The following is a 144,179-nucleotide window of genomic DNA, read 5'->3' as shown; positions in this document are numbered from 1 at the left end:
ACGCCCTGGTTCCGCCTAGAAATTCTGTCCATAAAAGTTAGGAACAGAATCGGTGACAAAGGGCAGCCCTGACGGAGTCCAACTCTCACCGGAAACGTATCCGACTTACTGCCGGCAATGCGGACCAAACTCTGGCACCGGTCATACAGAGACCGAACGGCCCCTATCAAGGGGTCCGGCACTCCATATTCCCGGAGCACCCCCCACAGGACTCCACGAGGGACACGGTCGAACGCTTTCTCCAAGTCCACAAAACACATGTAGACTGGTTGGGCGAACTCCCATGCACCCTCCAGGATCCTGCCGAGGGTATAGAGCTGGTCCACTGTTCCACGGCCAGGACGAAAGCCACACTGCATCTCCTGAATCCGAGGCTCGATTATCCGACGGATCCTCCTCTCTAATACCCCCGAATAGACCTTACCAGGGAGGCTGAGGAGTGTGATACCCCTATAGTTGGAACACACCCTCCGGTCCCCCTTTTATAAGAGGGGGACCACCACGCCAATCTGCCAGTCCAGAGGCACTGTCCCCGATGTCCACGCGATACTGCAGAGGCGTGTCAGCCAAGACAGCCCTACAACATCCAGAGCCTTGAGAAACTCAGGACGGACCTCATCCACCCCCGGGGCCTTGCCACCGAGGAGCTTTTTAACCACCTCGGCAACCTCAGCCCCAGAAATGGGAGGCCCCGTCTCCGAGCTCTCCGACTCTGCCTCTTCCGAGCACGTGTTGGTAGGATTGAGGAGTTCCTCGAAGTACTCCCCCCACCAACTCACAACATCCCTAGTTGAGGTCAGCAAAGCCCCGTCCCCACTGTAAACAGTGTTGACTGTGAGCCGCTTCCCCCCCCCTGAGACGCCGGATGGTGGACCAGAATCTTTTCGAGGCCGTCCGGAAATCGTTCTCCATGGTCTCACCGAACTCCTCCCAGGCCCGAGTTTTTGCCTCAGCAACCGCCGAAGCCGTGGCCCGTCTGGCCCGTCGGTACCTATCAGCTTCTTCCAGGGTCCCACTGGCCAAAAAGGCCCGATAGGACTCCTTCTTCAGCTTGACGGCTTCCCTCACCACTGGTGTCCACCAGCAGGTTCGAGGGTTGCCGCCACGACAGGCACCGACCACCTTACGGCCACAACTCCGACCAGCTGCAATGGAGTCACGGAACATGGCCCATTCGGACTCAATATCCCCCACCTCAAATATGGTTGAAGCTCTGCCGGAGGTGGGAGTTAAAGCTCCTTCTGACGGGGGATTCTGACAAACGCTCCCAGCAGACCCTCACAATACGTTTGGGCCTGCCAGGTCTGATCGGCATCCTCCCCCACCAGCGGAGCCAACTCACCACCAGGTGGTGATCAGTTGACAGCTCCGCCCCTCTCTTCACCCGAGTGTCCAGGACATACGGCCGCAAGTCCGATGATACAACCACAAAGTCGATCATCGAACTGCGGCCAAGGGTGTCCTGGTGCCAAGTGCACATATGGACACCCTTATGCCTGAACATGGTGTTCGTTATGGACAGTCTATGACTGGCACAGAAGTCCAACAACATAACAACACTCTGATTCAGATCGGAGGGGCCGTTCCTCCCAATCACACCCCTCCAGGTCTCACTGTCATTGCCCACGTGAGCATTGAAGTCCCCCAGCAGAATGAGGGAGTCTCCGGTAGGAGCATTCTCCAGTGCCTCCCCCAGAGACTCCAAAAAGGGTAGGTACTCTGAACTGCTGTTTGGCGCATAGGCACAAACAACAGTCAGGACTCGTCCCCCCACCCAAGGCGGAGGGAGGCTACCCTCTCGTTCACTGGGGTAAACCCCAATGTACTGGCACACAGCCGGGGGGCAATAAGTATGCCCACACCTGCTCTGAGCCTCTCACCACGGGCAACTCCAGAGTGGAAGAGAGTCCAACCCCTTTCAAGAGTACTGGTTCCAGATCCCAAGCCGTGCGTCGAGGTGAGTCCGACTATATCTAACGGTCTGATGAAGTTTCAACAATAAACAACAAACTTTGTATTATGAGAAAGAACCAGACTCATTCTTCAGGAATCCAAAAATAAGCTCTATTTTACGAGTTATGCACGAATTCGGATTCTCCTATAAAACGAATTCCTTAACTCAAACCAAGTTAAGACTGCTTTGTCCTTCATATTTATTCATGTCTAATCAAGTTTCAATGATAAACAACGTTGTACTTTGTAGAATGAGAAAGAACTTCTTCAGCAATAAGCATCTCTCGACAAATGACGAAATACAGATTTTGCTATAAAATTAATTGCTATCAGCCTGACTTAAAACTGTTTGTCTTCCTTATTTATCCACTTCAAATCAAGTTTCAACTATTAAAAAAATTTTGTAGTTTGAGAAAGAACAACTTAATCTTGAGCAATCAGTATAAAAAGAGGGTAAGCAAAGGTGCGAATGTCAAACCATACATGATCAAAACAGGGAGCGGAGGTGTTTGGCTGAGACAAGGTGTGAATGTCCACCCATAATTAATGAAAAGCGGGCAACAAGTAGGTTCGAATGCCCAACCATACATCATCAAAAGCAGGAGTGGATATGTTCGGCTACAAGAAGGTTTGAACGTCTGACCATAGTTTGTAAAAAGCGGGTAAGAAAAGGTTCGAATGCCCGAACATACACCATCAAAGGAGGGAGCGGAGGTGTTCCGCTGTAAGAAGGTGTGAATGTCCGACCATAGTTGGTAAAAAGCGGGTAAGAAAAGGTTAAAATACCCGACTGTACACAATCAAAAGCGGGAGCGGAGGTGTTCCGCTGTAAGAAGGTGTAAATGTCCGACCATAGTTGGTAAAAAGCGGGTAAGAAAAGGTTAAAATACCCGACTGTACACAATCAATAGCGGGAGCGGAGTTGTTTGGCTACAAGAAGGTGTGAAAGTCCGACCACGGTTTATAAAAAGCGGGTAAGAAAAGGTTCGAATGCCCGAATATATACCATCAAAAGTGGAAGTGGATGTGTTCGGCTGCAAGAAGGTGTGAACGTCCGACCAAAGTTTGTAAAAAGCAGTTAAGAAAAGGTTCGAATATCCAACCAAACATAATCAAAAGCGGGAGCAGAGCTGTTCAACTGCAAGTAGGTGTGAATGTCAGATCATAATTTGCAAAAAGCTGATGAGAAAGGGTGAGAATGCCCGGCTATACACCATCAAATGCGGGAGCGGAAGTGTTCGGCTGTGAGTAGGTGTGAATGTCCGACCATAATTGCTGAAAAATGTGTTAGAAGAGACTAGAATGCCGGACAAGACATCATCAAATACGGGAGGTGCAGTCGAAAAGCTATGCTCCCGCTTTTGATTATGTTTGGTTGGATATTCAAACCTTTTCTTAACTGCTTTTTACAAACTTTGGTTGGACGTTCACACCTTCTTGTAGCCGAACACATCCACTCCTGCTTTTGATGATGTATGGTTGGGCATTCGCACCTTTTTTTTACCCATTTGTCAGGAATAATGGGTGGACATTCACACCTTCTTGCAGCTGAACACCTCCTCTCCCACTTATGATCATGTGCGGTTTGATTTTCGAAAATTTTCTTTCATGTTTTAAAGCAATTATTGATGGACATTCAGACCTTCTTGCAGCTGAACCACTCTGCTCCCGCTTTTGATGGTGTATAGTCGGGCTTTCGAGCCTCTCCTTCCCGGTTTTTACAAATTATGGTTGGACATTCAGACCTTCTTGCAGCCGAACACCTCCGCTCCCTCTTTTGATCATACATTGTCGGGCATTAGCACCTTTTCTTACCCGCTTTTTACAAACCATAGTCGGACTTTCACATCTTTTAGTAGCCGAACAACTCCGCTCCCGCTATTGATTGTGTACAGTCGGGTATTTTAACCTTTTCTTACCCGCTTTTTACCAACTATGGTCGGATATTCACACCTTCTTACAGCGGAACACCTCCGCTCCCTCTTTTGATGGTGTATGTTCGGGCAGTCAAACCTTTTCTTACCTGCTTTTTACAAACTATGGTCAGACATTCAACCCTTCTTGGAGCCGAACACATCCACTCCTGCTTTTGATTATGTATAGTTGGGCATTCGCACCTTTTCTTACCCATTTTTCAGTAATTATGGGTGTACATTCACACCTTCTTGCAGCCAAACACCTCCGCTCCCTCTTTTGATCATACATTTTCGGGCATTCGCACCTTTTCTTACCCGCTTTTTACAAACCATGGTTGGACTTTCACACCTTTTAGTAGCAGAACAACTCCGCACCCGCTACTGATTGTGTACAGTCGGGTATTTTAACCTTTTCTTACCCGTTTTTTACCAACTATGGTCGGACATTCACACCTTCTTACAGCGGAACACCTCCGCTCCCTCCTTTGATGGTGTATGTTCGGGCATTCGAACCTTTTCTTACCCGCTTTTTACAAACTATGGTCAGACGTTCAAACCTTCTTGTAGCCGAACATATCCACTCCTGCTTTTGATGATGTATGGTTGTGCATTCGAACCTACTTGTTGCCCGCTTTTCATTAATTATGGGTGGACATTCACACCTTGTCTCAGCCAAACACCTCTGCTCCCTGTTTTGATCATGTATGGTTTGACATTCGCACCTTTGCTTACCCTCTTTTTATACTGATTGCTCAAGATTAAGTTGTTCTTTCTCAAACTACAAAATTTTTTTAATTGTTGAAACTTGATTTGAAGTGGATAAATAAGGAAGACAAACAGTTTTAAGTCAGGCTGATAGCAATTAATTTTATAGCAAAATCTGTATTTCGTCATTTGTCGAGAGATGCTTATTGCTGAAGAAGTTCTTTCTCATTCTACAAAGTACAACGTTGTTTATCATTGAAACTTGATTAGACATGAATAAATATGAAGGACAAAGCAGTCTTAACATGGTTTGAGTTAAGGAATTCGTTTTATAGGAGAATCCGAATTCGTGCATAACTCGTAAAATAGAGCTTATTTTCGGATTCCTGAAGAATGAGTCTGGTTCTTTCTCATAATACAAAGTTTGTTGTTTATTGTTGAAACTTCATCAGACCGTTAGATATAGTCGGACTCACCTCGACGCACGGCTTGGGATCTGGAACCAGTACTCTTGAGAGGGGTTGGACTCTCTTCCACTCTGGAGTTGCCCGTGGTGAGAGGCGCAGAGCAGGTGTGGGCATACTTTTTGCCCCCCGGCTGTGTGCCAGTACATTGGGGTTTACCCCAGTGAACGAGAGGGTAGCCTCCCTTCGCCTTTGGGTGGGGGGACGAGTCCTGACTGTTGTTTGTGCCTATGCGCCAAACAGCAGTTCAGAGTACCTACCCTTTTTGGAGTCTCTGGGGGAGGCACTGGAGAATGCTCCTACCGGAGACTCCTTCATTCTGCTGGGGGACTTCAATACTCACGTGGGCAATGACAGTGAGACCTGGAGGGGTGTGATTGGGAGGAACGGCCCCCCCGATCTGAATCAGAGTGGTGTTATGTTGTTGGACTTCTGTGCCAGTCATAGACTGTCCATAACGAACACCATGTTCAGGCATAAGGGTGTCCATATGTGCACTTGGCACCAGGACACCCTTGGCCGCAGTTCGATGATCGACTTTGTGGTTGTATCATCGGACTTGCGGCCGTATGTCCTGGACACTCGGGTGAAGAGAGGGGCGGAGCTGTCAACTGATCACCACCTGGTGGTGAGTTGGCTCCGCTGGTGGGGGAGGATGCCGATCAGACCTGGCAGGCCCAAACGTATTGTGAGGGTCTGCTGGGAGCGTTTGTCAGAATCCCCCGTCAGAAGGAGCTTTAACTCCCACCTCCGGCAGAGCTTCAACCATATTTGAGGTGGGGGACATTGAGTCCGAATGGGCCATGTTCCGTGACTCCATTGCCGAGGCAGCTGGTCGGAGTTGTGGCCGTAAGGTGGTCGGTGCCTGTCGTGGCGGCAACCCTCGAAACTGCTGGTGGACACCAGTGGTGAGGGAAGCCGTCAAGCTGAAGAAGGAGTCCTATCGGGCCTTTTTGGCCAGTGGGACCCTGGAAGAAGCTGATAGGTACCGACGGGCCAGACGGGCCACGGCTTCGGCGGTTGTGAGGCAAAAACTCGGGCCTGGGAGGAGTTCGGTGAGACCATGGAGAACGATTTCCGGACGGCCTCGAAAAGATTCTGGTCCACCATCCGGCGTCTCAGGGGGGGGGAAGCGGCTCACAGTCAACACTGTTTACAGTGGGGACGGGGCTTTGCTGACCTCAACTAGGGATGTTGTGAGTCGGTGGGGGGAGTACTTCGAGGAACTCCTCAATCCTACCAACACGTGCTCGGAAGAGGCAGAGTCGAAGAGCTCGGAGACGGGGCCTCCCATTTCTGGGGCTGAGGTTGCCGAGGTGGTTAAAAAGCTCCTCGGTGGCAAGGCCCCGGGGGTGGATGAGGTCCGTCCTGAGTTTCTCAAGGCTCTGGATGTTGTAGGGCTGTCTTGGCTGACACGCCTCTGCAGTATCGCGTTGACATCGGGGACAGTGCCTCTGGACTGGCAGATTGGGGTGGTGGTCCCCCTCTTTAAAAAGGGGGACCGGAGGGTGTGTTCCAACTATAGGGGTATCACACTCCTCAGCCTCCCTGGTAAGGTCTATTCGGGGGTATTGGAGAGGAGGATCCGTCGGATAATCGAGCCTCGGATTCAGGAGATGCAGTGTGGCTTTCGTCCTGGCCGTGGAACAGTGGACCAGCTCTATACCCTCGGCAGGATCCTGGAGGTTGCATGGGAGTTCGCCCAACCAGTCTACATGTGTTTTGTGGACTTGGAGAAAGCGTTCGACTGTGTCCCTCGTGGAGTCCTGTGGGGGGTGCTCCGGGAATATGGAGTGCCGGACCCCTTGATAGGGGCCGTTCGGTCTCTGTATGACCGGTGCCAGAGTTTGGTCCGCATTGCCGGCAGTAAGTCGGATACGTTTCCGGTGAGAGTTGGACTCCGTCAGGGCTGCCCTTTGTCACCGATTCTGTTCCTAACTTTTATGGACAGAATTTCTAGGCGGAGCCAGGGCGTTGAGGTTGTCCCATTTGGCGACCTCAGAATCGGGTCTCTGCTTTTTGCAGATGATGTGGTTCTGTTAGCGTCGTCAGGCCGTGACCTTCAGCTCTCACTGGAGTGATTCGCAGCCGAGTGTGAAGCGGCTGGGATGAGAATCAGCACCTCCAAATCCGAGACTATGGTTCTCAGCCGGAAAAGGGTGGAATGTTCTCTCCGGGTCGGGAATGAGATCCTTCCCCAAGAGGAGGAGTTCAAGTATCTCGGGGTCTTGTTCACGAGTGACGGACGAATGGAGCGGGAGATTGACGGGCGGATCGGTGCGGCGCCTGCAATGTTGCAGGCTCTGCACCGACCCGTCGTTGTGAAGAGGGAGCTGAGCCAGAAGGCGAAGCTCTCTACTTACTGGTCAATCTACGTTCCCATCCTCACCTATGGTCACGAGTTGTGGGTAGTGACCGAAAGAACAAGATCGCGAATACAAGCGGCCGAAATGGGTTTCCTCCGCAGGGTGTCTGGGCTCTCCCTTAGAGATAGGGTGAGAAGCTCAGTCATCCGGGAGGGGCTCGGAGTAGAACCGCTGCTCCTCCGCATTGAGAGGAGTCAGATGAGGTGGCTCGGGCATCTGGTTAGGATGCCCCCTGGGCGCCTTCCTGGGGAGGTGTTCCGGGCACGTCCCACTGGGAGGAGACCCCGGGGGAGACCCAGGACACGTTGGAGAGACTATGTCTCTCGGCTGGCCTGGGAACGCCTCGGGGTCCCCCCGGAAGAGCTGGAGGAAGTGGCCGGGGACAGAGACGTCTGGGTTTCTCTGCTCAAGCTGCTGCCCCCGCGACCCGACCCCCGGATAAGCGGCAGATGATGGATGGATGGATGGATATATCCTCCACCAACCAGACTTACAACCCCCGACTAGGGTAGCAGAATTTCTAAGCATCTGTACCCCAAAACTACTATCAAAAATATATAAATTATTGTCTAAGATAGATGACACAATGTCTCTTCCATCCTCAAAATGGGAGGCAGATTTATCCATCAGTTCTGGTCATAGCTTCTAACCACAAATATGTTTGAACACCTTCATAAAGACTCGAAATCCTAATTTACAGCTCATACAATACAAAATCCTTCATAGAACACACTATACAGGACAAAGGATGTTCAGGATGGGTCTAACACACTCAAACATCTGCTCACATTGCACAGATAACACACCTGATGATTATGCACACGCTTTGTGGTTTTTCTGCGCCTGTCCAGAAGTTCTGGCTTGAAGTCTGTGAGGACCTATCAACATGGCTAAAGTGTAGCATCCCTGCATGCCCCACACTGTGCATACTGGGTGACTTAGACAACATCAACATGGAAATTAACTCAGCACACATGGTTGTCACAGTGTTATGTATCGCAAAGAAAACTATTCTCATGAACTGGAAAGCGAAGAACAATCTGTGTATTAACCAGTTTAGAAATTTTCTTTTAGATTATATTAGCATGGAAACAATGTCTGCTTCCTCAAAACATCAATTGGCTGAATTTCATTCTCTCTGGTCCCCTCTGATTAGTTTTATCACATAGTGGTGGTGGTGGGTTGCTGGGTGATGGTGGGTCTCAGGCCCGGGCTGCTGCGACTGGTGTGACCGGGTGGTTTGTTTGTTTGTTTTTTGATGTTGTTTGTTTGTTTTTTGTAGAGGTCCTCCTGGGTGGGGTTGGGTTGAGTGGGGTGGGGCGGGATGGGTACCTTCTGGGGGCTCCCGGAATATGGTCGCTGCAGGCCCCGAGCCTGGTGGACATCAGGCCCTCCTGCCCATTGTTGGCTCCCAGGTAGCGGGGATGCCTATTGCAGCCAGTCCCTGGCTGCCCTCTCTGGGGGAGAGTAGCTCCCCCGTTATATATCCCCATACCCCTCTCCCTTCTGGCTCCTGTACACAGCACACACTCACACATGAAGGGTTTTGGGGGCGTGTGTGTTCGGTGGGGTGCAGTGGATGGGGCCACGTAGGTGGTCCCCTTTGGTTGCACTCTGCAGTTCCCTGCCCCTGTTTTAATTACACCTTAGACATTACTACTTATCAAACACACTCACACACACACATTAGGTCTTGGGGGGTGGTTACACTGAGTGGCATCTGGTGGGCGGGGCTCTTTGGGTATGTAGGCTGCCCAGAGTGCCGCGCTCCCAGTTCTACAAGTTTGGCTGCCCCTCAATTTTAATTGCTCACTATTAGAAAATATTGAAGAGCCAGAAGGGTGAGGGGAGGGGTCTTCTTCGCACACCCCTGCTTCCTGGTGTCTGCTCGGGGCAGGAGGGGCCAGGAGGATTAATTAATTGTTCTGCTGGTTCGGGGTCTGTGGTGGCTGGGGGGTTGCTGGCCTCCTGGTGTGCCCGCTGCACTACACCCCAGCAGAGTCGAGGGAGGTAGGATGTGTGGATGTGTGGATGTATGGGACGTGAAAGTGTGTGTGGTAATGATTGGGCCTGGATCTGGGACTTGCTGTCGCCTGGCCTGCCTGTGTTTCTCCCGATGGGGCATCAGCGTTGCCTCTCCCCACTGCTCGCGACTTCACCCACCTGTGGGCACGTCTTGACTCCCAGGGCACTTGGCCAGGGGCGCTGGGGCAGGCGCTGACCCACTTTGTGGCTGTCTGGGGCGCTTGGCCCTCCTGGGTATTGGGTGGGGCCTCTGCCGGGGGGTTTGGGGGCGCTCGGGCTCCTGGGGCCCAGGTCCAGTGCACGGCCCATGTCTGGGCAGCTGGGGCCTGGCGGGGTCGGTGGGCTGTTACCCCTGGTTCCCGGAGTGCCTCTGCCCTATGCTTATGGGGGCTCTTTCCGGGGGCTTCCTCTGCAGTCTTCTGGGTGGATGCGTGGTTGCCCCTGCAGTGGGCTGCCTGGGTTCTGTGCTCTGTGGGGGCTGCTGGTGGCCTGGGTCTTGTGGCCCTCTCTGCCTGCTTCTGATTGCTTGGGGGGGGGGGCTGTGGATTGTGGCCCTGTACGCTTATACACTCATAACTAAGCACGGTTATCATGTAGGTCCTGTGCCATGGGTGTTGCATGTTCTCACACACACACACACACATTCATTAGTCCAGTAGCATGGTCACTAAGCAGTTGATGTATTATCATGTCGTCTCAGGTCATCTATATCCACAGCTGTGTTGTATGCGATTGCCGCTTCTTGTGCTTGTTTTTGTTTGTTTGTGTGTTTGTTTTTTCTCTGCTTGTCTGCTTTCAGGTGCTCCTGGTGGCGCTAAGGCTGGATTCCCCTCATAGGCCATGGATTGTTGTCTGTTTTGTTTTTTACAGGTGTAGCAGCTGGTTGTCTGGTTTTTGTTTCTATTTTTGTTCTGTTTCCTCTTCTTTCCTCTTCTTCTTTCCTTGTCCCCCGGTCCGGTTCAGTTCAGTTCATGTCATATATTGTACACAGAAATGAATAAATGGGCATCAAGGGGAGCTTTACATTTATAAAACTTCCCTTGGCAAAACAAATCTGTTTGGCATCAAAGGTATTCAGACTACAATTCTTCTGACATAATGCTGAACAGGACAAGGGGGAAAAAAAGTAAAGAAGACAGTTCTGCCGAAAGCCAGGGATAGACCTGTTCTAAGTTCTATACTTTTTAAAAGGGGCGTGTTTATCAACTATGGAATTAGAAGATTTACAAAAATGGTCAAGTGCTAGATCTTCATATGGGATTTTAACAGTGTCATATAACTATTCAACAGATCAGTTAAAAAAAAGCCTGCTCATGGAGATGTTTCAGGATCTGGATACCAAGCGTGGACCTAATGTTTTCATTTTTGCAATTCTGATACAGGCTATTGAGCAGTGATAACTAACACCAAGTTCAGATACTGCGGATATTCTACCTTTGATTTGTTAAGATTGAGCCAATCAGGGACAACCTTGAAGGATCTCTTTGGTTTTGTAGGATCTGTAATTACCTGAGAAAGGTTGATATTGGTACACACCTTTTTTAAATGATCAGAGGCAGAGTTCAACTTGTTTAAATTAAAATTGCCACACAGAGATTGGGTTTAGGCCACATGCACACAGAATGACATAAACAAATATAAGAAATATTAAACATTTACACATAGATTTTTGAATATATGTAGAGGAATGATACTTTGAAATGTGCTCATTGCGGAGTTATGATCAGTTGAGTAATGAAGGTTGAACTATTCTGGGAAAGAGGTTCTATTCCCAGCATCATGATGGACACTCCTGATATAGAAGGTTTCGCTAACGCATTGGAATTGTTTTACTATTTTCATATGCATGTGCAATGAAGAATTGCTTGCTGCTGATAAATGCAAAGAAGAACAGCTTACACATAGATGCTCACATATAGGCTGCTGAATGCAATGAAGACCTGCTTATCAAGTAAAGTTCAATGTCAATGTGTAATATTCAATTAGGATTTGCAAAACAGTGAAGTTAAACAATGAATGGGTCCATAGTCGGTATGAGAAGACTACAGGAATATTTACCTGGGTGTACGTTCAAACAGAGATGAGAAAATTGCGATAAATAATTGTTTGTTTGTTTGTTAGTATGTATATGAATGTTATGTGTATAAACTGTGTTGAGTTATAGTTACTCAGTAGTGTCTCAGTGAAACAACCGACGGGGGAAGCCTTGCGGTGACAACAAAAGCAGTGTTTTACTGATCAGTCAAGTTGCTCCAGTGTACTCCATACAAACTGGTTGGCTACTGAAGGGATAGAAAATGGGGAATACTTGTTTTAAAGCAAACAAGGAATTAGATGGGAAAAATACATGTTTTAACGGGACCCAGACAATATTAAATACTCAGACAGATGGGAGAAGAAGTGTAGTTTTGTAGGAAATCACAAAATTATTACATAGAATTAGTGAAATCAATTGAAGAATGCCTTTCTGAAGAGCTGTTTACCACAGATGAGCAGCTTTGCGACCAAGCACATTGTAGATTGCTTTACTGCCAAAATGATCTTATTTAATGGATTGGTTTAGACATGCATAACAGCATTTTAAGAACAAAGAGAGAAACAAAAAGGGACAACGCTTCATGGTGGAAGGTGATGTATAAATAACTGTGTATATGATGAAGGGGGTGGCAACACCCATTCCGAAATCCCGCCATTCCGACATCCCGCTATTCCGACATCCCACCATTCCGACATACCACCATTCCGACATACCACCATTCCGACATGCAAACGTCCCACCATTCCGACATCCCACCATTGCGACATCCCGCTATTCTGACGTTCAAATGTCCCACCATTCCGACAAGGCTTTCCGTATAAGGAAATGTGTGTTACTCAACAGGTGAGTCCCTTCTTTCTGTTCATGCAATTTATATGTTTAACATGTTTATAGACAAGCGTTATTAAAAACACAAAGTCTCGGCAACTGGAGGAGGAGAAGCAGTCCGCGGTGGTTTTCAATCACACACTCCAATGCCACTTGTTTCAACTTCCGAAAATTTAATCCAGGAAAAAAAGGCTTACAAACATGGACCAAAACGGCTCCATAACACGCACAAGAATCCAAAAGAAACGAAAGTTAACTAAAAGAAAGCAAATAAACAGTATGAAGTGGTCAAAATTGGTTTTACGCATGCCTATGTGCGTCTGGCACATGCGTCTTCGGGCTCTCCCACGTTGGTTTGTGGATGAAAGCTATATGTTCAGCTGTAATGTCATGTAAAAACAATCTCTACATGACATTTAGTCCCAGGTGTGACCAGTTAGGTCCTTAAGATATCAACAGGCTGTATAAAGCTACAACCGTTGCGGCTGTGCGTTTTTGCCAAATGCGCAAAACCCATCCGCGCTTCCCAAAATTGGAGTGAGTACACATAAATCACGTGAATAACATGAATAAACGTTTTTACTGCATTTTGTTGTGTTTTATACGTTCTATGCTGTCATTTCTATCTTCTCCTATTGGCAAGGCAAGGCAGAGTGCTCGCAACTGTGTCCTGTGCAGTAGCCGTGATATCTGTAATTGCAATTATTACTTTTGCATATGATGACAGCGTGCAAAAGACGCATGGGCTCTGTGGAGAGCTCCGCTCCAGCTGGCTGCTGTGACAGCTCACTGACACTGTATTTCTGCTTAATCAGTTTCAGTCTCGCCAGAGTTACATTAATATCTGTATTTTTATATTTGAAATTCAGGGGATTTTGATAATAGATTATTAAAGTTTGTTTGCGAGGCTGTGGCCTCTGCATGTGCAAAGCTTGTGCGCCAAACTTTAGGGCGTATTTGCGCCGGCATATCATTAGTGCAAAATGTTTTGGGTAAAAAATAGGCTATTAAAAGGAACTGTCGGAATGGCGGTATGTTAAAAAAAACAAAAAACATACCGCCATTCCGACCATAGGAGGAAAAAAGTGTCGGAATGGTGGGACGTTTGATAAAAAATTAAGTGTCGCCATTCCGACAATTGGAGACCCATGTCGGAATGGCGAGATGTCGGAATGGCAGCATGTAACCATGATGAAGGAGAGACCATTTGAGCAGCACAGCCATTTCGCAGCACAGGGACAGCAATCCAAGTTACAGGATCTCCCACGTGGTATCACCTGTCACATTGTGTCAAGGCATCAAAAGAAGAAAAAATCACCAAACTCAAGGACAAAAAGACAAAGACTCCGGTGAACGAAGACAGAGGACTGACAAACCAGAAATATAAAAGGATTCTCGATATCAAGATCCAGAAGAAGAGGCTAACAATGCCACGAACACTTACGATGCTGGGAATGATGCCAGCAATGAACAGAGAAGAAGATTCAGTGTCATCAATCTGCATTACGTGCCTCTAATGAGGGGGTGAATATAGAATCCTCAACGATTACAACGTCTCTGGGAACTGTGACAACAACAAGGTTTAAACCATTTTGATATATATTGTAACCTATTGTCTAAGGAATAGTGCTGAAAATGAGGTAAATCTAATCCACCACTGTCCTTGGTCTTCTGTAGGGTTTTTAAACTAATACGTGGTGGTTTGTTTTTCCACAGAAATTTGGAGATGCATGAATCTAGTGACTTAAACAAAGTAGCAGATGGTTTTATGGGGATCATTGAGAACAAATAGTTAACTTTTGGTAGTATCATCATTTTAATGGATGTAACTCTCCCCATAAGTGATATAGGTAAGGACTTCCAACGAGAGATCGTCCTCTACTGTCTTTAATAATTGCACATAATTTAGCTTTGTTAGCTCTGAGAGCCTGGAGGAAATGTTTATGCCTAAATATCTAATATTTCCTGACTGTAAAGTGATCGCAGGTATATTATGGACCCTACAGTTAATGGGCAGAACTGTGGTCTTAGACCAGTTGATAGAGTAGTCAGAAAGTGCTGAGAATTTATTTATGAGTGTGATGGTGTGACTGAGAGACGTCTGTGAGTTCTGAAGGAAAAGTAATACATCATCAGCATAAAGACTTATTTTATGCTCAATATTTTGGGATTAATTACTCACAAACGGGTAAGAAAAGGTAGTATTGCCAGACCATACATGATCAAAACAGGGAGCGGAGGTGGTTCAGCTGCAAGGTGTGAATGTCTGACTATAGTTTGTAAAAAGCGGGTAAGATAAGGTGCGAATGCCCGACAATGTATGATCAAAAGAGGGAGCGGAGTGTTTTGGCTACAAGAAGGTTTGAATATCCGACCATAGTTTGTAAAAAGCGGGTAAGAAAAGGTTACCATACATCATCAAAAGCAGGAGTGGATGTGTTCGGCTACAAGAAGATTTGAATGTCCATCAATAATTGCTTTAAAACATGAAAGAAACTTTTCGAATATCAAACCGCACATGATCATAAGCGGGAGAGGAGTTGTTCAGCTGCAAGAAGGTGTGAATGTCCACCCATAATTACTGAAAAATGGGTAAGAAAACGTGAAAATGCCCAACCATACATCATCAAAAGCAGGAGTGGATGTGTTCGGCTACAAGAAAGTTTGAATGTCCGACCATAGTTTGTAAAAAGCGGGTAAGAAAAGGTTCGAATGCCCGAACATAGACATTCAAAAGAGGGAGCGGAGGTGTTCCGCTGTAAGAAGGTGTAAATGTCCGACCATAGTTGGTAAAAAACGGGTAAGAAAAGGTTAAAATACCCGACTGTACACAATCAATAGGGGGAGCGGAGTTGTTTGGCTACAAGAAGGTGTGAAAGTCCGACCACGGTTTGTAAAAAGCGGGTAAGAAAAGGTTCGAATGCCCGAATATATACCATCAAAAGTGGAAGTGGATGTGTTCGGCTGCAAGAAGGTGTGAACGTCCGACCAAAGTTTGTAAAAAGCAGTTAAGAAAAGGTTCGAATATCCAACCAAACATAATCAAAAGCGGGAGCAGAGCTGTTCGACTGCAAGTAGGTGTGAATGTCAGATCATAATTTGCAAAAAGCTGATGAGAAAGGGTGAGAATGCCCGGCTATACACCATCAAATGCGGGAGCGGAAGCGTTCGGCTGTGAGTAGGTGTGAATGTCCAACCATAATTGCTGAAAAATGTGTTAGAAGAGACTAGAATGCCGGACAAGACATCATCAAATGCGGGAGCGGAGTTGTTCGGCTGTGAGTAGGTGTGAATCTCCGAGCATAGTTTGTAAAAAGGGGGTAAGAATAGGTTCGAATGCCCGAACATACACTATCAAAACAGGGAGCTGAGGTGGCTCAGCTGCAAGGTGTGAATGTCTGACTATAGTTTTTAAATAAGGTGCGAATGCCCAACAATGTATAATCAAAAGAGGGAGCGGAGTGTTTTCGGCTACAAGAAGGTTTGAATGTCCGACCATAGTTTGTAAAAAGCGGGTAAGAAAAGGTTCAAATGCCTGACTATACACCATCAAAAGCGGGAGCAGAGGTGTTCCGCTGTAAGACGGTGTGAATGTCCGACCATATTTGGTAAAAAGCGGGTAAGAAAAGTTTAAAATACCCGACTGTACACAATCAATAGCGGAAGAGGAGGTGTTCAGCTGCAAGAAGGTGTGAATGTCCACCCATAATTACTGAAAAATGGGTAAGAAAAGGTGCGAATGCCAAACCATACATTATCAAAAGCAGGTGTGAATGTCAGATCATAATTTGCAAAAAGCTGATGAGAAAGGGTGAGAATGCCCGACTATACACCATCAAATGCGGGAGCGGAGTTGTTCGGCTGTGAGTAAGTGTGAATCTCTGACCATAATTGCTGAAAAATGTGTTAGAAAAGGTAAGAATGCCGGTCCATACATCATCAAAAGCGGGAGAGGTGGTGTTCGGCTGCAAGTAGGTGTGAATGTCCAGCCATAATTACTAACAAACGGGTAAGAAAAGGTAGTATTGCCAGACCATACATGATCAAAACAGGGAGCGGAGGTGGTTCAGCTGCAAGAAGGTGTGAATGTCCGACTAAAGTTCAAATATATTAACAAAAGCGGGAGGAGAGGTCTTCGGATGAGAGTGGTTGAGAATTTCCAACCATAATCTATAAAATGCGGTGAAAAAAAAGGTGTGATAGAACACTAAAAGGTGGAGCGGAAGTGTTCGGCTGCAAGAAGGTGTGAATGTCCGACTATATTTGGTGAAAAGCAGGTGAAGCAAGGTCTGAATGCCCAACCTTACATCATCAAAAGCGAGATCAGAGGTGTTTGGCTGCATGAAGGCCATAGTTTGCCAAAAGCGGGTAAGCTGCGAATGACCGACTAAATATCAACAAAGGGTCTTCGGATGCAAGTGGGTGTGAATATCCCACCATACAAGTATAGTGGAGAGGAAGCTGTGAACAGCCGACCATAGTTGGCAAAAAGCGGGTGAGAAAAGGTGCGAATGTCCAACCATACATGATCAAAACAGGGAGCGGAGGTGTTTGGCTGTGACAAGGTGTGAATGTCCACCCAAAATTAATGAAAAGCGGGCAACAAGTAGGTTTGAATGCCCAACCATACATCATCAAAAGCAGGAGTGGATGTGTTCGGCTACAAGAAGGTTTGAATGTCCGAGCATAGTTTGTAAAAAGCGGGTAAGAAAAGGTTCGAATGCCCAAACATACACCATCAAAAGAGTGTATTTTAATTAAAAGCGAGAGAGATTGTGTTCAGCTGCAAGTAGGTGTCAATATCCAGCCATAATTACTCACAAACGGGTAAGAAAATGTAGTATTGCCAGACCATACATGATCAAAACAGGGAGCGGAGGTGGTTTAGCTGCAAAAAGGGGTGAATGTCCAACTAAAGTTCAAATATATTAACAAAAGCGGGAGGAGAGGTCTTCGGATTAGAGTGGTTGAAATTTCCAACCATAATCTATAAAATGCGGTGAAAAAAAAAGGTGTGAAGGAATGAATTTTATAGCAAAATCCGAAATCATGCATAACTCCGCATAAGGAACGTATTGCTCAACCAAAGGGATGCTTCTTTCTCATTCAGGGTAATATGAGGAACTTTATGCTTGATACATTTTAGACATGGATAACTATGAAGGACAAAGCAATTTTAACTTGGTTTGAGCAAAGCAATTCATTTTATAGGAAAATCCGAAATCGTGCAGGACTCATGAAAGTAAGCTTATTCTCGGATTCCTGATCCTCCAGTGTTGCTCTTTCCTATACTACAAAATACAGCCTTGTTCTTTGTTGAAATCGATATAGACATTGATATATATGAAGGAAAAAGCAGTTTCCACTTTGTTTGAGTGAAGGAATTAATTTTATAGCAAAATCCCAAATCAAGCAGAACGTATGAAAATAAGCGTGTTTTCGGATTCCTGATCCTTCAGTGTTGCTATTTCTTCTACTGCAAAATACAATGTTGTTCTTTGTTGAAGTCAATCTAGACATTGATAAATATGAAGGACAAAGCAGTTTTAACATAGTTTGAGTAAAGGAATTCATTTTATACATAAAATCCCAAATCATGCAGAACGTATGAAAATAAGCTTATTCTCGGATTCCTGTTCCTTCAAGTGTTGCTCTTTCTACTACTGCAAAATACAATGTTGTTCTTTGTTGAAGTAAATCTAGACATTGATAAATATGAAGGACAAAGCAGTTTTCACTTGGTTTGAGTGAAGGAATTCATTTTATACATAAAATCCCAAATCATGCAGAACGTATGAAAAGAAGCTTATTCTCGGATTCCTGATCCTTCAGTGTTGCTTTTTCTTCTACTGCAAAATACAATGTTGTTCTTTGTTGAAGTCGATCTAGACATTGATAAATATGAAGGACAAAGCAGTTTTAACTTGGTTTGAGTGAAGGAATTCATTTTATACATAAAATCCCAAATCATGCAGAACGTATGAAAATAAGCTTATTCTCGGATTACTGATCCTTCAGTGTTGCTCTTTCTTCTACTGCAAAATCCAGTGTTGTTCTTTGTTGAAGTCAATCTAGACATTGATAAATATGAAGGACAAAGCAGTTTTAACATAGTTTGAGTGAAGGCATTCATTTATAGTAAAATCAATAATCGTGCAGAACTCATGAAAATAAGCTTATTCTCGGATTCCTAAAACTTTTGATTTGCTCTTTCTTTACTGCAAAGTACAATGTTGTTCTTTGTTGAAGTCGATCTAGACATTGATAAATATGAAGGACAAAGCAGTTTTCACTTGGTTTGAGTGAAGGATTTGCAGCTGAAAACCTCCCGCTCCCGCTTTTGATTGTGTATAGTCGGAATTTCAAGCCTTTTCTTACCCGGTTTTTAGAAATTATGGTTGGACATTCAGACCTTGCAGCCGAAGACCTCCACTCCCTCTTTTGATCATATATTGTCGGGCATTCGCACCTTGTCTTACCCGCTTTTTACAAACTATAGTCAGACATTCACACCTTGCAGCTGAACCACCTCAGCTCCCTGTTTTGATCATGTATGGTCTGGCAATACTACCTTTTCTTACCCGTTTGTGAGTAATTATGGCTGGATATTCATACCTACTTGCAGTCGAACACCTCCGCTTCCACTTTTGATGGTATATATTCGGGCATTCGAACCTTTTCTTACCAGCTTTTTACAAACCATGGTTGGACTTTCACACCTTCTTGTAGCCGAACAACTCCGCTCCCCCTATTGATTGTGTACAGTCGGGTATTTTAACCTTTTCTTACCCGTTTTTTACCAACTATGGTCGGACATTCACACCTTCTTACAGCGGAACACCTCCGCTCCCTCTTTTGATGGTGTATGTTTGGGCATTCGAACCTTTTCTTACCCGCTTTTTACAAACTATGCTCGGACATTGAAACCTTCTTGTAGCCGAACACATCCACTCCTTCTTTTGATGATGTATGCTTGTGCATTCAAACCTACTTTTTGCCCGCTTTTCATTAATTTTGGGTGGACATTCACACCTTGTCACAGCCAAACACCTCCGCTCCCTGTTTTGATCATGTATGGTTGGACATTCGCACCTTGTCTCACCCGCTTTTTGCAAACTATGGTCGGCTGTTCACAGCTTCCTCTCCACCATACTTGTATGGTGGGATGTTCACACCCAGTTGCATCCGAAGACCTCCGCCCCCACTTTTGTTGATATTTAGTTGGTCATTCGCAGCTTACCCGCTTTTGGCAAACTATGGCCTTCTTGCAGCCAAACACCTCTGATCTCGCTTTTGATAATGTAAGGTTGGGCATTCAGACCTTGCTTCACCTGCTTTTCACCAAATATAGTCGGACATTCACACCTTCTTGCAGCCGAACACTTCCGCTCCACCTTTTAGTGTTCAATCAAACCTTTTTTTCACCGAATTTTATAGATTATGGTTGGAAATTCTCAACCACTCTCATCCGAAGACCTCTCCTCCCGCTTTTGTTAATATATTTGAACTTTAGTGAGACATTCACACCTTCTTGCAGCTGAACCACCTCCGCTCCCTGTTTTGATCATGTATGGTCTGGCAATACTACCTTTTCTTACCCGTTTGTGAGTAATTATGGCTGGACATTCACACCTACTTGCAGCCGAACACCACCTCTCTCACTTTTGATGATGTATGGACCGGCATTCTTACCTTTTCTAACACATTTTTCAGAAATTACGGTCGGAGATTCACACCTACTCACAGCCGAACAACTACGCTCCCGCATTTGATGGTGTGCAGTCGGACATTCTCACCCTTTCTCATCAGCATTTTGCAAATTATGATCTGACATTCACACCTACTTGCAGTCGAAAAGCTATGCTCCCGCTTTTGATTATGTTTGGTTGGATATTCAAACCTTTTCTTAACTGCTTTTTACAAACTTTGGTTGGACGTTCACACCTTCTTGTAGCCGAACAACTCCGCTCCCCCTATTGATTGTGTACAGTCGGGTATTTTAACCTTTTCTTACCCGTTTTTTACCAACTATGGTCGGACATTCACACCTTCTTACAGCGGAACACCTCCGCTCCCTCTTTTGATGGTGTATGTTTGGGCATTCGAACCTTTTCTTACCCGCTTTTTACAAACTATGCTCGGACATTGAAACCTTCTTGTAGCCGAACACATCCACTCCTTCTTTTGATGATGTATGCTTGTGCATTCAAACCTACTTTTTGCCCGCTTTTCATTAATTTTGGGTGGACATTCACACCTTGTCACAGCCAAACACCTCCGCTCCCTGTTTTGATCATGTATGGTTGGACATTCGCACCTTGTCTCACCCGCTTTTTGCAAACTATGGTCGGCTGTTCACAGCTTCCTCTCCACCATACTTGTATGGTGGGATGTTCACACCCAGTTGCATCCGAAGACCTCCGCCCCCACTTTTGTTGATATTTAGTTGGTCATTCGCAGCTTACCCGCTTTTGGCAAACTATGGCCTTCTTGCAGCCAAACACCTCTGATCTCGCTTTTGATAATGTAAGGTTGGGCATTCAGACCTTGCTTCACCTGCTTTTCACCAAATATAGTCGGACATTCACACCTTCTTGCAGCCGAACACTTCCGCTCCACCTTTTAGTGTTCAATCAAACCTTTTTTTCACCGAATTTTATAGATTATGGTTGGAAATTCTCAACCACTCTCATCCGAAGACCTCTCCTCCCGCTTTTGTTAATATATTTGAACTTTAGTGAGACATTCACACCTTCTTGCAGCTGAACCACCTCCGCTCCCTGTTTTGATCATGTATGGTCTGGCAATACTACCTTTTCTTACCCGTTTGTGAGTAATTATGGCTGGACATTCACACCTACTTGCAGCCGAACACCACCTCTCTCACTTTTGATGATGTATGGACCGGCATTCTTACCTTTTCTAACACATTTTTCAGAAATTACGGTCGGAGATTCACACCTACTCACAGCCGAACAACTACGCTCCCGCATTTGATGGTGTGCAGTCGGACATTCTCACCCTTTCTCATCAGCATTTTGCAAATTATGATCTGACATTCACACCTACTTGCAGTCGAAAAGCTATGCTCCCGCTTTTGATTATGTTTGGTTGGATATTCAAACCTTTTCTTAACTGCTTTTTACAAACTTTGGTTGGACGTTCACACCTTCTTGTAGCCGAACACATCCACTCCTGCTTTTGATGATGTATGGTTGGGCATTCGCACCTTTTTTTTACCCATTTGTCAGGAATAATGGGTGGACATTCACACCTTGCAGCTGAACACCTCCTCTCCCACTTATGATCATGTGCGGTTTGATTTTCGAAAATTTTCTTTCATATTTTCTAGCAATTATTGATGGACATTTAGACCTTCTTGCAGCTGAACACCTCCGCTCCTGCTTTTGATCATACCTTGTCAGGCATTCGCACCATGTCTTACCCGCTTTTTACAAACTTTAGTCGAACATTTACACCTTTTTGCAGCCGAACACCACCTCTCTCGCTTTTGATGATGTATGGTCCGGCATTCTTTCCTTTTCTAACACATTTTTCAGCAATTATGGTCGGACATTCACACCTACTCAGAGCCGAACACCTCCGCTCCCGCATTTGATGGTGTATAGTCGGGCATTCTCACCCTTTCTCATCAGCTTTTTGCAAATTATGATCTGACATTCACACCTGCTTTTGATAATGTATGGTTGGGCATTCGCACCTTTTTTTACCCATTTTTCAGGAATTATGGGTGGACATTCACACCTTCTTGCAGCCAAACACCTCCGCTCCCTCTTTTGATCATACATTTTCGGGCATTCGCACCTTTTCTTACCCGCTTTTTACAAACCATGGTCTGACTTTCACACCTTTTAGTAGCCGAACAACTCCGCACCCGCTACTGATTGTGTACAGTCGGGTATTTTAACCTTTTCTTACCCGTTTTTTACCAACTATGGTCGGACATTCACACCTTCTTACAGCGGAACACCTCCGCTCCCTCCTTTGATGGTGTATGTTCGGGCATTCGAACCTTTTCTTACCTGCTTTTTACAAACTATGGTCAGACATTCAACCCTTCTTGGAGCCGAACACATCCACTCCTGCTTTTGATTATGTATAGTTGGGCATTCGCACCTTTTCTTACCCATTTTTCAGTAATTATGGGTGTACATTCACACCTTCTTGCAGCCAAACACCTCCGCTCCCTCTTTTGATCATACATTTTCGGGCATTCGCACCTTTTCTTAACCGCTTTTTACAAACCATGGTCTGACTTTCACACCTTCTAGTAGCCGAACAACTCCGCTCCCGCTATTGATTGTGTACAGTCGGGTATTTTAACCTTTTCTTACCCGCTTTTTACCAACTATGGTCGGACATTCACACCGTCTTACAGCGGAACATCTCCGCTCCCGCTTTTGATGGTGTATGTTCGGGCATTCGAACCTTTTCTTACCCGCTTTTTACAAACTATGGTCAGACGTTCAAACCTTCTTGTAGCCGAACATATCCACTCCTGCTTTTGATGATGTATGGTTGGGCATTCGAACCTACTTGTTGCCCGCTTTTCATTAATTATGGGTGGACATTCACACCTTGTCTCAGCCAAACACCTCCGCTCCCTGTTTTGATCATGTATGGTTTGACATTCGCACCTTTGCTTACCCTCTTTTTATACTGATTGCTCAAGATTAAGTTGTTCTTTCTCAAACTACAAAATTTTTTTAATTGTTGAAACTTGATTTGAAGTGGATAAATAAGGAAGACAAACAGTTTTAAGTCAGGCTGATAGCAATTAATTTTATAGCAAAATCTGTATTTCGTCATTTGTCGAGAGATGCTTATTGCTGAAGAAGTTCTTTCTCATTCTACAAAGTACAACCTTGTTTATCATTGAAACTTGATTAGACATGAATAAATATGAAGGACAAAGCAGTCTTAACATGGTTTGAGTTAAGGAATTCGTTTTATAGGAGAATCCGAATTCGTGCATAACTCGTAAAATAGAGCTTATTTTCGGATTCCTGAAGAATGAGTCTGGTTCTTTCTCATAATACAAAGTTTGTTGTTTATTGTTGAAACTTCATCAGACCGTTAGATATAGTCGGACTCACCTCGACGCACGGCTTGGGATCTGGAACCAGTACTCTTGAGAGGGGTTGGACTCTCTTCCACTCTGGAGTTGCCCGTGGTGAGAGGCGCAGAGCAGGTGTGGGCATACTTATTGCCCCCCGGCTGTGTGCCAGTACATTGGGGTTTACCCCAGTGAACGAGAGGGTAGCCTCCCTCCGCCTTTGGGTGGGGGGACGAGTCCTGACTGTTGTTTGTGCCTATGCGCCAAACAGCAGTTCAGAGTACCTACCCTTTTTGGAGTCTCTGGGGGAGGCACTGGAGAATGCTCCTACCGGAGACTCCCTCATTCTGCTGGGGGACTTCAATGCTCACGTGGGCAATGACAGTGAGACCTGGAGGGGTGTGATTGGGAGGAACGGCCCCCCCGATCTGAATCAGAGTGGTGTTATGTTGTTGGACTTCTGTGCCAGTCATAGACTGTCCATAACGAACACCATGTTCAGGCATAAGGGTGTCCATATGTGCACTTGGCACAAGGACACCCTTGGCCGCAGTTCGATGATCTACTTTGTGGTTGTATCATCGGACTTGCGGCCGTATGTCCTGGACACTCGGGTGAAGAGAGGGGCGGAGCTGTCAACTGATCCCCACCTGGTGGTGAGTTGGCTCCGCTGGTGGGGGAGGATGCCGATCAGACCTGGCAGGCCCAAACGTATTGTGAGGGTCTGCTGGGAGCGTTTGTCAGAATCCCCCGTCAGAAGGAGCTTTAACTCCCACCTCCGGCAGAGCTTCAACCATATTTGAGGTGGGGGACATTGAGTCCGGATGGGTCATGTTCCGTGACTCCATTGCCGAGGCAGCTGGTCGGAGTTGTGGCCGTAAGGTGGTCGGTGCCTGTCGTGGCGGATACCCTCGAACCTGCTGGTGGACACCAGTGGTGAGGGAAGCCGTCAAGCTGAAGAAGGAGTCCTATCGGGCCTTTTTGGCCAGTGGGACCCTGGAAGAAGCTGATAGGTACAGACGGGCCAGACGGGCCGCGGCTTCGGCGGTTGCTGAGGCAAAAACTCGGGCCTGGGAGGAGTTCGGTGAGACCATGGAGAACGATTTCCGGACGGCCTCGAAAAGATTCTGGTCCACCATCCGGCGTCTCAGGGGGGGGAAGCGGCTCACAGTCAACACTGTTTACAGTGGGGACGGGGCTTTGCTGACCTCAACTAGGGATGTTGTGAGTCGGTGGGGGGAGTACTTCGAGGAACTCCTCAATCCTACCAACACGTGCTCGGAAGAGGCAGAGTCGGAGAGCTCGGAGACGGGGCCTCCCATTTCTGGGGCTGAGGTTGCCGAGGTGGTTAAAAAGCTCCTCGGTGGCAAGGCCCCGGGGGTGGATGAGGTCCGACCTGAGTTTCTCAAGGCTCTGGATGTTGTAGGGCTGTCTTGGCTGACACGCCTCTGCAGTATCGCGTGGACATCGGGGACAGTGCCTCTGGACTGGCAGATTGGGGTGGTGGTCCCCCTCTATACCCTCGGCAGGATCCTGGAGGGTGCATGGGAGTTCGCCCAACCAGTCTACATGTGTTTTGTGGACTTGGAGAAAGCGTTCGACCGTGTCCCTTGTGGAGTCCTGTGGGGGGTGCTCCGGGAATATGGAGTGCCGGACCCCTTGATAGGGGCCGTTCGGTCTCTGTATGACCGGTGCCAGAGTTTGGTCCGCATTGCCGGCAGTAAGTCGGATACGTTTCCGGTGAGAGTTGGACTCCGTCAGGGCTTCCCTTTGTCACCGATTCTGTTCCTAACTTTTATGGACAGAATTTCTAGGCGGAGCCAGGGCGTTGAGGGTGTCCCATTTGGCGACCTCAGAATCGGGTCTCTGCTTTTTGCAGATGATGTGGTTCTGTTAGCGTCGTCAGGCCGTGACCTTCAGCTCTCACTGGAGTGATTCGCAGCCGAGTGTGAAGCGGCTGGGATGAGAATCAGCACCTCCAAATCCGAGACTATGGTTCTCAGCTGGAAAAGGGTGGAATGCTCTCTCCGGGTCGGGAATGAGATCCTTCCCCAAGAGGAGGAGTTCAAGTATCTCGGGGTCTTGTTCACGAGTGACGGACGAATGGAGCGGGAGATTGACGGGCGGATCGGTGCGGCGCCTGCAGTGTTGCAGGCTCTGCACCGACCCGTCGTTGTCAAGAGGGAGCTGAGCCAGAAGGCGAAGCTCTCTACTTACTGGTCAATCTACGTTCCCATCCTCACCTATGGTCACGAGTTGTGGGTAGTGACCGAAAGAACAAGATCGCGAATACAAGCGGCCGAAATGGGTTTCCTCCGCAGGGTGTCTGGGCTCTCCCTTAGAGATAGGGTGAGAAGCTCAGTCATCCGGGAGGGGCTCGGAGTAGAACCGCTGCTCCTCCGCATTGAGAGGAGTCAGATGAGGTGGCTCGGGCATCTGGTTAGGATGCCCCCTGGGCGCCTCCCTGGGGAGGTGTTCCGGGCACGTCCCACTGGGAGGAGACCCCGGGGGAGACCCAGGACACGTTGGAGAGACTATGTCTCTCGGCTGGCCTGGGAACGCCTCGGGGTCCCCCCGGAAGAGCTGGAGGAAGTGGCCGGGGACAGAGACGTCTGGGTTTCTCTGCTCAAGCTGCTGCCCCCGCGACCCGACCCCCGGATAAGCGGCAGATGATGGATGGATGGATGGATATATCCTCCACCAACCAGACTTACAACCCCCGACTAGGGTAGCAGAATTTCTAAGCATCTGTACCCCAAAACTACTATCAAAAATATATAAATTATTGTCTAAGATAGATGACACAATGTCTCTTCCATCCTCAAAATGGGAGGCAGATTTATCCATCAGTTCTGGTCATAGCTTCTAACCACAAATATGTTTGAACACCTTCATAAAGACTCGAAATCCTAATTTACAGCTCATACAATACAAAATCCTTCATAGAACACACTATACAGTACAAAGGATGTTCAGGATGGGTCTAACACACTCAAACATCTGCTCACATTGCACAGATAACACACCTGATGATTATGCACACGCTTTGTGGTTTTTCTGCGCCTGTCCAGAAGTTCTGGCTTGAAGTCTGTGAGGACCTATCAACATGGCTAAAGTGTAGCATCCCTGCATGCCCCACACTGTGCATACTGGGTGACTTAGACAACATCAACATGGAAATTAACTCAGCACACATGGTTGTCACAGTGTTATGTATCGCAAAGAAAACTATTCTCATGAACTGGAAAGCGAAGAACAATCTGTGTATTAACCAGTTTAGAAATTTTCTTTTAGATTATATTAGCATGGAAACAATGTCTGCCTCCTCAAAACATCAATTGGCTGAATTTCATTCTCTCTGGTCCCCTCTGATTAGTTTTATCACATAGTGGTGGTGGTGGGTTGCTGGGTGATGGTGGGTCTCAGGCCCGGGCTGCTGCGACTGGTGTGACCGGGTGGTTTGTTTTTTGATGTTGTTTGTTTGTTTTTTGTAGAGGTCCTCCTGGGTGGGGTTGGGTTGAGTGGGGTGGGGCGGGATGGGTACCTTCTGGGGGTACAGTAGCTCCCAGAATATGGTAGCTGCAGCCTCGAGCCTGGTGGACATCAGGCCCTCCTGCCCATTGTTGGCTCCCAGGTAGCGGGGATGCCTATTGCAGCCAGTCCCTGGCTGCCCTCTCTGGGGGAGAGTAGCTCCCCCGGTATATATCCCCATACCCCTCTCCCTTCTGGCTCCTGTACACAGCACACACTCACACATGAAGGGTTTTGGGGGCGTGTGTGTTCGGTGGGGTGTAGTGGATGGGGCCACGTAGGTGGTCCCCTTTGGTTGCACTCTGCAGTTCCCTGCCCGTGTTTTAATTACACCTTAGACATTACTACTTATCAAACACACTCACACACACACATTAGGTCTTGGGGGGTGGTTACACTGAGTGGCATCTGGTGGGCGGGGCTCCATGGGTATGTAGGCTGCCCAGAGTGCCGCGCTCCCAGTTCTACAAGTTTGGCTGCCCCTCAATTTTAATTGCTCACTATTAGAAAATATTGAAGAGCCAGAAGGGTGAGGGGAGGGGTCTTCTTCGCACACCCCTGCTTCCTGGTGTCTGCTCGGGGCAGGAGGGGCCAGGAGGATTAATTAATTGTTCTGCTGGTTCGGGGTCTGTGGTGGCTGGGGGGTTGCTGGCCTCCTGGTGTGCCCGCTGCACTACACCCCAGCAGAGTCGAGGGAGGTAGGATATGTGGATGTGTGGATGTATGGGACGTGAAAGTGTGTGTGGTAATGATTGGGCCTGGATCTGGGACTTGCTGTCGCCTGGCCTGCCTGTGTTTCTCCCGATGGGGCATCAGCGTTGCCTCTCCCCACTGCTCGCGACTTCACCCACCTGTGGGCACGTCTTGACTCCCAGGGCACTTGGCCAGGGGCGCTGGGGCAGGCGCTGACCCACTTTGTGGCTGTCTGGGGCGCTTGGCCCTCCTGGGTATTGGGTGGGGCCTCTGCCGGGGGGTTTGGGGGCGCTCGGGCTCCTGGGGCCCAGGTCCAGTGCATGGCCCATGTCTCGGCGGCTGGGGCCTGGCGGGGTCGGTGGGCTGTTACCCCTGGTTCCCGGAGTGCCTCTGCCCTATGCTTATGGGGGCTCTTTCCGGGGGCTTCCTCTGCAGTCTTCTGGGTGGATGCGTGGTTGCCCCTGCGGTGGGCTGCCTGGGTTCTGTGCTCTGTGGGGGCTGCTGGTGGCCTGGGTCTTGTGGCCCTCTCTGCCTGCTTCTGATTGCTTGGGGGGGGGGCTGTGGATTGTGGCCCTGTACGCTTATACACTCATAACTAAGCACGGTTATCATGTAGGTCCTGTGCCATGGGTGTTGCATGTTCTCACACACACACACACACATTCATTAGTCCAGTAGCATGGTCACTAAGCAGTTGATGTATTATCATGTCGTCTCAGGTCATCTATATCCACAGCTGTGTTGTATGCGATTGCCGCTTCTTGTGCTTGTTTTTGTTTGTTTGTGTGTTTGTTTTTTCTCTGCTTGTCTGCTTTCAGGTGCTCCTGGTGGCGCTAAGGCTGGATTCCCCTCATAGGCCATGGATTGTTGTCTGTTTTATTTTTTACAGGTGTAGCAGCTGGTTGTCTGGTTTTTGTTTCTATTTTTGTTCTGTTTCCTCTTCTTTCCTCTTCTTCTTTCCTTGTCCCCTGGTCCGGTTCAGTTCAGTTCATGTCATATATTGTAAACAGAAATAAATAAATGGGCATCAAGGGGAGCTTTACATTTATAAAACTTCCCTTGGCAAAGCAAATCTGTTTGGCATCAAAGGTATTCAGACTACAATTCTTCTGACATAATGCTGAACAGGACAAGGGGAAAAAAAAAAGTAAAGAAGACAGTTCTGCCGAAAGTCAGGGACTAGACCTGTTCTAAGTTCTATACTTTTTAAAAGGGGCATGTTTATCAACTATGGAATTAGAAGATTTACAAAAATGGTCAAGTGCTAGATCTTCATCTGAGATTTTAACAGTGTCATATAACTATTCAACAGATCAGTTAAAAAAAAGCCTGCTCATGGAGATGTTTCAGGATCTGGATACCAAGCGTGGACCTAATGTTTTCATTTTTGCAATTCTGATACAGGCTATTGAGCAGTGATAACTAACACCAAGTTCAGATACTGCGGATATTCTACCTTTGATTTGTTAAGATTGAGCCAATCAGGGACAACCTTGAAGGATCTCTTTGGTTTTGTAGGATCAGTAATTACCTGAGAAAGGTTGATATTGGTACACACCTTTTTTAAATGATCAGAGGCAGAGTTCAACTTGTTTAAATTAAAATTGCCACACAGAGATTGGGTTTAGGCCACATGCACATAGAATGACATCAACAAATATAAGAAATATTAAACATTTACACATAGATTTTTGAATACATGTAGAGGAATGATACTTTGAAATGTGCTCATTGCGGAGTTATGATCAGTTGAGTAATGAAGGTTGAACTATTCTGGGAAAGAGGTTCTATTCCCAGCATCATGATGGACACTCCTGATATAGAAGGTTTCGCTAACGCATTGGAATTGTTTTACTATTTTCATATGCATGTGCAATGAAGAATTGCTTGCTGCTGATAAATGCAAAGAAGAACAGCTTACACATAGATGCTCACATATAGGTTGCTGAATGCAATGAAGACCTGCTTATCCAGTAAAGTTCAATGTCAACGTGTAATATTCAATTAGGATTTGCAAAACAGTGAAGTTAAACAATGAATGGGTCCATAGTCGGTATGAGAAGACTACAGGAATATTTACCTGGGTGTACGTTCAAACAGAGATGAGAAAATCGCGATAAATAATTGTTTGTTTGTTTGTTAGTATGTATATGAATGTTACGTGTATAAACTGTGTTGAGTTATAGTTACTCAGTAGTGTCTCAGTGAAACAACCGACGGGGGAAGCCTTGCGGTGACAACAAAAGCAGTGTTTTACTGATCAGTCAAGTTGCTCCAGTGTACTCCATACAAACTGGTTGGCTACTGAAGGGATAGAAAATGGGGAATACTTGTTTTAAAGCAAACAAGGAATTAGATGGGAAAAATACATGTTTTAACGGGACCCAGACAATATTAAATACTCAGACAGATGGGAGAAGAAGTGTAGTTTTGTAGGAAATCACAAAATTATTACATAGAATTAGTTAAATCAATTGAAGAATGCCTTTCTGAAGAGCTGTTTACCACAGATGAGCAGCTTTGCGACCAAGCACAATGTAGATCGCTTTACTGACAAAATGATCAAATTTAATGGATTGGTTTAGACATGCATAACAGCATTTTAAGAACAAAGAGAGAAACAAAAAGGGACAACGCTTCATGGTGGAAGGTGATGTATAAATAAAAGTGTATATGATGAAGGGGGTGGCAACACCCATTCCGAAATCCCGCCATTCCGACATCCCGCTATTCCGACATCCCACCATTCCGACATACCACCATTCCGACATACCACCATTCCGACATGCAAACGTCCCACCATTCCGACGTTCAAATGTCCCACCATTCCGACAAGGCTTTCTGTATAAGGAAATGTGTGTTACTCAACAGGTGAGTCCCTTCTTTCTGTTCATGCAATTTATATGTTTAACACATGTTTATAGACAAGCGTTATTAAAAACACAAAGTCTCGGCAACTGGAAGAGGAGAAGCAGTCCGCGGTGGTTTTCAATCACACACTCCAATGCCACTTGTTTCAACTTCCGAAAATTTAATCCAGGAAAAAAAGGCTTAAAAACATGGACCAAAATGGCTCCATAACACGCACAAGAATCCAAAAGAAACGAAAATTAACTAAAAGAAAGCAAATAAACAGTATGAAGTGGTCAAAATTGGTTTTACGCATGCCTATGTGCGTCTGGCACATGCGTCTTCGGGCTCTCCCACATTGGTTTGTGGATGAAAGCTATATGTTCAGCTGTAATGTCATGTAAAAACAATCTCTACATGACATTTACTCCCAGGTGTGACCAGTTACGTCCTTAAGATATCAACAGGCTGTATAAAGCCTTGCGCAACGGCTGTGTGTTTGTGCCAAATGCGCAAAGCCCATCCGCGCTTCCCAAAATTGGAGCGAGTACTCATAAATCACGTGAATAACATGAATAAACGTTTTTACTGCATTTTGTTGTGTTTTATACGTTCTATGCTGTCATTTCTCTCTTCTCCTATTGGCAAGGCAAGGCAGAGTGCTCGCAACTGTGTCCTGTGCCGTAGCCGTGATATCTGTGCAATTATTACTTTTGCATATGATGACAGCGTGCAAAAGACGCATGGGCTCTGTGGAGAGCTCCGCTCCAGCTGGCTGCTGTGACAGCTCACTGACAATGTATTTCTGCTTAATCAGTTTCAGTCTCGCCAGAGTTACATTAATATCTGTATTTTTATATTTGAAATTCAGGGGATTTTGATAATAGATTATTAAAGTTTGTTTGCGAGGCTGTGGCCTCTGCATGTGCAGAGCTTGTGCGCCAAACTTTAGGGCGTATTTGCGCCGGCATATCATTAGTGCAAAATGTTTTGGGTAAAAAATAGGCTATTAAAAGGAACTGTCGGAATGGCGGTATGTTAAAAAAAAAAAAAACATACCGCCATTCCGACCATAGGAGGAAAAAAGTGTCGGAATGGTGGGACGTTTGATAAGAAATTAAGTGTCGCCATTCCGACAATTGGAAACCCATGTCGGAATGGCGAGATGTCGGAATGGCAGCATGTAACCATGATGAAGGAGAGACCATTTGAGCAGCACAGCCATTTCGCAGCACAGGGACAGCAGTCCAAGTTACAGGATCTCCCACGTGGTATCACCTGTCACATTGTGTCAAGGCATCAAAAGAAGAAAAAATCACCAAACTCAAGGACAAAAAGACGAAGACGCCGGTGAACGAAGAGAGAGCACTGACAAACCAGAAATACAAAAGGATTCTCGATATCAAGATCCAGAAGAAGAGGCTAACAATGCCACGAACACTTACGATGCTGGGAATGATGCCAGCAATGAACAGAGAAGAAGATTCAGTGTCATCAATCTGCATTACGTGCCTCTAATGAGGGGGTGAATATAGAATCCTCAACGATTACAACGTCTCTGGGAACTGTGACAAAAACAAGGTTTAAACCATTTTGATATATATTGTAACCTATTGGCTAAGGAATAGTGCTGAAAATGAGGTAAATCTAATCCACCATTGTCCTTGGTCTTCTGTAGGGTTTTTAAACTAATACGTTAGCTCTGAGAGCCTGGAGGAAATGTTTATGCCTAAATATCTAATATTTCCTGACTGTAAAGTGATCGCAGGTATATTATGGACCCTACAGTTAATGGGCAGAACTGTGGTCTTAGACCAGTTGATAGAGTAGTCAGAAAGTGTTGAGAATTTATTTATGAGTGTGATCGTGTGAGTGAGAGACGTCTGTGAGTTCTGAAGGAAAAGTAATACATCATCAGCATAAAGACTTATTTTATGCTCAATATTTTGGGATTAATTACTCACAAACGGGTAAGAAAAGGTAGTATTGCCAGACCATACATGATCAAAACAGGGAGCGGAGGTCGTTCAGCTGCAAGAAGGTGTGAATGTCCAACTAAAGTTTATAAAAAGCGAGTAAGACAAGGTGCGAATGCCCGACAATGCATGATCAAAAGAGGGAGCGGAGGTTTTCGGCTGCAAGAAGGTCTGAATAATTCCTGAAAAATGGGTAAAAAAAGGGTGCGAATGCCAAACCATACATCATCAAAAGCAGGAGTGGATGTGTTCGGCTAGAAGAAGGTTTGAATGTCCGACCATAGTTTGTAAAAAGCCGGTAAGAAAAGGTTCGAATGCCCAAACATAGACCATCAAAAGAGGGAGCGGAGGTGTTCCGCTGTAAGAAGGTGTAAATGTCCGACCATAGTTGGTAAAAAGCGGGTAAGAAAAGGTTAAACTACCCGACTGTACACAATCAATAGCGGGAGCGGAGTTGTTCGGCTACAAGAAGGTGTGAAAGTCCGACCACGGTTTGTAAAAAGCGGGTAAGAAAAGGTTCGAATGCCCGAATATATACCATCAAAAGCGGAAGCGGAGGTGTTCGGCTGCAAGAAGGTGTGAACGTCCGACCAAAGTTTGTAAAAAGCAGTTAAGAAAAGGTTCGAATATCCAACCAAACATAATCAAAAGCGGGAGCAGAGCTGTTCGACTGCAAGTAGGTGTGAATGTCAGATCATAATTTGCAAAAAGCTGATGAGAAAGGGTGAGAATGCCCGGCTATACACCATCAAATGCGGGAGCGGAAGTGTTCGGCTGTGAGTAGGTGTGAATGTCCGACCATAATTGCTGAAAAATGTGTTAGAAGAGACTAGAATGCCGGACAATACATCATCAAAAGCGGGAGAGGTGGTGTTCGGCTGCAAGTAGGTGTGAATGTCCAGCCATAATTACTCACAAATGGGTAAGAAAAGGTAGTATTGCCAGACCATACATGATCAAAAGAGGGAGCAGAGGTGTTCAGCTGCAAGAAGGTCTGAATGTCCACCAATAATTACTGAAAAATGGGTAAGAAAAGGTGCGAATGCCCAACCATACATCATCAAAAGCAGGAGTGGATGTGTTCGGCTACAAGAAGGTTTGAATGTCCGACCAAAGTTTGTAAAAAGCAGGTAAGAAAAGGTGAAAATACCCGACTGCACACAATCAAAAGAGGGAGCGGAGTTGTTCAGCAACAAAGAGTGAAAGTCTGACCATGGTTTGTAAAAAGTGGGTAAGAAAAGGTTTGTATGCCCGAATATACAACATCAAAAGCGGAAGCGGAGGTGTTCGGCTGCTTGAAAGTTTGAACGTCCTACCAAAGTTTGTAAAAAGCAGTTAAGAAAAGTTTCGAATATCCAACCAAACATAATCAAAAGCGGGAGCAGAGCATTTCGACTGCAAGTAGGTGTGAATGTCAGATAATAATTTGCAAAAAGCTGATGAGAAAGGGTGAGAATGCCCGACTATACACCATCAAATGCGGGAGCGGAGTTGTTCGGCTGTGAGTAGGTGTGAATCTCCGAGCATATTTTGTAAAAAGGGGGTAAGAATAGATTCGAATGCCCGAACATACACTATCAAAAGAGGGAGCGGAGGTGTTCCGCTGTAAGAAGGTGTGAATGTCCGACCATAGTTGGTAAAAAAACGGATAAGAAAAGGTTAAAATACCCGACTGTACACAATCAATAGTGGGAGCGGATGTGTTTGGCTACAAGAATGTGTGACAGTCCGACCATGGTTTTTAAAAAACGGGTAAGAAAAGGTGCGAATGCCCGACAATGTATGATCAAAAGAGGGAGCGGAGGTTTTCGGCTACAAGAAGGTTTAAATGTCCGACCATAGTTTGTAAAAAGCGGGTAAGAAAAGGTTCAAATGCCTGACTATACACCATCAAAAGCGGGAGCGGAGGTGTTCCGCTGTAAGACGGTGTGAATGTCCGACCATAGTTGGTAAAAAGCGGGTAAGAAAAGGTTAAAATACCTGACTGTACACAATCAATAGCGGGAGCGGAGTGGTTCGGCTACAAGAAGGTGTGAAAGTTCAACCATGGTTTGTAAAAAGCTGCTAAGAAAAGGTTCGAATTCCCAAATATATACCATCAAAAGCGGAAGCGGAGGTGTTCGGCTGCAAGAAGGTGTGAACGTCCGACCAAAGTTTGTAAAAAGCAGTTAAGAAAAGTTTCGAATATCCAACCAAACATAATCAAAAGCGGGAGCAGAGCTTTTCGACTGCAAGTAGGTGTGAATGTCCAGCCATAATTACTCACAAACGGGTAAGAAAAGGTAGTATTGCCAGACCATACATGATCAAAACAGGGAGCTGAGGTTGTTCAGCTGCAAGGTGTGAATGTCTGACTATAGTTTGTAAAAAGCGGGTAAGATAAGGTGCGAATGCCCAACATTGTATAATCAAAAGAGAGAGCAGAGGTTTTCGGCTACAAGAAGGTTTGAATGTCCGACCATAGTTTGTAAAAAGCGGGTAAGAAAAGGTTCAAATGCCTGACTATACACCATCAAAAGCACGGAGCGGAGGTGTTCCGCTGTAAGACGGTGTGAATGTCCGACCATAGTTGGTAAAAAGTGGGTAAGAAAAGGTTAAAATACCCGACTGTACACAATCAATAGGGGGAGCGGAGTTGTTCGGCTACAAGAAGGTGTGAAAGTCCAACCATGGTTTGTAAAAAGCTGGTAAGAAAAGGTTCGAATGCCCGAATATATACCATCAAAAGCGGAAGCGGAAGTGTTCGGCTGCAAGAAGGTGTGAACGTCCAACCAAAGTTTGTAAAAAGCAGTTAAGAAAAGGTTCGAATATCCAACCAAACATAATCAAAAGCGGGAGCAGAGCTGTTCGACTGCAAGTAGGTGTGAATGTCCAGCCATAATTACTCACAAACGGGTAAGAAAAGGTAGTATTGCCAGACCATACATGATCAAAACCGGGAGCTGAGGTGGTTCAGCACCAAGGTGTGAATGTCTGACTATAGTTTGTACAAAGCGGGTAAGATAAGGTGCGAATGCCCGACAATGTATAATCAAAAGAGGGAGCAGAGGTTTTCGGCTACAAGAAGGTTTGAATGTCCGACCATAGTTTGTAAAAAGCGGGTAAGAAAAGGTTCAAATTCCTGACTATACACCATCAAAAGCGGGAGCGGAGATGTTCCGCTGTAAGACGGTGTGAATGTCCGACCATAGTTGGTAAAAAGCGGGTAAGAAAAGGTTAAAATACCCGACTGTACACAATCAATAGCGGGAGCGGAGTTGTTCGGCTACAAGAAGGTGTGAAAGTCCAACCATCGTTTGTAAAAAGCTGGTAAGAAAAGGTTCGAATGCCCGAATATATACCATCAAAAGCGGAAGCGGAGGTGTTCGGCTGCAAGAAGTTGTGAACGTCCAACCAAATTTGGCAAAAAGCAGTAAAGAAAAGGTTCGAATATCCAAACATAATTAAAAGCGAGAGAGATTGTGTTCAGCTGCAAGTAGGTGTGAATATCCAGCCATAATTACTCACAAACGGGTAAGAAAATGTAGTATTGCTTGACCATACATGATCAAAACAGGGAGCGGAGGTGGTTTAGCTGCAAAAAGGGGTGAATGTCCAACTAAAGTTCAAATATATTAACAAAAGCGGGAGGAGAGGTCTTCGGATTAGAGTGGTTGAGAATTTCCAACCATAATCTATAAAATGTGGTGAAAAAAAAAAGGTGTGAAGGAATGAATTTTATAGCAAAATCCGAAATCATGCATAACTCCGCAAAAGGAACGTATTGCTCAACCAAAGGGATGCTTCTTTCTCATTCAGGGTAATATGAGGAACTTTATGCTTGATACATTTTAGACATGGATAACTATGAAGGACAAAGCAATTTTAACTTGGTTTGAGCAAAGCAATTCATTTTATAGAAAAATCCGAAATCGTGCAGGACTCATGAAAGTAAGCTTTTTCTCGGATTCCTGATCCTCCAGTGTTGCTCTTTCCTATAATGAAAAATACCGCCTTGTTCTTTGTTGAAATTTATATAGACATTGATAAATATGAAGGACAAAGCAGTTTCCACTTTGTTTGGATTGAAGGAATTAATTTTATAGCAAAATCCCAAATCAAGCAGAACGTATGAAAATAAGCTTGTTTTCGGATTCCTGATCCTTCAGTGTTGCTATTTCTTCTACTGCAAAATACAATGTTGTTCTTTGTTGAAGTCAATCTAGACATTGATAAATATGAAGGACAAAGCAGTTTTAACATAGTTTGAGTAAAGGAATTCATTTTATACATAAAATCCCAAATCATGCAGAACGTATGAAAATAAGCTTATTCTCGGATTCCTGATCCTTCAGTGTTGCTCTTTCTACTACTGCAAAATACAGCCTTGTTCTTTGTTGAAGTAAATCTAGACATTGATAAATATGAAGGACAAAGCAGTTTTCACTTGGTTTGAGTGAAGGAATTCATTTTATACATAAAATCCCAAATCATTCAAAACGTATGAAAAGAAGCTTATTCTCGGATTCCTGATCCTTCAGTGTTGCTTTTTCTTCTACTGCAAAATACAATGTTGTTCTTTGTTGAAGTCGATCTAGACATTGATAAATATGAAGGACAAAGCAGTTTTAACTTGGTTTGAGTGAAGGAATTCATTTTATACATAAAATCCCAAATCATGCAGAACGTATGAAAATAAGCTTATTCTCGGATTACTGATCCTTCAGTGTTGCTCTTTCTTCTACTGCAAAATCCAGTGTTGTTCTTTGTTGAAGTCAATCTAGACATTGATAAATATGAAGGACAAAGCAGTTTTAACATAGTTTGAGTGAAGGCATTCATTTATAGTAAAATCAATAATCGTGCAGAACTCATGAAAATAAGCTTATTCTCGGATTCCTAAAACTTTTGATTTGCTCTTTCTTTACTGCAAAGTACAATGTTGTTCTTTGTTGAAGTCGATCTAGACATTGATAAATATGAAGGACAAAGCAGTTTTCACTTGGTTTGAGTGAAGGATTTGCAGCTGAAAACCTCCCGCTCCCGCTTTTGATTGTGTATAGTCGGGCTTTCGAGCCTTTTCTTACCCGGTTTTTAGAAATTATGGTTGGACATTCAGACCTTGCAGCCGAAGACCTCCACTCCCTCTTTTGATCATACATTGTCGGGCATTCGCACCTTGTCTTACCCGCTTTTTACAAACTATAGTCAGACATTCACACCTTGCAGCTGAACCACCTCAGCTCCCTGTTTTGATCATGTATGGTCTGGCAATACTACATTTTCTTACCCGTTTGTGAGTAATTATGGCTGGACATTCACACCTACTTGCAGTCGAACAGCTCTGCTCCCGCTTTTGATGGTATATATTCGGGCATTCGAACCTTTTCTTAGCAGCTTTTTACAAACCATGGTTGAACTTTCACACCTTCTTGTAGCCGAACAACTCCGCTCCCGCTATTGATTGTGTACAGTCAGGTATTTTAACCTTTTCTTACCCGCTTTTTACCAACTATGGTCGGACATTCACACCGTCTTACAGTGGAACACCTCCGCTCCCGCTTTTGATGGTGTATAGTCAGGCATTTGAACCTTTTCTTACCCGCTTTTTACAAACTATGGTCGGACATTCAAACCTTCTTGTAGCCGAAAACCTCCGCTCCCTCTTTTGATCATACATTGTCGGGCATTCGCACCTTTTCTTACCCGTTTTTTACAAACCATGGTCTGACTGTCACACATTCTTGTAGCCAAACACATCCGCTCCCGCTATTGATTGTGTACAGTCGGGTATTTTAACCTTTTCTTACCCGTTTTTTTACCAACTATGGTCGGACATTCACACCTTCTTACAGCGGAACACCTCCGCTCCCTCTTTTGATGGTGTATGTTTGGGCATTCGAACCTTTTCTTACCCGCTTTTTACAAACTATGCTCGGACATTCAAACCTTGTAGCCGAACACATCCACTCCTGCTTTTGATGATGTATGCTTGGGCATTCAAACCTACTTGTTGCCCGCTTTTCATTTATTTTGGGTGGACATTCACACCTTGTCACAGCCAAACACCTCCGCTCCCTGTTTTGATCATGTATGGTTGGACATTCGCACCTTTTCTCACCCGCTTTTTGCCAACTATGGTCAGCTGTTCACAGCTTCCTCTCCACCATACCTGTATGGTGGGATATTCACACCCACTTGCATCCGAAAACCTTTTGTTGATATTTAGTCGGTCATTCGCAGCTTACCCGCTTTTGGCAGACTATGGCCTTCATGCAGCCAAACACCTCTGATCTCGCTTTTGATGATGTAAGGTTGGGCATTCAGACCTTGCTTCACCTGCTTTTCACCAAATATAGTCGGACATTCACACCTTCTTGCAGCCGAACACTTCCGCTCCACCTTTTAGTGTTCTATCACACCTTTTTTTTCACCGCATTTTATAGATTATGGTTGGAAATTCTCAACCACTCTCATCCGAAGACCTCTCCTCCCGCTTTTGTTAATATATTTGAACTTTAGTCGGACATTCACACCTTCTTGCAGCTGAACCACCTCCGCTCCCTGTTTTGATCATGTATGGTCTGGCAATACTACCTTTTCTTACCCGTTTGTTAGTAATTATGGCTGGACATTCACACCTACTTGCAGCCGAACACCACCTCTCCCGCTTTTGATGATGTATGGACCGGCATTCTTACCTTTTCTAACACATTTTTCAGCAATTATGGTCGGAGATTCACACTTACTCACAGCCGAACAACTCCGCTCCCGCATTTGATGGTGTATAGTCGGGCATTCTCACCCTTTCTCATCAGCTTTTTGCAAATTATGATCTGACATTCACACCTGCTTTTGATAATGTATGGTTGGGCATTCGCACCTTTTCTTACCCATTTTTCAGTAATTATGGGTGGACATTCACACCTTCTTGCAGCTGAACACCTCCTCTCCCGCTTTTGATTGTGTACAGTCGGGTATTTTAACCTTTTCCTACCCGCTTTTTACCAACTATGGTCGGACATTCACACCGTCTTACAGCGGAACACCTCTGCTCCCGCTTTTGATGGTGTATAGTCAGGCGCTTGAACCTTTTCTTACCCGCTTTTTACAAACTATGGTCGGACATTCAAACCTTCTTGTAGCCGAAAACCTCCGCTCCCTCTTTTTGATTGATTATACATTGTTGGGCATTCGCACCTTATTTACTAACTATAGTCAGACATTCACACCTTGCAGCTGAGCCACCTCAGCTCCCTGTTTTGATAGTGTATGTTCGGGCATTCGAACCTATTCTTACCCCCTTTTTACAAACTATGCTCGGAGATTCACACCTACTCACAGCCGAACAACTCCGCTCCCGCATTTGATGATGTATTGTCCGGCATTCTAGTCTCTTCTAACACATTTTTCAGCAATTATGGTCGGACATTCACACCTACTCACAGCCAAAAACTTCCGCTCCCGCATTTGATGGTGTATAGCCGGGCATTCTCACCCTTTCTCATCAGCTTTTTGCAAATTATGATCTGACATTCACACCTACTTGCAGTCGAACAGCTCTTTTCCCGCTTTTGATTATGTTTGGTTGGATATTCGAACCTTTTCTTAACTGCTTTTTACAAACTTTGGTCGGATGTTCACACCTTCTTGCAGCCGAACACATCCACTTCCACTTTTGATGGTATATATTCGGGCATTCGAACCTTTTCTTACCCGCTTTTTACAAACCGTGGTCGGACTTTCACACCTTCTTGTAGCCAAACAACTCCGCTCCCGCTATTGATTGTGTACAGTCGGGTATTTTAACCTTTTCTTACCCGCTTTTTACCAACTGTGGTCGGACATTTACACATTCTTACAGCGGAACACCTCCGCTCCCTCTTTTGATGGTCTATGTTCGGGCATTCGAACCTTTTCTTACCCGCTTTTTACAAACTATGGTCGGACATTCAAACCTTCTTGTAGCCGAACACATCCACTCCTGCTTTTGATGATGTATGGTTTTGCATTTTCACCTTTTCTTACCCATTTTTCAGTAATTATGGGTGGACATTCACACCTTCTTGCAGCTGAACAACTCCTCTCCCGCTTATGATCATGTGCGGTTTGATATTCTAAAATTTTCTTTCATGTTTTAAAGCAATTATTGATGGACATTCAAATCTTCTTGTAGCCGAACACATCCACTCCTGCTTTTGATGATGTATGGTTTGGCATTCGCACCCTTTTTTTACCCATTTTTCAGGAATTTTGGGTGGACATTCAGACCTTCTTGCAGCCGAAAACCTCCGCTCCCTCTTTTGATCATACATTGTCGGGCATTCGCACCTTATCTTACCCGCTTTTTACAAACTATAGTCAGACATTCACACCTTGCAGCTGAACCACCTCCGCTCCCTGTTTTGATCATGTATGGTCTGGCAATACTGCCTTTTCTTACCCGTTTGTGAGTAATTAATCCCAAAATATTGAGCATAAAATAAGTCTTTATGCTGATGATGTATTACTTTTCCTTCAGAACTCACAGACGTCTCTCAGTCACACGATCACACTCATAAATAAATTCTCAGCACTTTCTGACTACTCTATCAACTGGTCTAAGACCACAGTTCTGCCCATTAACTGTAGGGTCCATAATATACCTGCGATCACTTTACAGTCAGGAAATATTAGATATTTAGGCATAAACATTTCCTCCAGGCTCTCAGAGCTAACAAAGCTAAATTATGTGCAATTATTAAAGACAGTAGAGGACGATCTCTCGTTGGAAGTCCTTACCTATATCACTTATGGGGAGAGTTACATCCATTAAAATGATGATACTACCAAAAGTTAACTATTTGTTCTCAATGATCCCCATAAAACCATCTGCTACTTGGTTTAAGTCACTAGATTCATGCATCTCCAAATTTCTGTGGAAAAACAAACCACCACGTATTAGTTTAAAAACCCTACAGAAGACCAAGGACAGTGGTGGATTAGATTTACCTCATTTTCAGCACTATTCCTTAGACAATAGGTTACAATATATATCAAAATGGTTTAAACCTTGTTGTCACAGTTCCCAGAGACGTTGTAATCGTTGAGGATTCTATATATTATACCCCTCATTAGAGGCACGTAATGCAGATTGATGACACTGAATCTTCTTCTCTGTTCATTGCTGGCATCATTCCCAGCATCGTAAGTGTTCGTGGCATTGTTAGCCTCTTCTTCTGGATCTTGATATCGAGAATCCTTTTGTATTTCTGGTTTGTCAGTCCTCTGTCTTCGTTCACCGGAGTCTTTGTCTTTTTGTCCTTGAGTTTGGTGATTTTTTCTTCTTTTGATGCCTTGACACAATGTGACAGGTGATACCACGTGGGAGATCCTGTAACTTGGACTGCTGTCCCTGTGCTGCGAAATGGCTGTGCTGCTCAAATGGTCTCTCCTTCATCATGGTTACATGCTGCCATTCCGACATCTCGCCATTCCGACATGGGTCTCCAATTGTCGGAATGGCGACACTTAATTTTTTATCAAACGTCCCACCATTCCGACACTTTTTTCCTCCTATGGTCGGAATGGCGGTATGTTTTTTGTTTTTTTTAACATACCGCCATTCCGACAGTTCCTTTTAATAGCCTATTTTTTACCCAAAACATTTTGCACTAATGATATGCCGGCGCAAATACGCCCTAAAGTTTGGCGCACAAGCTTTGCACATGCAGAGGCCACAGCCTCGCAAACAAACTTTAATAATCTATTATCAAAATCCCCTGAATTTCAAATATAAAAATACAGATATTAATGTAACTCTGGCGAGACTGAAACTGATTAAGCAGAAATACAGTGTCAGTGAGCTGTCACAGCAGCCAGCTGGAGCGGAGCTCTCCACAGAGCCCATGCGTCTTTTGCACGCTGTCATCATATGCAAAAGTAATAATTGCAATTACAGATATCACGGCTACTGCACAGGACACAGTTGCGAGCACTCTGCCTTGCCTTGCCAATAGGAGAAGAGAGAAATGACAGCATAGAACGTATAAAACACAAAAAAATTCAGTAAAAACGTTTATTCATGTTATTCACGTGATTTATGAGTACTCGCTCCAATTTTTGGAAGCGTGGATGGGCTTTGCGCATTTGGAACAAACACACAGCCGCAACGGTTGTAGCTTTATACAGCCTGTTGATATCTTAAGGACCTAACTGGTCACACAATGTCATGTAGAGATTGTTTTTACATGACATTACAGCTGAACATATAGCTTTCATCCACAAACCAACGTGGGAGAGCCTGAAGACGCATGTGCCAGACGCACATAGGCATGCGTAAAACCAATTTTGACCACTTCATACTGTTTATTTGCTTTCTTTTAGTTAACTTTCGTTTCTTTTGGATTCTTGTGCGTGTTATGGAGCCGTTTTGGTCCATGTTTGTAAGCCTTTTTTTCCTGGATTAAATTTTCGGAAGTTGAAACAAGTGGCATTGGAGTGTGTGATTGAAAACCACCGCGGACTGCTTCTCCTCCTCCAGTTGCCGAGACTTTGTGTTTTTAATAACGCTTGTCTATAAACATGTGTTAAACATATAAATTGCATGAACAGAAAGAAGGGACTCACCTGTTGAGTAACACACATTTCCTTATACGGAAAGCCTTGTCAGAATGGTGGGACATTTGAACGTCAGAATAGCGGGATGTCGCAATGGTGGGATGTCAGAATGGTGGGACGTTTGCATGTCGGAATGGTGGTATGTCGGAATGGTGGGATGTCGGAATAGCGGGATGTCGGAATGGCGGGATTTCGGAATGGGTGTTGCCACCCCCTTCATCATATACACAGTTATTTATACATCACCTTCCACCATGAAGCGTTGTCCCTTTTTGTTTCTCTCTTTGTTCTTAAAATGCTGTTATGCATGTCTAAACCAATCCATTAAATTAGATCATTTTGGCAGTAAAGCGATCTACAATGTGCTTGGTCGCAAAGCTGCTCATCTGTGGTAAACAGCTCTTCAGAAAGGCATTCTTCAATTGATTTCACTAATTCTATGTAATAATTTTGTGATTTCCTACAAAACTACACTTCTTCTCCCATCTGTCTGAGTATTTAATATTGTCTGGGTCCCGTTAAAACATGTATTTTTCCCATCTAATTCCTTGTTTGCTTTAAAACAAGTATTCCCCATTTTCTATCCCTTCAGTAGCCAACCAGTTTGTATGGAGTACACTGGAGCAACTTGACTGATCAGTAAAACACTGCTTTTGTTGTCACCGCAAGGCTTCCCCCGTCGGTTGTTTCACTGAGACACTACTGAGTAACTATAACTCAACACAGTTTATACACATAACATTCCTATACATACTAACAAACAAACAAACAATTATTTATCGCAATTTTCTCATCTCTGTTTGAACGTACACCCAGGTAAATATTCCTGTAGTCTTCTCATACCGACTATGGACCCATTCATTGTTTAACTTCACTGTTTTGCAAATCCTAATTGAATATTACACATTGACATTGAACTTTACTGGATAAGCAGGTCTTCATTGCATTCAGCAACCTATATGTGAGCATCTATGTGTAAGCTGTTCTTCTTTGCATTTATCAGCAGCAAGCAATTCTTCATTGCACATGCATATGAAAATAGTAAAACAATTCCAATGCGTTAGCGAAACCTTCTATATCAGGAGTGTCCATCATGATGCTGGGAATAGAACCTCTTTCCCAGAATAGTTCAACCTTCATTACTCAACTGATCATAACTCCGCAATGAGCACATTTCAAAGTATCATTCCTCTACATATATTCAAAAATCTATGTGTAAATGTTTAATATTTCTTATATTTGTTGATGTCATTCTGTGTGCATGTGGCCTAAACCCAATCTCTGTGTGGCAATTTTAATTTAAACAAGTTGAACTCTGCCTCTGATCATTTAAAAAAGGTGTGTACCAATATCAACCTTTCTCAGGTAATTACTGATCCTACAAAACCAAAGAGATCCTTCAAGGTTGTCCCTGATTGGCTCAATCTTAACAAATCAAAGGTAGAAAATCCGCAGTATCTGAACTTGGTGTTAGTTATCACTGCTCAATAGCCTGTATCAGAATTGCAAAAATGAAAACATTAGGTCCACGCTTGGTATCCAGATCCTGAAACATCTCCATGAGCAGGCTTTTTTTTAACTGATCTGTTGAATAGTTATATGACACTGTTAAAATCCCAGATGAAGATCTAGCACTTGACCATTTTTGTAAATCTTCTAATTCCACAGTTGATAAACACGCCCCTTTTAAAAAGTATAGAACTTAGAACAGGTCTATCCCTGGCTTTCGGCAGAACTGTCTTCTTTACTTTTTTTTCCCCTTGTCCTGTTCAGCATTATGTCAGAAGAATTGTAGTCTGAATACCTTTGATGCCAAACAGATTTGTTTTGCCAAGGGAAGTTTTATAAATGTAAAGCTCCCCTTGATGCCCATTTATTTATTTCTGTTTACAATATATGACATGAACTGAACTGAACCGGACCGGGGGACAAGGAAAGAAGAAGAGGAAAGAAGAGGAAACAGAACAAAAATAGAAACAAAAACCAGACAACCAGCTGCTACACCTGTAAAAAACAAAACAGACAACAATCCATGGCCTATGAGGGGAATCCAGCCTTAGCGCCACCAGGAGCACCTGAAAGCAGACAAGCAGAGAAAAAACAAACACACAAACAAACAAAAACAAGCACAAGAAGCGGCAATCGCATACAACACAGCTGTGGATATAGATGACCTGAGACGACATGATAATACATCAACTGCTTAGTGACCATGCTACTGGACTAATGAATGTGTGTGAGAACATGCAACACCCATGGCACAGGACCAACATGATAACCGTGCTTTGTTATGAGTGTATAAGCGTACAGGGCCACAATCCACAGCCCCCCCCCAAGCAATCAGAAGCAGGCAGAGAGGGCCACAAGACCCAGGCCACCAGCAGCCCCCACAGAGCACAGAACCCAGGCAGCCCACCGCAGGGGCAACCACGCATCCACCCAGAAGACTGCAGAGGAAGCCCCCGGAAAGAGCCCCCATAAGCATAGGGCAGAGGCACTCCGGGAACCAGGGCTAACAGCCCACCGACCCCGCCAGGCCCCAGCCACCCAGACATGGGCCGTGCACTGGACCTGGGCCCCAGGAGCCCGAGCGCCCCCAAACCCCCCGGCAGAGGCCCCACCCAATACCCAGGAGGGCCAAGCGCCCCAGACAGCCACAAAGTGGGTCAGCGCCTGCCCCAGCGCCCCTGGCCAAGTGCCCTGGGAGTCAAGACGTGCCCACAGGTGGGTGAAGTCGCGAGCAGTGGGGAGAGGCAACGCTGATGCCCCATCGGGAGAAACACAGGCAGGCCAGGCGACAGCAAGTCCCAGATCCAGGCCCAATCATTACCACACACACTTTCAAGTCCCATACATCCACACATCCACACATCCTACCTCCCTCGACTCTGCTGGGGTGTAGTGCAGCGGGCACACCAGGAGGCCAGCAACCCCCCAGCCACCACAGACCCCGAACCAGCAGAACAATTAATTAATCCTCCTGGCCCCTCCTGCCCCGAGCAGACACCAGGAAGCAGGGGTGTGCGAAGAAGACCCCTCCCCTCACCCTTCTGGCTCTTCAATATTTTCTAATAGTGAGCAATTAAAATTGAGGGGCAGCCAAACTTGTAGAACTGGGAGCGCGGCACTCTGGGCAGCCTACATACCCAAAGAGCCCCGCCCACCAGATGCCACTCAGTGTAACCACCCCCCAAGACCTAATGTGTGTGTGTGAGTGTGTTTGATAAGTAGTAATGTCTAAGGTGAAATTAAAACAGGGGCAGGGAACTGCAGAGTGCAACCAAAGGGGACCACCTACGTGGCCCCATCCACTACACCCCACCGAACACACACGCCCCCAAAACCCTTCATGTGTGAGTGTGTGCTGTGTACAGGAGCCAGAAGGGAGAGGGGTATGGGGATATATACCGGGGGAGCTACTCTCCCCCAGAGAGGGCAGCCAGGGACTGGCTGCAATAGGCATCCCCGCTACCTGGGAGCCAACAATGGGCAGGAGGGCCTGATGTCCACCAGGCTCGGGGCCTGCAGCGACCGTATTCCGGGAGCTACTGTACCCCCAGAAGGTACCCATCCCGCCCCACCCCACTCAACCCAACCCCACCCAGGAGGACCTCTACAAAAAACAAACAAACAACATCAAAAAATAAACAAACAAACCACCCGGTCACACCAGTCGCAGCAGCCCGGGCCTGAGACCCACCATCACCCAGCAACCCACCACCACCACTATGTGATAAAACTAATCAGAGGGGACCAGAGAGAATGAAATCCAGCCAATTGATGTTTTGAGGAGGCAGACATTGTTTCCATGCTAATATAATCTAAAAGAAAATTTCTAAACTGGTTAATACACAATTGTTCTTCGCTTTCCAGTTCATGAGAATAGTTTTCTTTGCGATACATAACACTGTGACAACCATGTGTGCTGAGTTAATTTCCATGTTGATGTTGTCTAAGTCACCCAGTATGCACAGTGTGGGGCATGCAGGGATGCTACACTTTAGCCATGTTGATAGGTCCTCACAGACTTCAAGCCAGAACTTCTGGACAGGCGCAGAAAACCACAAAGCGTGTGCATAATCATCAGGTGTGTTATCTGTGCAATGTGAGCAGATGTTTGAGTGTGTTAGACCCATCCTGAACATCCTTTGTCCTGTATAGTGTGTTCTATGAAGGATTTTGTATTGTATGAGCTGTAAATTAGGATTTCGAGTCTTTATGAAGGTGTTCAAACATATTTGTGGTTAGAAGCTATGACCAGAACTGATGGATAAATCTGCCTCCCATTTTGAGGATGGAAGAGACATTGTGTCATCTATCTTAGACAATAATTTATATATTTTTGATAGTAGTTTTGGGGTACAGATGCTTAGAAATTCTGCTACCCTAGTCGGGGGTTGTAAGTCTGGTTGGTGGAGGATATATCCATCCATCCATCCATCATCTGCCGCTTATCCGGGGGTCGGGTCGCGGGGGCAGGAGCTTGAGCAGAGAAACCCAGACGTCTCTGTCCCCGGCCACTTCCTCCAGCTCTTCCGGGGGGACCCCGAGGCGTTCCCAGGCCAGCCGAGAGACATAGTCTCTCCAACGTGTCCTGGGTCTCCCCCGGGGTCTCCTCCCAGTGGGACGTGCCCGGAACACCTCCCCAGGGAGGCGCCCAGGGGGCATCCTAACCAGATGCCCGAGCCACCTCATCTGACTCGTCTCAATGCGGAGGAGAAGCGGTTCTACTCCGAGCCCCTCCCGGATGACTGAGCTTCTCACCCTATCTCTAAGGGAGAGCCCAGACACCCTGCGGAGGAAACCCATTTCGGCCGCTTGTATTCGCGATCTTGTTCTTTCGGTCACTACCCACAACTCGTGACCATAGGTGAGGATGGGAACGTAGATTGACCAGTAAGTAGAGAGCTTCGCCTTCTGGCTCAGCTCCCTCTTCACAACGACGGGTCGGTGCAGAGCCTGCAACACTGCAGGCGCCGCACCGATCCGCCCGTCAATCTCCCGCTCCATTCGTCCGTCACTCGTGAACAAGACCCCGAGATACTTGAACTCCTCCTCTTGGGGAAGGATCTCATTCCCGACCCGGAGAGAGCATTCCACCCTTTTCCGGCTGAGAACCATAGTCTCGGATTTGGAGGTGCTGATTCTCATCCCAGCCGCTTCACACTCGGCTGCGAATCACTCCAGTGAGAGCTGAAGGTCACGGCCTGACGACGCTAACAGAACCACATCATCTGCAAAAAAGCAGAGACCCGATTCTGAGGTCGCCAAATGGGACACCCTCAACGCCCTGGTTCCGCCTAGAAATTCTGTCCATAAAAGTTAGGAACAGAATCGGTGACAAAGGGCAGCCCTGACGGAGTCCAACTCTCACCGGAAACGTATCCGACTTACTGCCGGCAATGCGGACCAAACTCTGGCACCGGTCATACAGAGACCGAACGGCCCCTATCAAGGGGTCCGGCACTCCATATTCCCGGAGCACCCCCCACAGGACTCCACGAGGGACACGGTCGAACGCTTTCTCCAAGTCCACAAAACACATGTAGACTGGTTGGGCGAACTCCCATGCACCCTCCAGGATCCTGCCGAGGGTATAGAGCTGGTCCACTGTTCCACGGCCAGGACGAAAGCCACACTGCATCTCCTGAATCCGAGGCTCGATTATCCGACGGATCCTCCTCTCCAATACCCCCGAATAGACCTTACCAGGGAGGCTGAGGAGTGTGATACCCCTATAGTTGGAACACACCCTCCGGTCCCCCTTTTATAAGAGGGGGACCACCACCCCAATCTGCCAGTCCAGAGGCACTGTCCCCGATGTCCACGCGATACTGCAGAGGCGTGTCAGCCAAGACAGCCCTACAACATCCAGAGCCTTGAGAAACTCAGGACGGACCTCATCCACCCCCGGGGCCTTGCCACCGAGGAGCTTTTTAACCACCTCGGCAACCTCAGCCCCAGAAATGGGAGGCCCCGTCTCCGAGCTCTCTGACTCTGCCTCTTCCGAGCACGTGTTGGTAGGATTGAGGAGTTCCTCGAAGTACTCCCCCCACCGACTCACAACATCCCTAGTTGAGGTCAGCAAAGCCCCGTCCCCACTGTAAACAGTGTTGACTGTGAGCCGCTTCCCCCCCCCTGAGACGCCGGATGGTGGACCAGAATCTTTTCGAGGCCGTCCGGAAATCGTTCTCCATGGTCTCACCGAACTCCTCCCAGGCCCGAGTTTTTGCCTCAGCAACCGCCGAAGCCGTGGCCCGTCTGGCCCGTCTGTACCTATCAGCTTCTTCCAGGGTCCCACTGGCCAAAAAGGCCCGATAGGACTCCTTCTTCAGCTTGACGGCTTCCCTCACCACTGGTGTCCACCAGCAGGTTCGAGGGTTGCCGCCACGACAGGCACCGACCACCTTACGGCCACAACTCCGACCAGCTGCCTCGGCAATGGAGTCACAGAACATGGCCCATTCGGACTCAATATCCCCCACCTCAAATATGGTTGAAGCTCTGCCGGAGGTGGGAGTTAAAGCTCCTTCTGACGGGGGATTCTGACAAACGCTCCCAGCAGACCCTCACAATACGTTTGGGCCTGCCAGGTCTGATCGGCATCCTCCCCCACCAGCGGAGCCAACTCACCACCAGGTGGTGATCAGTTGACAGCTCCGCCCCTCTCTTCACCCGAGTGTCCAGGACATACGGCCGCAAGTCCGATGATACAACCACAAAGTCGATCATCGAACTGCGGCCAAGGGTGTCCTGGTGCCAAGTGCACATATGGACACCCTTATGCCTGAACATGGTGTTCGTTATGGACAGTCTATGACTGGCACAGAAGTCCAACAACATAACACCACTCTGATTCAGATCGGGGGGGCCGTTCCTCCCAATCACACCCCTCCAGGTCTCACTGTCATTGCCCACGTGAGCATTGAAGTCCCCCAGCAGAATGAGGGAGTCTCCGGTAGGAGCATTCTCCAGTGCCTCCCCCAGAGACTCCAAAAAGGGTAGGTACTCTGAACTGCTGTTTGGCGCATAGGCACAAACAACAGTCAGGACTCGTCCCCCCACCCAAGGCGGAGGGAGGCTACCCTCTCGTTCACTGGGGTAAACCCCAATGTACTGGCACACAGCCGGGGGGCAATAAGTATGCCCACACCTGCTCTGCGCCTCTCACCACGGGCAACTCCAGAGTGGAAGAGAGTCCAACCCCTCTCAAGAGTACTGGTTCCAGATCCCAAGCCGTGCGTCGAGGTGAGTCCGACTATATCTAACGGTCTGATGAAGTTTCAACAATAAACAACAAACTTTGTATTATGAGAAAGAACCAGACTCATTCTTCAGGAATCCGAAAATAAGCTCTATTTTACGAGTTATGCACGAATTCGGATTCTCCTATAAAACGAATTCCTTAACTCAAACCAAGTTAAGACTGCTTTGTCCTTCATATTTATTCATGTCTAATCAAGTTTCAATGATAAACAACGTTGTACTTTGTAGAATGAGAAAGAACTTCTTCAGCAATAAGCATCTCTCGACAAATGACGAAATACAGATTTTGCTATAAAATTAATTGCTATCAGCCTGACTTAAAACTGTTTGTCTTCCTTATTTATCCACTTCAAATCAAGTTTCAACAATTAAAAAAAATTTGTAGTTTGAGAAAGAACAACTTAATCTTGAGCAATCAGTATAAAAAGAGGGTGGGCAAAGGTGCGAATGTCAAACCATACATGATCAAAACAGGGAGCGGAGGTGTTTGGCTGAGACAAGGTGTGAATGTCCACCCATAATTAATGAAAAGCGGGCAACAAGTAGGTTCGAATGCCCAACCATACATCATCAAAAGCAGGAGTGGATATGTTCGGCTACAAGAAGGTTTGAACGTCTGACCATAGTTTGTAAAAAGCGGGTAAGAAAAGGTTCGAATGCCCGAACATACACCATCAAAGGAGGGAGCGGAGGTGTTCCGCTGTAAGAAGGTGTGAATGTCCGACCATAGTTGGTAAAAAGCGGGTAAGAAAAGGTTAAAATACCCGACTGTACACAATCAATAGCGGGAGCGGAGTTGTTCGGCTACTAAAAGATGTGAAAGTCCGACTATGGTTTGTAAAAAGCGGGTAAGAAAAGGTGCTAATGCCCGACAATGTATGATCAAAAGAGGGAGCGGAGGTTTTTGGCTACAAGAAGGTTTGAATGTCCGACCATAGTTTGTAAAAAGCGGGTAAGAAAAGGTTCAAATGCCTGACTATACACCATCAAAAGCGGGAGCGGAGGTGTTCCGCTGTAAGAAAGTGTAAATGTCCGACCATAGTTGGTAAAAAGCGGGTAAGAAAAGGTTAAAATACCCGACTGTACACAATCAATAGCGGGAGCGGAGTTGTTTGGCTACAAGAAGGTGTGAAAGTCCGACCACGGTTTGTAAAAAGCGGGTAAGAAAAGGTTCGAATGCCCGAATATATACCATCAAAAGTGGAAGTGGATGTGTTCGGCTGCAAGAAGGTGTGAACGTCCGACCAAAGTTTGTAAAAAGCAGTTAAGAAAAGGTTCGAATATCCAACCAAACATAATCAAAAGCGGGAGCAGAGCTGTTCAACTGCAAGTAGGTGTGAATGTCAGATCATAATTTGCAAAAAGCTGATGAGAAAGGGTGAGAATGCCCGGCTATACACCATCAAATGCGGGAGCGGAAGTGTTCGGCTGTGAGTAGGTGTGAATGTCCGACCATAATTGCTGAAAAATGTGTCAGAAGAGACTAGAATGCCGGACAAGACATCATCAAATACGGGAGCGGAGTTGTTCAGCTGTGAGTAGGTGTGAATCTCCGAGCATAGTTTGTAAAAAGGGGGTAAGAATAGGTTCGAATGCCCGAACATACACTATCAAAACAGGGAGCTGAGGTGGCTCAGCTGCAAGGTGTGAATGTGTGACTATAGTTTGTAAATAAGGTGCGAATGCCCAACAATGTATAATCAAAAGAGGGAGCGGAGGTTTTCGGCTACAAGAAGGTTTGAATGTCCGCCCATAGATTGTAAAAAGCGGGTAAGAAAAGGTTCAAATGCCTGACTATACACCATCAAAAGCGGGAGCAGAGGTGTTCCGCTGTAAGACGGTGTGAATGTCCGACCATATTTGGTAAAAAGCGGGTAAGAAAAGGTTAAAATACCCGACTGTACACAATCAATAGCGGGAGAGGAGGTGTTCAGCTGCAAGAAGGTGTGAATGTCCACCCATAATTACTGAAAAATGGGTAAGAAAAGGTGCGAATGCCCAACCATACATTATCAAAAGCAGGTGTGAATGTCAGATCATAATTTGCAAAAAGCTGATGAGAAAGGGTGAGAATGCCCGACTATACACCATCAAATGCGGGAGCGGAGTTTTTCGGCTGTGAGTAAGTGTGAATCTCCGACCATAATTGCTGAAAAATGTGTTAGAAAAGGTAAGAATGCCGGTCCATACATCATCAAAAGCGGGAGAGGTGGTGTTCGGCTGCAAGTAGGTGTGAATGTCCAGCTAGAATTACTAACAAACGGGTAAGAAAAGGTAGTATTGCCAGACCATACATGATCAAAACAGGGAGCGGAGGTGGTTCAGCTGCAAGAAGGTGTGAATGTCCGACTAAAGTTCAAATATATTAACAAAAGCGGGAGGAGAGGTCTTCGGATGAGAGTGGTTGAGAATTTCCAACCATAATCTATAAAATGCGGTGAAAAAAAAGGTGTTATAGAACACTAAAAGGTGGAGCGGAAGTGTTCGGCTGCAAGAAGGTGTGAATGTCCGACTATATTTGGTGAAAAGCAGGTGAAGCAAGGTCTGAATGCCCAACCTTACATCATCAAAAGCGAGATCAGAGGTGTTTGGCTGCATGAAGGCCATAGTTTGCCAAAAGCGGGTAAGCTGCGAATGACCGACTAAATATCAACAAAAGGTCTTCGGATGCAAGTGGGTGTGAATATCCCACCATACAAGTATGGTGGAGAGGAAGCTGTGAACAGCCGACCATAGTTGGCAAAAAGCGGGTGAGAAAAGGTGCGAATCATGATCAAAACAGGGAGCGGAGGTGTTTGGCTGTGACAAGGTGTGAATGTCCACCCAAAATTAATGAAAAGCGGGCAACAAGTAGGTTTGAATGCCCAACCATACATCATCAAAAGCAGGAGTGGATGTGTTCGGCTACAAGAAGGTTTGAATGTCCGAGCATAGTTTGTAAAAAGCGGGTAAGAAAAGGTTCGAATGCCCAAACATACACCATCAAAAGAGGGAGCGGAGGTATTCCGCTGTAAGAAGGTGTGAATGTCCGACCATAGTTGGTAAAAAGTGGGTAAGAAAAGGTTAAAATACCCGACTGTACACAATCAATAGCGGGAGCGGATGTGTTTGGCTACAAGAATGTGTGACAGTCCGACCATGGTTTGTAAAAAACGGGTAAGAAAAGGTGCGAATGCCCGACAATGTATGATCAAAAGAGGGAGCGGAGGTTTTCGGCTACAAGAAGGTTTGAATGTCCGACCATAGTTTGTAAAAAGCTGCTAAGAAAAGGTTCGAATGCCTGAATATATACCATCAAAAGCGGAAGCGGAGGTGTTCGGCTGCAAGAAGGTGTGAACGTCCGACCAAAGTTTGCAAAAAGCAGTTAAGAAATGGTTGGAATGCCCGAATATATACCATCAAAAGCGGGAGCAGAGCTGTTCGACTGCAAGTAGGTGTGAATATCCAGCCATAATTACTCACAAACGGGTAAGAAAAGGTAGTATTGCCAGACCATACATGATCAAAACAGGGAGCTGAGGTGGTTCAGCTGCAAGGTGTGAATGTCTGACTATAGTTTGTAAAAAGCGGGTAAGACAAGGTGCGAATGCCCGACAATGTATGATCAAAAGAGGGAGTGGAGGTCTTCGGCTGCAAGGTCTGAATGTCCAACCATAATTTCTAAAAACCGGGTAAGAAAAGGCTCGAAAGCCCGACTATACACAATCAAAAGCGGGAGCGGGAGGTTTTCAGCTGCAAATCCTTCACTCAAACCAAGTGAAAACTGCTTTGTCCTTCATATTTATCAATGTCTAGATTTACTTCAACAAAGAACAACATTGTATTTTGCAGTAGTAGAAAGAGCAACACTTGAAGGAACAGGAATCCGAGAATAAGCTTATTTTCATACGTTCTGCATGATTTGGGATTTTATGTATAAAATGAATTCCTTTACTCAAACTATGTTAAAACTGCTTTGTCCTTCATATTTATCAATGTCTAGATTGACTTCAACAAAGAACAACATTGTATTTTGCAGTAGAAGAAATAGCAACACTGAAGGATCAGGAATCCGAAAACAAGCTTATTTTCATACGTTCTGCTTGATTTGGGATTTTGCTATAAAATTAATTCCTTCACTCAAACAAAGTGGAAACTGCTTTGTCCTTCATATTTATCAATGTCTAGATTTACTTCAACAAAGAACAACATTGTATTTTGCAGTAGTAGAAAGAGCAACACTTGAAGGAACAGGAATCCGAGAATAAGCTTATTTTCATACGTTCTGCATGATTTGGGATTTTATGTATAAAATGAATTCCTTTACTCAAACTATGTTAAAACTGCTTTGTCCTTCATATTTATCAATGTCTAGATTGACTTCAACAAAGAACAACATTGTATTTTGCAGTAGAAGAAATAGCAACACTGAAGGATCAGGAATCCGAAAACAAGCTTATTTTCATACGTTCTGCTTGATTTGGGATTTTGCTATAAAATTAATTCCTTCTCTCAAACAAAGTGGAAACTGCTTTGTCCTTCATATTTATCAATGTCTATATCGATTTCAACAAAGAACAAGGCTGTATTTTGCAGTATAGGAAAGAGCAACACTGGAGGATCAGGAATCCGAGAATAAGCTTACTTTCATGAGTCCTGCACGATTTCGGATTTTCCTATAAAATGAATTGCTTTGCTCAAACCAAGTTAAAATTGCTTTGTCCTTCATAGTTATCCATGTCTAAAATGTATCAAGCATAAAGTTCCTCATATTACCCTGAATGAGAAAGAAGCATCCCTTTGGTTGAGCAATACGTTCCTTTTGCGGAGTTATGCATGATTTCGGATTTTGCTATAAAATTCATTCCTTCACACCTTTTTTTTTCACCGCATTTTATAGATTATGGTTGGAAATTTCAACCACTCTAATCCGAAGACCTCTCCTCCCGCTTTTGTTAATATATTTGAACTTTAGTTGGACATTCACCCCTTTTTGCAGCTAAACCACCTCAGCTCCCTGTTTTGATCATGTATGGTCTGGCAATACTACATTTTCTTACCCGTTTGTGAGTAATTATGGCTGGATATTCACACCTACTTGCAGCTGAACACAATCTCTATCGCTTTTAATTATGTTTGGATATTCGAACCTTTTCTTTACTGCTTTTTGCCAACTTTGGTCGGACGTTCACACCTTCTTGCAGCCGAACACCTCCGCATCCGCTTTTGATGGTATATATTCTGGCATTCGAACCTTTTCTTACCAGCTTTTTACAAACGATGGTTGGACTTTCACACCTTCTTGTAGCCGAACATCTCCGCTCCCGCTTTTGATGGTGTATAGTCAAGCATTTGAACCTCTTCTTACCCGCTTTTTACAAACTATGGTCGGACATTCAAACCTTCTTGTAGCCGAAAACCTCTGCTCCCTCTTTTGATTATACATTGCCGGGCATTCGCACCTTATCTTACCCGCTTTTTACAAACTATAGTCAGACATTCACACCTTGGTGCTGAACCACCTCAGCTCCCTGTTTTGATCATGTATGGTCTGGCAATACTACCTTTTCTTACCCGTTTGTGAGTAATTATGGCTGGACATTCACACCTACTTGCAGTCGAACAGCTCTGCTCCCCCTATTGATTGTGTACAGTCGGGTATTTTAACCTTTTCTTACCCACTTTTTACCAACTATGGTCGGACATTCACACCTTCTTACAGCGTAACACCTCCGCTCCCTCTTTTGGTGGTGTTTGTTTGGGCATTCGAACCTTTTCTTACCCGCTTTTTACAAACTATGCTCGGACATTCAAACCTTCTTGTAGCCGAACACATCCACTCCTTCTTTTGATGATGTATGCTTGGGCATTCAAACCTACTTTTTGCCCGCTTTTCATTAATTTTGGGTGGACATTCACACCTTGTCACAGCCAAACACCTCCGCTCCCTGTTTTGATCATGTATGGTTGGACATTCGCACCTTGTCTCACCCGCTTTTTGCAAACTATGGTCAGCTGTTCACAGCTTCCTCTCCACCATACTTGTATGGTGGGAATTTCACACCCAGTTGCATCCGAAGACCTCCGCCCCCACTTTTGTTGATATTTAGTTGGTCATTCGCAGCTTACCCGCTTTTGGCAAACTATGGCCTTCTTGCAGCCAAACACCTCTGATCTCGCTTTTGATAATGTAAGGTTGGGCATTCAGACCTTGCTTCACCTGCTTTTCACCAAATATAGTCGGACATTCACACCTTCTTGCAGCCGAACATTTCCGCTCCATCTTTTAGTGTTTTATCACACCTTTTTTTCACCGAATTTTATAGATTATGGTTGGAAATTCTCAACCACTCTCATCCGAAGACCTCTCCTCCCGCTTTTGTTAATATATTTGAACTTTAGTCGGACATTCACACCTTCTTGCAGCTGAACCACCTCCGCTCCCTGTTTTGATCATGTATGGTATGGCAATACTACCTTTTCTAACACATTTTTCAGAAATTACGGTCGGAGATTCACACCTACTCACAGCCGAACACCACCTCTCTCGCTTTTGATGATGTATGGACCGGCATTCTTACCTTTTCTAACACATTTTTCAGAAATTACGGTCGGAGATTCACACCTACTCACAGCCGAACAACTCCGCTCCCGCATTTGATGGTGTGCAGTCGGACATTCTCACCCTTTCTCATCAGCTTTTTGCAAATTATGATCTGACATTCACACCTACTTGCAGTCGAAAAGCTATGCTCCCGCTTTTGATTATGTTTGGTTGGATATTCAAACCTTTTCTTAACTGCTTTTTACAAACTTTGGTTGGACGTTCACACCTTCTTGTAGCCGAACACATCCACTCCTGCTTTTGATGATGTATGGTTGGGCATTCGCACCTTTTTTTTACCCATTTGTCAGGAATAATGGGTGGACATTCACACCTTCTTGCAGCTGAACACCTCCTTTCACACTTATGATCATGTGCGGTTTGATTTTCGAAAATTTTCTTTCATGTTTTCTAGCAATTATTGATGGACATTTAGACCTTCTTGCAGCTGAACACCTCCGCTCCTGCTTTTGATCATACCTTGTCAGGCATTCGCACCATGTCTTACCCGCTTTTTACAAACTTTAGTCGAACATTTACACCTTTTTGCAGCCGAACACCACCTCTCTCGCTTTTGATGATGTATGGTCCGGCATTCTTTCCTTTTCTAACACATTTTTCAGCAATTATGGTCGGACATTCACACCTACTCAGAGCCGAACACCTCCGCTCCCGCATTTGATGGTGTATAGTCGGGCATTCTCACCCTTTCTCATCAGCTTTTTGCAAATTATGATCTGACATTCACACCTGCTTTTGATAATGTATGGTTGGGCATTCGCACCTTTTTTTACCCATTTTTCAGGAATTATGGGTGAACATTCACACCTTCTTGCAGCTGAACACCTCCTCTCCTTCTTATGATCATGTGCGGATGATATTCGAAAATTTTCTTTCATGTTTTAAAGCAATTATTGATGGACATTCAGGCCTTCTTGCAGCTGAACCACTCTGCTCCCGCTTTTGATGGTGTATAGTCTGGCTTTCGAGCCTTTCCTTCCCGGTTTTTACAAATTATGGTTGGACATTCAGACCTTCTTGCAGCCGAACACCTCCGCTCCCTCTTTTGATCATACATTGTCGGGCATTAGCACCTTTTCTTACCCGCTTTTTACAAACCATAGTCGGACTTTCACATCTTTTAGTAGCCGAACAACTCCGCTCCCGCTATTGATTGTGTACAGTCGGGTATTTTAACCTTTTCTTACCCGCTTTTTACCAACTATGGTCGGACATTCACACCTTCTTACAGCGGAACACCTCCGCTCCCTCTTTTGATGGTGTATGTTCGGGCAGTCAAACCTTTTCTTACCTGCTTTTTACAAACTATGGTCAGACATTCAACCCTTCTTGGAGCCGAACACATCCACTCCTGCTTTTGATTATGTATAGTTGGGCATTCGCACCTTTTCTTACCCATTTTTCAGTAATTATGGGTGTACATTCACACCTTCTTGCAGCCAAACACCTCCGCTCCCTCTTTTGATCATACATTTTCGGGCATTCGCACCTTTTCTTACCCGCTTTTTACAAACCCTGGTTGGACTTTCACACCTTTTAGTAGCCGAACAACTCCGCACCCGCTACTGATTGTGTACAGTCGGGTATTTTAACCTTTTCTTACCCGTTTTTTACCAACTATGGTCGGACATTCACACCTTCTTACAGCGGAACACCTCCGCTCCCTCCTTTGATGGTGTATGTTCGGGCATTCGAACCTTTTCTTACCCGCTTTTTACAAACTATGGTCAGACGTTCAAACCTTCTTGTAGCCGAACATATCCACTCCTGCTTTTGATGATGTATGGTTGGGCATTCGAACCTACTTGTTGCCCGCTTTTCATTAATTATGGGTGGACATTCACACCTTGTCTCAGCCAAACACCTCCGCTCCCTGTTTTGATCATGTATGGTTTGACATTCGCACCTTTGCTTACCCTCTTTTTATACTGATTGCTCAAGATTAAGTTGTTCTTTCTCAAACTACAAAATTTTTTTAATTGTTGAAACTTGATTTGAAGTGGATAAATAAGGAAGACAAACAGTTTTAAGTCAGGCTGATAGCAATTAATTTTATAGCAAAATCTGTATTTCGTCATTTGTCGAGAGATGCTTATTGCTGAAGAAGTTCTTTCTCATTCTACAAAGTACAACATTGTTTATCATTGAAACTTGATTAGACATGAATAAATATGAAGGACAAAGCAGTCTTAACATGGTTTGAGTTAAGGAATTCGTTTTATAGGAGAATCCGAATTCGTGTATAACTCGTAAAATAGAGCTTATTTTCGGATTCCTGAAGAATGAGTCTGGTTCTTTCTCATAATACAAAGTTTGTTGTTTATTGTTGAAACTTCATCAGACCGTTAGATATAGTCGGACTCACCTCGACGCACGGCTTGGGATCTGGAACCAGTACTCTTGAGAGGGGTTGGACTCTCTTCCACTCTGGAGTTGCCCGTGGTGAGAGGCGCAGAGCAGGTGTGGGCATACTTATTGCCCCCCGGCTGTGTGCCAGTACATTGGGGTTTACCCCAGTGAACGAGAGGGTAGCCTCCCTTCGCCTTTGGGTGGGGGGACGAGTCCTCACTGTTGTTTGTGCCTATGCGCCAAACAGCAGTTCAGAGTACCTACCCTTTTTGGAGTCTCTGGGGGAGGCACTGGAGAATGCTCCTACCGGAGACTCCCTCATTCTGCTGGGGGACTTCAATGCTCACGTGGGCAATGACAGTGAGACCTGGAGGGGTGTGATTGGGAGGAACGGCCCCCCCGATCTGAATCAGAGTGGTGTTATGTTGTTGGACTTCTGTGCCAGTCATAGACTGTCCATAACGAACACCATGTTCAGGCATAAGGGTGTCCATATGTGCACTTGGCACCAGGACACCCTTGGCCGCAGTTCGATGATCGACTTTGTGGTTGTATCATCGGACTTGCGGCCGTATGTCCTGGACACTCGGGTGAAGAGAGGGGCGGAGCTGTCAACTGATCACCACCTGGTGGTGAGTTGGCTCCGCTGGTGGGGGAGGATGCCGATCAGACCTGGCAGGCCCAAACGTATTGTGAGGGTCTGCTGGGAGCGTTTGTCAGAATCCCCCGTCAGAAGGAGCTTTAACTCCCACCTCCGGCAGAGCTTCAACCATATTTGAGGTGGGGGATATTGAGTCCGAATGGGCCATGTTCCGTGACTAAATTGCCGAGGCAGCTGGTCGGAGTTGTGGCCGTAAGGTGGTCGGTGCCTGTCGTGGCGGCAACCCTCGAACCTGCTGGTGGACACCAGTGGTGAGGGAAGCCGTCAAGCTGAAGAAGGAGTCCTATCGGGCCTTTTTGGCCAGTGGGACCCTGGAAGAAGCTGATAGGTACCGACGGGCCAGACGGGCCACGGCTTCGGCGGTTGCTGAGGCAAAAACTCGGGCCTGGGAGGAGTTCGGTGAGACCATGGAGAACGATTTCCGGACGGCCTCGAAAAGATTCTGGTCCACCATCCGGCGTCTCAGGGGGGGGGAAGCGGCTCACAGTCAACACTGTTTACAGTGGGGACGGGGCTTTGCTGACCTCAACTAGGGATGTTGTGAGTCGGTGGGGGGAGTACTTCGAGGAACTCCTCAATCCTACCAACACGTGCTCGGAAGAGGCAGAGTCGGAGAGCTCGGAGACGGGGCCTCCCATTTCTGGGGCTGAGGTTGCCGAGGTGGTTAAAAAGCTCCTCGGTGGCAAGGCCCCGGGGGTGGATGAGGTCCGTCCTGAGTTTCTCAAGGCTCTGGATGTTGTAGGGCTGTCTTGGCTGACACGCCTCTGCAGTATCGCGTGGACATCGGGGACAGTGCCTCTGGACTGGCAGATTGGGGTGGTGGTCCCCCTCTATACCCTCGGCAGGATCCTGGAGGGTGCATGGGAGTTCGCCCAACCAGTCTACATGTGTTTTGTGGACTTGGAGAAAGCGTTCGACCGTGTCCCTTGTGGAGTCCTGTGAGGGGTGCTCCGGGAATATGGAGTGCCGGACCCCTTGATAGGGGCCGTTCGGTCTCTGTATGACCGGTGCCAGAGTTTGGTCCGCATTGCCGGCAGTAAGTCGGATACGTTTCCGGTGAGAGTTGGACTCCGTCAGGGCTGCCCTTTGTCACCGATTCTGTTCCTAACTTTTATGGACAGAATTTCTAGGCGGAGCCAGGGCGTTGAGTGTGTCCCATTTGGCGACCTCAGAATCGGGTCTCTGCTTTTTTGCAGATGATGTGGTTCTGATGAGATCCTTCCCCAAGAAGAGGAGTTCAAGTATCTCGGGGTCTTGTTCACGAGTGACGGACGAATGGAGCGGGAGATTGACGGGCGGATCGGTGCGGCGCCTGCAGTGTTGCAGGCTCTGAGCTTCTCTGGGTGAGAAGCTCAGTCATCCGGGAGGGGCTCGGAGTAGAACCGCTGCTCCTCCGCATTGAGAGGAGGCAGATGAGGTGGCTCGGGCATCTGGTTAGGATGCCCCCTGGGCGCCTCCCTGGGGAGGTGTTCCGGGCACGTCCCACTGGGAGGAGACCCCGGGGGAGACCCAGGACACGTTGGAGAGACTATGTCTCTCGGCTGGCCTGGGAACGCCTCGGGGTCCCCCCGGAAGAGCTGGAGGAAGTGGCCGGGGACAGAGACGTCTGGGTTTCTCTGCTCAAGCTGCTGCCCCCGCGACCCGACCCCCGGATAAGCGGCAGATGATGGATGGATGGATGGATATATCCTCCACCAACCAGACTTACAACCCCCGACTAGGGTAGCAGAATTTCTAAGCATCTGTACCCCAAAACTACTATCAAAAATATATAAATTATTGTCTAAGATAGATGACACAATGTCTCTTCCATCCTCAAAATGGGAGGCAGATTTATCCATCAGTTCTGGTCATAGCTTCTAACCACAAATATGTTTGAACACCTTCATAAAGACTCGAAATCCTAATTTACAGCTCATACAATACAAAATCCTTCATAGAACACACTATACAGGACAAAGGATGTTCAGGATGGGTCTAACACACTCAAACATCTGCTCACATTGCACAGATAACACACCTGATGATTACGCACACGCTTTGTGGTTTTTTTGCGCCTGTCCAGAAGTTCTGGCTTGAAGTCTGTGAGGACCTACCAACATGGCTAAAGTGTAGCATCCCTGCATGCCCCACACTGTGCATACTGGGTGACTTAGACAACATCAACATGGAAATTAACTCAGCACACATGGTTGTCACAGTGTTATGTATCGCAAAGAAAACTATTCTCATGAACTGGAAAGCGAAGAACAATCTGTGTATTAACCAGTTTAGAAATTTTCTTTTAGATTATATTAGCATGGAAACAATGTCTGCCTCCTCAAAACATCAATTGGCTGAATTTCATTCTCTCTGGTCCCCTCTGATTAGTTTTATCACATAGTGGTGGTGGTGGGTTGCTGGGTGATGGTGGGTCTCAGGCCCGGGCTGCTGCGACTGGTGTGACCGGGTGGTTTGTTTGTTTGTTTTTTGATGTTGTTTGTTTGTTTTTTGTAGAACTCCTGGGTGGGGTTGGGTTGAGTGGGGTGGGGCGGGATGGGTACCTTCTGGGGGTACAGTAGCTCCCAGAATATGGTCGCTGCAGCCTCGAGCCTGGTGGACATCAGGCCCTCCTGCCCATTGTTGGCTCCCAGGTAGCGGGGATGCCTATTGCAGCCAGTCCCTGGCTGCCCTCTCTGGGGGAGAGTAGCTCCCCCGGTATATATCCCCATACCCCTCTCCCTTCTGGCTCCTGTACACAGCACACACTCACACATGAAGGGTTTTGGGGGCGTGTGTGTTCGGTGGGGTGTAGTGGATGGGGCCACGTAGGTGGTCCCCTTTGGTTGCACTCTGCAGTTCCCTGCCCCTGTTTTAATTACACCTTAGACATTACTACTTATCAAACACACTCACACACACACATTAGGTCTTGGGGGTGGTTACACTGAGTGGCATCTGGTGGGCGGGGCTCTTTGGGTATGTAGGCTGCCCAGAGTGCCGCGCTCCCAGTTCTACAAGTTTGGCTGCCCCTCAATTTTAATTGCTCACTATTAGAAAATATTGAAGAGCCAGAAGGGTGAGGGGAGGGGTCTTCTTCGCACACCCCTGCTTCCTGGTGTCTGCTCGGGGCAGGAGGGGCCAGGAGGATTAATTAATTGTTCTGCTGGTTCGGGGTCTGTGGTGGCTGGGGGGTTGCTGGCCTCCTGGTGTGCCCGCTGCACTACACCCCAGCAGAGTCGAGGGAGGTAGGATATGTGGATGTGTGGATGTATGGGACGTGAAAGGGTGTGTGGTAATGATTGGGCCTGGATCTGGGACTTGCTGTCGCCTGGCCTGCCTGTGTTTCTCCCGATGGGGCATCAGCGTTGCCTCTCCCCACTGCTCGCGACTTCACCCACCTGTGGGCACGTCTTGACTCCCAGGGCACTTGGCCAGGGGCGCTGGGGCAGGCGCTGACCCACTTTGTGGCTGTCTGGGGCGCTTGGCCCTCCTGGGTATTGGGTGGGGCCTCTGCCGGGGGGTTTGGGGGCGCTCGGGCTCCTGGGGCCCAGGTCCAGTGCACGGCCCATGTCTGGGCGGCTGGGGCCTGGCGGAGTCGGTGGGCTGTTACCCCTGGTTCCCGGAGTGCCTCTGCCCTATGCTTATGGGGGCTCTTTCCAGGGGCTTCCTCTGCAGTCTTCTGGGTGGATGCGTGGTTGCCCCTGCGGTGGGCTGCCTGGGTTCTGTGCTCTGTGGGGGCTGCTGGTGGCCTGGGTCTTGTGGCCCTCTCTGCCTGCTTCTGATTGCTTGGGGGGGGGGCTGTGGATTGTTGCCCTGTACGCTTATACACTCATAACTAAGCACGGTTATCATGTAGGTCCTGTGCCATGGGTGTTGCATGTTCTCACACACACACACACACATTCATTAGTCCAGTAGCATGGTCACTAAGCAGTTGATGTATTATCATGTCGTCTCAGGTCATCTATATCCACAGCTGTGTTGTATGCGATTGCCGCTTCTTGTGCTCTTTTTTGTTTGTTTGTGTGTTTGTTTTTTCTCTGCTTGTCTGCTTTCAGGTGCTCCTGGTGGCGCTAAGGCTGGATTCCCCTCAGAGGCCATGGATTGTTGTCTGTTTTGTTTTTTACAGGTGTAGCAGCTGGTTGTCTGGTTTTTGTTTCTATTTTTGTTCTGTTTCCTCTTCTTTCCTCTTCTTCTTTCCTTGTCCCCCGGTCCGGTTCAGTTCAGTTCATGTCATATATTGTAAACAGAAATAAATAAATGGGCATCAAGGGGAGCTTTACATTTATAAAACTTCCCTTGGCAAAGCAAATCTGTTTGGCATCAAAGGTATTCAGAGTACAATTCTTCTGACATAATGCTGAACAGGACAAGGGGAAAAAAAAAAAAAAGTAAAGAAGACAGTTCTGCCGAAAGTCAGGGACTAGACCTGTTCTAAGTTCTATACTTTTTAAAAGGGGCATGTTTATCAACTATGGAATTAGAAGATTTACAAAAATGGTCAAGTGCTAGATCTTCATCTGAGATTTTAACAGTGTCATATAACTATTCAACAGATCAGTTAAAAAAAAGCCTGCTCATGGAGATGTTTCAGGATCTGGATACCAAGCGTGGACCTAATGTTTTCATTTTTGCAATTCTGATACAGGCTATTGAGCAGTGATAACTAACACCAAGTTCAGATACTGCGGATATTCTACCTTTGATTTGTTAAGATTGAGCCAATCAGGGACAACCTTGAAGGATCTCTTTGGTTTTGTAGGATCAGTAATTACCTGAGAAAGGTTGATATTGGTACACACCTTTTTTAAATGATCAGAGGCAGAGTTCAACTTGTTTAAATTAAAATTGCCACACAGAGATTGGGTTTAGGCCACATGCACACATAATGACAACAAATATAACAAATATTAAACATTTACACATAGATTTTTGAATACATGTAGAGGAATGATACTTTGAAATGTGCTCATTGCGGAATTATGATCAGTTGAGTAATGAAGGTTGAACTATTCTGGGAAAGAGGTTCTATTCCCAGCATCATGATGGACACTCCTGATATAGAAGGTTTCGCTAACGCATTGGAATTGTTTTACTATTTTCATATGCATGTGCAATGAAGAATTGCTTGCTGCTGATAAATGCAAAGAAGAACAGCTTACACATAGATGCTCACATATAGGTTGCTGAATGCAATGAAGACCTGCTTATCCAGTAAAGTTCAATGTCAATGTGTAATATTCAATTAGGATTTGCAAAACAGTGAAGTTAAACAATGAATGGGTCCATAGTCGGTATGAGAAGACTACAGGAATATTTACCTGGGTGTACGTTCAAACAGAGATGAGAAAATCGCGATAAATAATTGTTTGTTTGTTTGTTAGTATGTATAGGAATGTTACGTGTATAAACTGTGTTGAGTTATAGTTACTCAGTAGTGTCTCAGTGAAACAACCGACGGGGGATGCCTTGCGGTGACAACAAAAGCAGTGTTTTACTGATCAGTCAAGTTGCTCCAGTGTACTCCATACAAACTGGTTGGCTACTGAAGGGATAGAAAATGGGGAATTCTTGTTTTAAAGCAAACAAGGAATTAGATGGGAAAAATACATGTTTTAACGGGACCTAGACAATATTAAATACTCAGACAGATGGGAGAAGAAGTGTAGTTTTGTAGGAAATCACAAAATTATTACATAGAATTAGTGAAATCAATTGAAGAATGCCTTTCTGAAGAGCTGTTTACCACAGATGAGCAGCTTTGCGACCAAGCACAATGTAGATCGCTTTACTGACAAAATGATCTAATTTAATGGATTGGTTTAGACATGCATAACAGCATTTTAAGAACAAAGAGAGAAACAAAAAGGGACAACGCTTCATGGTGGAAGGTGATGTATAAATAAAAGTGTATATGATGAAGGGGGTGGCAACACCCATTCCGAAATCCCGCCATTCCGACATCCCGCTATTCCGACATCCCACCATTCCGACATACCACCATTCCGACATACCACCATTCCGACATGCAAACGTCCCACCATTCCGACGTTCAAATGTCCCACCATTCCGACAAGGCTTTCTGTATAAGGAAATGTGTGTTACTCAACAGGTGAGTCCCTTCTTTCTGTTCATGCAATTTATATGTTTAACACATGTTTATAGACAAGCGTTATTAAAAACACAAAGTCTCGGCAACTGGAGGAGGAGAAGCAGTCCGCGGTGGTTTTCAATCACACACTCCAATGCCACTTGTTTCAACTTCCGAAAATTTAATCCAGGAAAAAAAGGCTTACAAACATGGACCAAAACGGCTCCATAACACGCACAAGAATCCAAAAGAAACAAAAGTTAACTAAAAGAAAGCAAATAAACAGTATGAAGTGGTCAAAATTGGTTTTACGCATGCCTATGTGCGTCTGGCACATGCGTCTTCGGGCTCTCCCACATTGGTTTGTGGATGAAAGCTATATGTTCAGCTGTAATGTCATGTAAAAACAATCTCTACATGACATTTACTCCCAGGTGTGACCAGTTACGTCCTTAAGATATCAACAGGCTGTATAAAGCCTTGCGCAACGGCTGTGTGTTTGTGCCAAATGCGCAAAGCCCATCCGCGCTTCCCAAAATTGGAGCGAGTACTCATAAATCACGTGAATAACATGAATAAACGTTTTTACTGCATTTTGTTGTGTTTTATACGTTCTATGCTGTCATTTCTCTCTTCTCCTATTGGCAAGGCAAGGCAGAGTGCTCGCAACTGTGTCCTGTGCCGTAGCCGTGATATCTGTGCAATTATTACTTTTGCATATGATGACAGCGTGCAAAAGACGCATGGTCTCTGTGGAGAGCTCCGCTCCAGCTGGCTGCTGTGACAGCTCACTGACAATGTATTTCTGCTTAATCAGTTTCAGTCTCGCCAGAGTTACATTAATATCTGTATTTTTATATTTGAAATTCAGGGGATTTTGATAATAGATTATTAAAGTTTGTTTGCGAGGCTGTGGCCTCTGCATGTGCAGAGCTTGTGCGCCAAACTTTAGGGCGTATTTGCGCCGGCATATCATTAGTGCAAAATGTTTTGGGTAAAAAATAGGCTATTAAAAGGAACTGTCGGAATGGCGGTATGTTAAAAAAAAAAAAACATACCGCTATTCCGACCATAGGAGGAAAAAAGTGTCGGAATGGTGGGACGTTTGATAAAAAATTAAGTTTCGCCATTCCGACAATTGGAAACCCATGTCGGAATGGCGAGATGTCGGAATGGCAGCATGTAACCATGATGAAGGAGAGACCATTTGAGCAGCACAGCCATTTCGCAGCACAGGGACAGCAGTCCAAGTTACAGGATCTCCCACGTGGTATCACCTGTCACATTGTGTCAAGGCATCAAAAGAAGAAAAAATCACCAAACTCAAGGACAAAAAGACGAAGACGCCGGTGAACGAAGAGAGAGCACTGACAAACCAGAAATACAAAAGGATTCTCGATATCAAGATCCAGAAGAAGAGGCTAACAATGCCACGAACACTTACGATGCTGGGAATGATGCCAGCAATGAACAGAGAAGAAGATTCAGTGTCATCAATCTGCAACACGTGCCTCTAATGAGGGGGTGAATATAGAATCCTCAACGATTACAACGTCTCTGGGAACTGTGACAAAAACAAGGTTTAAACCATTTTGATATATATTGTAACCTATTGGCTAAGGAATAGTGCTGAAAATGAGGTAAATCTAATCCACCATTGTCCTTGGTCTTCTGTAGGGTTTTTAAACTAATACTAATTATGGCTGGACATTCACACCTACTTGCAGTCGAAAAGCTCTGCTCCCGCTTTTGATTATGTTTGGTTGGATATTCAAACCTTTTCTTAACTGCTTTTTGCAAACTTTGGTCGGACGTTCACACCTTCTTGCAGCCGAACACCTCCGCTTCCGCTTTTGATGGTAAATATTCGGGCATTCGAACCTTTTCTTACCCGCTTTTTACAAACTATGGTCGGACATTCAAACCTTCTTGTAGCCGAAAACCTCCGCTCCCTCTTTTGATCATACATTGTCGGGCATTCGCACCTTTTCTTACCCGTTTTTTACAAACCATGGTCGGACTGTCACACATTCTTGTGGCCAAACACATCCGCTCCCGCTATTGATTGTGTACAGTCAGGTATTTTAACCTTTTCTTACCCGCTTTTTACCAACTATGGTCGGACATTCACACCGTCTTACAGCGGAACACCTCCGCTCCCGCTTTTGATGGTGTATAGTCAGGCATTTGAACCTTTTCTTACCCGCTTTTTACAAACTATGGTCGGACATTCAAACCTTCTTGTAGCCGAAAACCTCCGCTCCCTCTTTTGATCATACATTGTCGGGCATTCGCACCTTTTCTTACCCGTTTTTTACAAACCATGGTCGGACTGTCACACATTCTTGTGGCCAAACACATCCGCTCCCGCTATTGATTGTGTACAGTCGGGTATTTTAACCTTTTCTTACCCGTTTTTTTACCAACTATGGTCGGACATTCACACCTTCTTACAGCGGAACACCTCCGCTCCCTCTTTTGATGGTGTATGTTTGGGCATTCGAACCTTTTCTTACCCGCTTTTTACAAACTATGCTCGGACATTCAAACCTTGTAGCCGAACACATCCACTCCTGCTTTTGATGATGTATGGTTGGGCATTCAAACCTACTTGTTGCCCGCTTTTCATTAATTTTGGGTGGACATTCACACCTTGTCACAGCCAAACACCTCCGCTCCCTGTTTTGATCATGTATGGTTGGACATTCGCACCTTTTCTCACCCGCTTTTTGCCAACTATGGTCAGCTGTTCACAGCTTCCTCTCCACCATACCTGTATGGTGGGATATTCACACCCACTTGCATCCGAAGACCTTTTGTTGATATTTAGTCGGTCATTCGCAGCTTACCCGCTTTTGGCAAACTATGGCCTTCATGCAGCCAAACACCTCTGATCTCGCTTTTGATGATGTAAGGTTGGGCATTCAGACCTTGCTTCACCTGCTTTTCACCAAATATAGTCGTACATTCACACCATCTTGCAGCCGAACACTTCCGCTCCACCTTTTAGTGTTCTATCACACCTTTTTTTTCACCGCATTTTATAGATTATGGTTGGAAATTCTCAACCACTCTCATCCGAAGACCTCTCCTCCCGCTTTTGTTAATATATTTGAACTTTAGTTGGACATTCACCCCTTTTTGCAGCTAAACCACCTCAGCTCCGTGTTTTGATCATGTATGGTCTGGCAATACTACATTTTCTTACCCGTTTGTGAGTAATTATGGCTGGATATTCACACCTACTTGCAGCTGAACACAATCTCTCTCGCTTTTAATTATGTTTGGATATTCGAACCTTTTCTTTACTGCTTTTTGCCAACTTTGGTCGGACGTTCACACCTTCTTGCAGCCGAACACCTCCGCATCCGCTTTTGATGGTATATATTCTGGCATTCCAACCTTTTCTTACCAGCTTTTTACAAACGATGGTTGGACTTTCACACCTTCTTGTAGCCGAACAACTCCGCTCCCACTATTGATTGTGTACAGTCGGGTATTTTAACCTTTTCTTACCCACTTTTTACCAACTATGGTCGGACATTCACACCATCTTACAGCGGAACATCTCCGCTCCCGCTTTTGATGGTGTATAGTCAAGCATTTGAACCTTGTCTTACCCGCTTTTTACAAACTATAGTCAGACATTCACACCTTGCAGCTAAACCACCTCAGCTCCCTGTTTTGATCATGTATGGTCTGGCAATACTACATTTTCTTACCCGTTTGTGAGTAATTATGGCTGGATATTCACACCTACTTGCAGCTGAACACAATCTCTCTCGCTTTTAATTATGTTTGGATATTCGAACCTTTTCTTTACTGCTTTTTGCCAACTTTGGTCGGACGTTCACACCTTCTTGCAGCCGAACACCTCCGCATCCGCTTTTGATGGTATATATTCTGGCATTCCAACCTTTTCTTACCAGCTTTTTACAAACGATGGTTGGACTTTCACACCTTCTTGTAGCCGAACAACTCCGCTCCCACTATTGATTGTGTACAGTCGGGTATTTTAACCTTTTCTTACCCGCTTTTTACCAACTATGGTCGGACATTCACACCATCTTACAGCGGAACATCTCCGCTCCCGCTTTTGATGGTGTATAGTCAAGCATTCGCACCTTATCTTACCCGCTTTTTACAAACTATAGTCAGACATTCACACCTTGGTGCTGAACCACCTCAGCTCCCTGTTTTGATCATGTATGGTCTGGCAATACTACCTTTTCTTACCCGTTTGTGAGTAATTATGGCTGGACATTCACACCTACTTGCAGTCGAACAGCTCTGCTCCCGCTTTTGATTATGTTTGGTTGGATATTCGAACCTTTTCTTAACTGCTTTTTACAAACTCCGCTCCCCCTATTGATTGTGTACAGTCGGGTATTTTAACCTTTTCTTACCCACTTTTTACCAACTATGGTCGGACATTCACACCTTCTTACAGCGGAACACCTCCGCTCCCTCTTTTGATGGTTTATGTTTGGGCATTCGAACCTTTTCTTACCCGCTTTTTACAAACTATGGTCGGACATTCAAACCTTCTTGTAGCCGAACACATCCACTCCTGCTTTTGATGATGTATGGTTTGGCATTTTCACCTTTTCTTACCCATTTTTCAGTAATTATGGGTGGACATTCACACCTTCTTGCATCTGAACAACTCCTCTCCCGCTTATGATCATGTGCGGTTTGATATTCGAAAATTTTCTTTCATGTTTTAAAGCAATTATTGATGGACATTCAAATCTTCTTGTAGCCGAACACATCCACTCCTGCTTTTGATGATGTATGGTTTGGCATTCGCACCCTTTTTTTTACCCATTTTTCAGGAATTTTGGGTGGACATTCAGACCTTCTTGCAGCCGAAAACCTCCGCTCCCTCTTTTGATCATACGTTGTCGGGCATTCGCACCTTATCTTACCCGCTTTTTACAAACTATAGTCAGACATTCACACCTTGCAGCTGAACCACCTCCGCTCCCTGTTTTGATCATGTATGGTCTGGCAATACTGCCTTTTCTTACCCGTTTGTGAGTAATTAATCCCAAAATATTGAGCATAAAATAAGTCTTTATGCTGATGATGTATTACTTTTCCTTCAGAACTCACAGACGTCTCTCAGTCACACGATCACACTCATAAATAAATTCTCAGCACTTTCTGACTACTCTATCAACTGGTCTAAGACCACAGTTCTGCCCATTAACTGTAGGGTCCATAATATACCTGCGATCACTTTACAGTCAGGAAATATTAGATATTTAGGCATAAACATTTCCTCCAGGCTCTCAGAGCTAACAAAGCTAAATTATGTGCAATTATTAAAGACAGTAGAGGACGATCTCTCGTTGGAAGTCCTTACCTATATCACTTATGGGGAGAGTTACATCCATTAAAATGATGATACTACCAAAAGTTAACTATTTGTTCTCAATGATCCCCATAAAACCATCTGCTACTTGGTTTAAGTCACTAGATTCATGCATCTCCAAATTTCTGTGGAAAAACAAACCACCACGTATTAGTTTAAAAACCCTACAGAAGACCAAGGACAGTGGTGGATTAGATTTACCTCATTTTCAGCACTATTCCTTAGACAATAGGTTACAATATATATCAAAATGGTTTAAACCTTGTTGTTGTCACAGTTCCCAGAGACGTTGTAATCGTTGAGGATTCTATATTCACCCCCTCATTAGAGGCACGTAATGCAGATTGATGACACTGAATCTTCTTCTCTGTTCATTGCTGGTATCATTCCCAGCATCGTAAGTGTTCGTGGCATTGTTAGCCTCTTCTTCTGGATCTTGATATCGAGAATCCTTTTGTATTTCTGGTTTGTCAGTCCTCTGTCTTCGTTCACCGGAGTCTTTGTCTTTTTGTCCTTGAGTTTGGTGATTTTTTCTTCTTTTGATGCCTTGACACAATGTGACAGGTGATACCACGTGGGAGATCCTGTAACTTGGACTGCTGTCCCTGTGCTGCGAAATGGCTGTGCTGCTCAAATGGTCTCTCCTTCATCATGGTTACATGCTGCCATTCCGACATCTCGCCATTCCGACATGGGTCTCCAATTGTCGGAATGGCGACACTTAATTTTTTATCAAACGTCCCACCATTCCGACACTTTTTTCCTCCTATGGTCGGAATGGCGGTATGTTTTTTGTTTTTTTTAACATACCGCCATTCCGACAGTTCCTTTTAATAGCCTATTTTTTACCCAAAACATTTTGCACTAATGATATGCCGGCGCAAATACGCCCTAAAGTTTGGCGCACAAGCTTTGCACATGCAGAGGCCACAGCCTCGCAAACAAACTTTAATAATCTATTATCAAAATCCCCTGAATTTCAAATATAAAAATACAGATATTAATGTAACTCTGGCGAGACTGAAACTGATTAAGCAGAAATACAGTGTCAGTGAGCTGTCACAGCAGCCAGCTGGAGCGGAGCTCTCCACAGAGCCCATGCGTCTTTTGCACGCTGTCATCATATGCAAAAGTAATAATTGCAATTACAGATATCACGGCTACTGCACAGGACACAGTTGCGAGCACTCTGCCTTGCCTTGCCAATAGGAGAAGAGAGAAATGACAGCATAGAACGTATAAAACACAACAGAATTCAGTAAAAACGTTTATTCATGTTATTCACGTGATTTATGAGTACTCACTCCAATTTTTGGAAGCGCGGATGGGCTTTGCGCATTTGGCACAAACACACAGCCGCAACGGTTGTAGCTTTATACAGCCTGTTGATATCTTAAGGGCCTAACTGGTCACACCTGGGACTAAATGTCATGTAGAGATTGTTTTTACATGACATTACAGCTGAACATATAGCTTTCATCCACAAACCAACGTGGGAGAGCCCGAAGACGCATGTGCCAGACGCACATAGGCATGCGTAAAACCAATTTTGACCACTTCATACTGTTTATTTGCTTTCTTTTAGTTAACTTTCTTTTCTTTTGGATTCTTGTGCGTGTTATGGAGCCGTTTTGGTCCATGTTTGTAAGCCTTTTTTTCCTGGATTAAATTTTCGGAAGTTGAAACAAGTGGCATTGGAGTGTGTGATTGAAAACCACCACGGACTGCTTCTCCTCCTCCAGTTGCCGAGACTTTGTGTTTTTAATAACGCTTGTCTATAAACATGTGTTAAACATATAAATTGCATGAACAGAAAGAAGGGACTCACCTGTTGAGTAACACACATTTCCTTATACGGAAAGCCTTGTCGGAATGGTGGGACATTTGAACGTCAGAATAGCGGGATGTCGCAATGGTGGGATGTCGGAATGGTGGGACGTTTGCATGTCGGAATGGTGGTATGTCGGAATGGTGGGATGTCGGAATAGCGGGATGTCGGAATGGCGGGATTTCGGAATGGGTGTTGCCACCCCCTTCATCATATACACAGTTATTTATACATCACCTTCCACCATGAAGCGTTGTCCCTTTTTGTTTCTCTCTTTGTTCTTAAAATGCTGTTATGCATGTCTAAACCAATCCATTAAATTAGATCATTTTGGCAGTAAAGCGATCTACAATGTGCTTGGTCGCAAAGCTGCTCATCTGTGGTAAACAGCTCTTCAGAAAGGCATTCTTCAATTGATTTCACTAATTCTATGTAATAATTTTGTGATTTCCTACAAAACTACACTTCTTCTCCCATCTGTCTGAGTATTTAATATAGTCTGGGTCCCGTTAAAACATGTATTTTTCCCATCTAATTCCTTGTTTGCTTTAAAACAAGTATTCCCCATTTTCTATCCCTTCAGTAGCCAACCAGTTTGTATGGAGTACACTGGAGCAACTTGACTGATCAGTAAAACACTGCTTTTGTTGTCACCGCAAGGCTTCCCCCGTCGGTTGTTTCACTGAGACACTACTGAGTAACTATAACTCAACACAGTTTATACACATAACATTCCTATACATACTAACAAACAAACAAACAATTATTTATCGCAATTTTCTCATCTCTGTTTGAACGTACACCCAGGTAAATATTCCTGTAGTCTTCTCATACCGACTATGGACCCATTCATTGTTTAACTTCACTGTTTTGCAAATCCTAATTGAATATTACACATTGACATTGAACTTTACTTGATAAGCAGGTCTTCATTGCATTCAGCAGCCTATATGTGAGCATCTATGTGTAAGCTGTTCTTCTTTGCATTTATCAGCAGCAAGCAATTCTTCATTGCACATGCATATGAAAATAGTAAAACAATTCCAATGCGTTAGCGAAACCTTCTATATCAGGAGTGTCCATCATGATGCTGGGAATAGAACCTCTTTCCCAGAATAGTTCAACCTTCATTACTCAACTGATCATAACTCCGCAATGAGCACATTTCAAAGAATCATTCCTCCACATATATTCAAAAATCTATGTGTAAATGTTTAATATTTCTTATATTTGTTGATGTCATTCTGTGTGCATGTGGCCTAAACCCAATCTCTGGGTGGCAATTTTAATTTAAACAAGTTGAACTCTGCCTCTGATCATTTAAACTCTGGCGACAGGTGCTACACCTGTAAAAAACAAAACAGACAACAATCCATGGCCTATGAGGGGAATCCAGCCTTAGCGCCACCAGGAGCACCTGAAAGCAGACAAGCAGAGAAAAAACAAACACACAAACAAACAAAAACAAGCACAAGAAGCGGCAATCGCATACAACACAGCTGTGGATATAGATGACCTGAGACGACATGATAATACATCAACTGCTTAGTGACCATGCTACTGGACTAATGAATGTGTGTGTGTGTGTGTGAGAACATGCAACACCCATGGCACAGGACCAACATGATAACCGTGCTTAGTTATGAGTGTATAAGCGTACAGGGCCACAATCCACAGCCCCCCCCCCAAGCAATCAGAAGCAGGCAGAGAGGGCCACAAGACCCAGGCCACCAGCAGCCCCCACAGAGCACAGAACCCAGGCAGCCCACCGCAGGGGCAACCACGCATCCACCCAGAAGACTGCAGAGGAAGCCCCCGGAAAGAGCCCCCATAAGCATAGGGCAGAGGCACTCCGGGAACCAGGGGTAACAGCCCACCGACCCCGCCAGGCCCCAGCCGCCCAGACATGGGCCGTGCACTGGACCTGGGCCCCAGGAGCCCGAGCGCCCCCAAACCCCCCGGCAGAGGCCCCACCCAATACCCAGGAGGGCCAAGCGCCCCAGACAGCCACAAAGTGGGTCAGCGCCTGCCCCAGCGCCCCTGGCCAAGTGCCCTGGGAGTCAAGACGTGCCCACAGGTGGGTGAAGTCGCGAGCAGTGGGGAGAAGCAACGCTGATGCCCCATCGGGAGAAACACAGGCAGGCCAGGCGACAGCAAGTCCCAGATCCAGGCCCAATCATTACCACACACACTTTCACGTCCCATACATCCACACATCCACACATCCTACCTCCCTCGACTCTGCTGGGGTGTAGTGCAGCGGGCACACCAGGAGGCCAGCAACCCCCCAGCCACCACAGACCCCGAACCAGCAGAACAATTAATTAATCCTCCTGGCCCCTCCTGCCCCGAGCAGACACCAGGAAGCAGGGGTGTGCGAAGAAGACCCCTCCCCTCACCCTTCTGGCTCTTCAATATTTTCTAATAGTGAGCAATTAAAATTGAGGGGCAGCCAAACTTGTAGAACTGGGAGCGCGGCACTCTGGGCAGCCTACATACCCAAAGAGCCCCGCCCACCAGATGCCACTCAGTGTAACCACCCCCCAAGACCTAATGTGTGTGTGTGAGTGTGTTTGATAAGTAGTAATGTCTAAGGTGAAATTAAAACAGGGGCAGGGAACTGCAGAGTGCAACCAAAGGGGACCACCTACGTGGCCCCATCCACTACACCCCACCGAACACACACGCCCCCAAAACCCTTCATGTGTGAGTGTGTGCTGTGTACAGGAGCCAGAAGGGAGAGGGGTATGGGGATATATACCGGGGGAGCTACTCTCCCCCAGAGAGGGCAGCCAGGGACTGGCTGGAATAGGCATCCCCGCTACCTGGGAGCCAACAATGGGCAGGAGGGCCTGATGTCCACCAGGCTCGGGGCCTGCAGCGACCATATTCCGGGAGCTACTGTACCCCCAGAAGGTACCCATCCCGCCCCACCCCACTCAACCCAACCCCACCCAGGAGGACCTCTACAAAAAACAAACAAACAACATAAAAAAACAAACAAACAAACCACCCGGTCACACCAGTCGCAGCAGCCCGGGCCTGAGACCCATCATCACCCAGCAACCCACCACCACCACTATGTGATAAAACTAATCAGAGGGGACCAGAGAGAATGAAATCCAGCCAATTGATGTTTTGAGGAGGCAGACATTGTTTCCATGCTAATATAATCTAAAAGAAAATTTCTAAACTGGTTAATACACAATTGTTCTTCGCTTTCCAGTTCATGAGAATAGTTTTCTTTGCGATACATAACACTGTGACAACCATGTGTGCTGAGTTAATTTCCATGTTGATGTTGTCTAAGTCACCCAGTATGCACAGTGTGGGGCATGCAGGGATGCTACACTTTAGCCATGTTGATAGGTCCTCACAGACTTCAAGCCAGAACTTCTGGACAGGCGCAGAAAACCACAAAGCGTGTGCATAATCATCAGGTGTGTTATCTGTGCAATGTGAGCAGATGTTTGAGTGTGTTAGACCCATCCTGAACATCCTTTGTCCTGTATAGTGTGTTCTATGAAGGATTTTGTATTGTATGAGCTGTAAATTAGGATTTCGAGTCTTTATGAAGGTGTTCAAACATATTTGTGGTTAGAAGCTATGACCAGAACTGATGGATAAATCTGCCTCCCATTTTGAGGATGGAAGAGACATTGTGTCATCTATCTTAGACAATAATTTATATATTTTTGATAGTAGTTTTGGGGTACAGATGCTTAGAAATTCTGCTACCCTAGTCGGGGGTTGTAAGTCTGGTTGGTGGAGGATATATCCATCCATCCATCCATCATCTGCCGCTTATCCGGGGGTCGGGTCGCGGGGGCAGGAGCTTGAGCAGAGAAACCCAGACGTCTCTGTCCCCGGCCACTTCCTCCAGCTCTTCCGGGGGGACCCCGAGGCGTTCCCAGGCCAGCCGAGAGACATAGTCTCTCCAACGTGTCCTGGGTCTCCCCCGGGGTCTCCTCCCAGTGGGACGTGCCCGGAACACCTCCCCAGGGAGGCGCCCAGGGGGCATCCTAACCAGATGCCCGAGCCACCTCATCTGACTCCTCTCAATGCGGAGGAGCAGCGGTTCTACTCCGAGCCCCTCCCGGATGACTGAGCTTCTCACCCTATCTCTAAGGGAGAGCCCAGACACCCTGCGGAGGAAACCCATTTCGGCCGCTTGTATTCGCGATCTTGTTCTTTCGGTCACTACCCACAACTCGTGACCATAGGTGAGGATGGGAACGTAGATTGACCAGTAAGTAGAGAGCTTCGCCTTCTGGCTCAGCTCCCTCTTCACAACGACGGGTCGGTGCAGAGCCTGCAACACTGCAGGCGCCGCACCGATCCGCCCGTCAATCTCCCGCTCCATTCGTCCGTCACTCGTGAACAAGACCCCGAGATACTTGAACTCCTCCTCTTGGGGAAGGATCTCATTCCCGACCCGGAGAGAGCATTCCACCCTTTTCCGGCTGAGAACTATAGTCTCGGATTTGGAGGTGCTGATTCTCATCCCAGCCGCTTCACACTCGGCTGCGAATCACTCCAGTGAGAGCTGAAGGTCACGGCCTGACGACGCTAACAGAACCACATCATCTGCAAAAAAGCAGAGACCCGATTCTGAGGTCGCCAAATGGGACACCCTCAACGCCCTGGTTCCGCCTAGAAATTCTGTCCATAAAAGTTAGGAACAGAATCGGTGACAAAGGGCAGCCCTGACGGAGTCCAACTCTCACCGGAAACGTATCCGACTTACTGCCGGCAATGCGGACCAAACTCTGGCACCGGTCATACAGAGACCGAACGGCCCCTATCAAGGGGTCCGGCACTCCATATTCCCGGAGCACCCCCCACAGGACTCCACGAGGGACACGGTCGAACGCTTTCTCCAAGTCCACAAAACACATGTAGACTGGTTGGGCGAACTCCCATGCACCCTCCAGGATCCTGCCGAGGGTATAGAGCTGGTCCACTGTTCCACGGCCAGGACGAAAGCCACACTGCATCTACTGAATCCGAGGCTCGATTATCCGACGGATCCTCCTCTCCAATACCCCCGAATAGACCTTACCAGGGAGGCTGAGGAGTGTGATACCCCTATAGTTGGAACACACCCTCCGGTCCCCCTTTTATAAGAGGGGGACCACCACCCCAATCTGCCAGTCCAGAGGCACTGTCCCCGATGTCCACGCGATACTGCAGAGGCGTGTCAGCCAAGACAGCCCTACAACATCCAGAGCCTTGAGAAACTCAGGACGGACCTCATCCACCCCCGGGGCCTTGCCACCGAGGAGCTTTTTAACCACCTCGGCAACCTCAGCCCCAGAAATGGGAGGCCCCGTCTCCGAGCTCTCCGACTCTGCCTCTTCCGAGCACGTGTTGGTAGGATTGAGGAGTTCCTCGAAGTACTCCCCCCACCGACTCACAACATCCCTAGTTGAGGTCAGCAAAGCCCCGTCCCCACTGTAAACAGTGTTGACTGTGAGCCGCTTCCCCCCCCCTGAGACGCCGGATGGTGGACCAGAATCTTTTCGAGGCCGTCCGGAAATCGTTCTCCATGGTCTCACCGAACTCCTCCCAGGCCCGAGTTTTTGCCTCAGCAACCGCCGAAGCCGTGGCCCGTCTGGCCCGTCGGTACCTATCAGCTTCTTCCAGGGTCCCACTGGCCAAAAAGGCCCGATAGGACTCCTTCTTCAGCTTGACGGCTTCCCTCACCACTGGTGTCCACCAGCCGGTTCGAGGGTTGCCGCCACGACAGGCACCGACCACCTTACGGCCACAACTCCGACCAGCTGCCTCGGCAATGGAGTCACGGAACATGGCCCATTCGGACTCAATATCCCCCACCTCAAATATGGTTGAAGCTCTGCCGGAGGTGGGAGTTAAAGCTCCTTCTGACGGGGGATTCTGACAAACGCTCCCAGCAGACCCTCACAATACGTTTGGGCCTGCCAGGTCTGATCGGCATCCTCCCCCACCAGCGGAGCCAACTCACCACCAGGTGTTGATCAGTTGACAGCTCCGCCCCTCTCTTCACCCGAGTGTCCAGGACATACGGCCGCAAGTCCGATGATACAACCACAAAGTCGATCATCGAACTGCGGCCAAGGGTGTCCTGGTGCCAAGTGCACATATGGACACCCTTATGCCTGAACATGGTGTTCGTTATGGACAGTCTATGACTGGCACAGAAGTCCAACAACATAACACCACTCTGATTCAGATCGGGGGGGCCGTTCCTCCCAATCACACCCCTCCAGGTCTCACTGTCATTGCCCACGTGAGCATTGAAGTCCCCCAGCAGAATGAGGGAGTCTCCGGTAGGAGCATTCTCCAGTGCCTCCCCCAGAGACTCCAAAAAGGGTAGGTACTCTGAACTGCTGTTTGGCGCATAGGCACAAACAACAGTCAGGACTCGTCCCCCCACCCAAGGCGGAGGGAGGCTACCCTCTCGTTCACTGGGGTAAACCCCAATGTACTGGCACACAGCCGGGGGGCAATAAGTATGCCCACACCTGCTCTGCGCCTCTCACCACGGGCAACTCCAGAGTGGAAGAGAGTCCAACCCCTCTCAAGAGTACTGGTTCCAGATCCCAAGCCGTGCGTCGAGGTGAGTCCGACTATATCTAACGGTCTGATGAAGTTTCAACAATAAACAACAAACTTTGTATTATGAGAAAGAACCAGACTCATTCTTCAGGAATCCGAAAATAAGCTCTATTTTACGAGTTATGCACGAATTCGGATTCTCCTATAAAACGAATTCCTTAACTCAAACCAAGTTAAGACTGCTTTGTCCTTCATATTTATTCATGTCTAATCAAGTTTCAATGATAAACAACGTTGTACTTTGTAGAATGAGAAAGAACTTCTTCAGCAATAAGCATCTCTCGACAAATGACGAAATACAGATTTTGCTATAAAATTAATTGCTATCAGCCTGACTTAAAACTGTTTGTCTTCCTTATTTATCCACTTCAAATCAAGTTTCAACAATTAAAAAAAATTTGTAGTTTGAGAAAGAACAACTTAATCTTGAGCAATCAGTATAAAAAGAGGGTGGGCAAAGGTGCGAATGTCAAACCATACATGATCAAAACAGGGAGCGGAGGTGTTTGGCTGAGACAAGGTGTGAATGTCCACCCATAATTAATGAAAAGCGGGCAACAAGTAGGTTCGAATGCCCAACCATACATCATCAAAAGCAGGAGTGGATATGTTCGGCTACAAGAAGGTTTGAACGTCTGACCATAGTTTGTAAAAAGCGGGTAAGAAAAGGTTCGAATGCCCGAACATACACCATCAAAGGAGGGAGCGGAGGTGTTCCGCTGTAAGAAGGTGTGAATGTCCGACCATAGTTGGTAAAAAGCGGGTAAGAAAAGGTTAAAATACCCGACTGTACACAATCAATAGCGGGAGCGGAGTTGTTCGGCTACTAAAAGATGTGAAAGTCCGACTATGGTTTGTAAAAAGCGGGTAAGAAAAGGTGCTAATGCCCGACAATGTATGATCAAAAGAGGGAGCGGAGGTTTTCGGCTACAAGAAGGTTTGAATGTCCGACCATAGTTTGTAAAAAGCGGGTAAGAAAAGGTTCAAATGCCTGACTATACACCATCAAAAGCGGGAGCGGAGGTGTTTCGCTGTAAGAAGGTGTAAATGTCCGACCATAGTTGGTAAAAAGCGGGTAAGAAAAGGTTAAAATACCCGACTGTACACAATCAATAGCGGGAGCGGAGTTGTTTGGCTACAAGAAGGTGTGAAAGTCCGACCACGGTTTGTAAAAAGCGGGTAAGAAAAGGTTCGAATGCCCGAATATATACCATCAAAAGTGGAAGTGGATGTGTTCGGCTGCAAGAAGGTGTGAACGTCCGACCAAAGTTTGTAAAAAGCAGTTAAGAAAAGGTTCGAATATCCAACCAAACATAATCAAAAGCGGGAGCAGAGCTGTTCAACTGCAAGTAGGTGTGAATGTCAGATCATAATTTGCAAAAAGCTGATGAGAAAGGGTGAGAATGCCCGGCTATACACCATCAAATGCGGGAGCGGAAGTGTTCGGCTGTGAGTAGGTGTGAATGTCCGACCATAATTGCTGAAAAATGTGTTAGAAGAGACTAGAATGCCGGACAAGACATCATCAAATGCGGGAGCGGAGTTGTTCAGCTGTGAGTAGGTGTGAATCTCCGAGCATAGTTTGTAAAAAGAGGGTAAGAATAGGTTCGAATGCCCGAACATACACTATCAAAACAGGGAGCTGATGTGGCTCAGCTGCAAGGTGTGAATGTGTGACTATAGTTTGTAAATAAGGTGCGAATGCCCAACAATGTATAATCAAAAGAGGGAGCGGAGGTTTTCGGCTACAAGAAGGTTTGAATGTCCGACCATAGATTGTAAAAAGCGGGTAAGAAAAGGTTCAAATGCCTGACTATACACCATCAAAAGCGGGAGCAGAGGTGTTCCGCTGTAAGACGGTGTGAATGTCCGACCATATTTGGTAAAAAGCGGGTAAGAAAAGGTTAAAATACCCGACTGTACACAATCAATAGCGGGAGAGGAGGTGTTCAGCTGCAAGAAGGTGTGAATGTCCACCCATAATTACTGAAAAATGGGTAAGAAAAGGTGCGAATGCCCAACCATACATTATCAAAAGCAGGGAGCGGAGGTGTTTGGCTGTGACAAGGTGTGAATGTCCACCCAAAATTAATGAAAAGCGGGCAACAAGTAGGTTTGAATGCCCAACCATACATCATCAAAAGCAGGAGTGGATGTGTTCGGCTACAAGAAGGTTTGAATGTCCGAGCATAGTTTGTAAAAAGCGGGTAAGAAAAGGTTCGAATGCCCAAACATACACCATCAAAAGAGGGAGCGGAGGTATTCCGCTGTAAGAAGGTGTGAATGTCCGACCATAGTTGGTAAAAAGTGGGTAAGAAAAGGTTAAAATACCCGACTGTACACAATCAATAGCGGGAGCGGATGTGTTTGGCTACAAGAATGTGTGACAGTCCGACCATGGTTTGTAAAAAACGGGTAAGAAAAGGTGCGAATGCCCGACAATGTATGATCAAAAGAGGGAGCGGAGGTTTTCGGCTACAAGAAGGTTTGAATGTCCGAACATAGTTTGTAAAAAGCTGCTAAGAAAAGGTTCGAATGCCTGAATATATACCATCAAAAGCGGAAGCGGAGGTGTTCGGCTACAAGAAGGTGTGAAAGTTCAACCATGGTTTGTAAAAAGCTGCTAAGAAAAGGTTCGAATGCCCGAATATATACCATCAAAAGTGGAAGCGGAGGTGTTCGGCTGCAAGAAGGTGTGAACGTCCGACCAAAGTTTGCAAAAAGCAGTTAAGAAATGGTTGGAATGCCCGAATATATACCATCAAAAGCGGGAGCAGAGCTGTTCGACTGCAAGTAGGTGTGAATGTCCAGCCATAATTACTCACAAACGGGTAAGAAAAGGTAGTATTGCCAGACCATACATGATCAAAACAGGGAGCTGAGGTGGTTCAGCTGCAAGGTGTGAATGTCTGACTATAGTTTGTAAAAAGCGGGTAAGACAAGGTGCGAATGCCCGACAATGTATGATCAAAAGAGGGAGTGGAGGTCTTCGGCTGCAAGGTGTGAATGTCCAACCATAATTTCTAAAAACCGGGTAAGAAAAGGCTCGAAAGCCCGACTATACACAATCAAAAGCGGGAGCGGGAGGTTTTCAGCTGCAAATCCTTCACTCAAACCAAGTGAAAACTGCTTTGTCCTTCATATTTATCAATGTCTAGATTTACTTCAACAAAGAACAACATTGTATTTTGCAGTAGTAGAAAGAGCAACACTTGAAGGAACAGGAAACCGAGAATAAGCTTATTTTCATACGTTCTGCATGATTTGGGATTTTATGTATAAAATGAATTCCTTTACTCAAACTATGTTAAAACTGCTTTGTCCTTCATATTTATCAATGTCTAGATTGACTTCAACAAAGAACAACATTGTATTTTGCAGTAGAAGAAATAGCAACACTGAAGGATCAGGAATCCAAAAACAAGCTTATTTTCATACGTTCTGCTTGATTTGGGATTTTGCTATAAAATTAATTCCTTCACTCAAACAAAGTGGAAACTGCTTTGTCCTTCATATTTATCAATGTCTAGATTTACTTCAACAAAGAACAACATTGTATTTTGCAGTAGTAGAAAGAGCAACACTTGAAGGAACAGGAATCCGAGAATAAGCTTATTTTCATACGTTCTGCATGATTTGGGATTTTATGTATAAAATGAATTCCTTTACTCAAACTATGTTAAAACTGCTTTGTCCTTCATATTTATCAATGTCTAGATTGACTTCAACAAAGAACAACATTGTATTTTGCAGTAGAAGAAATAGCAACACTGAAGGATCAGGAATCCGAAAACAAGCTTATTTTCATACGTTCTGCTTGATTTGGGATTTTGCTATAAAATTAATTCCTTCACTCAAACAAAGTGGAAACTGCTTTGTCCTTCATATTTATCAATGTCTATATCGATTTCAACAAAGAACAAGGCTGTATTTTGCAGTATAGGAAAGAGCAACACTGGAGGATCAGGAATCCGAGAATAAGCTTACTTTCATGAGTCCTGCACGATTTCGGATTTTCCTATAAAATGAATTGCTTTGCTCAAACCAAGTTAAAATTGCTTTGTCCTTCATAGTTATCCATGTCTAAAATGTATCAAGCATAAAGTTCCTCATATTACCCTGAATGATAAAGAAGCATCCCTTTGGTTGAGCAATACGTTCCTTTTGCGGAGTTATGCATGATTTCGGATTTTGCTATAAAATTCATTCCTTCACACCTTTTTTTTTTCACCGCATTTTATAGATTATGGTTGGAAATTTCAACCACTCTAATCCGAAGACCTCTCCTCCCGCTTTTGTTAATATATTTGAACTTTAGTTGGACATTCACCCCTTTTTGCAGCTAAACCACCTCAGCTCCCTGTTTTGATCATGTATGGTCTGGCAATACTACATTTTCTTACCCGTTTGTGAGTAATTATGGCTGGATATTCACACCTACTTGCAGCTGAACACAATCTCTCTCGCTTTTAATTATGTTTGGATATTCGAACCTTTTCTTTACTGCTTTTTGCCAACTTTGGTCGGACGTTCACACCTTCTTGCAGCCGAACAACCTCCGCATCCGCTTTTGATGGTATATATTCGGGCATTCGAACCTTTTCTTACCAGCTTTTTACAAACGATGGTTGGACTTTCACACCTTCTTGTAGCCGAACAACTCCGCTCCCGCTATTGATTGTGTACAGTCGGGTATTTTAACCTTTTCTTACCCGCTTTTTACCAACTATGGTCGGACATTCACACCGTCTTACAGCGGAACATCTCCGCTCCCGCTTTTGATGGTGTATAGTCAAGCATTTGAACCTTTTCTTACCCGCTTTTTACAAACTATGGTCGGACATTCAAACCTTCTTGTAGCCGAAAACCTCTGCTCCCTCTTTTGATTATACATTGCCGGGCATTCGCACCTTATCTTACCCGCTTTTTACAAACTATAGTCAGACATTCACACCTTGGTGCTGAACCACCCCAGCTCCCTGTTTTGATCATGTATGGTCTGGCAATACTACCTTTTCTTACCCGTTTGTGAGTAATTATGGCTGGACATTCACACCTACTTGCAGTCGAACAGCTCTGCTCCCGCTTTTGATTATGTTTGGTTGGATATTCGAACCTTTTCTTAACTGCTTTTTACAAACTCCGCTCCCCCTATTGATTGTGTACAGTCGGGTATTTTAACCTTTTCTTACCCACTTTTTACCAACTATGGTCGGACATTCACACCTTCTTACAGCGGAACACCTCCGCTCCCTCTTTTGATGGTGTATGTTTGGGCATTCGAACCTTTTCTTACCCGCTTTTTACAAACTATGGTCGGACATTCAAACCTTCTTGTAGCCGAACACATCCACTCCTGCTTTTGATGATGTATGGTTTGGCATTTTCACCTTTTCTTACCAATTTTTCAGTAATTATGGGTGGACATTCACACCTTCTTGCATCTGAACAACTCCTCTCCCGCTTATGATCATGTGCGGTTTGATATTCGAAAATTTTCTTTCATGTTTTAAAGCAATTATTGATGGACATTCAAATCTTCTTGTAGCCGAACACATCCACTCCTGCTTTTGATGATGTATGGTTTGGCATTCGCACCCTTTTTTTACCCATTTTTCAGGAATTTTGGGTGGACATTCAGACCTTCTTGCAGCCGAAAACCTCCGCTCCCTCTTTTGATCATACATTGTCGGGCATTCGCACCTTATCTTACCCGCTTTTTACAAACTATAGTCAGACATTCACACCTTGCAGCTGAACCACCTCCGCTCCCTGTTTTGATCATGTATGGTCTGGCAATACTGCCTTTTCTTACCCGTTTGTGAGTAATTAATCCCAAAATATTGAGCATAAAATAAGTCTTTATGCTGATGATGTATTACTTTTCCTTCAGAACTCACAGACGTCTCTCAGTCACACGATCACACTCATAAATAAATTCTCAGCACTTTCTGACTACTCTATCAACTGGTCTAAGACCACAGTTCTGCCCATTAACTGTAGGGTCCATAATATACCTGCGATCACTTTACAGTCAGGAAATATTAGATATTTAGGCATAAACATTTCCTCCAGGCTCTCAGAGCTAACAAAGCTAAATTATGTGCAATTATTAAAGACAGTAGAGGACGATCTCTCGTTGGAAGTCCTTACCTATATCACTTATGGGGAGAGTTACATCCATTAAAATGATGATACTACCAAAAGTTAACTATTTGTTCTCAGTGATCCCCATAAAACCATCTGCTATTTGGTTTAAGTCACTAGATTCATGCATCTCCAAATTTCTGTGGAAAAACAAACCACCACGTATTAGTTTAAAAACCCTACAGAAGACCAAGGACAGTGGTGGATTAGATTTACCTCATTTTCAGCACTATTCCTTAGACAATAGGTTACAATATATATCAAAATGGTTTAAACCTTGTTGTTGTCACAGTTCCCAGAGACGTTGTAATCGTTGAGGATTCTATATTCACCCCCTCATTAGAGGCACGTAATGCAGATTGATGACACTGAATCTTCTTCTCTGTTCATTGCTGGCATCATTCCCAGCATCGTAAGTGTTCGTGGCATTGTTAGCCTCTTCTTCTGGATCTTGATATCGAGAATCCTTTTGTATTTCTGGTTTGTCAGTCCTCTGTCTTCGTTCACCGGAGTCTTTGTCTTTTTGTCCTTGAGTTTGGTGATTTTTTCTTCTTTTGATGCCTTGACACAATGTGACAGGTGATACCACGTGGGAGATCCTGTAACTTGGACTGCTGTCCCTGTGCTGCGAAATGGCTGTGCTGCTCAAATGGTCTCTCCTTCATCATGGTTACATGCTGCCATTCCGACATCTCGCCATTCTGACATGGGTCTCCAATTGTCGGAATGGCGACACTTAATTTTTTATCAAACGTCCCACCATTCCGACACTTTTTTCCTCCTATGGTCGGAATGGCGGTATGTTTTTTGTTTTTTTTAACATACCGCCATTCCGACAGTTCCTTTTAATAGCCTATTTTTTACCCAAAACATTTTGCACTAATGATATGCCGGCGCAAATACGCCCTAAAGTTTGGCGCACAAGCTTTGCACATGCAGAGGCCACAGCCTCGCAAACAAACTTTAATAATCTATTATCAAAATCCCCTGAATTTCAAATATAAAAATACAGATATTAATGTAACTCTGGCGAGACTGAAACTGATTAAGCAGAAATACAGTGTCAGTGAGCTGTCACAGCAGCCAGCTGGAGCGGAGCTCTCCACAGAGCCCATGCGTCTTTTGCACGCTGTCATCATATGCAAAAGTAATAATTGCAATTACAGATATCACGGCTACTGCACAGGACACAGTTGCGAGCACTCTGCCTTGCCTTGCCAATAGGAGAAGAGAGAAATGACAGCATAGAACGTATAAAACACAACAAAATTCAGTAAAAACGTTTATTCATGTTATTCACGTGATTTATGAGTACTCACTCCAATTTTTGGAAGCGTGGATGGGCTTTGCGCATTTGGCACAAACACACAGCCGCAACGGTTGTAGCTTTATACAGCCTGTTGATATCTTAAGGACCTAACTGGTCACACAATGTCATGTAGAGATTGTTTTTACATGACATTACAGCTGAACATATAGCTTTCATCCACAAACCAACGTGGGAGAGCCCGAAGACGCATGTGCCAGACGCACATAGGCATGCGTAAAACCAATTTTGACCACTTCATACTGTTTATTTGCTTTCTTTTAGTTAACTTTCTTTTCTTTTGGATTCTTGTGCGTGTTATGGAGCCGTTTTGGTCCATGTTTGTAAGCCTTTTTTTCCTGGATTAAATTTTCGGAAGTTGAAACAAGTGGCATTGGAGTGTGTGATTGAAAACCACTGCGGACTGCTTCTCCTCCTCCAGTTGCCGAGACTTTGTGTTTTTAATAACGCTTGTCTATAAACATGTGTTAAACATATAAATTGCATGAACAGAAAGAAGGGACTCACCTGTTGAGTAACACACATTTCCTTATACGGAAAGCCTTGTCGGAATGGTGGGACATTTGAACGTCAGAATAGCGGGATGTCGCAATGGTGGGATGTCGGAATGGTGGGACGTTTGCATGTCGGAATGGTGGTATGTCGGAATGGTGGGATGTCGGAATAGCGGGATGTCGGAATGGCGGGATTTCGGAATGGGTGTTGCCACCCCCTTCATCATATACACAGTTATTTATACATCACCTTCCACCATGAAGCGTTGTCCCTTTTTGTTTCTCTCTTTGTTCTTAAAATGCTGTTATGCATGTCTAAACCAATCCATTAAATTAGATCATTTTGGCAGTAAAGCGATCTACAATGTGCTTGGTCGCAAAGCTGCTCATCTGTGGTAAACAGCTCTTCAGAAAGGCATTCTTCAATTGATTTCACTAATTCTATGTAATAATTTTGTGATTTCCTACAAAACTACACTTCTTCTCCCATCTGTCTGAGTATTTAATATAGTCTGGGTCCCGTTAAAACATGTATTTTTCCCATCTAATTCCTTGTTTGCTTTAAAACAAGTATTCCCCATTTTCTATCCCTTCAGTAGCCAACCAGTTTGTATGGAGTACACTGGAGCAACTTGACTGATCAGTAAAACACTGCTTTTGTTGTCACCGCAAGGCTTCCCCCGTCGGTTGTTTCACTGAGACACTACTGAGTAACTATAACTCAACACAGTTTATACACATAACATTCCTATACATACTAACAAACAAACAAACAATTATTTATCGCAATTTTCTCATCTCTGTTTGAACGTACACCCAGGTAAATATTCCTGTAGTCTTCTCATACCGACTATGGACCCATTCATTGTTTAACTTCACTGTTTTGCAAATCCTAATTGAATATTACACATTGACATTGAACTTTACTTGATAAGCAGGTCTTCATTGCATTCAGCAGCCTATATGTGAGCATCTATGTGTAAGCTGTTCTTCTTTGCATTTATCAGCAGCAAGCAATTCTTCATTGCACATGCATATGAAAATAGTAAAACAATTCCAATGCGTTAGCGAAACCTTCTATATCAGGAGTGTCCATCATGATGCTGGGAATAGAACCTCTTTCCCAGAATAGTTCAACCTTCATTACTCAACTGATCATAACTCCGCAATGAGCACATTTCAAAGAATCATTCCTCCACATATATTCAAAAATCTATGTGTAAATGTTTAATATTTCTTATATTTGTTGATGTCATTCTGTGTGCATGTGGCCTAAACCCAATCTCTGGGTGGCAATTTTAATTTAAACAAGTTGAACTCTGCCTCTGATCATTTAAAAAAGGTGTGTACCAATATCAACCTTTCTCAGGTAATTACTGATCCTACAAAACCAAAGAGATCCTTCAAGGTTGTCCCTGATTGGCTCAATCTTAACAAATCAAAGGTAGAAAATCCGCAGTATCTGAACTTGGTGTTAGTTATCACTGCTCAATAGCCTGTATCAGAATTGCACAAATGAAAACATTAGGTCCACGCTTGGTATCCAGATCCTGAAACATCTCCATGAGCAGGCTTTTTTTTAACTGATCTGTTGAATAGTTATATGACACTGTTAAAATCCCAGATGAAGATCTAGCACTTGACCATTTTTGTAAATCTTCTAATTCCACAGTTGATAAACACGCCCCTTTTAAAAAGTATAGAACTTAGAACAGGTCTATCCCTGGCTTTCGGCAGAACTGTCTTCTTTACTTTTTTTTCCCCTTGTCCTGTTCAGCATTATGTCAGAAGAATTGTAGTCTGAATACCTTTGATGCCAAACAGATTTGTTTTGCCAAGGGAAGTTTTATAAATGTAAAGCTCCCCTTGATGCCCATTTATTTATTTCTGTTTACAATATATGACATGAACTGAACTGAACCGGACCGGGGGACAAGGAAAGAAGAAGAGGAAAGAAGAGGAAACAGAACAAAAATAGAAACAAAAACCAGACAACCAGCTGCTACACCTGTAAAAAACAAAACAGACAACAATCCATGGCCTATGAGGGGAATCCAGCCTTAGCGCCACCAGGAGCACCTGAAAGCAGACAAGCAGAGAAAAAACAAACACACAAACAAACAAAAACAAGCACAAGAAGCGGCAATCGCATACAACACAGCTGTGGATATAGATGACCTGAGACGACATGATAATACATCAACTGCTTAGTGACCATGCTACTGGACTAATGAATGTGTGTGTGTGTGTGTGAGAACATGCAACACCCATGGCACAGGACCAACATGATAACCGTGCTTAGTTATGAGTGTATAAGCGTACAGGGGCACAATCCACAGCCCCCCCCCAAGCAATCAGAAGCAGGCAGAGAGGGCCACAAGACCCAGGCCACCAGCAGCCCCCACAGAGCACAGAACCCAGGCAGCCCACCGCAGGGGCAACCACGCATCCACCCAGAAGACTGCAGAGGAAGCCCCCGGAAAGAGCCCCCATAAGCATAGGGCAGAGGCACTCCGGGAACCAGGGGTAACAGCCCACCGACCCCGCCAGGCCCCAGCCGCCCAGACATGGGCCGTGCACTGGACCTGGGCCCCAGGAGCCCGAGCGCCCCCAAACCCCCCGGCAGAGGCCCCACCCAATACCCAGGAGGGCCAAGCGCCCCAGACAGCCACAAAGTGGGTCAGCGCCTGCCCCAGCGCCCCTGGCCAAGTGTCCTGGGAGTCAAGACGTGCCCACAGGTGGGTGAAGTCGCGAGCAGTGGGGAGAGGCAACGCTGATGCCCCATCGGGAGAAACACAGGCAGGCCAGGCGACAGCAAGTCCCAGATCCAGGCCCAATCATTACCACACATACTTTCACGTCCCATACATCCACACATCCACACATCCTACCTCCCTCGACTCTGATGGGGTGTAGTGCAGCGGGCACACCAGGAGGCTAGCAACCCCCCAGCCACCACAGACCCCGAACCAGCAGAACAATTAATTAATCCTCCTGGCCCCTCCTGCCCCGAGCAGACACCAGGAAGCAGGGGTGTGCGAAGAAGACCCCTCCCCTCACCCTTCTGGCTCTTCAATATTTTCTAATAGTGAGCAATTAAAATTGAGGGGCAGCCAAACTTGTAGAACTGGGAGCGCGGCACTCTGGGCAGCCTACATACCCAAAGAGCCCCGCCCACCAGATGCCACTCAGTGTAACCACCCCCCAAGACCTAATGTGTGTGTGTGAGTGTGTTTGATAAGTAGTAATGTCTAAGGTGAAATTAAAACAGGGGCAGGGAACTGCAGAGTGCAACCAAAGGGGACCACCTACGTGGCCCCATCCACTACACCCCACCGAACACACACGCCCCCAAAACCCTTCATGTGTGAGTGTGTGCTGTGTACAGGAGCCAGAAGGGAGAGGGGTATGGGGATATATACCGGGGGAGCTACTCTCCCCCAGAGAGGGCAGCCAGGGACTGGCTGCAATAGGCATCCCCGCTACCTGGGAGCCAACAATGGGCAGGAGGGCCTGATGTCCACCAGGCTCGGGGCCTGCAGCGACCATATTCCGGGAGCTACTGTACCCCCAGAAGGTACCCATCCCGCCCCACCCCACTCAACCCAACCCCACCCAGGAGGACCTCTACAAAAAACAAACAAACAACATCAAAAAACAAACAAACAAACCACCCGGTCACACCAGTCGCAGCAGCCCGGGCCTGAGACCCATCATCACCCAGCAACCCACCACCACCACTATGTGATAAAACTAATCAGAGGGGACCAGAGAGAATGAAATCCAGCCAATTGATGTTTTGAGGAGGCAGACATTGTTTCCATGCTAATATAATCTAAAAGAAAATTTCTAAACTGGTTAATACACAATTGTTCTTCGCTTTCCAGTTCATGAGAATAGTTTTCTTTGCGATACATAACACTGTGACAACCATGTGTGCTGAGTTAATTTCCATGTTGATGTTGTCTAAGTCACCCAGTATGCACAGTGTGGGGCATGCAGGGATGCTACACTTTAGCCATGTTGATAGGTCCTCACAGAAAACCACAAAGCGTGTGCATAATCATCAGGTGTGTTATCTGTGCAATGTGAGCAGATGTTTGAGTGTGTTAGACCCATCCTGAACATCCTTTGTCCTGTATAGTGTGTTCTATGAAGGATTTTGTATTGTATGAGCTGTAAATTAGGATTTCGAGTCTTTATGAAGGTGTTCAAACATATTTGTGGTTAGAAGCTATGACCAGAACTGATGGATAAATCTGCCTCCCATTTTGAGGATGGAAGAGACATTGTGTCATCTATCTTAGACAATAATTTATATATTTTTGATAGTAGTTTTGGGGTACAGATGCTTAGAAATTCTGCTACCCTAGTCGGGGGTTGTAAGTCTGGTTGGTGGAGGATATATCCATCCATCCATCCATCATCTGCCGCTTATCCGGGGGTCGGGTCGCGGGGGCAGGAGCTTGAGCAGAGAAACCCAGACGTCTCTGTCCCCGGCCACTTCCTCCAGCTCTTCCGGGGGGACCCCGAGGCGTTCCCAGGCCAGCCGAGAGACATAGTCTCTCCAACGTGTCCTGGGTCTCCCCCGGGGTCTCCTCCCAGTGGGACGTGCCCGGAACACCTCCCCAGGGAGGCGCCCAGGGGGCATCCTAACCAGATGCCCGAGCCACCTCATCTGACTCCTCTCAATGCGGAGGAGCAGCGGTTCTACTCCGAGCCCCTCCCGGATGACTGAGCTTCTCACCCTATCTCTAAGGGAGAGCCCAGACACCCTGCGGAGGAAACCCATTTCGGCCGCTTGTATTCGCGATCTTGTTCTTTCGGTCACTACCCACAACTCGTGACCATAGGTGAGGATGGGAACGTAGATTGACCAGTAAGTAGAGAGCTTCGCCTTCTGGCTCAGCTCCCTCTTCACAACGACGGGTCGGTGCAGAGCCTGCAACACTGCAGGCGCCGCACCGATCCGCCCGTCAATCTCCCGCTCCATTCGTCCGTCACTCGTGAACAAGACCCCGAGATACTTGAACTCCTCCTCTTGGGGAAGGATCTCATTCCCGACCCGGAGAGAGCATTCCACCCTTTTCCGGCTGAGAATTATAGTCTCGGATTTGGAGGTGCTGATTCTCATCCCAGCCGCTTCACACTCGGCTGCGAATCACTCCAGTGAGAGCTGAAGGTCACGGCCTGACGACGCTAACAGAACCACATCATCTGCAAAAAAGCAGAGACCCGATTCTGAGGTCGCCAAATGGGACACCCTCAACGCCCTGGTTCCGCCTAGAAATTCTGTCCATAAAAGTTAGGAACAGAATCGGTGACAAAGGGCAGCCCTGACGGAGTCCAACTCTCACCGGAAACGTATCCGACTTACTGCCGGCAATGCGGACCAAACTCTGGCACCGGTCATACAGAGACCGAACGGCCCCTATCAAGGGGTCCGGCACTCCATATTCCCGGAGCACCCCCCACAGGACTCCACGAGGGACACGGTCGAACGCTTTCTCCAAGTCCACAAAACACATGTAGACTGGTTGGGCGAACTCCCATGCACCCTCCAGGATCCTGCCGAGGGTATAGAGCTGGTCCACTGTTCCACGGCCAGGACGAAAGCCACACTGCATCTCCTGAATCCGAGGCTCGATTATCCGACGGATCCTCCTCTCCAATACCCCCGAATAGACCTTACCAGGGAGGCTGAGGAGTGTGATACCCCTATAGTTGGAACACACCCTCCGGTCCCCCTTTTATAAGAGGGGGACCACCACCCCAATCTGCCAGTCCAGAGGCACTGTCCCCGATGTCCACGCGATACTGCAGAGGCGTGTCAGCCAAGACAGCCCTACAACATCCAGAGCCTTGAGAAACTCAGGACGGACCTCATCCACCCCCGGGGCCTTGCCACCGAGGAGCTTTTTAACCACCTCGGCAACCTCAGCCCCAGAAATGGGAGGCCCCGTCTCCGAGCTCTCCGACTCTGCCTCTTCCGAGCACGTGTTGGTAGGATTGAGGAGTTCCTCGAAGTACTCCCCCCACCGACTCACAACATCCCTAGTCAGCAAAGCCCCGTCCCCACTGTAAACAGTGTTGACTGTGAGCCGCTTCCCCCCCCCTGAGACGCCGGATGGTGGACCAGAATCTTTTCGAGGCCGTCCGGAAATCATTCTCCATGGTCTCACCGAACTCCTCCTAGGCCCGAGTTTTTGCCTCAGCAACCGCCGAAGCCGTGGCCCGTCTGGCCCGTCGGTACCTATCAGCTTCTTCCAGGGTCCCACTGGCCAAAAAGGCCCGATAGGACTCCTTCTTCAGCTTGACGGCTTCCCTCACCACTGGTGTCCACCAGCAGGTTCGAGGGTTGCCGCCACGACAGGCACCGACCACCTTACGGCCACAACTCCGACCAGCTGCCTCGGCAATGGAGTCACGGAACATGGCCCATTCGGACTCAATATCCCCCACCTCAAATATGGTTGAAGCTCTGCCGGAGGTGGGAGTTAAAGCTCCTTCTGACGGGGGATTCTGACAAACGCTCCCAGCAGACCCTCACAATACGTTTGGGCCTGCCAGGTCTGATCGGCATCCTCCCCCACCAGCGGAGCCAACTCACCACCAGGTGTTGATCAGTTGACAGCTCCGCCCCTCTCTTCACCCGAGTGTCCAGGACATACGGCCGCAAGTCCGATGATACAACCACAAAGTCGATCATCGAACTGCGGCCAAGGGTGTCCTGGTGCCAAGTGAACATATGGACACCCTTATGCCTGAACATGGTGTTCGTTATGGACAGTCTATGACTGGCACAGAAGTCCAACAACATAACACCACTCTGATTCAGATCGGGGGGGCCGTTCCTCCCAATCACACCCCTCCAGGTCTCACTGTCATTGCCCACGTGAGCATTGAAGTCCCCCAGCAGAATGAGGGAGTCTCCGGTAGGAGCATTCTCCAGTGCCTCCCCCAGAGACTCCAAAAAGGGTAGGTACTCTGAACTGCTGTTTGGCGCATAGGCACAAACAACAGTCAGGACTCGTCCCCCCACCCAAGGCGGAGGGAGGCTACCCTCTCGTTCACTGGGGTAAACCCCAATGTACTGGCACACAGCCGGGGGGCAATAAGTATGCCCACACCTGCTCTGCGCCTCTCACCACGGGCAACTCCAGAGTGGAAGAGAGTCCAACCCCTCTCAAGAGTACTGGTTCCAGATCCCAAGCCGTGCGTCGAGGTGAGTCCGACTATATCTAACGGTCTGATGAAGTTTCAACAATAAACAACAAACTTTGTATTATGAGAAAGAACCAGACTCATTCTTCAGGAATCCGAAAATAAGCTCTATTTTACGAGTTATGCACGAATTCGGATTCTCCTATAAAACGAATTCCTTAACTCAAACCAAGTTAAGACTGCTTTGTCCTTCATATTTATTCATGTCTAATCAAGTTTCAATGATAAACAACGTTGTACTTTGTAGAATGAGAAAGAACTTCTTCAGCAATAAGCATCTCTCGACAAATGACGAAATACAGATTTTGCTATAAAATTAATTGCTATCAGCCTGACTTAAAACTGTTTGTCTTCCTTATTTATCCACTTCAAATCAAGTTTCAACAATTAAAAAAAATTTGTAGTTTGAGAAAGAACAACTTAATCTTGAGCAATCAGTATAAAAAGAGGGTGGGCAAAGGTGCGAATATCAAACCATACATGATCAAAACAGGGAGCGGAGGTGTTTGGCTGAGACAAGGTGTGAATGTCCACCCATAATTAATGAAAAGCGGGCAACAAGTAGGTTCGAATGCCCAACCATACATCATCAAAAGCAGGAGTGGATGTGTTCGGCTACAAGAAGGTTTGAATGTCCGAGCATAGTTTGTAAAAAGCGGGTAAGAAAAGGTTCGAATGCCCAAACATACACCATCAAAGGAGGGAGCGGAGGTGTTCCGCTGTAAGAAGGTGTGAATGTCCGACCATAGTTGGTAAAAAGCGGGTAAGAAAAGGTTAAAATACCCGACTGTACACAATCAATAGCGGGAGCGGAGTTGTTCGGCTACTAAAAGATGTGAAAGTCCGACTATGGTTTGTAAAAAGCGGGTAAGAAAAGGTGCTAATGCCCGACAATGTATGATCAAAAGAGGGAGCGGAGGTTTTCGGCTACAAGAAGGTTTGAATGTCCGACCATAGTTTGTAAAAAGCGGGTAAGAAAAGGTTCAAATGCCTGACTATACACCATCAAAAGCGGGAGCGGAGGTGTTCCGCTGTAAGAAGGTGTAAATGTCCGACCATAGTTGGTAAAAAGCGGGTAAGAAAAGGTTAAAATACCCGACTGTACACAATCAATAGCGGGAGCGGAGTTGTTTGGCTACAAGAAGGTGTGAAAGTCCGACCACGGTTTGTAAAAAGCGGGTAAGAAAAGGTTCGAATGCCCGAATATATACCATCAAAAGTGGAAGTGGATGTGTTCGGCTGCAAGAAGGTGTGAACGTCCGACCAAAGTTTGTAAAAAGCAGTTAAGAAAAGGTTCGAATATCCAACCAAACATAATCAAAAGCGGGAGCAGAGCTGTTCAACTGCAAGTAGGTGTGAATGTCAGATCATAATTTGCAAAAAGCTGATGAGAAAGGGTGAGAATGCCCGGCTATACACCATCAAATGCGGGAGCGGAAGTGTTCGGCTGTGAGTAGGTGTGAATGTCCGACCATAATTGCTGAAAAATGTGTTAGAAGAGACTAGAATGCCGGACAAGACATCATCAAATGCGGGAGCGGAGTTGTTCAGCTGTGAGTAGGTGTGAATCTCCGAGCATAGTTTGTAAAAAGAGGGTAAGAATAGGTTCGAATGCCCGAACATACACTATCAAAACAGGGAGCTGAGGTGGCTCAGCTGCAAGGTGTGAATGTGTGACTATAGTTTGTAAATAAGGTGCGAATGCCCAACAATGTATAATCAAAAGAGGGAGCGGAGGTTTTCGGCTACAAGAAGGTTTGAATGTCCGACCATAGATTGAAAAAAGCGGGTAAGAAAAGGTTCAAATGCCTGACTATACAACATCAAAAGCGGGAGCAGAGGTGTTCCGCTGTAAGACGGTGTGAATGTCCGACCATATTTGGTAAAAAGCGGGTAAGAAAAGGTTAAAATACCCGACTGTACACAATCAATAGCGGGAGAGGAGGTGTTCAGCTGCAAGAAGGTGTGAATGTCCACCCATAATTACTGAAAAATGGGTAAGAAAAGGTGCGAATGCCCAACCATACATTATCAAAAGCAGGTGTGAATGTCAGATCATAATTTGCAAAAAGCTGATGAGAAAGGGTGAGAATGCCCGACTATACACCATCAAATGCGGGAGCGGAGTTGTTCGGCTGTGAGTAAGTGTGAATCTCCGACCATAATTGCTGAAAAATGTGTTAGAAAAGGTAAGAATGCCGGTCCATACATCATCAAAAGCGGGAGAGGTGGTGTTCGGCTGCAAGTAGGTGTGAATGTCCAGCCAGAATTACTAACAAACGGGTAAGAAAAGGTAGTATTGCCAGACCATACATGATCAAAACAGGGAGCGGAGGTGGTTCAGCTGCAAGAAGGTGTGAATGTCCGACTAAAGTTCAAATATATTAACAAAAGCGGGAGGAGAGGTCTTCGGATGAGAGTGGTTGAGAATTTCCAACCATAATCTATAAAATGCGGTGAAAAAAAGGTGTTATAGAACACTAAAAGGTGGAGCGGAAGTGTTCGGCTGCAAGAAGGTGTGAATGTCCGACTATATTTGGTGAAAAGCAGGTGAAGCAAGGTCTGAATGCCCAACCTTACATCATCAAAAGCGAGATCAGAGGTGTTTGGCTGCATGAAGTAGTAGTTTGCCAAAAGCGGGTAAGCTGCGAATGACCGACTAAATATCAACAAAAGGTCTTCGGATGCAAGTGGGTGTGAATATCCCACCATACAAGTATGGTGGAGAGGAAGCTGTGAACAGCCGACCATAGTTGGCAAAAAGCGGGTGAGAAAAGGTGCGAATGTCCAACCATACATGATCAAAACAGGGAGCGGAGGTGTTTGGCTGTGACAAGGTGTGAATGTCCACCCAAAATTAATGAAAAGCGGGCAACAAGTAGGTTTGAAGAATGTGTGACAGTCCGACCATGGTTTGTAAAAAACGGGTAAGAAAAGGTGCGAATGCCCGACAATGTATGATCAAAAGAGGGAGCGGAGGTTTTCGGCTGCAAGAAGGTGTGAACGTCCGACCAAAGTTTGCAAAAAGCAGTTAAGAAATGGTTGGAATGCCCGAATATATACCATCAAAAGCGGGAGCAGAGCTGTTCGACTGCAAGTAGGTGTGAATGTCCAGCCATAATTACTCACAAACGGGTAAGAAAAGGTAGTATTGCCAGACCATACATGATCAAAACAGGGAGCTGAGGTGGTTCAGCTGCAAGGTGTGAATGTCTGACTATAGTTTGTAAAAAGCGGGTAAGACAAGGTGCGAATGCCCGACAATGTATGATCAAAAGAGGGAGTGGAGGTCTTCGGCTGCAAGGTGTGAATGTCCAACCATAATTTCTAAAAACCGGGTAAGAAAAGGCTCGAAAGCCCGACTATCCACAATCAAAAGCGGGAGCGGGAGGTTTTCAGCTGCAAATCCTTCACTCAAACCAAGTGAAAACTGCTTTGTCCTTCATATTTATCAATGTCTAGATTTACTTCAACAAAGAACAACATTGTATTTTGCAGTAGTAGAAAGAGCAACACTTGAAGGAACAGGAATCCGAGAATAAGCTTATTTTCATACGTTCTGCATGATTTGGGATTTTATGTATAAAATGAATTCCTTTACTCAAACTATGTTAAAACTGCTTTGTCCTTCATATTTATCAATGTCTAGATTGACTTCAACAAAGAACAACATTGTATTTTGCAGTAGAAGAAATAGCAACACTGAAGGATCAGGAATCCGAAAACAAGCTTATTTTCATACGTTCTGCTTGATTTGGGATTTTGCTATAAAATTAATTCCTTCACTCAAACAAAGTGGAAACTGCTTTGTCCTTCATATTTATCAATGTCTATATCGATTTCAACAAAGAACAAGGCTGTATTTTGCAGTATAGGAAAGAGCAACACTGGAGGATCAGGAATCCGAGAATAAGCTTACTTTCATGAGTCCTGCACGATTTCGGATTTTCCTATAAAATGAATTGCTTTGCTCAAACCAAGTTAAAATTGCTTTGTCCTTCATAGTTATCCATGTCTAAAATGTATCAAGCATAAAGTTCCTCATATTACCCTGAATGAGAAAGAAGCATCCCTTTGGTTGAGCAATACGTTCCTTTTGCGGAGTTATGCATGATTTCGGATTTTGCTATAAAATTAATTCCTTCACACCTTTTTTTTTCACCGCATTTTATAGATTATGGTTGGAAATTTCAACCACTCTAATCCGAAGACCTCTCCTCCCGCTTTTGTTAATATATTTGAACTTTAGTTGGACATTCACCCCTTTTTGCAGCTAAACCACCTCAGCTCCCTGTTTTGATCATGTATGGTCTGGCAATACTACATTTTCTTACCCGTTTGTGAGTAATTATGGCTGGATATTCACACCTACTTGCAGCTGAACACAATCTCTCTCGCTTTTAATTATGTTTGGATATTCGAACCTTTTCTTTACTGCTTTTTGCCAACTTTGGTCGGACGTTCACACCTTCTTGCAGCCGAACACCTCCGCATCCGCTTTTGATGGTATATATTCTGGCATTCGAACCTTTTCTTACCAGCTTTTTACAAACGATGGTTGGACTTTCACACCTTCTTGTAGCCGAACAACTCCGCTCCCGCTATTGATTGTGTACAGTCGGGTATTTTAACCTTTTCTTACCCGCTTTTTACCAACTATGGTCGGACATTCACACCGTCTTACAGCGGAACATCTCCGCTCCCGCTTTTGATGGTGTATAGTCAAGCATTTGAACCTTTTCTTACCCGCTTTTTACAAACTATGGTCGGACATTCAAACCTTCTTGTAGCCGAAAACCTCTGCTCCCTCTTTTGATTATACATTTCCGGGCATTCGCACCTTATCTTACCCGCTTTTTACAAACTATAGTCAGACATTCACACCTTGGTGCTGAACCACCTCAGCTCCCTGTTTTGATCATGTATGGTCTGGCAATACTACCTTTTCTTACCCGTTTGTGAGTAATTATGGCTGGACATTCACACCTACTTGCAGTCGAACAGCTCTGCTCCCGCTTTTGATTATGTTTGGTTGGATATTCGAACCTTTTCTTAACTGCTTTTTACAAACTCCGCTCCCCCTATTGATTGTGTACAGTCGGGTATTTTAACCTTTTCTTACCCACTTTTTACCAACTATGGTCGGACATTCACACCTTCTTACAGCGGAACACATCCGCTCCCTCTTTTGATGGTGTATGTTTGGGCATTCGAACCTTTTCTTACCCGCTTTTTACAAACTATGGTCGGACATTCAAACCTTCTTGTAGCCGAACACATCCACTCCTGCTTTTGATGATGTATGGTTTGGCATTTTCACCTTTTCTTACCCATTTTTCAGTAATTATGGGTGGACATTCACACCTTCTTGCATCTGAACAACTCCTCTCCCGCTTATGATCATGTGCGGTTTGATATTCGAAAATTTTCTTTCATGTTTTAAAGCAATTATTGATGGACATTCAAATCTTCTTGTAGCCGAACACATCCACTCCTGCTTTTGATGATGTATGGTTTGGCATTCGCACCCTTTTTTTACCCATTTTTCAGGAATTTTGGGTGGACATTCAGACCTTCTTGCAGCCGAAAACCTCCGCTCCCTCTTTTGATCATACATTGTCGGGCATTCGCACCTTATCTTACCCGCTTTTTACAAACTATAGTCAGACATTCACACCTTGCAGCTGAACCACCTCCGCTCCCTGTTTTGATCATGTATGGTCTGGCAATACTGCCTTTTCTTACCCGTTTGTGAGTAATTAATCCCAAAATATTGAGCATAAAATAAGTCTTTATGCTGATGATGTATTACTTTTCCTTCAGAACTCACAGACGTCTCTCAGTCACACGATCACACTCATAAATAAATTCTCAGCACTTTCTGACTACTCTATCAAACTGGTCTAAGACCACAGTTCTGCCCATTAACTGTAGGGTCCATAATATACCTGCGATCACTTTACAGTCAGGAAATATTAGATATTTAGGCATAAACATTTCCTCCAGGCTCTCAGAGCTAACAAAGCTAAATTATGTACAATTATTAAAGACAGTAGAGGACGATCTCTCGTTGGAAGTCCTTACCTATATCACATGGGGAGAGTTACATCCATTAAAATGATGATACTACCAAAAGTTAACTATTTGTTCTCAATGATCCCCATAAAACCATCTGCTACTTGGTTTAAGTCACTAGATTCATGCATCTCCAAATTTCTGTGGAAAAACAAACCACCACGTATTAGTTTAAAAACCCTACAGAAGACCAAGGACAGTGGTGGATTAGATTTACCTCATTTTCAGCACTATTCCTTAGACAATAGGTTACAATATATATCAAAATGGTTTAAACCTTGTTGTTGTCACAGTTCCCAGAGACGTTGTAATCGTTGAGGATTCTATATTCACCCCCTCATTAGAGGCACGTAATGCAGATTGATGACACTGAATCTTCTTCTCTGTTCATTGCTGGCATCATTCCCAGCATCGTAAGTGTTCGTGGCATTGTTAGCCTCTTCTTCTGGATCTTGATATCGAGAATCCTTTTGTATTTCTGGTTTGTCAGTCCTCTGTCTTCGTTCACCGGAGTCTTTGTCTTTTTGTCCTTGAGTTTGGTGATTTTTTCTTCTTTTGATGCCTTGACACAATGTGACAGGTGATACCACGTGGGAGATCCTGTAACTTGGACTGCTGTCCCTGTGCTGCGAAATGGCTGTGCTGCTCAAATGGTCTCTCCTTCATCATGGTTACATGCTGCCATTCCGACATCTCGCCATTCCGACATGGGTCTCCAATTGTCGGAATGGCGACACTTAATTTTTTATCAAACGTCCCACCATTCCGACACTTTTTTCCTCCTATGGTCGGAATGGCGGTATGTTTTTTGTTTTTTTTAACATACCGCCATTCCGACAGTTCCTTTTAATAGCCTATTTTTTACCCAAAACATTTTGCACTAATGATATGCCGACGCAAATACGCCCTAAAGTTTGGCGCACAAGCTTTGCACATGCAGAGGCCACAGCCTCGCAAACAAACTTTAATAATCTATTATCAAAATCCCCTGAATTTCAAATATAAAAATACAGATATTAATGTAACTCTGGCGAGACTGAAACTGATTAAGCAGAAATACAGTGTCAGTGAGCTGTCACAGCAGCCAGCTGGAGCGGAGCTCTCCACAGAGCCCATGCGTCTTTTGCACGCTGTCATCATATGCAAAAGTAATAATTGCAATTACAGATATCACGGCTACTGCACAGGACACAGTTGCGAGCACTCTGCCTTGCCTTGCCAATAGGAGAAGAGAGAAATGACAGCATAGAACGTATAAAACACAACAAAATTCAGTAAAAACGTTTATTCATGTTATTCACGTGATTTATGAGTACTCACTCCAATTTTTGGAAGCGTGGATGGGCTTTGCGCATTTGGCACAAACACACAGCCGCAACGGTTGTAGCTTTATACAGCCTGTTGATATCTTAAGGACCTAACTGGTCACACAATGTCATGTAGAGATTGTTTTTACATGACATTACAGCTGAACATATAGCTTTCATCCACAAACCAACGTGGGAGAGCCCGAAGACGCATGTGCCAGACGCACATAGGCATGCGTAAAACCAATTTTGACCACTTCATACTGTTTATTTGCTTTCTTTTAGTTAACTTTCTTTTCTTTTGGATTCTTGTGCGTGTTATGGAGCCGTTTTGGTCCATGTTTGTAAGCCTTTTTTTCCTGGATTAAATTTTCGGAAGTTGAAACAAGTGGCATTGGAGTGTGTGATTGAAAACCACCGCGGACTGCTTCTCCTCCTCCAGTTGCCGAGACTTTGTGTTTTTAATAACGCTTGTCTATAAACATGTGTTAAACATATAAATTGCATGAACAGAAAGAAGGGACTCACCTGTTGAGTAACACACATTTCCTTATACGGAAAGCCTTGTCGGAATGGTGGGACATTTGAACGTCAGAATAGCGGGATGTCGCAATGGTGGGATGTCGGAATGGTGGGACGTTTGCATGTCGGAATGGTGGTATGTCGGAATGGTGGGATGTCGGAATAGCGGGATGTCGGAATGGCGGGATTTCGGAATGGGTGTTGCCACCCCCTTCATCATATACACAGTTATTTATACATCACCTTCCACCATGAAGCGTTGTCCCTTTTTGTTTCTCTCTTTGTTCTTAAAATGCTGTTATGCATGTCTAAACCAATCCATTAAATTAGATCATTTTGGCAGTAAAGCGATCTACAATGTGCTTGGTCGCAAAGCTGCTCATCTGTGGTAAACAGCTCTTCAGAAAGGCATTCTTCAATTGATTTCACTAATTCTATGTAATAATTTTGTGATTTCCTACAAAACTACACTTCTTCTCCCATCTGTCTGAGTATTTAATATAGTCTGGGTCCCGTTAAAACATGTATTTTTCCCATCTAATTCCTTGTTTGCTTTAAAACAAGTATTCCCCATTTTCTATCCCTTCAGTAGCCAACCAGTTTGTATGGAGTACACTGGAGCAACTTGACTGATCAGTAAAACACTGCTTTTGTTGTCACCGCAAGGCTTCCCCCGTCGGTTGTTTCACTGAGACACTACTGAGTAACTATAACTCAACACAGTTTATACACATAACATTCATATACATACTAACAAACAAACAAACAATTATTTATCGTAATTTTCTCATCTCTGTTTGAACGTACACCCAGGTAAATATTCCTGTAGTCTTCTCATACCGACTATGGACCCATTCATTGTTTAACTTCACTGTTTTGCAAATCCTAATTGAATATTACACATTGACATTGAACTTTACTTGATAAGCAGGTCTTCATTGCATTCAGCAGCCTATATGTGAGCATCTATGTGTAAGCTGTTCTTCTTTGCATTTATCAGCAGCAAGCAATTCTTCATTGCACATGCATATGAAAATAGTAAAACAATTCCCTGGCTTTCGGCAGAACTGTCTTCTTTACTTTTTTTTCCCCTTGTCCTGTTCAGCATTATGTCAGAAGAATTGTAGTCTGAATACCTTTGATGCCAAACAGATTTGTTTTGCCAAGGGAAGTTTTATAAATGTAAAGCTCCCCTTGATGCCCATTTATTTATTTCTGTTTACAATATATGACATGAACTGAACTGAACCGGACCGGGGGACAAGGAAAGAAGAAGAGGAAAGAAGAGGAAACAGAACAAAAATAGAAACAAAAACCAGACAACCAGCTGCTACACCTGTAAAAAACAAAACAGACAACAATCCATGGCCTATGAGGGGAATCCAGCCTTAGCGCCACCAGGAGCACCTGAAAGCAGACAAGCAGAGAAAAAACAAACACACAAACAAACAAAAACAAGCACAAGAAGCGGCAATTGCATACAACACAGCTGTGGATATAGATGACCTGAGACGACATGATAATACATCAACTGCTTAGTGACCATGCTACTGGACTAATGAATGTGTGTGTGTGTGTGTGAGAACATGCAACACCCATGGCACAGGACCAACATGATAACCGTGCTTAGTTATGAGTGTATAAGCGTACAGGGCCACAATCCACAGCCCCCCCCCAAGCAATCAGAAGCAGGCAGAGAGGGCCACAAGACCCAGGCCACCAGCAGCCCCCACAGAGCACAGAACCCAGGCAGCCCACCGCAGGGGCAACCACGCATCCACCCAGAAGACTGCAGAGGAAGCCCCCGGAAAGAGCCCCCATAAGCATAGGGCAGAGGCACTCCGGGAACCAGGGGTAACAGCCCACCGACCCCGCCAGGCCCCAGCCGCCCAGACATGGGCCGTGCACTGGACCTGGGCCCCAGGAGCCCGAGCGCCCCCAAACCCCCCGGCAGAGGCCCCACCCAATACCCAGGAGGGCCAAGCGCCCCAGACAGCCACAAAGTGGGTCAGCGCCTGCCCCAGCGCCCCTGGCCAAGTGCCCTGGGAGTCAAGACGTGCCCACAGGTGGGTGAAGTCGCGAGCAGTGGGGAGAGGCAACGCTGATGCCCCATCGGGAGAAACACAGGCAGGCCAGGCGACAGCAAGTCCCAGATCCAGGCCCAATCATTACCACACACACTTTCACGTCCCATACATCCACACATCCACACATCCTACCTCCCTCGACTCTGATGGGGTGTAGTGCAGCGGGCACACAGGGAGGCAAGCAACCCCCCAGCCACCACAGACCCCGAACCAGCAGAACAATTAATTAATCCTCCTGGCCCCTCCTGCCCCGAGCAGACACCAGGAAGCAGGGGTGTGCGAAGAAGACCCCTCCCCTCACCCTTCTGGCTCTTCAATATTTTCTAATAGTGAGCAATTAAAATTGAGGGGCAGCCAAACTTGTAGAACTGGGAGCGCGGCACTCTGGGCAGCCTACATACCCAAAGAGCCCCGCCCACCAGATGCCACTCAGTGTAACCACCCCCCAAGACCTAATGTGTGTGTGTGAGTGTGTTTGATAAGTAGTAATGTCTAAGGTGAAATTAAAACAGGGGCAGGGAACTGCAGAGTGCAACCAAAGGGGACCACCTACGTGGCCCCATCCACTACACCCCACCGAACACACACGCCCCCAAAACCCTTCATGTGTGAGTGTGTGCTGTGTACAGGAGCCAGAAGGGAGAGGGGTATGGGGATATATACCGGGGGAGCTACTCTCCCCCAGAGAGGGCAGCCAGGGCCTGGCTGCAATAGGCATCCCCGCTACCTGGGAGCCAACAATGGGCAGGAGGGCCTGATGTCCACCAGGCTCGGGGCCTGCAGCGACCATATTCCGGGAGCTACTGTACCCCCAGAAGGTACCCATCCCGCCCCACCCCACTCAACCCAACCCCACCCAGGAGGACCTCTACAAAAAACAAACAAACAACATCAAAAAACAAACAAACAAACCACCCGGTCACACCAGTCGCAGCAGCCCGGGCCTGAGACCCACCATCACCCAGCAACCCACCACCACCACTATGTGATAAAACTAATCAGAGGGGACCAGAGAGAATGAAATCCAGCCAATTGATGTTTTGAGGAGGCAGACATTGTTTCCATGCTAATATAATCTAAAAGAAAATTTCTAAACTGGTTAATACACAATTGTTCTTCGCTTTCCAGTTCATGAGAATAGTTTCCTTTGCGATACATAACACTGTGACAACCATGTGTGCTGAGTTAATTTCCATGTTGATGTTGTCTAAGTCACCCAGTATGCACAGTGTGGGGCATGCAGGGATGCTACACTTTAGCCATGTTGATAGGTCCTCACAGACTTCAAGCCAGAACTTCTGGACAGGCGCAGAAAACCACAAAGCGTGTGCATAATCATCAGGTGTGTTATCTGTGCAATGTGAGCAGATGTTTGAGTGTGTTAGACCCATCCTGAACATCCTTTGTCCTGTATAGTGTGTTCTATGAAGGATTTTGTATTGTATGAGCTGTAAATTAGGATTTCGAGTCTTTATGAAGGTGTTCAAACATATTTGTGGTTAGAAGCTATGACCAGAACTGATGGATAAATCTGCCTCCCATTTTGAGGATGGAAGAGACATTGTGTCATCTATCTTAGACAATAATTTATATATTTTTGATAGTAGTTTTGGGGTACAGATGCTTAGAAATTCTGCTACCCTAGTCGGGGGTTGTAAGTCTGGTTGGTGGAGGATATATCCATCCATCCATCCATCATCTGCCGCTTATCCGGGGGTCGGGTCGCGGGGGCAGGAGCTTGAGCAGAGAAACCCAGACGTCTCTGTCCCCGGCCACTTCCTCCAGCTCTTCCGGGGGGACCCCGAGGCGTTCCCAGGCCAGCCGAGAGACATAGTCTCTCCAACGTGTCCTGGGTCTCCCCCGGGGTCTCCTCCCAGTGGGACGTGCCCGGAACACCTCCCCAGGGAGGCGCCCAGGGGGCATCCTAACCAGATGCCCGAGCCACCTCATCTGACTCCTCTCAATGCGGAGGAGCAGCGGTTCTACTCCGAGCCCCTCCCGGATGACTGAGCTTCTCACCCTATCTCTAAGGGAGAGCCCAGACACCCTGCGGAGGAAACCCATTTCGGCCGCTTGTATTCGCGATCTTGTTCTTTCGGTCACTACCCACAACTCGTGACCATAGGTGAGGATGGGAACGTAGATTGACCAGTAAGTAGAGAGCTTCGCCTTCTGGCTCAGCTCCCTCTTCACAACGACGGGTCGGTGCAGAGCCTGCAACACTGCAGGCGCCGCACCGATCCGCCCGTCAATCTCCCGCTCCATTCGTCCGTCACTCGTGAACAAGACCCCGAGATACTTGAACTCCTCCTCTTGGGGAAGGATCTCATTCCCGACCCGGAGAGAGCATTCCACCCTTTTCCGGCTGAGAACTATAGTCTCGGATTTGGAGGTGCTGATTCTCATCCCAGCCGCTTCACACTCGGCTGCGAATCACTCCAGTGAGAGCTGAAGGTCACGGCCTGACGACGCTAACAGAACCACATCATCTGCAAAAAAGCAGAGACCCGATTCTGAGGTCGCCAAATGGGACACCCTCAACGCCCTGGTTCCGCCTAGAAATTCTGTCCATAAAAGTTAGGAACAGAATCGGTGACAAAGGGCAGCCCTGACGGAGTCCAACTCTCACCGGAAACGTATCCGACTTACTGCCGGCAATGCGGACCAAACTCTGGCACCGGTCATACAGAGACCGAACGGCCCCTATCAAGGGGTCCGGCACTCCATATTCCCGGAGCACCCCCCACAGGACTCCACGAGGGACACGGTCGAACGCTTTCTCCAAGTCCACAAAACACATGTAGACTGGTTGGGCGAACTCCCATGCACCCTCCAGGATCCTGCCGAGGGTATAGAGCTGGTCCACTGTTCCACGGCCAGGACGAAAGCCACACTGCATCTCCTGAATCCGAGGCTCGATTATCCGACGGATCCTCCTCTCCAATACCCCCGAATAGACCTTACCAGGGAGGCTGAGGAGTGTGATACCCCTATAGTTGGAACACACCCTCCGGTCCCCCTTTTATAAGAGGGGGACCACCACCCCAATCTGCCAGTCCAGAGGCACTGTCCCCGATGTCCACGCGATACTGCAGAGGCGTGTCAGCCAAGACAGCCCTACAACATCCAGAGCCTTGAGAAACTCAGGACGGACCTCATCCACCCCCGGGGCCTTGCCACCGAGGAGCTTTTTAACCACCTCGGCAACCTCAGCCCCAGAAATGGGAGGCCCCGTCTCCGAGCTCTCCGACTCTGCCTCTTCCGAGCATGTGTTGGTAGGATTGAGGAGTTCCTCGAAGTACTCCCCCCACCGACTCACAACATCCCTAGTCAGCAAAGCCCCGTCCCCACTGTAAACAGTGTTGACTGTGAGCCGCTTCCCCCCCCCTGAGACGCCGGATGGTGGACCAGAATCTTTTCGAGGCCGTCCGGAAATCGTTCTCCATGGTCTCACCGAACTCCTCCCAGGCCCGAGTTTTTGCCTCAGCAACCGCCGAAGCCGTGGCCCGTCTGGCCCGTCGGTACCTATCAGCTTCTTCCAGGGTCCCACTGGCCAAAAAGGCCCGATAGGACTCCTTCTTCAGCTTGACGGCTTCCCTCACCACTGGTGTCCACCAGCAGGTTCGAGGGTTGCCGCCACGACAGGCACCGACCACCTTACGGCCACAACTCCGACCAGCTGCCTCGGCAATGGAGTCACGGAACATGGCCCATTCGGACTCAATATCCCCCACCTCAAATATGGTTGAAGCTCTGCCGGAGGTGGGAGTTAAAGCTCCTTCTGACGGGGGATTCTGACAAACGCTCCCAGCAGACCCTCACAATACGTTTGGGCCTGCCAGGTCTGATCGGCATCCTCCCCCACAGCGGAGCCAACTCACCACCAGGTGTTGATCAGTTGACAGCTCCGCCCCTCTCTTCACCCGAGTGTCCAGGACATACGGCCGCAAGTCCGATGATACAACCACAAAGTCGATCATCGAACTGCGGCCAAGGGTGTCCTGGTGCCAAGTGCACATATGGACACCCTTATGCCTGAACATGGTGTTCGTTATGGACAGTCTATGACTGGCACAGAAGTCCAACAACATAACACCACTCTGATTCAGATCGGGGGGGCCGTTCCTCCCAATCACACCCCTCCAGGTCTCACTGTCATTGCCCACGTGAGCATTGAAGTCCCCCAGCAGAATGAGGGAGTCTCCGGTAGGAGCATTCTCCAGTGCCTCTCCCAGAGACTCCAAAAAGGGTAGGTACTCTGAACTGCTGTTTGGCGCATAGGCACAAACAACAGTCAGGACTCGTCCCCCCACCCAAGGCGGAGGGAGGCTACCCTCTCGTTCACTGGGGTAAACCCCAATGTACTGGCACATAGCCGGGGGGCAATAAGTATGCCCACACCTGCTCTGCGCCTCTCACCACGGGCAACTCCAGAGTGGAAGAGAGTCCAACCCCTCTCAAGAGTACTGGTTCCAGATCCCAAGCCGTGCGTCGAGGTGAGTCCGACTATATCTAACGGTCTGATGAAGTTTCAACAATAAACAACAAACTTTGTATTATGAGAAAGAACCAGACTCATTCTTTAGGAATCCGAAAATAAGCTCTATTTTACGAGTTATGCACGAATTCGGATTCTCCTATAAAACGAATTCCTTAACTCAAACCAAGTTAAGACTGCTTTGTCCTTCATATTTATTCATGTCTAATCAAGTTTCAATGATAAACAACGTTGTACTTTGTAGAATGAGAAAGAACTTCTTCAGCAATAAGCATATCTCGACAAATGACGAAATACAGATTTTGCTATAAAATTAATTGCTATCAGCCTGACTTAAAACTGTTTGTCTTCCTTATTATCCACTTCAAATCAAGTTTCAACAATTAAAAAAAATTTGTAGTTTGAGAAAGAACAACTTAATCTTGAGCAATCAGTATAAAAAGAGGGTGGGCAAAGGTGCGAATGTCAAACCATACATGATCAAAACAGGGAGCGGAGGTGTTTGGCTGAGACAAGGTGTGAATGTCCACCCATAATTAATGAAAAGCGGGCAACAAGTAGGTTCGAATGCCCAACCATACATCATCAAAAGCAGGAGTGGATATGTTCGGCTACAAGAAGGTTTGAACATCTGACCATAGTTTGTAAAAAGCGGGTAAGAAAAGGTTCGAATGCCCGAACATACACCATCAAAGGAAGGAGCGGAGGTGTTCCGCTGTAAGAAGGTGTGAATGTCCGACCATAGTTGGTAAAAAGCGGGTAAGAAAAGGTTAAAATACCCGACTGTACACAATCAATAGCGGGAGCGGAGTTGTTCGGCTACTAAAAGATGTGAAAGTCCGACTATGGTTTGTAAAAAGCGGGTAAGAAAAGGTGCTAATGCCCGACAATGTATGATCAAAAGAGGGAGCGGAGGTTTTCGGCTACAAGAAGGTTTGAATGTCCGACCATAGTTTGTAAAAAGCGGGTAAGAAAAGGTTCAAATGCCTGACTATACACCATCAAAAGCGGGAGCGGAGGTGTTCCGCTGTAAGAAGGTGTAAATGTCCGACCATAGTTGGTAAAAAGCGGGTAAGAAAAGGTTAAAATACCCGACTGTACACAATCAATAGCGGTAGCGGAGTTGTTTGGCTACAAGAAGGTGTGAAAGTCCGACCACGGTTTGTAAAAAGCGGGTAAGAAAAGGTTCGAATGCCCGAATATATACCATCAAAAGTGGAAGTGGATGTGTTCGGCTGCAAGAAGGTGTGAACGTCCGACCAAAGTTTGTAAAAAGCAGTTAAGAAAAGGTTCGAATATCCAACCAAACATAATCAAAAGCGGGAGCAGAGCTGTTCAACTGCAAGTAGGTGTGAATGTCAGATCATAATTTGCAAAAAGCTAATGAGAAAGGGTGAGAATGCCCGGCTATACACCATCAAATGCGGGAGCGGAAGTGTTCGGCTGTGAGTAGGTGTGAATGTCCGACCATAATTGCTGAAAAATGTGTTAGAAGAGACTAGAATGCCGGACAAGACATCATCAAATGCGGGAGCGGAGTTGTTCAGCTGTGAGTAGGTGTGAATCTCCGAGCATAGTTTGTAAAAAGAGGGTAAGAATAGGTTCGAATGCCCGAACATACACTATCAAAACAGGGAGCTGAGGTGGCTCAGCTGCAAGGTGTGAATGTGTGACTATAGTTTGTAAATAAGGTGCGAATGCCCAACAATGTATAATCAAAAGAGGGAGCGGAGGTTTTCGGCTACAAGAAGGTTTGAATGTCCGACCATAGATTGTAAAAAGCGGGTAAGAAAAGGTTCAAATGCCTGACTATACAACATCAAAAGCGGGAGCAGAGGTGTTCCGCTGTAAGACGGTGTGAATGTCCGACCATATTTGGTAAAAAGCGGGTAAGAAAAGGTTAAAATACCCGACTGTACACAATCAATAGCGGGAGAGGAGGTGTTCAGCTGCAAGAAGGTGTGAATGTCCACCCATAATTACTGAAAAATGGGTAAGAAAAGGTGCGAATGCCCAACCATACATTATCAAAAGCAGGTGTGAATGTCAGATCATAATTTGCAAAAAGCTGATGAGAAAGGGTGAGAATGCCCGACTATACACCATCAAATGCGGGAGCGGAGTTGTTCGGCTGTGAGTAAGTGTGAATCTCCGACCATAATTGCTGAAAAATGTGTTAGAAAAGGTAAGAATGCCGGTCCATACATCATCAAAAGCGGGAGAGGTGGTGTTCGGCTGCGAGTAGGTGTGAATGTCCAGCCAGAATTACTAACAAACGGGTAAGAAAAGGTAGTATTGCCAGACCATACATGATCAAAACAGGGAGCGGAGGTGGTTCAGCTGCAAGAAGGTGTGAATGTCCGACTAAAGTTCAAATATATTAACAAAAGCGGGAGGAGAGGTCTTCGGATGAGAGTGGTTGAGAATTTCCAACCATAATCTATAAAATGCGGTGAAAAAAAAGGTGTTATAGAACACTAAAAGGTGGAGCGGAAGTGTTCGGCTGCAAGAAGGTGTGAATGTCCGACTATATTTGGTGAAAAGCAGGTGAAGCAAGGTCTGAATGCCCAACCTTACATCATCAAAAGCGAGATCAGAGGTGTTTGGCTGCATGAAGGCCATAGTTTGCCAAAAGCGGGTAAGCTGCGAATGACCGACTAAATATCAACAAAAGGTCTTCGGATGCAAGTGGGTGTGAATATCCCACCATACAAGTATGGTGGAGAGGAAGCTGTGAACAGCCGACCATAGTTGGCAAAAAGCGGGTGAGAAAAGGTGCGAATGTCCAACCATACATGATCAAAACAGGGAGCGGAGGTGTTTGGCTGTGACAAGGTGTGAATGTCCACCCAAAATTAATGAAAAGCGGGCAACAAGTAGGTTTGAATGCCCAACCATACATCATCAAAAGCAGGAGTGGATGTGTTCGGCTACAAGAAGGTTTGAATGTCCGAGCATAGTTTGTAAAAAGCGGGTAAGAAAAGGTTCGAATGCCCAAACATACACCATCAAAAGAGGGAGCGGAGGTATTCCGCTGTAAGAAGGTGTGAATGTCCGACCATAGTTGGTAAAAAGTGGGTAAGAAAAGGTTAAAATACCCGACTGTACACAATCAATAGCGGGAGCGGATGTGTTTGGCTACAAGAATGTGTGACAGTCCGACCATGGTTTGTAAAAAACGGGTAAGAAAAGGTGCGAATGCCCGACAATGTATGATCAAAAGAGGGAGCGGAGGTTTTCGGCTACAAGAAGGTTTGAATGTCCGACCATAGTTTGTAAAAAGCTGCTAAGAAAAGGTTCGAATGCCTGAATATATACCATCAAAAGCGGAAGCGGAGGTGTTCGGCTACAAGAAGGTGTGAAAGTTCAACCATGGTTTGTAAAAAGCTGCTAAGAAAAGGTTCGAATGCCCGAATATATACCATCAAAAGTGGAAGCGGAGGTGTTCGGCTGCAAGAAGGTGTGAACGTCCGACCAAAGTTTGCAAAAAGCAGTTAAGAAATGGTTGGAATGCCCGAATATATACCATCAAAAGCGGGAGCAGAGCTGTTCGACTGCAAGTAGGTGTGAATGTCCAGCCATAATTACTCACAAACGGGTAAGAAAAGGTAGTATTGCCAGACCATACATGATCAAAACAGGGAGCTGAGGTGGTTCAGCTGCAAGGTGTGAATGTCTGACTATAGTTTGTAAAAAGCGGGTAAGACAAGGTGCGAATGCCCGACAATGTATGATCAAAAGAGGGAGTGGAGGTCTTCGGCTGCAAGGTGTGAATGTCCAACCATAATTTCTAAAAACCGGGTAAGAAAAGGCTCGAAAGCCCGACTATACACAATCAAAAGCGGGAGCGGGAGGTTTTCAGCTGCAAATCCTTCACTCAAACCAAGTGAAAACTGCTTTGTCCTTCATATTTATCAATGTCTAGATTTACTTCAACAAAGAACAACATTGTATTTTGCAGTAGTAGAAAGAGCAACACTTGAAGGAACAGGAATCCGAGAATAAGCTTATTTTCATACGTTCTGCATGATTTGGGATTTTATGTATAAAATGAATTCCTTTACTCAAACTATGTTAAAACTGCTTTGTCCTTCATATTTATCAATGTCTAGATTGACTTCAACAAAGAACAACATTGTATTTTGCAGTAGAAGAAATAGCAACACTGAAGGATCAGGAATCCGAAAACAAGCTTATTTTCATACGTTCTGCTTGATTTGGGATTTTGCTATAAAATTAATTCCTTCACTCAAACAAAGTGGAAACTGCTTTGTCCTTCATATTTATCAATGTCTATATCGATTTCAACAAAGAACAAGGCTGTATTTTGCAGTATAGGAAAGAGCAACACTGGAGGATAAGGAATCCGAGAATAAGCTTACTTTCATGAGTCCTACACGATTTCGGATTTTCCTATAAAATGAATTGCTTTGCTCAAACCAAGTTAAAATTGCTTTGTCCTTCATAGTTATCCATGTCTAAAATGTATCAAGCATAAAGTTCCTCATATTACCCTGAATGAGAAAGAAGCATCCCTTTGGTTGAGCAATACGTTCCTTATGCGGAGTTATGCATGATTTCGGATTTTGCTATAAAATTCATTCCTTCACACCTTTTTTTTTCACCGCATTTTATAGATTATGGTTGGAAATTTCAACCACTCTAATCCGAAGACCTCTCCTCCCGCTTTTGTTAATATATTTGAACTTTAGTTGGACATTCACCCCTTTTTGCAGCTAAACCACCTCAGCTCCCTGTTTTGATCATGTATGGTCTGGCAATACTACATTTTCTTACCCGTTTGTGAGTAATTATGGCTGGATATTCACACCTACTTGCAGCTGAACAAAATCTCTCTCGCTTTTAATTATGTTTGGATATTCGAACCTTTTCTTTACTGCTTTTTGCCAACTTTGGTCGGACGTTCACACCTTCTTGCAGCCGAACACCTCCGCATCCGCTTTTGATGGTATATATTCTGGCATTCGAACCTTTTCTTACCAGCTTTTTACAAACGATGGTTGGACTTTCACACCTTCTTGTAGCCGAACAACTCCGCTCCCGCTATTGATTGTGTACAGTCGGGTATTTTAACCTTTTCTTACCCGCTTTTTACCAACTATGGTCGGACATTCACACCGTCTTACAGCGGAACATCTCCGCTCCCGCTTTTGATGGTGTATAGTCAAGCATTTGAACCTTTTCTTACCCGCTTTTTACAAACTATGGTCGGACATTCAAACCTTCTTGTAGCCGAAAACCTCTGCTCCCTCTTTTGATTATACATTGCCGGGCATTCGCACCTTATCTTACCCGCTTTTTACAAACTATAGTCAGACATTCACACCTTGGTGCTGAACCACCTCAGCTCCCTGTTTTGATCATGTATGGTCTGGCAATACTACCTTTTCTTACCCGTTTGTGAGTAATTATGGCTGGACATTCACACCTACTTGCAGTCGAACAGCTCTGCTCCCGCTTTTGATTATGTTTGGTTGGATATTTGAACCTTTTCTTAACTGCTTTTTACAAACTCCGCTCCCCCTATTGATTGTGTACAGTCCGGTATTTTAACCTTTTCTTACCCACTTTTTACCAACTATGGTCGGACATTCACACCTTCTTACAGCGGAACACCTCCGCTCCCTCTTTTGATGGTGTATGTTTGGGCATTTGAACCTTTTCTTACCCGCTTTTTACAAACTATGCTCGGACATTCAAACCTTCTTGTAGCCGAACACATCCACTCCTTCTTTTGATGATGTATGCTTGGGCATTCAAACCTACTTTTTGCCCGCTTTTCATTAATTTTGGGTGGACATTCACACCTTGTCACAGCCAAACACCTCTGCTCCCTGTTTTGATCATGTATGGTTGGACATTCGCACCTTGTCTCACCCGCTTTTTGCAAACTATGGTCGGCTGTTCACAGCTTCCTCTCCACCATACTTGTATGGTGGGATGTTCACACCCAGTTGCATCCGAAGACCTCCGCCCCCACTTTTGTTGATATTTAGTTGGTCATTCGCAGCTTACCCGCTTTTGGCAAACTATGGCCTTCTTGCAGCCAAACACCTCTGATCTCGCTTTTGATAATGTAAGGTTGGGCATTCAGACCTTGCTTCACCTGCTTTTCACCAAATATAGTCGGACATTCACACCTTCTTGCAGCCGAACATTTCCGCTCCACCTTTTAGTGTTCTATCACACCTTTTTTTCACCGAATTTTATAGATTATGGTTGGAAATTCTCAACCACTCTCATCCGAAGACCTCTCCTCCCGCTTTTGTTAATATATTTGAACTTTAGTGAGACATTCACACCTTCTTGCAGCTGAACCACCTCCGCTCCCTGTTTTGATCATGTATGGTCTGGCAATACTACCTTTTCTTACCCGTTTGTGAGTAATTATGGCTGGACATTCACACCTACTTGCAGCCGAACACCACCACTCTCGCTTTTGATGATGTATGGACCGGCATTCTTACCTTTTCTAACACATTTTTCAGAAATTACGGTCGGAGATTCACACCTACTCACAGCCGAACAACTCCGCTCCCGCATTTGATGGTGTGCAGTCGGACATTCTCACCCTTTCTCATCAGCTTTTTGCAAATTATGATCTGACATTCACACCTACTTGCAGTCGAAAAGCTATGCTCCCGCTTTTGATTATGTTTGGTTGGATATTCAAACCTTTTCTTAACTGCTTTTTACAAACTTTGGTTGGACGTTCACACCTTCTTGTAGCCGAACACATCCACTCCTGCTTTTGATGATGTATGGTTGGGCATTCGCACCTTTTTTTTACCCATTTGTCAGGAATAATGGGTGGACATTCACACCTTCTTGCAGCTGAACACCTCCTCTCCCACTTATGATCATGTGCGGTTTGATTTTCGAAAATTTTCTTTCATGTTTTCTAGTAATTATTGATGGACATTTAGACCTTCTTGCAGCTGAACACCTCCGCTCCTGCTTTTGATCATACCTTGTCAGGCATTCGCACCATGTCTTACCCGCTTTTTACAAACTTTAGTCGAACATTTACACCTTTTTGCAGCCGAACACCACCTCTCTCGCTTTTGATGATGTATGGTCCGGCATTCTTTCCTTTTCTAACACATTTTTCAGCAATTATGGTCGGACATTCACACCTACTCAGAGCCGAACACCTCCGCTCCCGCATTTGATGGTGTATAGTCGGGCATTTTCACCCTTTCTCATCAGCTTTTTGCAAATTATGATCTGACATTCACACCTGCTTTTGATAATGTATGGTTGGGCATTCGCACCTTTTTTTACCCATTTTTCAGGAATTATGGGTGGGCATTCACACCTTCTTGCAGCTGAACACCTCCTCTCCTTCTTATGATCATGTGCGGATGATATTCGAAAATTTTCTTTCATGTTTTAAAGCAATTATTGATGGACATTCAGACCTTCTTGCAGCTGAACCACTCTGCTCCCGCTTTTGATGGTGTATAGTCGGGCTTTCGAGCCTTTCCTTCCCGGTTTTTACAAATTATGGTTGGACATTCAGACCTTCTTGCAGCCGAACACCTCCGCTCCCTCTTTTGATCATACATTGTCGGGCATTAGCACCTTTTCTTACCCGCTTTTTACAAACCATAGTCGGACTTTCACATCTTTTAGTAGCCGAACAACTCCGCTCCCGCTATTGATTGTGTACAGTCGGGTATTTTAACCTTTTCTTACCCGCTTTTTACCAACTATGGTCGGACATTCACACCTTCTTACAGCGGAACACCTCCGCTCCCTCTTTTGATGGTGTATGTTCGGGCAGTCAAACCTTTTCTTACCTGCTTTTTACAAACTATGGTCAGACATTCAACCCTTCTTGGAGCCGAACACATCCACTCCTGCTTTTGATTATGTATAGTTGGGCATTCGCACCTTTTCTTACCCATTTTTCAGTAATTATGGGTGTACATTCACACCTTCTTGCAGCCGAACACCTCCGCTCCCTCTTTTGATCATACATTTTCGGGCATTCGCACCTTTTCTTACCCGCTTTTTACAAACCATGGTCGGACTTTCACACCTTTTAGTAGCCAAACAACTCCGCACCCGCTACTGATTGTGTACAGTCGGGTATTTTAACCTTTTCTTACCCGTTTTTTACCAACTATGGTCGGACATTCACACCTTCTTACAGCGGAACACCTCCGCTCCCTCCTTTGATGGTGTATGTTTGGGTATTCGAACCTTTTCTTACCCGCTTTTTACAAACTATGGTCAGACGTTCAAACCTTCTTGTAGCCGAACATATCCACTCCTGCTTTTGATGATGTATGGTTGGGCATTCGAACCTACTTGTTGCCCGCTTTTCATTAATTATGGGTGGACATTCACACCTTGTCTCAGCCAAACACCTCCGCTCCCTGTTTTGATCATGTATGGTTTGACATTCGCACCTTTGCTTACCCTCTTTTTATACTGATTGCTCAAGATTAAGTTGTTCTTTCTCAAACTACAAAATTTTTTTAATTGTTGAAACTTGATTTGAAGTGGATAAATAAGGAAGACAAACAGTTTTAAGTCAGGCTGATAGCAATTAATTTTATAGCAAAATCTGTATTTCGTCATTTGTCGAGAGATGCTTATTGCTGAAGAAGTTCTTTCTCATTCTACAAAGTACAACGTTGTTTATCATTGAAACTTGATTAGACATGAATAAATATGAAGGACAAAGCAGTCTTAACATGGTTTGAGTTAAGGAATTCGTTTTATAGGAGAATCCGAATTCGTGCATAACTCGTAAAATAGAGCTTATTTTCGGATTCCTAAAGAATGAGTCTGGTTCTTTCTCATAATACAAAGTTTGTTGTTTATTGTTGAAACTTCATCAGACCGTTAGATATAGTTGGACTCACCTCGACACACGGCTTGGGATCTGGAACCAGTACTCTTGAGAGGGGTTGGACTCTCTTCCACTCTGGAGTTGCCCGTGGTGAGAGGCGCAGAGCAGGTGTGGGCATACTTATTGCCCCCCGGCTGTGTGCCAGTACATTGGGGTTTACCCCAGTGAACGAGAGGGTAGCCTCCCTCCGCCTTTGGGTGGGGGGACGAGTCCTGACTGTTGTTTGTGCCTATGCGCCAAACAGCAGTTCAGAGTACATACCCTTTTTGGAGTCTCTGGGGGAGGCACTGGAGAATGCTCCTACCGGAGACTCCCTCATTCTGCTGGGGGACTTCAATGCTCACGTGGGCAATGACAGTGAGACCTGGAGGGGTGTGATTGGGAGGAACGGCCCCCCCCGATCTGAATCAGAGTGGTGTTATGTTGTTGGACTTCTGTGCCAGTCATAGACTGTCCATAACGAACACCATGTTCAGGCATAAGGGTGTCCATATGTGCACTTGGCACCAGGACACCCTTGGCCGCAGTTCGATGATCAACTTTGTGGTTGTATCATCGGACTTGCGGCCGTATGTCCTGGACACTCGGGTGAAGAGAGGGGCGGAGCTGTCAACTGATCACCACCTGGTGGTGAGTTGGCTCCGCTGGTGGGGGAGGATGCCGATCAGACCTGGCAGGCCCAAACGTATTGTGAGGGTCTGCTGGGAGCGTTTGTCAGAATCCCCCGTCAGAAGGAGCTTTAACTCCCACCTCCGGCAGAGCTTCAACCATATTTGAGGTGGGGGACATTGAGTCCGAATGGGCCATGTTCCGTGACTCCATTGCCGAGGCAGCTGGTTGGAGTTGTGGCCGTAAGGTGGTCGGTGCCTGTCGTGGCGGCAACCCTCGAACCTGCTGGTGGACAGCTGAAGAAGGAGTCCTATCGGGCCTTTTTGGCCAGTGGGACCCTGGAAGAAGCTGATAGGTACCGACGGGCCAGACGGGCCACGGCTTCGGCGGTTGCTGAGGCAAAAACTCGGGCCTGGGAGGAGTTCGGTGAGACCATGGAGACCGATTTCCGGACGGCCTCGAAAAGATTCTGGTCCACCATCCGGCGTCTCAGGGGGGGGGGAGCGGCTCACAGTCAACACTGTTTACAGTGGGGACGGGGCTTTGCTGACCTCAACTAGGGATGTTGTGAGTCGGTGGGGGGAGTACTTCGAGGAACTCCTCAATCCTACCAACACGTGCTCGGAAGAGGCAGAGTCGGAGAGCTCGGAGACGGGGCCTCCCATTTCTGGGGCTGAGGTTGCCGAGGTGGTTAAAAAGCTCCTCGGTGGCAAGGCCCAGGGGGTGGATGAGGTCCGTCCTGAGTTTCTCAAGGCTCTGGATGTTGTAGGGCTGTGTTGGCTGACACGCCTCTGCAGTATCGCGTGGACATCGGGGACAGTGCCTCTGGACTGGCAGATTGGGGTGGTGGTCCCCCTCTTTAAAAAGGGGGACCGGAGGGTGTGTTCCAACTATAGGGGTATCACACTCCTCAGCCTCCCTGGTAAGGTCTATTCGGGGGTATTGGAGAGGAGGATCCGTCGGATAATCGAGCCTCGGATTCAGGAGATGCAGTGTGGCTTTCGTCCTGGCCGTGGAACAGTGGACCAGCTTTATACCCTCGGCAGGATCCTGGAGGGTGCATGGGAGTTCGCCCAACCAGTTTACATGTGTTTTGTGGACTTGGAGAAAGCGTTCGACCGTGTCCCTCGTGGAGTCCTGTGGGGGGTGCTCCGGGAATATGGAGTGCCGGACCCCTTGATAGGGGCCGTTCGGTCTCTGTATGACCGGTGCCAGAGTTTGGTCCGCATTGCCGGCAGTAAGTCGGATACGTTTCCGGTGAGAGTTGGACTCCGTCAGGGCTGCCCTTTGTCACCGATTCTGTTCCTAACTTTTATGGACAGAATTTCTAGGCGGAGCCAGGGCGTTGAGGGTGTCCCATTTGGCGACCTCAGAATCGGGTCTCTGCTTTTTGCAGATGATGTGGTTCTGTTAGCGTCGTCAGGCCGTGACCTTCAGCTCTCACTGGAGTGATTCGCAGCCGAGTGTGAAGCGGCTGGGATGAGAATCAGCATCTCCAAATCCGAGACTATGGTTCTCAGCCGGAAAAGGGTGGAATGCTCTCTCCGGGTCGGGAATGAGATCCTTCCCCAAGAGGAGGAGTTCAAGTATCTCGGGGTCTTGTTCACGAGTGACGGACGAATGGAGCGGGAGATTGACGGGCGGATCGGTGCGGCGCCTGCAGTGTTGCAGGCTCTGCACCGACCCGTCGTTGTGAAGAGGGAGCTGAGCCAGAAGGCGAAGCTCTCTACTTACTGGTCAATCTACATTCCCATCCTCACCTATGGTCACGAGTTGTGGGTAGTGACCGAAAGAACAAGATCGCGAATACAAGCGGCCGAAATGGGTTTCCTCCGCAGGGTGTCTGGGCTCTCCCTTAGAGATAGGGTGAGAAGCTCAGTCATCCGGGAGGGGCTCGGAGTAGAACCGCTGCTCCTCCGCATTGAGAGGAGTCAGATGAGGTGGCTCGGGCATCTGGTTAGGATGCCCCCTGGGCGCCTCCCTGGGGAGGTGTTCCGGGCACGTCCCACTGGGAGGAGACCCCGGGGGAGACCCAGGACACATTGGAGAGACTATGTCTCTCGGCTGGCCTGGGAACGCCTCGGGGTCCCCCCGGAAGAGCTGGAGGAAGTGGCCGGGGACAGAGATGTCTGGGTTTCTCTGCTCAAGCTGCTGCCCCCGCGATCCGACCCCCGGATAAGCGGCAGATGATGGATGGATGGATGGATATATCCTCCATCAACCAGACTTACAACCCCCGACTAGGGTAGCAGAATTTCTAAGCATCTGTACCCCAAAACTACTATCAAAAATATATAAATTATTGTCTAAGATAGATGACACAATGTATCTTCCATCCTCAAAAGAGGAGGCAGATTTATCCATCAGTTCTGGTCATAGCTTCTAACCACAAATATGTTTGAACACCTTCATAAAGACTCAAAATCCTAATTTACAGCTCATACAATACAAAATCCTTCATAGAACACACTATACAGGACAAAGGATGTTCAGGATGGGTCTAACACACTCAAACATCTGCTCACATTGCACAGATAACACACCTGATGATTATGCACACGCTTTGTGGTTTTCTGCGCCTGTCCAGAAGTTCTGGCTTGAAGTCTGTGAGGACCTATCAACATGGCTAAAGTGTAGCATCCCTGCATGCCCCACACTGTGCATACTGGGTGACTTAGACAACATCAACATGGAAATTAACTCAGCACACATGGTTGTCACAGTGTTATGTATCGCAAAGAAAACTATTCTCATGAACTGGAAAGCGAAGAACAATCTGTGTATTAACCAGTTTAGAAATTTTCTTTTAGATTATATTAGCATGGAAACAATGTCTGCCTCCTCAAAACATCAATTGGCTGAATTTCATTCTCTCTGGTCCCCTCTGATTAGTTTTATCACATAGTGGTGGTGGTGGGTTGCTGGGTGATGGTGGGTCTCAGGCCCGGGCTGCTGCGACTGGTGTGACCGGGTGGTTTGTTTGTTTGTTTTTTGATGTTGTTTGTTTGTTTTTTGTAGAGGTCCTCCTGGGTGGGGTTGGGTTGAGTGGGGTGGGGCGGGATGGGTACCTTCTGGGGGTACAGTAGCTCCCGGAATATGGTCGCTGCAGGCCCCGAGCCTGGTGGACATCAGGCCCTCCTGCCCATTGTTGGCTCCCAGGTAGCGGGGATGCCTATTGCAGCCAGTCCCTGGCTGCCCTCTCTGGGGGAGAGTAGCTCCCCCGGTATATATCCCCATACCCCTCTCCCTTCTGGCTCCTGTACACAGCACACACTCACACATGAAGGGTTTTGGGGGCGTGTGTGTTCGGTGGGGTGTAGTGGATGGGGCCACGTAGGTGGTCCCCTTTGGTTGCACTCTGCAGTTCCCTGCCCCTGTTTTAATTACACCTTAGACATTACTACTTATCAAACACACTCACACACACACATTAGGTCTTGGGGGGTGGTTACACTGAGTGGCATCTGGTGGGCGGGGCTCTTTGGGTATGTAGGCTGCCCAGAGTGCCGCGCTCCCAGTTCTACAAGTTTGGCTGCCCCTCAATTTAAATTGCTCACTATTAGAAAATATTGAAGAGCCAGAAGGGTGAGGGGAGGGGTCTTCTTCGCACACCCCTGCTTCCTGGTGTCTGCTCGGGGCAGGAGGGGCCAGGAGGATTAATTAATTGTTCTGCTGGTTCGGGGTCTGTGGTGGCTGGGGGGTTGCTGGCCTCCTGGTGTGCCCGCTGCACTACACCCCAGCAGAGTCGAGGGAGGTAGGATGTGTGGATGTGTGGATTTATGGGACGTGAAAGTGTGTGTGGTAATGATTGGGCCTGGATCTGGGACTTGCTGTCGCCTGGCCTGCCTGTGTTTCTCCCGATGGGGCATCAGCATTGCCTCTCCCCACTGCTCGCGACTTCACCCACCTGTGGGCACGTCTTGACTCCCAGGGCACTTGGCCAGGGGCGCTGGGGCAGGCGCTGACCCACTTTGTGGCTGTCTGGGGCGCTTGGCCCTCCTGGGTATTGGGTGGGGCCTCTGCCGGGGGGTTTGGGGGCGCTCGGGCTCCTTGGGCCCAGGTCCAGTGCACGGCCCATGTCTGGGCGGCTGGGGCCTGGCGGGGTCGGTGGGCTGTTACCCCTGGTTCCCGGAGTGCCTCTGCCCTATGCTTATGGGGGCTCTTTCCGGGGGCTTCCTCTGCAGTCTTCTGGGTGGATGCGTGGTTGCCCCTGCAGTGGGCTGCCTGGGTTCTGTGCTCTGTGGGGGCTGCTGGTGGCCTGGGTCTTGTGGCCCTCTCTGCCTGCTTCTGATTGCTTGGGGGGGGGGCTGTGGATTGTGGCCCTGTACGCTTATACACTCATAACTAAGCACGGTTATCATGTAGGTCCTGTGCCATGGTTGTTGCATGTTCTCACACACACACACACACACATTCATTTGTCCAGTAGCATGGTCACTAAGCAGTTGATGTATTATCATGTCGTCTCAGGTCATCTATATCCACAGCTGTGTTGTATGCGATTGCCGCTTCTTGTGCTTGTTTTTGTTTGTTTGTGTGTTTGTTTTTTCTCTGCTTGTCTGCTTTCAGGTGCTCCTGGTGGCGCTAAGGCTGGATTCCCCTCATAGGCCATGGATTGTTGTCTGTTTTGTTTTTTACAGGTGTAGCAGCTGGTTGTCTGGTTTTTGTTTCTATTTTTGTTCTGTTTCCTCTTCTTTCCTCTTCTTCTTTCCTTGTCCCCCGGTCCGGTTCAGTTCAGTTCATGTCATATATTGTAAACAGAAATAAATAAATTGGCATCAAGGGGAGCTTTACATTTATAAAACTTCCCTTGGCAAAACAAATCTGTTTGGCATCAAAGGTATTCAGACTACAATTCTTCTGACATAATGCTGAACAGGACAAGGGGAAAAAAAAGTAAAGAAGACAGTTCTGCCGAAAGCCAGGGATAGACCTGTTCTAAGTTCTATACTTTTTAAAAGGGGCGTGTTTATCAACTATGGAATTAGAAGATTTACAAAAATGGTCAAGTGCTAGATCTTCATCTGGGATTTTAACAGTGTCATATAACTATTCAACAGATCAGTTAAAAAAAAGCCTGCTCATGGAGATGTTTCAGGATCTGGATACCAAGCGTGGACCTAATGTTTTCATTTTTGCAATTCTGATACAGGCTATTGAGCAGTGATAACTAACACCAAGTTCAGATACTGCGGATTTTCTACCTTTGATTTGTTAAGATTGAGCCAATCAGGGACAACCTTGAAGGATCTCTTTGGTTTTGTAGGATCTGTAATTACCTGAGAAAGGTTGATATTGGTACACACCTTTTTTAAATGATCAGAGGCAGAGTTCAACTTGTTTAAATTAAAATTGCCACACAGAGATTGGGTTTAGGCCACATGCACACAGAATGACATCAACAAATATAAGAAATATTAAACATTTACACATAGATTTTTGAATATATGTAGAGGAATGATACTTTGAAATGTGCTCATTGCGGAGTTATGATCAGTTGAGTAATGAAGGTTGAACTATTCTGGGAAAGAGGTTCTATTCCCAGCATCATGATGGACACTCCTGATATAGAAGGTTTCGCTAACGCATTGGAATTGTTTTACTATTTTCATATGCATGTGCAATGAAGAATTGCTTGCTGCTGATAAATGCAAAGAAGAACAGCTTACACATAGATGCTCACATATAGGCTGCTGAATGCAATGAAGACCTGCTTATCAAGTAAAGTTCAATGTCAATGTGTAATATTCAATTAGGATTTGCAAAACAGTGAAGTTAAACAATGAATGGGTCCATAGTCGGTATGAGAAGACTACAGGAATATTTACCTGGGTGTACGTTCAAACAGAGATGAGAAAATTACGATAAATAATTGTTTGTTTGTTTGTTAGTATGTATATGAATGTTATGTGTATAAACTGTGTTGAGTTATAGTTACTCAGTAGTGTCTCAGTGAAACAACCGACGGGGGAAGCCTTGCGGTGACAACAAAAGCAGTGTTTTACTGATCAGTCAAGTTGCTCCAGTGTACTCCATACAAACTGGTTGGCTACTGAAGGGATAGAAAATGGGGAATACTTGTTTTAAAGCAAACAAGGAATTAGATGGGAAAAATACATGTTTTAACGGGACCCAGACAATATTAAATACTCAGACAGATGGGAGAAGAAGTGTAGTTTTGTAGGAAATCACAAAATTATTACATAGAATTAGTGAAATCAATTGAAGAATGCCTTTCTGAAGAGCTGTTTACCACAGATGAGCAGCTTTGCGACCAAGCACATTGTAGATCGCTTTACTGCCAAAATGATCTAATTTAATGGATTGGTTTAGACATGCATAACAGCATTTTAAGAACAAAGAGAGAAACAAAAAGGGACAACGCTTCATGGTGGAAGGGGATGTATAAATAACTGTGTATATGATGAAGGGGGTGGCAACACCCATTCCGAAATCCCGCCATTCCGACATCCCGCTATTCCGACATCCCACCATTCTGACATACCACCATTCCGACATACCACCATTCCGACATGCAAACGTCCCACCATTCCGACATCCCACCATTGCGACATCCCGCTATTCTGACGTTCAAATGTCCCACCATTCCGACAAGGCTTTCCGTATAAGGAAATGTGTGTTACTCAACAGGTTCTTTCTGTTCATGCAATTTATATGTTTAACACATGTTTATAGACAAGCGTTATTAAAAACACAAAGTCTTGGCAACTAGAGGAGGAGAAGCAGTCCGCGGTGGTTTTCAATCACACACTCCAATGCCACTTGTTTCAACTTCCGAAAATTTAATCCAGGAAAAAAAGGCTTACAAACATGGACCAAAACGGCTCCATAACACGCACAAGAATCCAAAAGAAACGAAAGTTAACTAAAAGAAAGCAAATAAACAGTATGAAGTGGTCAAAATTGGTTTTACGCATGCCTATGTGCGTCTGGCACATGCGTCTTCGGGCTCTCCCACGTTGGTTTGTGGATGAAAGCTATATGTTCAGCTGTAATGTCATGTAAAAACAATCTCTACATGACATTTAGTCCCAGGTGTGACCAGTTAGGTCCTTAAGATATCAACAGGCTGTATAAAGCTACAACCGTTGCGGCTGTGTGTTTGTGCCAAATGCGCAAAACTCATCCGCGCTTCCCAAAATTGGAGTGAGTACTCATAAATCACGTGAATAACATGAATAAACGTTTTTACTGCATTTTGTTGTGTTTTATACGTTCTATTCTGTCATTTCTATCTTCTCCTATTGGCAAGGCAAGGCAGAGTGCTCGCAACTGTGTCCTGTGCAGTAGCCGTGATATCTGTAATTGCAATTATTACTTTTGCATATGATGACAGCGTGCAAAAGACGCATGGGCTCTGTGGAGAGCTCCGCTCCAGCTGGCTGCTGTGACAGCTCACTGACACTGTATTTCTGCTTAATCAGTTTCAGTCTCGCCAGAGTTACATTAATATCTGTATTTTTATATTTGAAATTCAGGGGATTTTGATAATAGATTATTAAAGTTTGTTTGCGAGGCTGTGGCCTCTGCATGTGCAAAGCTTGTGCGCCAAACTTTAGGGCGTATTTGAGCCGGCATATCATTAGTGCAAAATGTTTTGGGTAAAAAATAGGCTATTAAAAGGAACTGTCGGAATGGCGGTATGTTAAAAAAAAACAAAAAACATACCGCCATTCCGACCATAGGAGGAAAAAAGTGTCGGAATGGTGGGACGTTTGATAAAAAATTAAGTGTCGCCATTCCGACAATTGGAGACCCATGTCGGAATGGCGAGATGTCGGAATGGCAGCATGTAACCATGATGAAGGAGAGACCATTTGAGCAGCACAGCCATTTCGCAGCACAGGGACAGCAATCCAAGTTACAGGATCTCCCACGTGGTATCACCTGTCACATTGTGTCAAGGCATCAAAAGAAGAAAAAATCACCAAACTCAAGGACAAAAAGACAAAGACTCCGGTGAACGAAGACAGAGGACTGACAAACCAGAAATACAAAAGGATTCTCGATATCAAGATCCAGAAGAAGAGGCTAACAATGCCACGAACACTTACGATGCTGGGAATGATGCCAGCAATGAACAGAGAAGAAGATTCAGTGTCATCAATCTGCATTACGTGCCTCTAATGAGGGGGTGAATATAGAATCCTCAACGATTACAACGTCTCTGGGAACTGTGACAACAACAAGGTTTAAACCATTTTGATATATATTGTAACCTATTGTCTAAGGAATAGTGCTGAAAATGAGGTAAATCTAATCCACCACTGTCCTTGGTCTTCTGTAGGGTTTTTAAACTAATACGTGGTGGTTTGTTTTTCCACAGAAATTTGGAGATGCATGAATCTAGTGACTTAAACCAAGTAGCAGATGGTTTTATGGGGATCATTGAGAACAAATAGTTAACTTTTGGTAGTATCATCATTTTAATGGATGTAACTCTCCCCATAAGTGATATAGGTAAGGACTTCCAACGAGAGATCGTCCTCTACTGTCTTTAATAATTGCACATAATTTAGCTTTGTTAGCTCTGAGAGCCTGGAGGAAATGTTTATGCCTAAATATCTAATATTTCCTGACTGTAAAGTGATCGCAGGTATATTATGGACCCTACAGTTAATGGGCAGAACTGTGGTCTTAGACCAGTTGATAGAGTAGTCAGAAAGTGCTGAGAATTTATTTAAGAGTGTGATCGTGTGACTGAGAGACGTCTGTGAGTTCTGAAGGAAAAGTAATACATCATCAGCATAAAGACTTATTTTATGCTCAATATTTTGGGATTAATTACTCACAAACGGGTAAGAAAAGGTAGTATTGCCAGACCATACATGATCAAAACAGGGAGCGGAGGTGGTTCAGCTGCAAGGTGTGAATGTCTGACTATAGTTTGTAAAAAGCGGGTAAGATAAGGTGCGAATGCCCGACAATGTATGATCAAAAGAGGGAGCGGAGGGTTTTGGCTACAAGAAGGTTTGAATGTCCGACCATAGTTTGTAAAAAGCGGGTAAGAAAAGGTTACCATACATCATCAAAAGCAGGAGTGGATGTGTTCGGCTACAAGAAGATTTGAATGTCCATCAATAATTGCTTTAAAACATGAAAGAAAATTTTCGAATATCAAACCGCACATGATCATAAGCGGGAGAGGAGTTGTTCAGCTGCAAGAAGGTGTGAATGTCCACCCATAATTACTGAAAAATGGGTAAGAAAAGGTGAAAATGCCCAACCATACATCATCAAAAGCAGGAGTGGATGTGTTCGGCTACAAGAAAGTTTGAATGTCCGACCATAGTTTGTAAAAAGCGGGTAAGAAAAGGTTTGAATGCCCGAACATAGACCATCAAAAGAGGGAGCGGAGGTGTTCCGCTGTAAGAAGGTGTAAATGTCCGACCATAGTTGGTAAAAAGCGGGTAAGAAAAGGTTAAAATACCCGACTGTACACAATCAATAGCGGGAGCGGAGTTGTTTGGCTACAAGAAGGTGTGAAAGTCCGACCACGGTTTGTAAAAAGCGGGTAAGAAAAGGTTCGAATGCCCGAATATATACCATCAAAAGTGGAAGTGGATGTGTTCGGCTGCAAGAAGGTGTGAACGTCCGACCAAAGTTTGTAAAAAGCAGTTAAGAAAAGGTTCGAATATCCAACCAAACATAATCAAAAGCGGGAGCACAGCTGTTCGACTGCAAGTAGGTGTGAATGTCAGATCATAATTTGCAAAAAGCTGATGAGAAAGGGTGAGAATGCACGGCTATACACCATCAAATGTGGGAGCGGAAGTGTTCGGCTGTGAGTAGGTGTGAATGTCCAACCATAATTGCTGAAAAATGTGTTAGAAGAGACTAGAATGCCGGACAAGACATCATCAAATGCGGGAGCGGAGTTGTTCGGCTGTGAGTAGGTGTGAATCTCCGAGCATAGTTTGTAAAAAGGGGGTAAGAATAGGTTCGAATGCCCGAACATACACTATCAAAACAGGGAGCTGAGGTGGCTCAGCTGCAAGGTGTGAATGTCTGACTATAGTTTGTAAATAAGGTGCGAATGCCCAACAATGTATAATCAAAAGAGGGAGCGGAGGTTTTCGGCTACAAGAAGGTTTGAATGTCCGACCATAGTTTGTAAAAAGCGGGTAAGAAAAGGTTCAAATGCCTGACTATACACCATCAAAAGCGGGAGAGGAGGTGTTCCGCTGTAAGACGGTGTGAATGTCCGACCATATTTGGTAAAAAGCGGGTAAGAAAAGGTTAAAATACCCGACTGTAAACAATCAATAGTGGGAGAGGAGGTGTTCAGCTGCAAGAAGGTGTGAATGTCCACCCATAATTACTGGAAAATGGGTAAGAAAAGGTGCGAATGCCAAACCATACATTATCAAAAGCAGGTGTGAATGTCAGATCATAATTTGCAAAAAGCTGATGAGAAAGGGTGAGAATGCCCGACTATACACCATCAAATGCGGGAGCGGAGTTGTTCGGCTGTGAGTAAGTGTGAATCTCCGACCATAATTGCTGAAAAATGTGTTAGAAAAGGTAAGAATGCCGGTCCATACATCATCTAAAGCGGGAGAGGTGGTGTTCGGCTGCAAGTAGGTGTGAATGTCCAGCCATAATTACTAACAAACGGGTAAGAAAAGGTAGTATTGCCAGACCATACATGATCAAAACAGGGAGCGGAGGTGGTTCAGCTGCAAGAAGGTGTGAATGTCCAACTAAAGTTCAAATATATTAACAAAAGCGGGAGGAGAGGTCTTCGGATGAGAGTGGTTGAGAATTTCCAACCATAATCTATAAAATGCGGTGAAAAAAAAGGTGTGATAGAACACTAAAAGGTGGAGCGGAAGTGTTCGGCTGCAAGAAGGTGTGAATGTCCAACTATATTTGGTGAAAAGCAGGTGAAGCAAGGTCTGAATGCTCAACCTTACATCATCAAAAGCGAGATCAGAGGTGTTTGGCTGCATGAAGGCCATAGTTTGCCAAAAGCGGGTAAGCTGCGAATGACCAACTAAATATCAACAAAAGTGGGGGCGGAGGTCTTCGGATGCAAGTGGGTGTGAACATACCACCATACAAGTATGGTGGAGAGGAAGCTGTGAACAGCCGACCATAGTTTGCAAAAAGCGGGTGAGACAAGGTGCGAATGTCCAACCATACATGATCACAACAGGGAGCGGAGGTGTTTGGCTGTGACAAGGTGTGAATGTCCACCCAAAATTAATGAAAAGCGGGCAAAAAGTAGGTTTGAATGCCCAAGCATACATCATCAAAAGAAGGAGTGGATGTGTTCGGCTACAAGAAGGTTTCAATGTCCGAGCATAGTTTGTAAAAAGCGGGTAAGAAAAGGTTCGAATGCCCAAACATACACCATCAAAAGAGGGAGCGGAGGTGTTCCGCTGTAAGAAGGTGTGAATGTCCCACCATAGTTGGTAAAAAACGGGTAAGAAAAGGTTAAAATACCCGACTGTACACAATCAATAGGGGGAGCGGATTTGTTTGGCTACAAGAATGTGTGACAGTCCGCCCATGGTTTGTAAAAAACGGGTAAGAAAAGGTGCGAATGCCAAACAATGTATGATCAAAAGAGGGAGCGGAGGTTTTCGGCTACAAGAAGGTTTGAATGTCCGACCATAGTTTGTAAAAAGCGGGTAAGAAAAGGTTCAAATGCCTGACTATACACCATCAAAAGCGGGAGCGGAGGTGTTCGGCTACAAGAAGGTGTGAAAGTTCAACCATGGTTTGTAAAAAGCTGCTAAGAAAAGGTTCGAATGCCCGAATATATACCATCAAAAGCGGAAGCGGAGGTGTTCGGCTGCAAGAAGGTGTGAACGTCCGACCAAAGTTTGCAAAAAGCAGTTAGGAAAAGGTTCGAATGCCCGAATATATACCATCAAAAGCGGGAGCAGAGCTGTTCGACTGCAAGTAGGTGTGAATGTCCAGCCATAATTACTCACAAACGGGTAAGAAAAGGTAGTATTGCCAGACCATACATGATCAAAACAGGGAGCTGAGGTGGTTCAGCTGCAAGGTGTGAATGTCTGACTATAGTTTGTAAAAAGCGGGTAAGACAAGGTGCGAATGCCCGACAATGTATGATCAAAAGAGGGAGTGGAGGTCTTCGGCTGCAAGGTCTGAATGTCCAACCATAATTTCTAAAAACCGGGTAAGAAAAGGCTCGAAATTCCGACTATACACAATCAAAAGCGGGAGCGGGAGGTTTTCAGCTGTAAATCCTTCACTCAAACCAAGTGAAAACTGCTTTTTCCTTCATATGTATCAATGTCTAGATCGACTTCAACAAAGAACAACATTGTACTTTGCAGTAAAGAAAGAGCAAATCAAAAGTTTTAGGAATCCGAGAATAAGCTTATTTTCATGAGTTCTGCACGATTATTGATTTTACTATAAATGAATGCCTTCACTCAAACTATGTTAAAACTCCTTTGTCCTTCATATTTATCAATGTCTAGATTGACTTCAACAAAGAACAACACTGGATTTTGCAGTAGAAGAAAGAGCAACACTGAAGGATCAGTAATCCGAGAATAAGCTTATTTTCATACGTTCTGCATGATTTGGGATTTTATGTATAAAATGAATTCCTTCACTCAAACCAAGTTAAAACTGCTTTGTCCTTCATATTTATCAATGTCTAGATCGACTTCAACAAAGAACAACATTGTATTTTGCAGTAGAAGAAAAAGCAAGACTGAAGGATCAGGAATCCGAGAATAAGCTTCTTTTCATACGTTCTGCATGATTTGGGATTTTATGTATAAAATGAATTCCTTCACTCAAACCAAGTGAAAACTACTTTGTACTTCATATTTATCAATGTCTAGATTTACTTCAACAAAGAACAACATTGTATTTTGCAGTAGAAGAAATAGCAACACTGAAGGATCAGGAATCCGAAAACAAGCTTTATTTTCATACGTTCTGCTTGATTTGGGATTTTGCTATAAAATTAATTCCTTCACTCAAACAAAGTGGAAACTGCTTTGTCCTTCATATTTATCAATGTCTAGATTTACTTCAACAAAGAACAACATTGTATTTTGCAGTAGTAGAAAGAGCAACACTTGAAGGAACAGGAATCCGAGAATAAGCTTATTTTCATACGTTCTGCATGATTTGGGATTTTATGTATAAAATGAATTCCTTTTACTCAAACTATGTTAAAACTGCTTTGTCCTTCATATTTATCAATGTCTAGATTGACTTCAACAAAGAACAACATTGTATTTTGCAGTAGAAGAAATAGCAACACTGAAGGATCAGGAATCCGAAAACACGCTTATTTTCATACGTTCTGCTTGATTTGGGATTTTGCTATAAAATTAATTCCTTCACTCAAACAAAGTGGAAACTGCTTTGTCCTTCATATTTATCAATGTCTATATCGATTTCAACAAAGAACAAGGCTGTATTTTGCAGTATAGGAAAGAGCAACACTGGGGGATCAGGAATCCGAGAATAAGCTTACTTTCATGAGTCCTGCACGATTTCGGATTTTCCTATAAAATGAATTGCTTTGCTCAAACCAAGTTAAAATTGCTTTGTCCTTCATAGTTATCCATGTCTAAAATGTATCAAGCATAAAGTTCCTCATATTACCCTGAATGAGAAAGAAGCATCCCTTTGGTTGAGCAATACGTTCCTTTTGCGGAGTTATGCATGATTTCGGATTTTGCTATAAAATTCATTCCTTCACACCTTTTTTTTTCCACCGCATTTTATAGATTATGGTTGGAAATTTCAACCACTCTAATCCGAAGACCTCTCCTCCCGCTTTTGTTAATATATTTGAACTTTAGTTGGACATTCACCCCTTTTTGCAGCTAAACCACCTCCGCTCCCTGTTTTGATCATGTATGGTCTGGCAATACTACATTTTCTTACCCGTTTGTGAGTAATTATGGCTGGATATTCACACCTACTTGCAGCTGAACACAATCTCTCTCGCTTTTAATTATGTTTGGATATTCGAACCTTTTCTTTACTGCTTTTTGCCAACTTTGGTCGGACGTTCACACCTTCTTGCAGCCGAACACCTCCGCTCCCGCTATTGATTGTGTACAGTCGGGTATTTTAACCTTTTCTTACCCGCTTTTTACCAACTATGGTCGGACATTCACACCGTCTTACAGCGGAACACCTCCGCTCCCGCTTTTGATGGTGTATTGTCAGGCATTTGAACCTTTTCTTACCCGCTTTTTACAAACTATGGTCGGACATTCAAACCTTCTTGTAGCCAAAAACCTCCGCTCCCTCTTTTGATCATACATTGTCGGGCATTCGCACCTTTTCTTACCCGTTTTTTACAAACCATGGTCGGACTTTCAAACCTTCTTGTAGCCCAACACATCCACTCCTGCTTTTGATGATGTATGTTTGGGCATTCGCACCTTTTCTTACCCGTTTGTGAGTAATTATGGCTGGACATTCACACCTACTTGCAGTCGAACAGCTCTGCTCCCGCTTTTGATTATGTTTGGTTGGATATTCGAACCTTTTCTTAACTGCTTTTTACAAACTTTGGTCGGACGTTCACACCTTCTTGCAGCCAAACACCTCCGCTTCCGCTTTTGATGGTATATATTCGGACATTCGAACCTTTTCTTAGCAGCTTTTTACAAACCATGGTTGGACTTTCACACCTTCTTGTAGCCGAACAACTCCGCTCCCGCTATTGATTGTGTACAGTCGGGTATTTTAACCTTTTCTTACCCGCTTTTTACCAACTATGGTCGGACATTCACACCGTCTTACAGCGGAACACCTCCGCTCCCGCTTTTGATGGTGTATTGTCAGGCATTTGAACCTTTTCTTACCCGCTTTTTACAAACTATGGTCGGACATTCAAACCTTCTTGTAGCCAAAAACCTCCGCTCCCTCTTTTGATCATACATTGTCGGGCATTCGCACCTTTTCTTACCCGTTTTTTACAAACCATGGTCGGACTTTCAAACCTTCTTGTAGCCCAACACATCCACTCCTGCTTTTGATGATGTATGTTTGGGCATTCGCACCTTTTCTTACCCATTTTTCAGTAATTATGGGTGGACATTCACACCTTCTTACGGCTGAACACCTCCTCTCCCGCTTATGATGGTGTATAGTCGGGCTTTCAAGCCTTTTCTTACCCGGTTTTTACAAATTATAGTTGGACATTCAGACCTTCTTACAGCCGAAAACCTCCACTCCCTCTTTTGATCATACATTGTCGGGCATTAGCACCTTTTCTTACCCGCTTTTTACAAACCATAGTCGGACTTTCACACCTTTTAGTAGCCGAACAACTCCGCACCCGCTACTGATTGTGTACAGTGCGGTATTTTAACCTTTTCTTACCCGTTTTTTACCAACTATGGTCGGACATTCACACCTTCTTACAGCGGAACACCTCCGCTCCCTCCTTTGATGGTGTATGTTCGGGCATTCGAACCTTTTCTTACCCGCTTTTTACAAACTATGGTCAGACGTTCAAACCTTCTTGTAGCCGAACATATCCACTCCTGCTTTTGATGATGTATGGTTGGGCATTCGAACCTACTTGTTGCCCGCTTTTCATTAATTATGGGTGGACATTCACACCTTGTCTCAGCCAAACACCTCCGCTCCCTGTTTTAATCATGTATGGTTTGACATTCGCACCTTTGCTTACCTTCTTTTTATACTGATTGCTCAAGATTAAGTTGTTCTTTCTCAAACTACAAAATTTTTTTAATTATTGAAACTTGATATGAAGTGGATAAATAAGGAAGACAAACAGTTTTAAGTCAGGCTGATAGCAATTAATTTTATAGCAAAATCTGTATTTCGTCATTTGTCGAGAGATGCTTATTGCTGAAGAAGTTCTTTCTCATTCTACAAAGTACAACGTTGTTTATCATTGAAACTTGATAAGACATGAATAAATATGAAGGACAAAGCAGTCTTAACTTGGTTTGAGTTAAGGAATTCGTTTTATAGGAGAATCCGAATTCGTGCATAACTCGTAAAATAGAGCTTATTTTCGGATTCCTAAAGAATGAGTCTGGTTCTTTCTCATAATACAAAGTTTGTTGTTTATTGTTGAAACTTCATCAGAACGTTAGATATAGTCGGACTCACCTCGATGCACGGCTTTGGATCTGGAACCAGTACTCTTGAGAGGGGTTGGACTCTCTTCCACTCTGGAGTTGCCCGTGGTGAGAGGCGCAGAGCAGGTGTGGGCATACTTATTGCCCCCCGGCTGTGTGCCAGTACATTGGGGTTTACCCCAGTGAACGAGAGGGTAGCCTCCCTCCGCCTTGGGTGGGGGGACGAGTCCTGACTGTTGTTTGTGCCTATGCGCCAAACAGCAGTTCAGAGTACCTACCCTTTTTGGAGTCTCTGGGGGAGGCACTGGAGAATGCTCCTACCGGAGACTCCCTCATTCTGCTGGGGGACTTCAATGCTCACGTGGGCAATGACAGTGAGACCTGGAGGGGTGTGATTGGGAGTAACGGCCCCCCCCGATCTGAATCAGAGTGGTGTTATGTTGTTGGACTTCTGTGCCAGTCATAGACTGTCCATAACGAACACCATGTTCAGGCATAAGGGTGTCCATATGTGCACTTGGCACCAGGACACCCTTGGCCGCAGTTCTATGATCGACTTTGTGGTTGTATCATCGGACTTGCGGCCGTATGTCCTGGACACTCGGGTGAAGAGAGGGGCGGAGCTGTCAACTGATCACCACCTGGTGGTGAGTTGGCTCCGCTGGTGGGGGAGGATGCCGATCAGACCTGGCAGGCCCAAACGTATTGTGAGGGTCTGCTGGGAGCGTTTGTCAGAATCCCCCGTCAGAAGGAGATTTAACTCCCACCTCTGGCAGAGCTTCAACCATATTTGAGGTGGGGGACATTGAATGGGCCACGGCTTCGGCGGTTGCTGAGGCAAAAACTCGGGCCTGGGAGGAGTTCGGTGAGACCATGGAGAACGATTTCCGGACGGCCTCGAAAAGATTCTGGTCCACCACCCGGCGTCTCAGGGGGGGGAAGCGGCTCACAGTCAACACTGTTTACAGTGCGGACGGGGCTTTGCTGACCTCAACTAGGGATGTTGTGAGTCGGTGGGGGGAGTACTTCGAGGAACTCCTCAATCCTACCAACACGTGCTCGGAAGAGGCAGAGTCGGAGAGCTCGGAGACGGGGCCTCCCATTTCTGGGGCTGAGGTTGCCGAGGTGGTTAAAAAGTTCCTCGGTGGCAAGGCCCCGGGGGTGGATGAGGTCCGTCCTGAGTTTCTCAAGGCTCTGGATGTTGTAGGGCTGTCTTGGCTGACACGCCTCTGCAGTATCGCGTGGACATCGGGGACAGTGCCTCTGGACTGGCAGATTGGGGTGGTGGTCCCCCTCTTTAAAAAGGGGGACCGGAGGGTGTGTTCCAACTATAGGGGTATCACACTCCTCAGCCTCCCTGGTAAGGTCTATTCGGGGGTATTGGAGAGGAGGATCCGTCGGATAATCGAGCCTCGGATTCAGGAGATGCAGTGTGGCTTTCGTCCTGGCCGTGGAACAGTGGACCAGCTCTATACCCTCGGCAGGATCCTGGAGGGTGCATGGGAGTTCGCCCAACCAGTCTACATGTGTTTTGTGGACTTGGAGAAAGCGTTCGACCGTGTCCCTCGTGGAGTCCTGTGGGGGGTGCTCCGGGAATATGGAGTGCCGGACCCCTTGATAGGGGCCGTTCGGTCTCTGTATGACCGGTGCCAGAGTTTGGTCCGCATTGCCGGCAGTAATTCGGATACGTTTCCGGTGAGAGTTGGACTCCGTCAGGGCTGCCCTTTGTCACCGATTCTGTTCCTAACTTTTATGGACAGAATTTCTAGGCGGAGCCAGGGCGTTGAGGGTGTCCCATTTGGCGACCTCAGAATCGGGTCTCTGCTTTTTGCAGATGATGTGGTTCTGTTAGCGTCGTCAGGCCGCGACCTTCAGCTCTCACTGGAGTGATTCGCAGCCGAGTGTGAAGCGGCTGGGATGAGAATCAGCACCTCCAAATCCGAGACTATGGTTCTCAGCCGGAAAAGGGTGGAATGCTCTCTCCGGGTCGGGAATGAGATCCTTCCCCAAGAGGAGAAGTTCAAGTATCTCGGGGTCTTGTTCACGAGTGACGGACGAATGGAGCGGGAGATTGACGGGCGGATCGGTGCGGCACCTGCAGTGTTGCAGGCTCTGCACCGACCCGTCGTTGTGAAGAGGGAGCTGAGCCAGAAGGCGAAGCTCTCTACTTACTGGTCAATCTACGTTCCCATCCTCACCTATGGTCACGAGTTGTGGGTAGTGACCGAAAGAACAAGATCGCGAATACAAGCGGCCGAAATGGGTTTCCTCCGCAGGGTGTCTGGGCTCTCCCTTAGAGATAGGGTGAGAAGCTCAGTCATCCGGGAGGGGCTCGGAGTAGAACTGCTGCTCATCCGCATTGAGAGGAGTCAGATGAGGTGGCTCGGGCATCTGGTTAGGATGCCCCCTGGGCGCCTCCCTGGGGAGGTGTTCCGGGCACGTCCCACTGGGAGGAGACCCCGGGGGAGACCCAGGACACGTTGGAGAGACTATGTCTCTCGGCTGGCCTGGGAACGCCTCGGGGTCCCCCCGGAAGAGCTGGAGGAAGTGGCCGGGGACAGAGACGTCTGGGTTTCTCTGCTCAAGCTGCTGCCCCCGCGACCCGACCCCCGGATAAGCGGCAGATGATGGATGGATGGATGGATATATCCTCCACCAACCAGACTTACAACCCCCGACTAGGGTAGCAGAATTTCTAAGCAGCTGTACCCCAAAACTACTATCAAAAATATATAAATTATTGTCTAAGATAGATGACACAATGTCTCTTCCATCCTCAAAATGGGAGGCAGATTTATCCATCAGTTCTGGTCATAGCTTCTAACCACAAATATGTTTGAACACCTTCATAAAGACTCAAAATCCTAATTTACAGCTCATACAATACAAAATCCTTCATAGAACACACTATACAGGACAAAGGATGTTCAGGATGGGTCTAACACACTCAAACATCTGCTCACATTGCACAGATAACACACCTGATGATTATGCACACGCTTTGTGGTTTTCTGCGCCTGTCCAGAAGTTCTGGCTTGAAGTCTGTGAGGACCTATCAACATGGCTTAAGTGTAGCATCCCTGCATGCCCCACACTGTGCATACTGGGTGACTTAGACAACATCAACATGGAAATTAACTCAGCACACATGGTTGTCACAGTGTTATGTATCACAAAGAAAACTATTCTCATGAACTGGAAAGCGAAGAACAATCTGTGTATTAACCAGTTTAGAAATTTTCTTTTAGATTATATTAGCATGGAAACAATGTCTGCCTCCTCAAAACATCAATTGGCTGAATTTCATTCTCTCTGGTCCCCTCTGATTAGTTTTATCACATAGTGGTGGTGGTGGGTTGCTGGGTGATGGTGGGTCTCAGGCCCGGGCTGCTGCGACTGGTGTGACCGGGTGGTTTGTTTGTTTGTTTTTTGTAGAGGTCCTCCGGGGTGGGGTTGGGTTGAGTGGGGTGGGGCGGGATGGGTACCTTCTGGGGGTACAGTAGCTCCTGGAATATGGTTGCTGCAGGCCCCGAGCCTGGTGGACATCAGGCCCTCCTGCCCATTGTTGGCTCCCAGGTAGCGGGGATGCCTATTGCAGCCAGTCCCTGGCTGCCCTCTCTGGGGGAGAGTAGCTCCCCCGGTATATATCCCCATACCCCTCTCCCTTCTGGCTCCTGTACACAGCACACACTCACACATGAAGGGTTTTGGGGGCGTGTGTGTTCGGTGGGGTGTAGTGGATGGGGCCACGTAGGTGGTCCCCTTTGGTTGCACTCTGCAGTTCCCTGCCCCTGTTTTAATTACACCTTAGACATTACTACTTATCAAACACACTCACACACACACATTAGGTCTTGGGGGGTGGTTACACTGAGTGGCATCTGGTGGGCGGGGCTCTTTGGGTATGTAGGCTGCCCAGAGTGCCGCGCTCCCAGTTCTACAAGTTTGGCTGCCCCTCAATTTTAATTGCTCACTATTAGAAAATATTAAAGAGCCAGAAGGGTGAGGGGAGGGGTCTTCTTCGCACACCCCTGCTTCCTGGTGTCTGCTCGGGGCAGGAGGGGCCAGGAGGATTAATTAATTGTTCTGCTGGTTCGGGGTCTGTGGTGGCTGGGGGGTTGCTGGCCTCCTGGTGTGCCCGCTGCACTACACCCCAGCAGAGTCGAGGGAGGTAGGATGTGTGGATGTGTGGATGTATGGGACGTGAAAGTGTGTGTGGTAATGATTGGGCCTGGATCTGGGACTTGCTGTCGCCTGGCCTGCCTGTGTTTCTCCCGATGGGGCATCAGCGTTGCCTCTCCCCACTGCTCGCGACTTCACCCACCTGTGGGCACGTCTTGACTCCCAGGGCACTTGGCCAGGGGCGCTGGGGCAGGCGCTGACCCACTTTGTGGCTGTCTGGGGCGCTTGGCCCTCCTGGGTATTGGGTGGGGCCTCTGCCGGGGGGTTTGGGGGCGCTCGGGCTCCTGGGGCCCAGGTCCAGTGCACGGCCCATGTCTGGGCGGCTGGGGCCTGGCGGGGTCGGTGGGCTGTTGCCCCTGGTTCCCGGAGTGCCTCTGCCCTATGCTTATGGGGGCTCTTTCCGGGGGCTTCCTCTGCAGTCTTCTGGGTGGATGCGTGGTTGCCCCTGCGGTGGGCTGCCTGGGTTCTGTGCTCTGTGGGGGCTGCTGGTGGCCTGGGTCTTGTGGCCCTCTCTGCCTGCTTCTGATTGCTTGGGGGGGGCTGTGGATTGTGGCCCTGTACGCTTATACACTCATAACTAAGCACGGTTATCATGTAGGTCCTGTGCCATGGGTGTTGCATGTTCTCACACACACACACACACACACATTCATTAGTCCAGTAGCATGGTCACTAAGCAGTTGATGTATTATCATGTCGTCTCAGGTCATCTATATCCACAGCTGTGTTGTATGCGATTGCCGCTTCTTGTGCTTGTTTTTGTTTGTTTGTGTGTTTGTTTTTTCTCTGCTTGTCTGCTTTCAGGTGCTCCTGGTGGCGCTAAGGCTGGATTCCCCTCATAGGCCATGGATTGTTGTCTGTTTTGTTTTTTACAGGTGTAGCAGCTGGTTGTCTGGTTTTTGTTTCTATTTTTGTTCTGTTTCCTCTTCTTTCCTCTTCTTCTTTCCTTGTCCCCCGGTCCGGTTCAGTTCAGTTCATGTCATATATTGTAAACAGAAATAAATAAATGGGCATCAAGGGGAGCTTTACATTTATAAAACTTCCCTTGGCAAAACAAATCTGTTTGGCATCAAAGGTATTCAGACTACAATTCTTCTGACATAATGCTGAACAGGACAAGGGGGAAAAAAAGTAAAGAAGACAGTTCTGCCGAAAGCCAGGGATAGACCTGTTCTAAGTTCTATACTTTTTAAAAGGGGCGTGTTTATCAACTGTGGAATTAGAAGATTTACAAAAATGGTCAAGTGCTAGATCTTCATCTGGGATTTTAACAGTGTCATATAACTATTCAACAGATCAGTTAAAAAAAAGCCTGCTCATGGAGATGTTTCAGGATCTGGATACCAAGCGTGGACCTAATGTTTTCATTTTTGCAATTCTGATACAGGCTATTGAGCAGTGATAACTAACACCAAGTTCAGATACTGCGGATTTTCTACCTTTGATTTGTTAAGATTGAGCCAATCAGGGACAACCTTGAAGGATCTCTTTGGTTTTGTAGGATCAGTAATTACCTGAGAAAGGTTGATATTGGTACACACCTTTTTTAAATGATCAGAGGCAGAGTTCAACTTGTTTAAATTAAAATTGCCACACAGAGATTGGGTTTAGGCCACATGCACACAGAATGACATCAACAAATATAAGAAATATTAAACATTTACACATAGATTTTTGAATATATGTAGAGGAATGATACTTTGAAATGTGCTCATTGCGGAGTTATGATCAGTTGAGTAATGAAGGTTGAACTATTCTGGGAAAGAGGTTCTATTCCCAGCATCATGATGGACACTCCTGATATAGAAGGTTTCGCTAACGCATTGGAATTGTTTTACTATTTTCATATGCATGTGCAATGAAGAATTGCTTGCTGCTGATAAATGCAAAGAAGAACAGCTTACACATAGATGCTCACATATAGGCTGCTGAATGCAATGAAGACCTGCTTATCAAGTAAAGTTCAATGTCAATGTGTAATATTCAATTAGGATTTGCAAAACAGTGAAGTTAAACAATGAATGGGTCCATAGTCGGTATGAGAAGACTACAGGAATATTTACCTGGGTGTACGTTCAAACAGAGATGAGAAAATTGCGATAAATAATTGTTTGTTTGTTTGTTAGTATGTATATGAATGTTATGTGTATAAACTGTGTTGAGTTATAGTTACTCAGTAGTGTCTCAGTGAAACAACCGACGGGGGAAGCCTTGCGGTGACAACAAAAGCAGTGTTTTACTGATCAGTCAAGTTGCTCCAGTGTACTCCATACAAACTGGTTGGCTACTGAAGGGATAGAAAATGGGGAATACTTGTTTTAAAGCAAACAAGGAATTAGATGGGAAAAATACATGTTTTAACGGGACCCAGACAATATTAAATACTCAGACAGATGGGAGAAGAAGTGTAGTTTTGTAGGAAATCACAAAATTATTACATAGAATTAGTGAAATCAATTGAAGAATGCCTTTCTGAAGAGCTGTTTAGCACAGATGAGCAGCTTTGCGACCAAGCACATTGTAGATCGCTTTACTGCCAAAATGATCTAATTTAATGGATTGGTTTAAACATGCATAACAGCATTTTAAGAACAAAGAGAGAAACAAAAAGGGACAACGCTTCATGGTGGAAGGTGATGTATAAATAACTGTGTATATGATGAAGGGGGTGGCAACACCCATTCCGAAATCCCGCCATTCCGAAATCCCGCTATTCCGACATCCCACCATTCCGACATACCACCATTCCGACATACCACCATTCCGACATGCAAATGTCCCACCATTCCGACATCCCACCATTGCGACATCCCGCTATTCTGACGTTCAAATGTCCCACCATTCCGACAAGGCTTTCCGTATAAGGAAATGTGTGTTACTCAACAGGTGAGTCCCTTCTTTCTGTTCATGCAATTTATATGTTTAACATGTTTATAGACAAGCGTTATTAAAAACACAAAGTCTCGGCAACTGGAGGAGGACAAGCAGTCCGCGGTGGTTTTCAATCACACACTCCAATGCCACTTGTTTCAACTTCCGAAAATTTAATCCAGGAAAAAAAGGCTTACAAACATGGACCAAAACGGCTCCATAACACGCACAAGAATCCAAAAGAAACGAAAGTTAACTAAAAGAAAGCAAATAAACAGTATGAAGTGGTCAAAATTGGTTTTACGCATGCCTATGTGCGTCTGGCACATGCGTGTTCGGGCTCTCCCACGTTGGTTTGTGGATGAAAGCTATATGTTCAGCTGTAATGTCAAGTAAAAACAATCTCTACATGACATTTACTCCCAGGTGTGACCAGTTAGGTCCTTAAGATATCAACAGGCTGTATAAAGCTACAACCGTTGCGGCTGTGTGTTTGTGCCAAATGCGCAAAACCCATCCGCGCTTCCCAAAATTGGAGTGAGTACTCATAAATCACGTGAATAACATGAATAAACGTTTTTACTGCATTTTGTTGTGTTTTATACGTTCTATGCTGTCATTTCTATCTTCTCCTATTGGCAAGGCAAGGCAGAGTGCTCGCAACTGTGTCCTGTGCAGTAGCCGTGATATCTGTAATTGCAATTATTACTTTTGCATATGATGACAGCGTGCAAAAGACGCATGGGCTCTGTGGAGAGCTCCGCTCCAGCTGGCTGCTGTGACAGCTCACTGACACTGTATTTCTGCTTAATCAGTTTCAGTCTCGCCAGAGTTACATTAATATCTGTATTTTTATATTTGAAATTCAGGGGATTTTGATAATAGATTATTAAAGTTTGTTTGCGAGGCTGTGGCCTCTGCATGTGCAAAGCTTGTGCGCCAAACTTTAGGGCGTATTTGCGCCGGCATATCATTAGTGCAAAATGTTTTGGGTAAAAAATAGGCTATTAAAAGGAACTGTCGGAATGGCGGTATGTTAAAAAAAAACAAAAAACATACCGCCATTCCGACCATAGGAGGAAAAAAGTGTCGGAATGGTGGGACGTTTGATAAAAAATTAAGTGTCGCCATTCCGACAATTGGAGACCCATGTCGGAATGGCGAGATGTCGGAATGGCAGCATGTAACCATGATGAAGGAGAGACCATTTGAGCAGCACAGCCATTTCGCAGCACAGGGACAGCAATCCAAGTTACAGGATCTCCCACGTGGTATCACCTGTCACATTGTGTCAAGGCATCAAAAGAAGAAAAAATCACCAAACTCAAGGACGAAAAGACAAAGACTCCGGTGAACGAAGACAGAGGACTGACAAACCAGAAATACAAAAGGATTCTCGATATCAAGATCCAGAAGAAGAGGCTAACAATGCCACGAACACTTACGATGCTGGGAATGATGCCAGCAATGAACAGAGAAGAAGATTCAGTGTCATCAATCTGCATTACGTGCCTCTAATGAGGGGGTGAATATAGAATCCTCAACGATTACAACGTCTCTGGGAACTGTGACAACAACAAGGTTTAAACCATTTTGATATATATTGTAACCTATTGTCTAAGGAATAGTGCTGAAAATGAGGTAAATCTAATCCACCACTGTCCTTGGTCTTCTGTAGGGTTTTTAAACTAATACGTGGTGGTTTGTTTTTCCACAGAAATTTGGAGATGCATGAATCTAGTGACTTAAACCAAGTAGCAGATGGTTTTATGGGGATCATTGAGAACAAATAGTTAACTTTTGGTAGTATCATCATTTTAATGGATGTAACTCTCCCCATAAGTGATATAGGTAAGGACTTCCAACGAGAGATCGTCCTCTACTGTCTTTAATAATTGCACATAATTTAGCTTTGTTAGCTCTGAGAGCCTGGAGGAAATGTTTATGCCTAAATATCTAATATTTCCTGACTGTAAAGTGATCGCAGGTATATTATGGACCCTACAGTTAATGGACAGAACTGTGGTCTTAGACCAGTTGATAGAGTAGTCAGAAAGTGCTGAGAATTTATTTATGAGTGTGATCGTGTGACTGAGAGAC

Source organism: Leuresthes tenuis, unplaced genomic scaffold (assembly GCF_036924035.1).
Source record: "Leuresthes tenuis unplaced genomic scaffold, fLeuTen1.0.hap1 SCAF_8, whole genome shotgun sequence".
In the NCBI taxonomy this organism is placed as follows: domain Eukaryota; kingdom Metazoa; phylum Chordata; class Actinopteri; order Atheriniformes; family Atherinopsidae; genus Leuresthes; species Leuresthes tenuis.
Note: the sequence above shows the minus strand (reverse complement) of the source record.